The 131,927-nt window shown below is 41.4% G+C and overlaps 1 protein-coding gene across 1 annotated transcript; it reads left to right on the top strand.

The window, feature by feature from the left end:
• The first annotated feature begins 23,939 nt into the window (after window positions 1-23,939).
• On the top strand, window positions 23,940-90,643 carry slc9a8 (solute carrier family 9 member 8). Its single transcript, XM_034172603.1, has 16 exons — window positions 23,940-24,235; window positions 26,166-26,347; window positions 32,670-32,750; window positions 40,108-40,166; window positions 55,344-55,427; window positions 56,731-56,832; window positions 57,161-57,195; window positions 66,226-66,369; window positions 83,349-83,490; window positions 83,575-83,680; window positions 83,778-83,894; window positions 83,973-84,055; window positions 84,157-84,268; window positions 85,520-85,740; window positions 86,035-86,181; window positions 90,306-90,643. Exons 1-16 carry the CDS (start codon window positions 23,946-23,948, stop codon window positions 90,417-90,419), a joined length of 2,019 nt encoding a protein of 672 aa, XP_034028494.1. The 5' UTR covers window positions 23,940-23,945; the 3' UTR covers window positions 90,420-90,643.
• Window positions 90,644-131,927: the final 41,284 nt, after the last annotated feature.

The following is a 131,927-nucleotide window of genomic DNA, read 5'->3' as shown; positions in this document are numbered from 1 at the left end:
GGTAGACGTGGTTTCGCCTCTGTTGGGGTCGGCAGGAGGAGGAGCTGCAGCAGCGCCCTGAGCGCGCGATTCCACCTGCGCGGTGAGAGCCTCCATCCTGCAATTAAGGATGATGTTTTGCTCGGTCATCAGGTCCATCCGAGCGGTAAAGGCGGTGAGGATATGCTGCAACTCACCAATCACGCCTCCAGCCGACGCCTGTGCACCCTGCTCTTCCATTGGCTGTCCAACAGATGGTTGACGCCCCTCGGGATCCATCACGGTGGCCGAGATATCCTGTTGGGGAAAGTGTAGTGACACGGACCCACAACAGGGGGCACAAATGAACGGTCAATAGATGAGCCAAAAGGTAACAATTTAATGTTGTGAATGTGCACAACGATGATACAGACAATCACAGAATCTGACAGCAGTCAATACACCAAGGTGACGTGTGGGCAGGCTCGAGGATAGAAGACGTCTGTCCTGAGAAGAGCCGGAACCACACGATTTCCATTGCCACAGAACCCGGAGAATACTGGAGCCGCCAAGTCCCGAATTCCCAGGTGATCACCGTCCCCGACTGTCGGATCTGGTACTGCTGGCGAGGAGCACAAACAGTGAGATGTGGGTGTGTGCACACCCAGTAACAAAAACAGTCAGAAGGTGGAAAGTCACCTCCACCTCTAATCACACACACGTTCAGCTCCTGTCTAACCACTTATCTGGTTGGGGTGTGAAGCGAAGCCGTCGCTGATCACACCAAACGCCAATCCCACAGATAAGGAAACACTTACAGGAAAACGGCTGCAAAGAAGTTCAGACTATTAGTCAGTGTTTTCAGTTTAGCAGAGAATTACCTTCACAGGTAGATGATATCTCGGCAGCGAGGTGGAGATGACATCCGGCTTTTATGGAGTGATGAAATGAAGATGGGTGACAGCTGTCATGAGTTGATGTGTGACAGCTGTCACTCCCGGTTGTGTCCGTGGCGGCAGCACCCTCTCGTACCTGAAGCCCGCACTTCAGGCAGGGCGCCCTCTGGTGGTGGGCCAGCAGTACCTCCTCTTCTGGCGATTATGGTTAAAAAAAAATTAATAATAATAATAATTAATAATAATAATAATAAAAATAATAACAATAATATAAGAAATGTCAACATACATTTATTGTGTAAAACCTGCCATCAAACACTACATGCAAGTAGAAATGAAAGAAAAAGTTATTCTACTTTCCACTCACTTTGTGTCCTGCATATTGTGACATCAGATCTGTGACCACGGTCTTCACAGATCTTGCCCAAGTTTCCAATTTGGAATTCTGACTTTAGTAGTAGTTCCACTGCACTTTTTTGACTCAAGCCTCATTTTTTTCTGAGGTCTGAATACAGTAGTGTTCATCAACCAACCTTTGTTTATACAAGACCTTTTCCATATTTTATCACACCTTTGGTGAATGGACCAAGAGGGATTGCAACCCCACCCCCCACCCCCGCAGATCTGCAAATGAAAAATTGGAGTTTCACTGCTCATCACCTGTATCAGAAACCAAAATTTCAAAGCTGAATATTGTATGCAGTAGTTTTTATGGACTTACTGATGGAAATTTTGCAGTCCACTGCAATAATTTCAGTCCAGTCACTCACTCACTCACTCACTCACTCACTCACTCACTCACTCACTCACTCACTCACTCACTCACTCACTCACTCACTCACTCACTCACTCACTCACTCACATAATAACTGACTAACAACTTTATGCATACAATGATAATTGCAGGAAAATACAGCTTTATGTTAATTTTAATAATAACCATAACTAGGGCACCGCGCCGTGACTTTGTCTCCAAACCGTCCCACCTGAGCTGTCCCTCTGATATGTTCATTCCTAATCTTGTCCATTCTTGTCACTCCCAAAGAGAATCTCAACATCTTCAGCTCTGCCACCTCCAGCTCTGCCTCTTGTCTTTTTGTTAGTGCCACTGTCTCTAAACCATACAACATAGCTGGTCTCACTACTGTTTTGTAAACTTTCCCCTTCACTCTTGCTGATATTCTTCGGTCACAAATCACTCCTGCCACCTTTCTCCACCCACTCCACCCTGCCTGCACTCTCTTCTTCACCTCTCTACCACACTTTCCATTACTTTGAACAGTTAACCCCAAATATTTAAACTCATCTACTTTCACCACTTCTACTCCTTGTAACTGCACTATTCCACTGGGCTCCCTCTCATTCACACACATGTACTCAGTCTTGCTTCTACTGACTTTCATTCCCCTTCTCTCCAAAGCATATCTCCACTTCTCCAGACTAGACTCAACTTGCTCTCTACTCTCACTACAGATCACAATGTCATCTGCAAACATCATAGTCCATGGGGACGCCTGTCTGATCTCATCTGTCAACCTGTCCATCATCACTGCAAACAAGAAAGGACTCACAGCTGATCCTTGGTGTAATCCCACCTCCACCTTGAATGAGTCTGTCATTCCGACTGCGCATCTCACCGCTGTCACACTATTCTTGTACATGTGCACTACCCTAACGTACTTCTCTGCCACTCCAGACTTCCTCATACAATGCCACAACTCTTCTCTTGGCACCCTATCATAAGCTTTTTCTAAGTCCACAAACACACAATGTAACTCTTTCTGTCCTTCTCTGTACTTTTCCAACAGTATTCTCAGAGCAAACATTGCATCTGTAGTGCTCTTTCTCGGCATGAAACCATATTGCTGCTCACAGATCTTCACCTGTTTTCTAAGCCTAGCTTCTACTACTCTTTCCCATAACTTCATGCTGTGGCTGATCAGCTTTATGCCTCTGTAGTTACTGCAGCTCTGCACATCACCCTTGTTCTTGAAAATAGGAACCAGCACACTTCATCTCCACTCCTCAGGCATCCTCTCACTTTCCAAGATTTTATTAAACAATCTGGTTAGAAACTCTACTGCCATCTCTCCTAGACATTTCCATGCCTCCATTGGAATGTCATCTGGACCAACTGCCTTTCCACTCTTCATCCTCTTCATAGCAGCCCTCACTTCGTCCTTGCTAATCTCTTTTACTTCCTGATTTACTCTCACCACATCTTCCAGCCTTTTCTCTCGCTCATTTTCTTTATTCATCAACTCTTCAAAATATTCCCTCCACCTTCTCAGCACACACTCCTCACTTGTCAGCACATTACCATGTGCATCTTTTACCACCCTAACCTGCTGCACATCCTTTCCAGCTCTGTCCCTTTGTCTGGTCAATCGGTACAAGTCCTTTTCTCCTTCCTTACTATTCAACTTCTTGTACAGCTCGCAATATGCCTTTTCCTTTGCTTTTGCCACTTCTCTTCTCGCCTTACGCCGCATCTCTTTGTACTCCTGTCTACTTTCTTCATCTCTCCGACTATCCCAAAACTTTTTCGCCAACCTCTTTCTCCTTATGCTTTCCTGGACCTCTTCATTCCACCACCAAGTCTCCTTGTCTTCCTTCCACTGTCCAGATGTCATACCCAGTACTGCCCTAGCTGTCTCCCTCACCACATCTGCAGTACTTTTCCAGTTGTCCAAAATTGCTTCACCTCCAACTAGTGCTTCTCTCACCTGCTTGCTAAATTTCACACAACAGTCATCCTCTTTCAGCTTCCACCATCTGATCCTGTGTTGAGCTCTCACTCTCTTCTTCTTCTTTACCTCTAAAGTCATCCTACAAACAACCATCCTATGCTGTCTAGTGACACTCTCTCCTGCTACCACCTTACAGTCTGTGATTTCTTTTAGCTTGCATCTCCTATAAAGAATGTAGTCCACCTGTGTGCACCTTCCTCCACTCGTATATGTTACCCTGTGCTCCTCCCTTTTCTTAAAGTAGGTATTCACCACAGCCATTTCCATCCTTTTTGCAAAATCAACTACCATATGTCCTTCCCCATTCTTATCCTTGATACCATATCTACCCATTACTTCCTCATCACCTCTGTTCCCTTCACCAACATGCCCATTGAAGTCAATCAATCAATCAATCAACTTTTTTCTTGTATAGCGCCAAATCACAACAAACAGTTGCCCCAAGGCGCTCCACATTGCAAGGCAAGGCCATACAATAATTATGAAACACAGTCTACGTCTAAAGCAACATAACCAAGGGATGGTCCAGGGTCACCCGATCCAGCCCTAACTATAAGCCTTAGCGAAAAGGAAAGTTTTAAGCCTAATCTTAAAAGTAGAGAGGGTATCTGTCTCCCTGATCTGAATTGGGAGCTGGTTCCACAGGAGAGGAGCCTGAAAGCTGAAGGCTCTGCCTCCCATTCTACTCTTACAAACCCTAGGAACTACAAGTAAGCCCGCAGTCTGAGAGCGAAGCGCTCTAATGGGGTAATATGGTACTACGTACCATATTGTATGGTATGGTACCGTATGGTACTAAGTCTGCTCCTATCACCACTCTTTCATGCTTGGGCACACTCTCCACCACCTCATCTAACACACTCCAGAAATCTTCTTTCTCCTTCATCTCACAACCTACCTGTGGGGCATATGCACTGATGATATTCATCATCACCCCTTCAATTTCCAACTTCACACTCATCACCCTGTCAGACACTCGCTTAACCTCTGTCAGATCCCGCTTTTTAGATACACGGCACACGCTCACCCTCCGATGAGTGTGTTTGTGTACAAAACCAGCTCTCCGTCTCTGGGGTCCGACCTTCGTGTCTCCACGGGTATTACCCGGCAGGGCTGCACAAAGGCTGTTCAAGCTGGTGGCGAGGAGATTCGTCTAGCTGCTCACTGCCTCCATCCGGACGTCCACCCCGCTGAAGCTGATCTCGCACCCCGGTCAAATAGCCTTCTCAGGAACCAGGATACGAACCAGCCACGCCCGTTAATGGCAGCTCTCCTCTTATGGATCAGGGCTCTTGGAATGTTGCTAGATTTTACATTTAGTGACTTGTACAGCGAGTCCCCAGGATGTGTTATTTTCATTAAAAACCAGACTAACCTTTTAGAGCCTTTTGATGTTGTACACCCAATAAACTTTAACTTTTACACCTTAAGAAGCATCAATAATCCAATGTCCGAGCCTTAACACTTTAACTGCATGCTTGGAAATTTATTGCAGGTTTTGCAAGTGCCAATAACATAATCAAAATAGGTTATATGGTGATAATTTCACAACAGTAATTCAAGTATAATTAGAATAATGATTGGCAGAGATTTTTGTTTTTAATTCAATAATTCTGACTGATCTTACTTTGACTGGGACTGGATTGACTTCTTAACAATTTTTTCTAGGAGTGAGGGAAGGAGGTTTTTGAGGTTAGGGTCCCCAGCTCGATGAACTTGATTTCCTCTTCATCAGCTATTAGTCGTTAGCTGACCACGATCCTTGTGTGATGTTGTAATCCTTCAGGAAGTTAATCCACATAAGAATTTATTCCATCTTCAATCAACCAAAAGTTGATCTAATCCATTTTGGTATGCGGTGATGTTCCTTGAGAGAGAAATCGTTGAACATTCCCCACTCAGACTTAAGGCCAGTGGTTATTCTCCATTGTTCTGCTACTCCGTGACTGAATGGCCTGAGTAGGAGTTGAAATCTCTCTCAAATGATCTTTTATGGCTCCAATCCTCTCACTCCATGATTCCAATTGATGCTCACAAGATGGTCAAGTCTTGTGATTTCCTCGTAGCAGGGGAGTAGTGTCAACAGCACCTCTCCCTGGAAGAATAACCCCGTTTACTGGTATTTCAACAGGTTATATATGTTCTTGACTCCAGTCATCCTCAGATGATCTTGGTTATCATGGGGACGCTGTTGACTCAAAACCTCCTCCCTTCTCCTTCTGCTTTACTGGAAATCCCCGCAGCCCCTACCAGTAACTTATTTCTCAAGTTCCTCTTTTCCGTTAACACTTCAGCTTTTCTGAGAATTCATTCTTTTAAATCATTTCTTCAAAATCACATCAATCATATTCAATCATTTCATTACAACTTTCTTTTACATAAAGACAATTCATATGATCATATCCAAACATTCTCATTCCTTATTATTCATTTCATATTTTACTAACATTTTAATCATTTGATCAGTTGTTTAACATCAGCTTTTCTTGCCCTGCTTGCGACATCTTCTTCACTTCCTCTTTTTCTCTGACTCTGCACTCTTTATGAAAAACAACTCATATAATCATTCATTTCACTTATTCGTAAAATACATTTTCTAATCAACTCTTAATTTTAACACATTAATACTTCATTTGATCATACTTGTCATTTTAGAATCATTCTTAGACATATTCCCTCGTCTTCACCACCGAGTTCATTCCGTGGGCCTCCCCATTTGCAATGGAAAAGTCCGGTATGACCTCACTTACTCCTAGAAGGTACCAAACACTGTGCAGTTTAATCCAACAGCATGTATATTAATTCCATGGCACATATTATATTCCAAGATGAAAACAAGCTGAAAGCAAGCTTAAAGTCATCTTTCCTGACACCCCCTCCATGACTTGAAGCTCCGCCGATCTCTCTATACCTCCATAAAAACATCCTCGTCGTCGTCGACAGGATGAAGGGTGAGCACTTCTTTTTCCTCCACCATCGGAGACAGAACAGGAGGAGCTGGAGTTGAATGACACTCATCCAGCACCACGTACTCCTCTCCGCCCACCTGTAGATTGTCGTCGCCGTTAGAAGGCTGCTCCTCCAGTAGTGGTGATTGTGATGGTAATCCCAATGGAGACGGATTTGCCTCATATTCCTGAGATGATAATCCATCAGGGAACGATGGTGCGCATGGTGAAGTGGGGGTGACGGGTGTATAACACAATGTAACTGGTGTAGATGGCCGCGGTGATGTATCCTTCATTTGAGGTGAAGCTTCAGCAAGAATATCCTCAGGCTCGGGCTGTTGAATGTGTTCATCCAGTAACACCTGCATGAGGGCCTCCAAACACCAGTTCATGTCCTCAGTTTGTACCCCAACCTCCGCAGTGCGCTGTGGAGATGAACGTGGAACTGGTGGTAATGAAGGACCAATGGCCACGATCCGGCCATCGGCAAGATGAGCTGTGGAGAATCTTATTCCCGTAGGATACATCCACATTTTGGTAAACACGGGGCAATACATATATCCCTCTGGAGACACTATAGTGTCAGCTCGTATTTGATCAATCAAGAGGGAATGCCAGATCATGTCTGCCTCAATCTCAATTTTTAGGTATGCTTCTGTTGGTACCTGGGGCAGAAAAGAAGTATCCTTCCGTCCCACTATTCCCCGTGCCACTTGAACAGGGAAGTTGTTGCCATAACACGTCGGGCACCACAGAGTCGGTGTTATCTCCCAGAAGTAGAGCGCTTGTTCCAGGGTGGCTTGACAATGAATACATCTTATATCCCCCTATAGTGTAAGAGGAAACATTAGTCTTTTAACTATTATATTGCAAGCAAGCAAAAGTGTTCGTCGGGATTATTCAGATGTACGCCAGAGACGCCTCATGATCACCGTAGGAGAGTGGGACTGTGGTGACGTTGCCATTCCCGCTGTAGCTGAAGGAGCCGTACGCGGGAAGCAAGCATCATAGGTCGTAAACCATAACAGCAGGAGTAGTTGACTAACCATGGACAGCCAGTATAAAGCTGATAATATTCCCCATCCTAAGGCCCAAATTATGATAAGTCCAAGTTTGTAGAGCCAGGGTTTCCTGCGTTGTATGGCTCCAGTTAACGTAGCTATGTACGCCAACAGGGTCAAGGCCATCACAGCTTCGCACACAATGTCAGCTATCACTGCCGGGGCGTAAAAGATTGCTGTCATATCTATCACCATCCAAATTGTAATTGATGTGTACTGCCATATTCCCCAACAGTCAAACTGGAGAGTAAAGCGACCGAGGACGTGAGTGATGAATAAAGACAACCCTAAGTCACTCTGACCGTAGTGCAGATTGATGATCGCCAATCTGACACATCCATGTAGTAGCGTTACTATTCGCAGTGGTTGTCGTAAGTCCCAACGGCCGACACAGCAGTGTAGCAGCCATATTAACAGTAGTGCAATAAACTCCACTCTACTCACTTTGAAGATGGTGTCATTTATGCCGCCAGTATTGTTGGACATTGTGCTCTCTTATTCTTTTTACTTATCTCCTTAAGTTGGTACGCTGTTATGTGGATGCTTCTTCTTCCTTCACTCCCCAAGTCACAATGAACAGGACGTGTCTCGGCGTCGGGCTTTGTAGGCTTCATCGCTCCTCCCCTAACGGAGGAGGGGCTCCATATCACTGCGTTGTGTGCTCCTCCCACACAAGCGCAGGGCGGCTGCGAAACTTCCTTTTAACAAAACATATGCAATCACTGCAGCAATAATAAGTCCTATTATGATTAACAGATAGGGCCAAAGATATCCAAACAAATGTCCAATCCAACCAGTCACCACTTCGAGACCTTCTTTAATGACTTCTCCGGTCTCTGCAGCGAAAGTGGTGATGATTCCTCCAGCTATTATTTGCGTTCTTTCACACCAAGAACATTCATGCCGACCTCTTCCTTTTCTACAGCTCAACCAATGTTCTGCAGGCGATTCACATGTACCATTATTGTAAATCCGATTGGGTCCCAACCATTCATAACCGACAATTTCTCGTCCTTCGCATAAACTTTTCTTGAAGGCGTATCCTTCCTCAAGCATTATCAAAGCATCACCAACAAATGGCACTATGTGGCCTAGGACCTGCTTCCTTTTCGACATTCCATGTCCCAGGACAGCCTTGGCACATCCAACGTTGGGTGGAAAAGCTCTTATCCATGCGCCAGCACTGTTCTTCTCCCAAACTGTTTGATGGCCGTAAGTGTCATACTCGCCGTCATAGTAAGCGTCACAATATTCTTCCCAGCCGGGAACATTTCTACAATTTTGGCGGGCAAGGCTTATCGTGCATGTGGTATTAAGTCTATTACAAATCATTTTCCAGGGCAGTGGCGTAACATAAGGGTTTGGTCTCCAGAGTACACTGGACCAAGTAGCTCTGTCTCTAGAGTAGACCATGGCGATGTATTGATATATAACCCAATAATTATTACTTTGATCCAAACAGGGGAATACCCAATCTTCAACTTCATATTTCTCCATTTCCCACCAGGTGACGTCCTTACTACGTCTAACTCCTTCCTGCCATGCTTGAAGGGTCCCCTTAATGGTTGGAATCTGTAACAACTGTGTACAGTTATATACCCATCTTAGCCAATTCCCTGTCTTAATTTGGTCTATGGGACATCGGGGGGATTTACCAGAACCGTCAGCCAAATGGTATTCTGTCTCATGTAAGCTTTCATAAATTCTATTCACCACGCATTGATCAATTTTGCTAAAATCTTCCTTGCCACGATAATCTCTTGATCCCTCACTTGTAGGTTTTGAAGGATGTCTGCTCCGGTGGTCAGGTTGTAATTGGTGGTGACGGTTGGAAATTCCCCACTGTCGTTCAAGTATTACAGCCACTTATTCTTTAGCATCTGCTGGGTTAGGTTCTTCATCTTCGCCCATTTCTCTGTAGAATTCTGGTCCCATATCATGTAGGTGTTTCTTGATTCAACTCCCCAACATGTCTGTTGGAAAGTTTTAGTTGCTGCGTACTGGACCCTGATATGGGTTAAGGTCCAGGGCGTACTACCATAGTGGTACAGGATAGCTAGAAGTACAGCAATGCCGACTAATAATGCTGTAATTCTGGCCATCCAACTCCAACATTGGAGGCACTTTTTCTTCCACGGCTGGCTTTGTTGCTGCTGCTTTCTTCCAACATTTTCATAGTAGAATTCACTTGGTACTGGTGGCAGCGGCTCCAGCTTTTGAGGTCGTTGCAGCAGTGGCATTTCTATGCCAAACTCCTCTTCTCTTGGTCTTTCGTTGATACTTTTAGGTTGCGTGGTGATCACGCTGTCTTCCCGTGGTTCTTCCATCTCGGAGATAGATGATCTTAGGTGCTGTTGTTTGTCTCGTGCTCCCAACAGAGATGCTTGATGCTCGTTGCTGAAGAAGGGTGACTAACAAGGGAGATGGCCATGGGAGTCTAATATCTAGTCCTCGCCACGCCCATTTCCAAGTGACGACTGTCACCTCCTTCATTTCAGGCGGTGGTCCCTGGGGTGTGTAGAAACACTGTGAAGATGCAGGATTCAATTCTCTACGTAGGTGCAAGATATCCTCATAGGCGTCCCAATATGCCGTTCCACTGTAGACATACTGCGCCATCACAGAGTACAGAGGAGTCGATCTCCGGAATAGTCCTCTTCCCGACTTTATGCTAAGTCGTATCAGTATAGCCTTTGGGGGTTGCCAAAGCCCCATTAGTACTCTGGTTCGCCATCCACTTCTAATAGGTGGGAGACTTCTGCCTTTCTCGATGTCAAGGTGCTGTACTGTCATGCATATTGGCAAAGTTTGGTTCTCAATCAAATAAAAAGTTGAACGTGCCTCTTGTAGTTGAAGTCTTTTAAACATATAGGGACTACTGGTCCAAATCTGGAAAGATCCAAGCCAAATATCCACATACATTCCCTGTAATGGATCAACATAATTAGGTCCCCACCTTATTTTAAACCTGTAGCCCCTTTTCTGTACATGCACTACATTCAAGATGCAGGGATATGAGTCTGGACACCGGGGAATTGGGTAAAACTTCCATCCGACCCCAGGGTAATTCCAGTGTTGTCCAACTTTGTTCACGATAGCTTCCAGAGGAGTGTATATTCCAGGCTCTGCAAGGTCAGCAGTCCTTTTATATGAATCATTATCTACAAAGTATCCTCCTGTTCCCAGCAACCATCCTTTTTCTTTGTAATCCTTTTGTGGCCAGTTTAAACATATTTTCTTGTAGGGTAATTCCAAGTATGGTGTAAGTCCTCCATGCCCGGATCGTAGACTATTTACATTATTTTCATCCAGTTTGAAGGTCCGCAGCATGATTCAGAGTGAGTTGTCACTCCGCCATCGGTCTCCTTCTCTTTCTGCCAAGATGCACCACCATAGGGAATAGTTGTTGTCTCTTAAAGAGATGAGTGTAGATGGGAGATGGGTGCTTAAGTTTTGAATCCATTCCTTTCCACACCCACTTCCACATCGTAACAATTATTCTGTCAGGTTTAGGGAGGGGTCCCTCAGGGATCCTCTGTACCTGATGTGGGGGTACATAGTTCCATAGATCTTGCCAATCCTGCCAAAACTGGTTTCCAGAATACCTGGTTTGTGATAAGGCTAGATAAAGGGGAACTATAGGCTTCTCTTCTTGATCCTTGGGCTCAATTTGAAGCTGAATCTTCCTTGCTTGACAACAGTTCCAGACTCCTCTTTTGTACAGGTAGAAGAAGTCTTGATTTACAAAAATCGTTGGTATGGTTGGGGGTAGGCAGCTCATACAGGCCCGGGGTTGATCGATAACTCTCAAATTTAATGTCTGGTTATCTAAAACATGATATCTTGGGTCTTGCAGTCGTCTGTTCAATTGACATCGCATATTAGGGCTTGTCGTCCAGATCAAGCACTGGTTAAGGTATATTTCAACATAGACTCCTTGGAGTGGCTCAATGTAATTAATCCCCCATCTCACTGTGAATCTCAGGTCTTTGAGTTGTAGGTAAACCACATTTAATATCCAAGGGTAGGTGTCTGGACATCTTGGAACCGATTGGGGTATTCTTCGGTGTCCTATTATGTACCAACGCCGCAGACTTTCCTCGCTAAGCACTCGTTCAGCAAGTAATTTTTGTCCTGTTGTCTCTGTTAAGTCGGCATTTCTTTTATATTCATAATTTGAGACATAATATCCATTAGATGCTAGTTCCCAATCTTCTTCATCAAAATCTTTTTCTGGCCAATTTAAGTATAGTTTCTCAGCACCAAGGCCACATTGTATGTAGGGTCCAAGTCTTCCTTGATTATTAATAATGGGTACTCTATTTACATCTGGTCCTTGCGACATTTTGCAAACAGCCGCTTCTTTTTACTTCTTCCTTATCCCGCGGAAAATGGAGGGAAACATCCAGCGACTCCGAGGCTTTCCTGATTTTTCCTCACCTTGAGTCGGTTGGTATAACGACTGCTGCTGTTCCTCCAGGAGGTCAGCATGTGCTCCGACAGAGTAAACCCCCACATAGGGGACCAACACCATCAGCACTGTGAGCCGCACCTTAATTGTTTGGTCCGGCCTACTAGGAGTGTCCGCTCTGCTAGCCACTCCCCCCATAGATTGTATCCTCCTCTTTCTCACCCATTCTTCAGGTGTCAGGTGGTACTCGGCTGACTTCTTCTTCGATTTTGCCGCTTTATTTCCCCAGGCGTCTAGTCCAGTGGTAAAATAATACATGAGGGTTTCTCTGCCCCCTTTTTCTTGTGGCACCTCTTCTGCATCTTCCAGTAGAACTTCTGGATTCTTTAGAACTTCTTCTATCAATTTGGCCCAAGTTGTCAATTCCCAAGGGCCGATCCATCCTTCTTCTTGGGCTTTTTGCTGTTGATCATCTGTCAGTCCTCCCAACATGTCTGTATATCCGGGTCGCTCCGGATCTCTATACACTCTGAACACCAGTGGAATTTGCATTGTGTCTATTGGAGGGTCATAAGTTTGCCCATACTCTGGACCATGGGACCAACTTTGATGTATAGCTTCATGCAACAAAGACGGCTTTCGCTCACCACCTCCTGCAGCTTGGTCACTTCCTCCTGCTCTAGTTGTTTCCAACATCAAATAGACACTTGGTGCCGTTGGACTCACGTCACAGCTGCCTTGATTCCCTTCAGCTTGATCAAGCGCAACTGTTGCTGCAGGATTAGCTCAACAGGCTTCATCGGTGTGAAAGGTCCTCAGGGGGTCCAAAAACCTTCTCACTTGCCATCCTTCTGCTCTTGCCACATGCAGTAGTCTTCCCATATGAGTTCTTGCTTTACACACCAGGCAATACTCGATCATATGTCCATTCCAATAGCATGAACACACCTGCATATCCACATTGTCTCCACGTATGTCCCACTGGGTGTAAAAGACCATTCTTGGCAACTGGGCTAGTCGGCATAACCCACATACTAGTGCATCCAAAACCTTCACCGGCTTGTGAAGTATTTGCTTGAACTCCTGTTTTGCCCCACTTGGAATTGGGGTTTTTCTAACTCCAGGTCCCGACCATAGGACCGTCAGCGGTACTTCTTCGCGGCAAATCACACAGTGATTCTCAACTTTTTTCCATTGTAATAACTCCTTTTCATGAGATAAAAATCCTTTCTTTGCATGATATAGTTTCCTCAGGGCTCTGCCTGCCCAGAGGTCATTTTTTTGTTCTTCTTAAGGCAACCACCCCATTGACAGTGGCCATTCTGACGAAGGGTGGAAGATCTTGGGTGTTTTTGGCCATGTTTAGCTCCTGGTTTCGTCTAGTTAGGAGTTGGCTTCAGCTGCTCCACTCCTTGGATTCCCTTCTTCTTCAATTCTACTGTGTTGCTGTCCAGTATCTTCACTACTGTATCTGTGGTCTCATACTTAGGTTTAACAGCAGTGTTGGTTAGGTGATCTCGAGCTCTCACCCACACCTTCTGCCCAACCTTAAATGGGATCTTTGGTTCTGGTTCTCTGTCCCTTTTAGTCTGACTCTGCCCCACTTCCGGTGTTGAAAATGGGCATTGGTTCAGTTCTTGCGAAGGGGTGGGCCTGCTGGCACGATGGCGGTCATTCAGGGCCTGTCCAATTTCCAGGGCCTTAGTACTCCGTTCCCTCGTGTTAGCATTTTTCCCAATCCAGTTTTTCACCAGTCCAATAGCCCTTTCCACGACTCCATTTGCTTGAGGAGTGTATGGGGGCAAGTAAATTCTCATTACTCCATTTTTCTGGCACCACTGGTCGACCTGAGCATTACGGAAATGTGTCCCATTGTCCGTTCTCAGCTCCCTAGGTATCCCCAGATTTGAACACACTTGATCCAACATGCTGATCACACTGCTGCCGTTGGCTTTTCTCACAGGCTTAACAGTCACATAGCCCGACATAGAGTCCACAAGCACCAACAGATACTTTTCTCCTTTCTTACCGGTCACCCCCATGGGCCCGGCAACATCCATGCATACTGATCCCCATGGAACAGTACTCTTTATGGTGAAACCATCCACCCTTTGTCCTCGTCGTCCTGCATTGTATCGACCACATACTTCACAGTCTTTGAGGACTCGGCAGACTTGGTTTCTCGGAATCCAAAGTTGCAGCTTCTCCAGCTCCTTCCGTGTGGGAATGGTGCCTGCATGGCCAAGCGCTTCATGTACGGCCAGCACCACCTCTTTCACGGACTCTTTTGGAACTACCCTTCCCTTGGGTGTCTGTTCCCACTTCTCGATCCCGACAATGACGACTTTTCTCAGCTGCACGTAGCGGTCCACTTCTTTGTTCCCGCTCCAATGTGCACCTTCTTTTACATGGGCCTTCTGATGTACCACATCTAAGTCCACTCGGCTATTTTCCTCCACAAATCCATATGAGCTACAGGCTTCCCCTTAGCTCCCTCGAATCCATTTTCTTCCCAAATGGATAAGTCCTCTTTCAGGGCTTGTGCGCAGTAATGACTGTCTGTAATCACTTTAGCCCTTTTTACTCTCCTCTTGTTTAACTCCAAGAGTCCTTCCAGTATTGCTGTAACTTCTCCGGCTTGGGCACTCCCTGGCGTTTGACCTTTTTGACGATATTTCTCCTTATCTTGATACTTCAGAATATAGCCCCAATAAGCTATATTGTCTGTACCCTTCTTTGACCCATCAGTGTACATAGTCCAGTTGTATGGCTCCATAGGGAGTTGCCTCTCCTTCGGCAACTTTTTTGTCGCCGACTGTTTTGGCCCAATTTCCAGCTCAGGGTCTAGCAGGATGTCCTCCCACTTTCCCCATCTGGCATTTGTGGCTTTAGTACTCTCAATAGTTCCTTTCCTTAGGAACCGGTGGACTTGGCTTTGAGTGATAACTTTTATTCCCTGACCTTGTGCAAGTTCTTTTAATGCACTCCAATATCTAGTCAGGACTGCCAGTTCTTTTTCTTCCGGTGGATATTTTCTCTCAATTGAAGACAGAGTATAGCTCCACAAAGTTACCATACCCCCTCCTTCATTGCTCACTTTTACCACCGAATCTTCTTCTTCACAGCTTATTTCGGCTAGCAGACGAGTAGTCAGACTACGCAGCTCCAGCCTAACTGCGTCTTGAATGGCTTTCTTTAGCTTTTCCAAGCAATCCTGATCTGTAGCTGTCCAAATCCATTGCTTTTGCTCTTGTCCATTAGGTTTCTTCTTGAGATGAGCATAAAGGGGCTTTGCGTATCTCTGATAGTATGGAACGTGATCTCTCACATAGTTACACAATCCCAATATTTTCTGCAAGTCATTCTCAGATTGCGGTGGTTTAATCTGACTCAATTTTTCTCAGTCCCAGGTCTGATGATACCTGGAATCCCAAATAGTTAACCTTGAATTGTCCAAACTGACATTTCTTCAGGTTGAGTTTTAATCCAGCTTCTGTGAGCTTCTGAATCACCTTTTGCAGCCGCATTAGGTGTTCATTTTCATCATCATCTGCGATAAACACATCATCGATGTAGACTGTTACTCCCAGATCTTTTAATATTTCCATTACTGCTGCTTGGAACACATTTGGTGAATTTCTGTATCCCTGCGGGAGTCGTTGCCACACATAACTTTTCCCCTTATGTGTGAATGCTGTTTTCCCTTGTGACTGTTTTGCTAATCGCAGGGAAAAGAATCCATTTGCCAGATCAATGCATGATTTGTATCTCTTAATTTGGAGCGTTTTCAGTGCTCCTTGGGGATTTATCAAACTCGCTCTATTGGCTATTGTTCGTCGATTGAGAGACTTGAAGTTGATTACTGGTCTCCAGCCTCCTCCTGCCGACTCTGGCTTCTTAACTGCTTGGATGGGGCTGTTAGTGATCGGATTCAATTCCACTCGAATGATCCCCAAAGCTTCCAATTCTTTTACTATTTTATCCATTTCCTCAACCGCTCCAGGGTTCAAGGGATATTGTCGCACCGGTGGATGTACTCCTCCTTCGATGACATGAATGTATTTAGCCCCCAAATCTCCACAATCATTTTTAAATCGTGCTACTTTAGCTTCGGAGATAATTTCCCTCAATTTTTCTTTCCCTGCTTCAGAGAAATCACTTTCTTCAATCTTTTCTTCTGTGACAGCTGGTACATCCACTTCTTTGTACCAGCTTACCGGACTCTTTCCAATTGGAGTCATATCCATACGTACAACTCTTGCTTGTAATTTTTTCACTCGTCGTCTTATCAGATTTCAAAGCCTTTTGGGCCGATGCAATTCTCTCAAATCCTTGACTGTTATCAAATTAAAGGGGCCTTTTATCCAGACTACCCCTTTCCATATTCCAAATGGTCTTTTCTCCGTTGCCGCATTTGCATACTGGATCAGTAGGTGTCCCTTGGTCTCGAGGCTTCTGCGGGTCATGGACACCTCTGCTCCCGCGTCCACCAGGTACGGTTCTCCATCCACATCAGTGTAGATATTGTCCCCCTCCCAGTAGGCATGGTCTAGCGTGACCCGCGCCTCCGAAGCCATTACTTCTTCTGCCCTCCAGCCACCGCTGAGGCTTGGCGGACTTCCTGGAGGGCTTTCCTTTGTTCTGGAGTTAATTTGTCATACTCCTCTTTAGGGAGATAGCCACCACTACGAGGTGCAGGTGTAGGTCGCGATTGTGGTGGTGGAGGTGGTGGACCTCTCGGCCGAGAGCTCCATTGTCCAACTGGAGGCCTTTGATTATTCCTCTGTGGTGTTTGATGTGGCTGAGGAGGTGGTGGTTTAGGCACTGAATTTCTTTTCTCCACTCCCACCGGTTTTTGTCCTGATCTCCGTGTGCTCTCCTTCTTTCTCTTTTCTTCATAGAACTGCTGCTCCAGATCCCAGCTCTTTACCACCGCGTCCATTTGTGGGACTGTAGTGCCATCTATGGGCATTTTCACAAAGGTTATCTCCCCTCTTCTTCCCTTAGTGACCTCTCTCAGTGCCCTAACATAGCGTTGTGGCAAAATCGTCTGTTTTAGCCCATGCCAAACTTGAACTAATGTTTGACCTTTGTCTAGTCCAGCTTTAACTCGAGCAATATGGGAATCTTCATCATAGGGATCTTCCAACACTAACCTGGCATAATGGTTTCGTGCTGGTTCACCCCGACTGATGGGTTGACTGGTAACTTGGGCCAGCCACATAGATTTACCCTCTTCGCTGTTAGAAGCTCTGTCAATAAGGGGCCACACTTCTTTCAAATAGTCCTTTAGGTCTTCATTTGGTTCTTTCTCTCTCACCAGCATCTTTAATTTCTTGAATTCCCGGAATTCCCTGCCGTCTGCTTGAATTTCAGCTTGAATTGCTGGCAGACTTTGCTCTCTAGATCCAGCAGGAAAGTCCTGATTTGGGAGGCTCGCTTGTAATCCTGACGATGGTGGAATTGTTTCTCCCTCATCATCCAGATTTTCTTCATTAATTTCTCTCAACACTTGTCGTGACCAGCGTAAAGCTGCTGTTTTTAGTTTTCTCAACATCACATCATGGGCAACGTCTAAATAGGCGACTCTGAAGTTATTTGTTAACTCCTTACAGGCAGTCAGTGTAGGATAGAAGGGCCACATTAGTATATTAGCCCACTCTCCAACAGTAGCTGTTACCTTGAGAGTTTTCTTTTCATCTTGTCGCTCAATCCACTCTTCTGGGATGTCATACCCAGTTTGTCCAACTTCTGGAGCATAGGTTTGTCGCTTATCTCAGGTCTCCACTGGGTTGACCCTGACATCTCTTGCAATTCTCTCTGATGCTACACGCACATTATACACCCTAACTTCTTTCTTTCGTCCTCGGTAGCGTCCAGTTCATAGTTCTGGGTGTGAGACTTCTCTTTCCCCTACCACAGATAGCGGTTCGTCCTCTTCCGAGTCTTGTGGATTGATCTCCTCTTCAGACTCTCTTTCCTGGTCCTCATCCATATCAGATTCATGGGAAGGACGTGGGTCTTGTGGTTGTGGGTCCCTGTTTTGTTCTGACCTTCGGGGTGACCCGGTTGCTTCGGTATTTCCGACAGGTAGAGGAATGAATATAGGATCCTCTTCTCCATTATCCGGTGGAGGAGCCTGGAAAGGCTCTCTCATCCGAGATCGGGAGCTTGTGGGGTGTATGATAGTCTGATAGATAGCCCACTTGTAACTCGTTTTAATGTTGGTCGTGGGGTTTTAATCCTTAATTGCTGCACTCCCACAGCATGTACTGATCTTTTATCACTTGTCGCCGTGGGGATGGACTGCATCACTAGCAGGGGACTAGTTGCCACTCCACTTGCTCCAACTGCACTCTTCCTTGGACCTGCTCTATTTGGTCCTAGGTTTACCGCTTCAAGTGCCCTTCTCACTCGATCTTGCTCCTGCTCATTGCTAGTGACCACCACAATTTCTCTCATTGATCCCCACACTCCTGGGGTACGCATGTGTAGGTTCACGGCTGCCATGGCAACCTTTTCTGCCTCTTCCCATGTCATATGTCCAGATCGTAATCCATCCACACATATCACCACCCACCAATGCTGGCGTTCTTTGGCCAAATCAATAGCTGTTCCCAGAGTTTTCAGCATTTCCTCCATGTATTCGATTGAATTTTTTCTCCCTGGGTAGCTTTCAAAGGGCACATGTATGAGTGCATGATAAGCCATTTGTGGTGCGCTTGTTATCACCATCGGTTTTCTGTCCAGACCTTTCCCTTTTATACTCTTAAGCTCTTCTTGGTATTCTCTGCCTGCCCGCTCCTTGAGCTTTGCTCGGAATTTTCGGTTGGCAATTTTCAGTCTGGGATTTGTGAAGACAATGAGACTATCTCCATCTATATCCCAAGGACTGCCAAAATAATGATATGCCCGTCTTCCATCTTGGGTCACCATTTTTTTGGTTCCTTCGGGCATAGGGTCCAATTCCTCCATGTAGTCAGATTCAGCATATACATGGTGGGTTTTTGCTTTAGATTTTCTAAAGATCTCCTGCGAACGCCCTTCCTCTTTAATATGGTAACTCGGTCCAGCAACACATTCTTCAGCTTTAAGCTGTCCCAAGCTTCTGGGCCCACATTCCGGCGATTGATGGAATATCTGTCCAGACACTCCCTGAAGACTTCTTCGTCTTTTATCCTGCTCAACCAGGCATTCTGTCTGTTTTCTAACTGTTGAGGTTGTTCCTCTCACACTTCCCAAGGGCAAATTTGGCCACACTGGGTCAAAGCTTGTGTGGAGCTGGTCCGGGCTTTTATATTCTTGACCATTTCCCCCAGGATTAGGACCTCCCGGGGATATCGATTCATCTCCACTTCCCTCTGGGTTGTGTCCCTCATCACTTTGTTCGGATTCGGCCTGGAAGTCTATCTTGCCTTCGTCTTCATTTTTGAGGATCTGACTTCTACTCATATCTTCCATTATAGGATATTGTTCCTTAAGCATTCTTCCTAACCCTTTTAGCCGTTCTGCCATGGACTTAAAGTCAGCATATACGGACGCTGATTTTGCTTTAACATCAACCAGGACCGTCTCTACTTCCAACAACCCAGCTGTCATTTTTACTACGGAGTCATAACTTTTCTCAGGACTTATTAAGGTGGTGATTTGTCCTCTTTTCCACTCTTCTCCGAGAAGTTTGCACCACCATTCAAGCCACTCTCTGGCCCCCATTTTGTCCTTTGGGACTGGTGGGCTCTCCAAAACGGCCAGGATCTGCCCCTCCTTATGCTTACCTGGATAATATATCCCTAATGTGTGTATAGTTCCTGCCATATCTTCTTTGAAACATTCTTCATCAGTTTCCACACTTTGATCTATGACATATTTCTGAACTGTTTCTGCCCAAGTATCATATCCTCGTTCATACAATACCACTCTGTGTGGCCGAAAATCCACTTCTTTTTTCCCTTCATGTTCGGATTCAGGGTTTGCTACGGGTCCTGGCTCTCCTTCAGCCATATTTTCACTGCTTATTGTTAATACTAACCTTACTGTTTCGTAATAATTGTCCTCCCTTTATTCTCTCGGTTGCTGAGATTGTCGATTCCACCACTGTCGTCTCGAGTTGTCTGCCTCTCAAAGCCTCTCTTGGTGCCTTGAGTCAGGGATGAGTGACAGACTACTTGGCTATTCAGCGCTAATTCCAGAGGTTAACTCCAAATCAGCTGCTCCTTTTCCCACTTCTCCCCTCAGGAACCTCACGGGTTGATGATCCTATTCTCTCTTGTAGATCACCATTTTGCACGGTATACTCTCATACCTGCTCCGATCCAGCAGGCTCCCTCGCCTGCTTCCCTTCCTCGTCGTTTCGTGACGATCCAGCAGGCTATCCCCGTCTGCTTCTCGTCCCAGTCCAGACGATCCAGCAGTGACACGTCTGCTTCTCGTCCTTGATCCCAGCTCCCTGGGATACTTACTCCTGTTGTCTTTACTTCGTCCTTCTGGTGGTCGCCTCCAAATTTTCACACCTCTGGAGGACAGATATGTTTCAAGCCGTTACTGGACCTATACAGGCCATCAGCCGACACTCTCCACAACACTGTCTCCTTTGGTGATCCACTCAGGGGCTTTCCACCTACCCAATGGCAAAGACTCTCCTTTGGCCAGGATTCTTCCTCGGACCCGACTACACTTCGTCAGGTCCCTGTTCGGGCGCCACGTGTCAGATCCCGCTTTTTAGATACACGGCACACGCTCACCCTCTGATGAGTGTGTTTGTGTACAAAACCAGCTCTCCGTCTCTGGGGTCCGACCTTCGTGTCTCCACGGGTATTACCCGGCAGGGCTGCACAAAGGCTGTTCAAGCTGGTGGCGAGGAGATTCGTCTAGCTGCTCACTGCCTCCATCCGGACGTCCACCCCGCTGAAGCTGATCTTGCACCCCGGTCGAATAGCCTTCTCAGGAACCAGGATACGAACCGGCCACGTCCGTTAACGGCAGCTCTCCTCTTATGGATCAGGGCTGTTGGAATGTCGCTAGATTTTAAATTTAGTGACTCGTACAGCGAGTCCCCAGGATGTGTTATTTTCATTAAAAACCAGACTAACCTTTTAGAGCCTTTTGATGTTGTACACCCAATAAACTTTAACTTTTACACCTTAAGAAGCATCAATAATCCAATGTCCGAGCCTTAACACTTTAACTGCATGCTTGGAAATTTATTGCAGGTTTTGCAAGTGCCAATAACATAATCAAAATAGATTATATGGTGATAATTTCACAACAGTAATTCAAGTATAATTAGAATAATGATTGGCAGAGATTTTTGTTTTTAATTCAATAATTCTGACTGATCTTACTTTGACTGGGACTGGATTGACTTCTTAACAATTTTTTCTAGGAGTGAGGGAAGGAGGTTTTTGAGGTTAGGGTCCCCAGCTCGATGAACTTGATTTCCTCTTCATCAGCTATTAGTCGTTAGCTGACCACGATCCTTGTGTGATGTTGTAATCCTTCAGGAAGTTAATCCACATAAGAATTTATTCCATCTTCAATCAACCAAAAGTTGATCTAATCCATTCTGGTATGCGGTGATGTTCCTTGAGAGAGAAATCGTTGAACATTCCCCACTCAGACTTAAGGCCAGTGGTTATTCTCCATTGTTCTGCTACTCCGTGACTGAATGGCCTGAGTAGGAGTTGAAATCTCTCTCAAATGATCTTTTATGGCTCCAATCCTCTCACTCCATGATTCCAATTGATGCTCACAAGATGGTCAAGTCTTGTGATTTCCTCGTAGCAGGGGAGTAGTGTCAACAGCACCTCTCCCTGGAAGAATAACCCCGTTTACTGGTATTTCAACAGGTTATATATGTTCTTGACTCCAGTCATCCTCAGATGATCTTGGTTATCATGGGGACGCTGTTGACTCAAAACCTCCTCCCTTCTCCTTCTGCTTTACTGGAAATCCCCGCAGCCCCTACCAGTAACTTATTTCTCAAGTTCCTCTTTTCCGTTAACACTTCAGCTTTTCTGAGAATTCATTCTTTTAAATCATTTCTTCAAAATCACATCAATCATATTCAATCATTTCATTACAACTTTCTTTTACATAAAAAACAATTCATATGATCATATACAAACATTCTCATTCCTTATTATTAATTTCATATTTTACTAACATTTTAATCATTTGATCAGTTGTTTAACATCAGCTTTTCTTGCCCTGCTTGCGACATCTTCTTCACTTCCTCTTTTTCTCTGACTCTGCACTCTTTATGAAAAACAACTCATATAATCATTCATTTCACTTATTCGTAAAATACATTTTCTAATCAACTCTTAATTTTAACACATTAATACTTCATTTGATCATACTTGTCATGTTAGAATCATTCTTAGACATATTCCCTCGTCTTCACCACCGAGTTCATTCCGTGGGTCTCCCCATTTGCAATGGAAAAGTCCGGTATGACCTCACTTACTCCTGGAAGGTACCAAACACTGTGCAGTTTAATCCAACAGCATGTATATTAATTCCATGACACGTATTATATTCCAAGATGAAAACAAGCTGAAAGCAAGCTTAAAGTCATCTTTCCTGACACCTCCAACACACTTTTAACATACTCTTCCTTTAAAATGACCCCAACACCATTTCTCTTCCTGTCCTCACCATGGTACAACAACTTGTACCCACCGCCGATGCTCCTGCTCTTACTTCCCTTCCACTTGGTCTCTTGCACACACAATATGTCTACCTTTCTCCTCTCCATCATATCAGCCAGCTCTCTCCCTTTACCAGTCATACTACCAACATTCAAAGTCCCCACTCTCATTTCCACCCTTCTAGTTTTCTTCTTCTCCCGCTGTTCGTGGCAACGTTTTCCTCCTCTTCTTCGTCGTCTTCGCCCAGCAGTAGCCCAATTTCCACTGGCACCCTGTTGGGCAATAGCACCGGTGGCGGACGTTGTTAACCCGGGCCGCGACCGATCCGGTATGGGAATTCGATTCTGACTCTGCATAGTTGGGTTGGCTTGTTTTACGCTGGATGCCCTTCCTGATGCAACCCTCCTCATTTATCCGGGCTTGGGACCGGCACTCAGAATGCACTGGCTGCAAGCCCCATGTGGCTGAGTTGTTATTAGGGTTTTTAATGTTAAACTGAAATGTCCACAAAATCTGTAATCTGGATCAGATCCAGATCAAACTTTGTGAATCGATAAGATAAGAAGATAAGAACGAACTTTATTAATCTCAAAGGAAATTATTTTGCCTGAGTGCCGAAACAGTAAACATTACTTTTAAAGATACCAGGATAAAGGATACCATCCTAACACTCTAAAACATGAAAGAAATGTGATAATTTTTGACAGTTATGACATTGTGAAAATTAGTTCAATGTTAAAGATGGGAATTTTTCCAGTTTTCCAATTTTTTTCCTGACTTTGCCTTTTGACCTTGAAAATTGAATCACTTCTTGCCTATCAGGATATGAATCTTCAGTAAAAATTTCATAACGTTATATGAAAAATTGTGGGCTCCAGACTGCTGTCAAACAAACAGGCGAAAACATAACCTCCTCCAACTTCATTGGTGGAGATAATAATGCGCTTCATTCTGACAGATTCTGACCTGGCGTCAGTGTTTCTGGCATGTCTTAAAATTTATTTGGAACTACAACACCCATTAAGCAACAGGGGAATACTCAACCGCAATGACTGATGGGAAATGGGGTAAAAGAGGTTTGTTTAGGTTTTACATAACAACTGTAGCTTTTAAATTTCAAAATTAATTCTGTTACTTTATCTTTTACATACTTTATAATGGCCGCTAATTAATCAAACTCAATTTACTTGCTTTTTTGTCACATCTACACATATTCATGACACCTAAAAACTACAACTCCCAGCAAACACTTAACCAGGAAGTAGAATCCTGATGAAACAGTCGTCATGGAATTGCCAGCGTTTTTTACTACAAAATATTTTTTTCGGACTTGAAGAGTCCAAATTACAAGGTTTGAGAATGAGAAGTGTCATGTGGAAAGTTTATTTATTATCGGTTTTATTGTTATTTCTAAAATCGTTCGTGTCAGACGAAGTTGAGGCGGAAAACTCTTTGAATGTCCGTGAGACGGAAGGAGGATCTGATGTGTCCAAACAAGAAACATCAAACACAGAGGCTGGAATCGACTTAAACAAACCAAACCAAGATGGGCCAGCTGTCAGGTGAATTATCTGAATGTTCTCTTTTCTGTGTAATTTACAATTTACCATCCACAGCACCAGTTAAATTTTTCTGTTAAAGTGGCTTCCAAAATTAATTCCTCCTAGCTTCTCACTATGATACAGTAAATTATCCATATTACCGCACATTATGTTTTATGCTATTGTGCACGAAAATGTAAAATAAAATAAATTACCATTAATATACTGGACTGGATCCGGACGTATCACGTGTAGCTATCCCTCAGGCACTTTGGATTTGCTCAAACATACACAGTGGTTCCACTGTGGTCCATATTTCCACCATCTAATGGCTATATTTCTCTCTTGCGTTGAGTAACCGGGCACTCTACGTTTCTGCTGTTGAATTTATAATAACTCATATAATTAGGCCTGCATGTGTCAGTGTTACATATAGTATACAAATGTGAAATATTCCGTATTAGAATTCTGCCACCATGTAAGACTTCCAGAAGTGTGGAAAGCTGTGGTCCAGATTTCCAAATTTTTATGCATTTCAGAAAAATGAAAATCTAACCATCCTATTCAGATTCTGAAAACTAAACATTTTTACATTATTCACTGGACTATAAATCACATTGGAGTATAAATTGCACCTATCTAGGCTTGGGTATTGAGAACCGGTTCTTTTTGGTAAGAAATGATTCGATCCACTGACATAGCCTTTTTGCTTAACGATTTCCTTATTGGTCCTTTAGAGCGGCCGTTGTTTTTGAGGGTGTTTGTCGGGAAAATGATCATTTCTCTACGCTGATACCCTGCAGCGGGTCTGTAATCAACCGCTTCTTCAGCGTGACTCCGCTTTCAGTCTTGAACTAATGAAGCAGTGCTTCGATCCGCTGCTGCGTTCGTTCTTTGATTCGCTATTCTTCAGAAGCAGCAAGTCCACTTCTTAACCCCTCTCAAAGGCATTAAAATATGTCAATCGTGAGTCACTTTTGTTTGGATTAAAGTCACTAACTGGGATGCTTGTCTTGTTGCAGTCAAGAAAAGAGACTCGTCCTTTGTTCCATTGGCACAGCTCCAAAGGCTGCGCTGCTCTCTGCCGAGACAGAGTCCCGTCGGGATTAATAACTTCAAAGCGACTCGCCGTTTAAATCAAATGACACCTCCTCCCAAACTCTGTAACACAGACAACAGAGTAAAATGTTTTTTTTCCTCCCAAAATGAGATGTCCTGCATCCTTTATGAATTTCATCCAGCTCAGACGTATGGAAAGACTTTTATGCCAGTAATGTCTCAAAGGAAATGCTTTTGACAAAACTACACATTTTCTGTTTCAGGATACAGTGGCCAATTTCATTTATTTACTTTAAGACTCAATAAAATGTTGTTGACATAGAAACCTGTAAAGCCTACTCTTAGTACTAAGAAAATTCACAAGATGTGTCGATAAGGGAATTGATAAGGAATCAAATCGATAAGTGGAATCGATAATGGTATTGATATCAATAAAATCTTATCAATACCCATCCCTACTGCTGTATTATAAATCTGTCTTGAGTAGGCAGTTCGCCAAAAGAGTGATTCCATGTCAAATCAACAAAGAATCTGCCAGCATCTCGAAAAAAAAAGTTTTTTTTTTTGTAAATCTTTATGGGATGATTGGAATGAATGCACAGAACTCTCATATTTTTGTTCACTTCCCTTTAATTAGTGAGATGCATCACAATGCACTGCTCAAATTTAAATGGCCACATCGCAGAAGATTTAGCAGCCACAGAGCTAGTTTTAATCAATCAACATATTTTCATGGCAACAAGAAGAAGAAAAAGAACTTAGTACTCCTTGTTACTGTCAATGGTTACATAAATTTTTAAAGACCATATAATTTTGCTATTGTTCCCTTAAAAACTGATTTTTAACTATGCAATCACGCCACTGTTACGATCACCTGTTTGTGTCTCTGCAGTAAGTCAAATGACACTGATACCTTCAGCAATGACACTCTCCAATCAACAACATCTACTGTCAAGCCAACAACCCTGCCACCCCCAAACCCCAAACCGATCCTGCCTGTACAGACAGGGGTTAAGGCTCAGGAAGAAGAGCAGTCCAATGGCTTGACCATATTCTTCAGTCTGTTGGTTATTGGTTGGTGTATTCTCTTTTTCGGATTTTTTTTTTTTTTTGTTTATGCTCATAAGATCAGAATTGGGGAAGATCCAACATGTCTTGGTCAACCAAGGAAAAGACAATTTGTCTAGAGGCCTATTTTGCCTACAAACTATACCATTTGGACCATAATTTTGAAAGTACATAGAGAATGAACTAATATTTGCAGGTCATCAAATTCTGATTGATCAAATTCTGATTGATGCATGACCTGAAAATCTTCAGAAGCATTCATTTCATGAAGAACACTACAAAAATAAGCGCTCAAAACCAGTGGTGGGCACAGTTCCGCTAATCCGCAAATTATCTAAGCTAATGTTTTCTTATCGTATTAAGCTTTTCAGATAACTTTGAAAACCATCATTGGACCAATTATCTTCCGATAAGTTTTGGTCGGATACGTTTTAGACCGCCAACATATTTTTGGAGGCGTGGTGAACAAAGCTTTACAGTTACAAACATTTATTAAGTTTAAAATCAGTTGACTACCTACCTCTTAAATGTTTAATAGTAGATGTGCAGTTCTACCCTCTGCAAACAGAGGAGAGCTGGTTCCAGAAGAAACCGCTCTAACCTCTGCAGGCAAAGGAGAATTGGTCACAGAAAAGAAAAAAAAAGCTTATTTCTTTTGACCCCATACTGATATGATGGCAATATCACCCAAGTCATCCAGAGGCATACAGTTTTAACTTATGGTTAAAATTTTCACCAAACTAATTTCGGACAAGTTATTTAAATTAACGTCATGTCTGAAGTTTTATAAAGTGAAAATATCAGATATATGTTTTAGTTTTAAAGGAATGCACTAATTGTGAAGGTTTTAGTGTGGACATGCTGTGTCCAGGTGCATTATAGGTAATCTCAGTACATTCACGACAGAAGAAATGCATTTGAGATGCTCTGATCAGGCTCCACATGAACAACAGCGTTAAACCCTTTGTATATTGTGCCTAAAACTCTCGTGAGTATATTTTCTGGGTTTATAGATGTTGTTATTGTGTTTGTTTTATGTAAAAATGCCAGAAGAAGCCCAGGTTGCTTCTCCATTATTTTCAGTTGGAATCATTGCAGTCGATTCCTATAACTCCTGTTTATGTCAAACGCTGTCTGTTGTCTTTGTTCCAGAGTAATATATATAAGATGTCTGAAATTCAGTTCACCTTTATTAAATTCCACGCATCTTAAACATAGCAGACATGGATTATGTGGAATTTTGTTTTGGCAAGTTTTCACGGTCTCTACTGACATCTACTGGCCAGTTGTGTTCATGGCAGTATAAGCATCTGGACGCTAGTAGATGGCGGTGTTCTATTTATTTTGACCCTGGTTATATCAATCAATCAATCAACTTTTTTCTTATATAGCGCCAAATCACAACAAACAGTTGCCCCAATATATCAGACGGTTGTCAAATAACAACTTGACTTTTTGGCTTTTTACAAATGGCTTTTTTTTTTACAAATAAAAAAAGGCATATTTTACAAAAGCACATTTATATGTAAACACCAACACACACACCTCATATTAATGTGTTGGTTTTTACATAGAATGAATGAGTCAACCAATCAGTGTTAGTGGAGGCGCATTTTACCCATAATCCCTTTGGTATCTGTCTGTTTGTTACAAAACTTCAGAATTAGTGCATTATTTAAAATTAAAAGATATATGTTATATTTTAACTTTGTACAAATGACAGAATTGACATCGATGGAGTTATTATTCAGTATTAATTTTATTTATAAATCAAAACCATAAGTCAGCACTGCTTTATTTTCCAAGACCTCCGCCTCATGGCGACATTGCTATTGAGCAGAGAGTTGAGCTTCGCTGCTCCTCTCAACTGCTTCACTGCTGCAAGCTATGTAGTAAACAGGAGCTTCCAGCAATGGGCAGGACGCACAAAGACAGAAGTGCTGACTCATTGTTTGGGTCTGTGGTTGCCTTTGATACTACCAGAAACGATCGTGGTGTTAAAACTCAAAATCAGCTTGTTAGTAGTAGCAAGTGTACTGGAGACAATACTGGAAGTTATCGGTTAGCTGCAGCTTCTGATAAATTTTTGGGTGGTTTATCGGTTTAGCTTTATGAAAGATAACTTTTCAGCTAGCTGATTATCTGTTATCGAAGCTAACGTTTTGGTTAGCTGTGCCCACCACTGCTCAAAAGAATGAAACCGTTTGCCAAGAGAAAGCACAAAACCCTCAGTAGCATATATGCAGAAAGTGGCATATTTTAGTCTTTTGTTAGATGACCGATCATGTGACTTGACTTCCTATGCTTATTTGAGCACACACAGCAGTAGAGATCAATGTGAATTGCCAAGCTATCAATCAGGTATTCTTTTTAATGCCATGTACTGCAAAAAGTTTTGAGCTGAAATACAAGAAATAAATAAACACTGATTTTGAGGATAAATTTACTTAATACTTGTTAAATTATCTGTTCATACAGAAAGATTATTTTCCAGTTGAGCAATAAGTCGACTCTAAGTGTTAACATGTTTGAAACAAGAAAATGCTTGTTTTTAGATCAGTTTATGTATGATCAGACTTGTTGCAGCAAACTAAGAAGTGAGATACAGTGAACATTAGCATATAAGGGGAAAAAGAAAATGGTAAATGAAAGGTAACATGAGGAATGAGTTCATTATAATAATATTGGATTCTGATTATGAGATTATTAGAGATGTTGTGGGTACCAGACCAGTTATGGACTTCATCACGAGTCAAACATTAAATTGATTTGGCAGTTTAATGATAATGGGCCCACAGCAGATATATTTGGAAGTAATAACCAGCGAGGAAAAGCAGGAACATATCCAGGAAATGCAAGAATTAAATGGATTTACGGTGCTGAGCAGACCTGCATAAAAACAGAGCATTTCTATAACGTGATTTATTTGGCAGAGACAGCTGAACATCTGACTATAAGTCTTTTGTGGTTTCGGCCCTAAGGGTAAAAAGCCTGCAGATGAAGGGAAGAAGTCAATAACATTGATGCTAGCAGCTAAAATCCATGTTTCATCGTAGTGGTAAAAATTTGTTTTGCATGTTGAAATCATGCTACTGGTTGAAGGGGTATACGTAAGCTCTTGTTTTGATCAATATCATGAATCCATGTTTTATGACGCTTTGTGGAAATACTTGCTACTGTAGAAGTTTCTTTCTTTCTTTCTTTCAAATTGGGTGATGATATGGATGCTCATTCACAATTTAATTATCCTGATAACATTGTGAAAATGCTGTTTTTGGGGGTGTGTTGAGTTTGCCATCAGTAATTGCAGTACTGATTAAATGTTCTAATATCATCCCCAGCCATACATTCTATTCATTCTTTATTTCTGGTTTTGCTTTCCCATTTGGTTGTAATAGTGTGTCCTGTATTTATGGTATATTCCCACACATTGGACATCATCTTTCTCCCTGTGGTTGCTACCACCAATGAGCACATGAAATATTCAATGTTTGTCAGGTGGCAGGCAAAGCATATATACGTTCAGCTGCAAGTCTTCCTAAATTTTCATAATCCATCCAGCATGTGTCGGAAACATTTACGGGATATTGCATATGCAATACAAAGTTGCTTTTTCAATTGATCTGGTGCATCAAAGTCAACCATCATGTTATCATTTCATCTTAATTATATGTTACAAGATAAGGTTTATTGTTTTTTTTTTTTTTTTAACTATTGTCTACACAGTTAGCTGAGAATGACTGATTCACTCACCCAACCTACTTGTCTATATTTTTGCTATACAAATTCTATGCTGTTATCAGTGCAGGGAACACGAATCACAGAGTCTGTGCGTAACAATTCTACTTTAAAAAAATTTCAGAGCTTCATTCATCTGCTGATATTTGGTTCAGCCCTGTATTTTAGTAAATGGTGTTCCATTGAATGGTGAATCCACATTTTAAACTGAAGCCTGTCTCACGACTCACCGCACATGGGGTGAACACATACAGGTTGCAGGGAGTGGCAGCCTACATGTGTGCCACAGGTATCCAGGGGAAAGTTGGTGAAATAGTGCGGGTGTCGTACTTGTCACATTCAAGCGGCATGGCCATCATGCACGAGGTATGGGGAATATTGCACAATCAGCATGTGTCAATCGTATGTTTGACACATGTGATAAGTGCATCTGATTTCCAGTTAACCAGTGTCATCAGCAAGGAGTACCTGTGACTCCTGACTAGCAAGTCAGCAAAGCCAGTATCACTTCTTGCCTCTTCGCAGCTGCTATTACCTGCCTATAGCAGGCCAACACCCTCAGTCGTTGTGGTGGTGTGTTTGGGGGTGGGGGGAGCTGGAAAAGGAGCAGAGCTTTCCATCACGGAGTGTTCTCAGCAACAATTTGAGAGCGCTGTGATGTCATGATAAACAATTCTGCCATTTAAAACTGCAGCGTTCCATTCATTCATGGAAAACATTCAAGGGCACTGCTCCACTGAGTAATTGTGAAAAGAAAACCCAAACTAAATATTTTTCAGATGTGTAGGAATAGTAAAAGGTGCATTGTAAGCAGCGGTGCTGAGAGCAGTAAGGGATCATGTCGCAGCTCACTCTCCATCCCTAGCCTATGTGTGGTGGCAGGAGCGCAGCTCTATAATGAAGCACAGACCCACAGCAGCCGTTTTTGCTCTTCTTTCAGAACCTTAGTCGGCATCTTTCACCTGATCACAATTCCTCTCTTTACAAACACACAAAAAAGTGTGCTTTAGATTATTTGGTGGGGGCTGGAGTGTACAATGGAATATAATCTGTCCTTAAGTGTTTACACTTAAGTCAAATAGTAAGTGCAGCAAATAACCTTATAAGTATAAATTTCAGTTTACTTAATTGTTGCCTTGGGCCAGTCACAATTGGGTATATTGGTAATTCTCATATCCATAGTATAGCTATGGTTGAGTACAGTACTTTTATTAGCTTGGTTTCTGTTTTGACACTGAGACAGTAATACCTGTCGTGTGCAATCTCATACTATTTTCAGTGTATGTGTACTTTTTATGTTTAAGCAGCTTTGTCAAGAAATTCTGTTGTAACACAGTTGCAGTCAGACTTTTCTAGTCAAAGTTCTATTAATCTTATCACACTTCTAGGCAGTCTACTAGGTTTTATTTGGTGAAACAAAAATCCAGAAGAAATTTCGTGTGTAGATCTGCGAGCGTTAGGGCAATCACTTTATGAAACAAGTTGTCAACTATAATCACTGAAGTACCATGTAAGGCACATTTTAAATGATATTAAGAAAGCATCTTAACAATAAACCAAGTTTAACACTCATACTAGTATGAACACAATGTGCTGTTGTTTTAGGTTTTGTTCACTTTTATTTGATAATTTTTCTTTGAAAAGGTGTTATAACTTTTTTGAAAATGGAATGAGATTTTTGTTTTGCCATTAGTTTGCATGTGTTATGTTTGTTTATATTTTGTTGGATGTTGAAAATTAAACCAGAAGGGCAGACAAATGGCCAAGCATCCACAGTCTACTTAAATTTAAGACCCAAACCTGATTTCAAATCTTAGTCCATTTTGGTGGATGGCCCTGGTCCAACAATACCCCTACTCTCTTCCAGATCTGGATCATTATCTAGATATGGACAAGTACAACAGTGTTTATTACTGTTCGCTCACTGTTGTTTCTTGATTTTTTTTTTTTTTTTAATTCATGATCACTCAAGGAATCAACTTCAGGATGCTCTACCCTGACCTTTTGATCTGCATTACAGAACCTTGCCCTGATTTAATTGCTTTGTTTTTGTAACCTGGAACAATTTAGGATGATGTTCAGAGGAATTAGGGATCAAAGATAAAGTCAAGATCAGGATCAAAGGAATATAATAATACTGAATTTAGGCAGGATTTGCCTCTTGATCCAGGTTTGGACCCAAATTAAACTGTTTTTTCCTTGACCCATGGTGTACAGCTCCACCAAATTTCACTGAAATCAGGTCATGTCCCTTTAAGATGTCCTGCTGACAAATAAACTGACCAGCAGCAATAACAACAAAGTCTTTTACAGCTGTAATTAAAGCAAGGCAGCATAGTTTTTCATAGGTATCCTTTTATTCCAGGTTGTGGGAGCCATGGAACATAACCACCAAAAAAAAAAAAAGAAAGAGAACCTCAGTACTACCGTTTATGGTGTGGTATTTTATGTACAGATGTGAGTTTTTGTAGCATGATGATCACTGTGGTAATTTACATACATACATCTTAAACCGCTTATGTGGGATTGGGTCAGGGGCAGTGCTAATTTGTTTATCTAAATCATCATTAATTGGTCTTTCCTCCTATAGGTATCTGCATCATATTGGTGCACCTGCTTATAAAGTTCAAACTGCATTTTCTTCCAGAGAGTGTAGCTGTCGTTTCCCTTGGTGAGTACTTCTAACACAACACTTTCTTAACCCAATCTTGGAATTCCTTAAAAAAAAAAAAAAATTGCACTCTGAAATGAGAATGCCTGTTCTCCGACTGGCTGCTGCTGTATCTCTTTCTTTTTATACACTTTATTTCTTTGGTAGCAGAGAGCTGTACGCCATTGTAAAAAGTTAACTATTCCTAAAATAAATATCTCAACATGTGTAAGTGTTTTTTTTTAAACTCTACACATTAAAGCTTCTTTTAACATTAAAGTGCCTTTTAACAAATGAACACTACGAGGTCTGTTAGAAAAGTATCGTACCTTTTTATTTTTTTCCAAAACTATATAGATTTGATTCATATGTTTTTACGTCAGCCAAGCTTGAACCTTCGTGCGCATGCGTGAGTTTTTCCATGCCTGTCCGTTGCGTCATTCGCCTGTGGGCAGGCTTTGAGTGAGCACTGGTCCACCCCTCTCGTCGTTTCATTGCAAGGAAATGGCGGAATGATTTGGGCTTTTTTTCCATCAGAATTTTTTCAGAAACTGTTAGAGACAGGCCTCTGGAAACCATTCAAAAAATTTATCTGGCTGTCAGGAGTGTTACTACAGCTTTAAGGACGGCCCACAATGGCACACGGCGCTCCGAGCCGCCATCGAGAAGCAGAAACAACCACATCATTTCTAAACGGATCGCTGTGTGGAGCCGGGACCGTCGTGTGCAATTTCTCTGGTTATCACAAGAGCTGGACATCAGCCATTTTCCAGCAGATTTCACTTTTAACAAGAGATTTTGTCATGGAAAGCTGCGCGGAGGCTTCGCGCGTCACGACCGATTCGCTGATGAGAGGACAAGTTGGGACATGCCTATCTCGGCTTTCAGTGCTTACCAGTCGAGTGAGTATAAGAGAAATTGTGGAGAGCTGGGCATGTCCCAACTTGTCCTCTGGCACTCCGAAACGGAGGTGTTCCTTTGTCTCGCTTCATCAGCGAATCAGTTGTGACGCGCGAAGCCTCCGCGCAGCTTTCCATGACAAAATCTCTTGTTAAAAGTGAAATCTGCTGGAAAATGGCTGATGTCCAGCTCTTGTGATAACCAGAGAAATTGCACACGACGGTCCCGGCTCCACACAGCCATCCGTTTAATCAATCAATCAATCAACTTTTTTCTTATATAGCGCCAAATCACAACAAACAGTTGCCCCAAGGCGCTCCATATTGCAAGGCAAGGCCATACAATAACCATGAAAAACCCCAACGGTCAAAACGACCCCCTATGAGCAAGCACTTGGCCACAGTGGGAAGGAAAAACTCCCTTTTAACAGGAAGAAACCTCCAGCAGAACCAGGCTCAGGGAGGGGCAGTCTTCTGCTGAGACTGGTTGGGGCTGAGGGAAAGAACCAGGAAAAGGACATGCCGAGAAGGGGGGCAGAGATCGATCACTAATGATTAAATGCAGAGTGATGCATACGGAGCAAAAAAAGAAAGAAACAGTGCATCATGGGAACCCCCCACAGTCTACGTCTAAAGCAACATAACCAAGGGATGGTCCAGGGTCACCCGATCCAGCCCTAACTATAAGCCTTAGCGAAAAGGAAAGTTTTAAGCCTAATCTTAAAAGTAGAGAGGGTATCTGTCTCCCTGATCTGAATTGGGAGCTGGTTCCACAGGAGAGGAGCCTGAAAGCTGAAGGCTCTGCCTCCCATTCTACTCTTACAAACCCTAGGAACCACAAGTAAGCCCGCAGTCTGAGAGCGAAGCGCTCTAATGGGGTAATATGGTACTACGAGGTCCCTAAGATAAGATGGGACCTGATTATTCAAAACCTTATAAGTAAGAAGAAGAATTTTAAATTCTATTCTAGAATTAACAGGAAGCCAATGAAGAGAGGCCAACACGGGTGAGATATGCTCTCTCCTGCTAGTCCCCGTCAGTACTCTAGCTGCAGCATTCTGAACCAACTGAAGGCTTTTTAGGGAACTTTTAGGACAACCTGATAATAATGAATTACAATAGTCCAGCCTAGAGGAAATAAATGCATGAATTAGTTTTTCAGCATCACTCTGAGACAAGACCTTTCTGATTTTAGAAATATTGCGTAAATGCAAAAAGGCAGTCCTACATATTTGTTTAATATGCGCTTTGAATGACATATCCTGATCAAAAATAACTCCAAGATTTCTCACAGTATTACTAGAGATCAGGGAAATGCCATCCAGAGTAACGATCTGGTTAGACACCATGCTTCTAAGATTTGTGGGGCCAAGTACAATAACTTCAGTTTTATCTGAGTTTAAAAGCAGGAAATTAGAGGTCATCCATGTCTTTATGTCTGTAAGACAATCCTGCAGTTTAGCTAATTGGTGTGTATCCTCTGGCTTCATGGATAGATAAAGCTGGGTATCATCTGTGTAACAATGAAAATTTAAGCAATACCGTCTAATAATACTGCCCAAGGGAAGCATGTATAAAGTGAATAAAATTGGTCCTAGCACAGAACCTTGTGGAACTCCATAATTAACTTTAGTCTGTGAAGAAGATTCCCCATTTACATGAACAAACTGTAATCTATTAGACAAATATGATTCAAACCACCGCAGCGCAATGCCTTTAATACCTATGACATGCTCTAATCTCTGTAATAAAATTTTATGGTCAACAGTATCAAAAGCAGCACTGAGGTCCAACAGAACAAGCACAGAGATAAGTCCACTGTCCGAAGCCATAAGAAGATCATTTGTAACCTTCACTAATGCTGTTTCTGTACTATGATGAATTCTAAAACCTGACTGAAACTCTTCAAATAGACCATTCCTCTGCAGGTGATCAGTTAGCTGTTTTACAACTACCCTCTCAAGAATCTTTGAGAGAAAAGGAAGGTTGGAGATTGGCCTATAATTAGCTAAGATAGCTGGGTCAAGTGATGGCTTTTTAAGTAATGGTTTAATTACTGCCACCTTAAAAGCCTGTGGTACATAACCAACTAACAAAGATAGATTGATCATATTTAAGATTGAAGCATTAAATAATGGTAGGACTTCCTTGAGCAGCCTGGCAGGAATGGGGTCTAATAAGCATGTTGATGGTTTGGATGAAGTAACTAATGAAAATAACTCAGGCAGAACAATCGGAGAGAAAGAGTCTAACCAAATACCGGCATCACTGAAAGCAGCCAAAGATAACGATACATCTTTGGGATGGTTATGAGTAATTTTTTCTCTAATAGTCAAAATTTTGTTAGCAAAGAAAGTCATGAAGTCATCACTAGTTAAAGTTAATGGAATACTCAGCTCAATAGAGCTCTGACTCTTTGTCAGCCTGGCTACAGTGCTGAAAAGAAACCTGGGGTTGTTCTTATTTTCTTCAATTAGTGATGAGTAGAAAGATGTCCTAGCTTCACGGAGGGCTTTCTTATAGAGCAACAAACTCTTTTTCCAGGCTAAGTGAAGATCTTCTAAATTAGTGAGACGCCATTTCCTCTCCAACTTACGGGTTATCTGCTTTAAGCTACGAGTTTGTGAGTTATACCACGGAGTCAGACACTTCTGATTTAAAGCTCTCTTTTCAGAGGAGCTACAGCATCCAAAGTTGTCTTCAATGAGGATGTAAAACTATTGACGAGATACTCTAGCTCCCTTACAGAGTTTAGGTAGCTACTCTGCTCTGTGTTGGTATATGACATTAGAGAACATAAAGAAGGAATCATATCCTTAAACCTAGTTACAGCGCTTTCTGAAAGACTTCTAGTGTAATGAAACTTATTCCCCACTGCAGGGTAGTCCATCAGGGTAAATGTAAATGTTATTAAAAAATGATCAGACAGAAGGGCGTTTTCAGGGAATACTGTTAAGTCTTCTATTTCCATACCATAAGTCAGAACAAGATCTAAAATATGATTAAAGTGGTGGGTGGACTCATTTACTTTTTGAGCAAAGCCGATAGAGTCTAATAATAGATTAAATGCAGTGTTGAGGCTGTCATTCTCAGCATCTGTGTGGATGTTAAAATCGCCCACTATAATTATCTTATCTGAGCTAAGCACTAAGTCAGACAAAAGGTCTGAAAATTCACAGAGAAACTCACAGTAACGACCAGGTGGACGATAGATAATAACAAATAAAACTGGTTTTTGGGACTTCCAATTTGGATGGACAAGACTAAGAGACAAGCTTTCAAATGAATTAAAGCTCTGTCTAGGTTTTTGATTAATTAATAAGCTGGAATGGAAGATTGCTGCTAATCCTCCGCCCCGGCCCGTGCTACGAGCATTCTGACAGTTAGTGTGACTCGGGGGTGTTGACTCATTTAAACTAACATATTCATCCTGCTGTAACCAAGTTTCTGTTAGGCAGAATAAATCAATACGTTGATCAATTATTATATCATTTACCAACAGGGACTTAGAAGAAAGAGACCTAATGTTTAATAGACCACATTTAACTGTTTTAGTCTGTGGTGCAATTGAAGGTGCTATATTATTTTTTCTTTTTGAATTTTTATGCTTAAATAGATTTTTGCTAGTTATTGGTGGTCTGGGAGCAGGCACCGTCTCTACGGGGATGGGGTAATAAGGGGATGGCAGGGGGAGAGAAGCTGCAGAGAGGTGTATAAGACCACAGCTCTGCCTCCTGGTCCCAACGCTAGACAGTCACAGTTTGGAGGATCCAAAAAAAATTGGCCAGATTTCTAGAAATGAGAGCTGCTCCCTCTAAAGTGGGATGGATGCCGTCTCTCCTAACAAGACCAGGTTTTCCCCAGAAGCTTTGCCAATTATCAGTGAAGCCCACCTCATTTTTTGGACACCACTCAGACAGCCAGCAATTCAAGGAGAACATGCGGCTAAACATGTCACTCCCGGTCTGATTGGGGAGGGGCCCAGAGAAAACAACAGAGTCCGACATTGTTTTTGCAAAGTTACACACCGATTTAATGTTAATTTTAGTGACCTCCGATTGGCGTAACCGAGTGTCATTACTGCCGACGTGAATTACAATCTTACCAAATTTACGCTTAGCCTTAGCCAGCAATTTCAAATGTCCTTCGATGTCGCCTGCTCTGGCCCCCGGAAGACAATTGACAATGGTTGCTGGTGTCGCTAACTTTACATTTCTCAAAACAGAGTCGCCAATAACCAGAGTTTGATCCTCGGCGGGTGTGTCGTCGAGTGGGGAAAAACGGTTAGAGATGTGAACGGGTTGACGGTGTACACGTGTACACGGGGCTTCTGTTTAGGGCTACGCTTCCTCCTCACAGTCACCCAGTCAGCCTGCTTTCCCGACTGCACGGGATCTGCCAGGGGGGAACTAACGGCGGCTAAGCTACCTTGGTCCGCACCGACTACAGGGGCCTGGCTAGCTGTAGAATTTTCCACGGTGCGGAGCCGAGCCTCCACTTCGCCCCGCCTGGCCTCCACAGCTACGAATAAGCTGCACTTATTACAAGTACCGTTACTGCTAAAGGAGGCCGAGGAATAACTAAACATTTCACACCCAGAGCAGAAAAGTGCGGGAGAGACAGGAGAAGCCGCCATGCTAAATCGGCTAAGAGCTAGTAGCTACGCTAAGCTAGCGGATTCCCAAAAACACACAAAGTAAATAATGTGCAAATAAAGGTGATTCAGCAGAAGGAGTGCCCCAATCAAGGCACCAAACAGGCCATGAAGCAGCACAGGCAACGCACGACAACGGTGCTAAAATAAAAAAAAAAATAAATAAAAAAACGAAAGTGTTAGCAAGCTAGTTAGCCTGCCAACGCTAATAAAAGTTAGCTGATAAAAGTGCTCCGTCGCGATGTTTCGACCGTTAGAGGTCTTCCTTAGGCGTTGGAGCACAGTAAAAAGTTAAAAAAAAATTAAAAACTAAAAAAGTAAAAAAAAGTTAAAAAGTCTTGAAAAAGACTGTTAGTTCAAGTCCAAAGCAGCAGGTAGCAGTCTCTGTGTAAACAGTCCCAACAGAGAGCCCTCCAAATCCAACCTACTACCCGAACCCGAACAAGACTCGTGGAAGGCTGGTAAGTGAACGTGGAAATACAACAAACTGCCCGAATTTGAGAGTTGTTTAGAAGCTCCCAAGTTGCTACTCATTAGGCTCGGAGCGTGGCACGCCGTGCGCCATTGTGGGCCGTCCTTAAAGCTGTAGTAACACTCCTTATTCTCTGTGAAGCCTGTCAAACTTTCACTGAAAGCCAGATAAATTTTTCAAATGGTTTTCAGGTGCCTGTCTCTAACAGTTTCTGAAAAAATTCTGATGGAAAAAAAGCCCAAATCATTCCGCCATTTCCTTGCAATGAAACAACGACGAGAGGGGTGGACCAGTGCTCACTCAAAGCCTGCCCACAGGCGAATGACGCAACCGACAGGCGTGGAAAAACTCATGCATGCGCACGAAGGTTCAAGCTTGGCTGACGTAAAATCATATGAATCAAATCCATATAGTTTTTGAAAAAAATAAAAAGGTCCGTTACTTTTCAACAGACCTCATATAAGTGATGTTATTAGTGCCATTGTTCTTTAATGATAAGTTTTGCATCTTGTGTGAGCTCTCCCTTTTTCTGAAAGCACAGTTACATTCACTCAAACTTTGTCTCTCTCTCTCTCACTCACACACACACACACAAATATACACATAAACACATGTTGACCCTGAAGGCCTTTTCCTCATGCAAACATATCTCAGGATTTTGGGAAAGGGGACTCTGATGACTAGTGATAACGCTGCTCAGAAACCAGAATGACCTTTTCCTTCCTTGTAACTTCCTGTCACTCATCCACTCATTGTTTGTCTTCCTGTTCACTATCCGTATCCATCAGTGTGAGTATGTGGCTTTTGTAGAATGTTTGATGCATTACGTATGTATGTTCACTGTCTTTTTCAAGCATTTCCCATGTTTCCACCCTTTACATCTTTGTGCTTTTGTCCTTCCTTGAATGTTTGTGTTTTCCTGGGTACCAAGGGCAGTGAAGATCAAGGGAGACTGTCAAAGGCACGACCAAGGGCCAGTAAGCCCGTTACAATGGCTTTGTCCCAATTCAGTGGCTGTACCCTTCTAAGGCTGTGTTTGTCTGCCACTTACGTTGTAAGTGGCATGACTAGGCGGTACCATTTTGAAGGATACTTGGAATGCACCCCAAGTATGTAGCCTTCTTTTCCCCAAAAACAAAGAATATAAAAGGTTTATCCTTCACAGTCCAGACTATTGTATTAATTCTGTTCCTGACCTACAGAGCATTGAAGCATTTTTACCACATAAATGGCACTTTGTCTCATGAGTGCATTCATTGGTAATTATGGTTGTACTGAAATTTCTATACTTGGTATAAAAGATTTAAATGCTAATGTTGTTTGTCAAGTTGGGGCTGTTATTGTTCTTTGCAGGGATTCTGATGGGAGGCTTCATTAAGATCATTGAGTTTCAGGAACTGGCCAACTGGAAGGTACAGTATGACAGCTAAACAACATTCCACAGCTTCATTTGTGTCTTCTTCTGGGGGTGCATTTTTCTGTTTACACTTAACTTTCATGGTACTTATTTTGGTGTGATTAATGTTGCATGACCCAAGTCAACCACATACTTGCACATGCATGCACTGCACAAACACAGTTTTCACAGGTTTGTTTTGTGTATGGCTTGCCATTTTAATGTGTTTCATTCCGCAGCGTACTGCCTATCAGTTTTGTTTTCATAAATAAGTCAAATTGATTTACTGTCATGCTCTTTTTTTTTTGACATACAGTAGTTATTTTTATTATCTACCAAAGCACACTGGAGTTGAAAGCAAACAATAAATGTAAGTTAAAAATAAATGCTTTCAGCTTTAATTTTAGTGGTGTTGCATTAAATTGGCTGAACTTTAGGAATTTGCACTTTGTAGTAGTAATAATAAGAATAATTTATTTGTATAGTACATTCAAATGAATACACAGTTACTGAAAAATAGAATTTAAAACCAACAATTTTAAACATATAACAGTATAAAAAGGAAATTAATTTAAAACAAAAAAGGTTAAAATTGACAGAAATATGAGGCCATCATTGGAAAACTCTCAGCATTATAGACTGAAGACAGCTGAGAAGAAAAAAGTCTTAACTCCAGCTTTGAAAACCTTCAGTTGAACTCAGCCACTTAATTCCATCCAGTAGACTATTCAACACTGTCCAAGCATGAAATGAGAAACCTCTACCGTCTGCCGTTTTCTTCCAAACCTTCGGGACACACAGTAGGCCAGCCTCCTGAGATCATGAGGTACATGCCACCACCTAAGGCCAAAACAATGTGGCCATATAAAATGGTGCACAATTAGTTAATATCTTGAACATCATTATCACAAGCACGTAGGTGAGAATGGGGATTCTTTGGTACAGCTTTAATTGTAAATCAAAAGATAGTGTTGGATCGAAAATCATTTTAGCTCTCTCACTATGTCTCTGTCTTGTTGTAGCAGAGCCAACAATAACTGTCTCAGGGTCTGCAATTTAGAGTCCAGAAAATACAGTGAAAAGTGAATCCCAGGAATAACGCGTATTAGTTTGGCAATGTTCCTCATAGTACTGAAGAAAGATTGGGTCGAATGTCTCACATAAGACCGAAACATGAAAAATTTGAGAACCCGAGGATCCAGGGCAGTATCGGGTTCTCATAAATCTCTAAAGAAAATGGCAACACCCACTGTGTTCTTGATATTAACTATAATTGTTTTTGGCACAATTTGTAAAATGTAGATGCTGTACATGCATATACACATTGTCACCCGCATTTAACACATCCAAATTATTGTTAGACACAATCCAACCACTAGGAGCAGCAGGCAGCCACAGACTGCTGCCTTGGTCAAAGATAGACAAAGGAGGAATTCCTAATGTGCCTAATGTGCACGCTTTTTGATCAAGCACATTTAGCAAAGAGTGTCACATCCTACTGCCTGTTCTGTGATGGAATTTATCCAACCAGCAAATTCGCCTGAAAGCTCCCTCCCCAAGCACATATCTGCCACGCTGTGTTCCAGAGCTTTTGTTTCTGCTCTCTGTCTTTATCCTCCTTTTATTCCTTTTTGGTCACATACCTCATCGCTCTTTCTCCAGTCTTATCACCCAACAGGCACACAGTGTTTTGTTGCTGTATTTTCTTTTGTCTTTTTGAGCATTTTGAGCTCTCTTTTTTTTTTCCTGGTTGTCTCAGCCTTTAATTAACATTCCTTGTTCTCTGCCAGCTACTGAGAGAACTAATGAACAAGAAAGATGGAAAGAGTGAGAGGAAGTGAGGAAAGGAGAGGCATGTTGTGTCAGTGTTTCTACACACAGGGGCCATTGTGTTTAATCTGCTGGCCTGGGTTAAATTATCACATTTTGTAACCAGAACTGCCTGAACGCCTTTACTCACCTCGGACCCCGCCCCCCACCGCCCTGTGAACCGCTACCGCCTCTGTGCCTGTGTCTGTCACATTGCACTGACTTTGGTTCCAGGCAATGACTTCATCAACTATTGACTGTACAGGTTCACCCAGGTTCACCCCAAAGAGCAGCATACAACCTGTTGAGTGAGTAATGCAGGCAACAGCAATGCTAGGATTCTGTCACCATTACTTTTTTTTTTTAAACTGTAAGTCTTAGGAAATTGTGAGTAAAGCACAATTATGTACTTAAAGCTTCAGCCTTTACCATCCAAACATAGTGGAACATATCTGGCCTTCTTGAGGAGCTGCACTGATCCTCTCTCTAGCACCTTATTCACACTGAAAAAATGCAAATCTTTCCAAGTATATTTGTCTAAATTACAATGAGAATATCAAATCTTCAATTAACACAAGACAAAATTGCTTCAGTAAAATGTCAGTGAGCTATATAAGGATTTGTTTTTAGGAAATGTATTCATTTTCTGCCACTTATTTGGCTCGCAGTGAAGGTAAACAAAGGAACAGCTCATTCCACACTTCCCTATCCTCACCCAAGTCCCCTCTGTTCTCTGGAGCACCACTTTATCGTGATGGAGGGGTTTGTGGGCTCCAGTGATCCTAAGAGCTGTGTTGTGTGGAGTATTAGCTCCTGGTAGGGCCTCCCTTGGCAGATTGGTCTCAGGTGAGGAGACAGACCAAAGGTGATTCAGAAAAGACCCTTAATGATTGACACAGTAAGGGATAGTCACCTCGGCAGAATTACAGAAACTGGGCCCTCCTACTAGAGCCAGGCCTGAGGTGGAGTGGGGCGGGACTGAGCTTGTAGGCTAGGTCTGCAGCCATGTTGGAGCCTGAAGTAACAACGTGGTGTCATCTCCATGTTTGCTCAACACTCACAAGGAGAAAATAAAGTGTCTGGTGCACTGTTTACAGGCAGAAGCCTACATAAATAGACAGTTTTTAGTTAGTGCATCTTAAAAGTCTCAAATGAAACATCTTGTTTTGGGTAATAACTGATGCAAAACTTTTTTTTTTGACTCGCCATACATTATCGAGGTGCTCTGCACTGCAAAAACATTACATCTTACAGTACAGTTCAGATGTTTTCATGCATTCATCATAGGCATGAATGTCATGGACATTTAGGGCTTTTAATGATGTCTTTGAACTGTTCTTTTGCCATTGTGTAATGAATGTACAGCATACATCATTTTTATTTTGGATCTTCTCTAATCCACATAGGCATACAGGCTCTTATCAAAATATCTAATGTACACTAAAGATAAGACAATCACTTAAGGGAAATTTCAGTAAGATGTAAGGACTAGTTTTTATATCATTTTAAAATCTTGTAAAGTAAAAGGTGCTTGGTGCTTGTTTTGAACCATACTATGAGACAAAATTAACCTTTTTTTTTTTGACTCGCTGTATGTTTTTTTTTAAATCTGCTGTGTTGTTGTTGTAACTCATCCTAATACTAGGAAAAAATGAGCTCAAGATGAGTTTTCATTTCATTTTATTGTTTCAAGTAAAAAAACAAAAAAACCCCAACTCTTTTTCATATATTTAAAAAAATCTGCCAGTGGAAAAAACACACATTTGTCTACTTTCTAGTCAGAAATCTAATTACACTTAATGTAAGACAAAATCACCTATGTCAAATTTCAGTAAGGCATAATTACTTGTTTTTAAGAAAATACATCTTGATTTTAAGTGCGAGTCTTGAAAACATCTTGTTTTGAGTCATATCTGAGACAAATCAAGATTTTCTGACTCGCCATCAAATTTTAAATCCACTGTCTTGTTTATAAAAGATGTACACTCAACAAAATATAAATGCAACACTTTTGGTTTTGCTCCCATTTTGTATGAGATGAACTCAAAGATCTAAAACCTTTTCCACATACACAATATCATCATTTCCCTCAAATATTGTTCACAAACCAGTCTAAATCTGTGATAGTGAGCACTTCTCCTTTGCTGAGATAATCCATCCCACCTCACAGGTGTGCCATATCAAGATGCTGATTAGACACCATGATTAGTGCACAGGTGTGCCTTAGACTGTCCACAATAAAAGGCCACTCTGAAAGGTGCAGTTTTGTTTTATTGGGGGGGGGATACCAGTCAGTATCTGGTGTGACCACCATTTGCCTCATGCAGTGCAACACATCTCCTTCGCATAGAGTTGATCAGGTTGTCAGTTGTGGCCTGTGGAATGTTGGTCCACTCCTCTTCAGTGGCTGTGCGAAGTTGCTGGATATTGGCAGGAACTGGTACACGCTGTCGTATACGCCGGTCCAGAGCATCCCAAACATGCTCAATAGGTGACATGTCCGGTGAGTATGCCGGCCATGCAAGAACTGGGACATTTTCAGCTTCCAAGAATTGTGTACAGATCCTTGCAACATGGGGCCATGCATTATCCTGCTGCAACATGAGGTGATGTTCTTGGATGTATGGCACAACAATGGGCCTCAGGATCTCGTCACGGTATCTCTGTGCATTCAAAATGCCATCAATAAAATACACCTGTGTTCTTCATCCATAACAGACACCTGCCCATACCATAACCCCACCACCACCATGGGCCACTCGATCCACAACATTGACATCAGAAAACCACTCACCCACATGACGCCACACACGCTGTCTGCCATCTGCCCTGAACAGTGTGAACCGGGATTCATCCATGAAGAGAACACCTCTCCAACGTGCCAAATGCCAGCGAATGTGAGCATTTGCCCACTCAAGTCGGTTACGACGAGGAACTGGAGTCAGGTCGAGACCCCGATGAGGACGATGAGCATGCAGATGAGCTTCCCTGAGACGGTTTCTGACAGTTTGTGCAGAAATTCTTTGGTTATGCAAACCGATTGTTTCAGCAGCTGTCCGAGTGGCTGGTCTAAGACGATCTTGGAGGTGAACATGCTGGATGTGGAGGTCCTGGGCTGGTGTCGTTACACGTGGTCTGCGGTTGTGAGGCTGGTTGGATGTACTGCCAAATTCTCTGAAACACCTTTGGAGATGGCTTATGGTAGAGAAATGAACATTCAATACACGAGCAACAGCTCTGGTTGACATTCCTGCTGTCAGCATGCCAATTGCACGCTCCCTCAAATCTTGCGACATCTGTAGCATTGTGCTGTGTAATAAAACTGCACCTTTCAGAGTGGCCTTTTATTGTGGGCAGTCTAAGGCACACCTGTGCACTAATCATGGTGTCTAATCAGCATCTTGATATGGCACACCTGTGAGGTGGGATGGATTATCTCAGCAAAGGAGAAGTGCTCACTATCACAGATTTAGACTGGTTTGTGAACAATATTTGAGGGAAATGGTGATATTGTGTATGTGTAAAAGTTTTAGATCTTTGAGTTCATCTCATACAAAATGGGAGCAAAACCAAAAGTGTTGCGTTTATATTTTTGTTGAGTGTATATATGTATGCATGTGTATATGTATGTATGCATGTGTGTATGCATTTGTATATGTATGTATGCATGTGTGTATCAATCAATCAATTCAATCAATCAATTTTTTTATATAGCGCCAAATCACAACAAACAGTTGCCCCAAGGCGCTTTATATTGTAAGGCAAGGCCATACAATAATTATGTAAAACCCCAACGGTCAAAACGACCCCCTGTGAGCAAGCACTTGGCTACAGTGGGAAGGAAAAACTCTCTTTTAACAGGAAGAAACCTCCAGCAGAACCAGGCTCAGGGAGGGGCAGTCTTCTGCTGGGACTGGTTGGGGCTGAGGGAGAGAACCAGGAAAAAGACATGCTGTGGAGGGGAGCAGAGATCAATCACTAATGATTAAATGCAGAGTGGTGCATACAGAGCAAAAAGAGAAAGAAACAGTGCATCATGGGAACCCCCCAGCAGTCTACGTCTATAGCAGCATAACTAAGGGATGGTTCAGGGTCACCTGATCCAGCCCTAACTATAAGCTTTAGCAAAAAGGAAAGTTTTAAGCCTAATCTTAAAAGTAGAGAGGGTGTCTGTCTCCCTGATCTGAATTGGGAGCTGGTTCCACAGGAGAGGAGCCTGAAAGCTGAAGGCTCTGCCTCCCATTCTACTCTTACAAACCCTAGGAACTACAAGTAAGCCTGCAGTCTGAGAGCGAAGCGCTCTAATGGGGTAATATGGTACTACGAGGTCCCTACGATAAGATGGGACCTGATTATTCAAAACCTTATAAGTAAGAAGAAGAATTTTAAATTCTGTTCTAGAATTAACAGGAAGCCAATGAAGAGAGGCCAATATGGGTGAGATATGCTCTCTCCTGCTAGTCCCCGTCAGTACTCCAGCTGCAGCATTTTGAATTAACTGAAGGCTTTTTAGGGAACTTTTAGGACAACCTGATAATAATGAATTACAATAGTCCAGCCTAGAGGAAATAAATGCATGAATTAGTTTTTCAGCATCACTCTGAGACAAGACCTTTCTGATTTTAGAGATATTGCGTAAATGCAAAAAAGCAGTCCTACATATTTGTTTAATATGCGCTTTGAATGACATATCCTGATCAAAAATGACTCCAAGATTTCTCACAGTATTACTAGAGGTCAGGGTAATGCCATCCAGAGTAAGGATCTGGTTAGACACCATGTTTCTAAGATTTGTGGGGCCAAGTACAATAACTTCAGTTTTATCTGAGTTTAAAAGCAGGAAATTAGAGGTCATCCATGTCTTTATGTCTGTAAGACAATCCTGCAGTTTAGCTAATTGGTGTGTGTCCTCTGGCTTCATGGATAGATAAAGCTGGGCATCATCTGCGTAACAATGAAAATTTAAGCAATACCGTCTAATAATACTGCCTAAGGGAAGCATGTATAAAGTGAATAAAATTGGTCCTAGCACAGAACCTTGTGGAACTCCATAATTAACTTTAGTCTGTGAAGAAGATTCCCCATTTACATGAACAAACTGTAATCTATTAGACAAATATGATTCAAACCACCGCAGCGCAGTGCCTTTAATACCTATGGCATGCTTTAATCTCTGCAATAAAATTTTATGATCAACAGTATCAAAAGCAGCACTGAGGTCTAACAGAACAAGCACAGAGATGAGTCCACTGTCCGAGGCCATAAGAAGATCATTTGTAACCTTCACTAATGCTGTTTCTGTACTATGATGAATTCTAAAACCTGACTGAAACTCTTCAAATAGACCATTCCTCTGCAGATGATCAGTTAGCTGTTTTACAACTACCCTTTCAAGAATTTTTGAGAGAAAAGGAAGGTTGGAGATTGGCCTATAATTAGCTAAGATAGCTGGGTCAAGTGATGGCTTTTTAAGTAATGGTTTAATTACTGCCACCTTAAAAGCCTGTGGTACATAGCCAACTAACAAAGATAGATTGATCATATTTAAGATCGAAGCATTAAATAATGGTAGGGCTTCCTTGAGCAGCCTGGCAGGAATGGGGCCTAATAAACATGTTGATGGTTTGGATGAAGTAACTAATGAAAATAACTCAGACAGAACAATCTGAGAGAAAGAGTCTAACCAAATACCGGCATCACTGAGAGCAGCCAAAGATAACGATACGTCTTTGGAATGGTTATGAGTAATTTTTTCTCTAATGGTTAAAATTTTGTTAGCAAAGAAAGTCATGAAGTCATTACTAGTTAAAGTTAATGGAATACTCAGCTCAATAGAGCTCTGACTCTTTGTCAGCCTGGCTACAGTGCTGAAAAGAAACCTGGGGTTGTTCTTATTTTCTTCAATTAGTGATGAGTAGAAAGATGTCCCAGCTTTACGGAGGGCTTTTTTATAGAGCAACAGACTCTTTTTCCAGGCTAAGTGAAGATCTTCTAAATTAGTGAGACGCCATTTCCTCTCCAACTTACGGGTTATCTGCTTTAAGCTACGAGTTTGTGAGTTATACCACGGAGTCAGACACTTCTGATTTAAAGCTCTCTTTTTCAGAGGAGCTACAGCATCCAAAGTTGTCTTCAATGAGGATGTAAAACTATTGACGAGATACTCTATCTCCCTTACAGAGTTTAGGTAGCTATTCTGCACTGTGTTGGTATATGGCATTAGAGAACATAAAGAAGGAATCATATCCTTAAACCTAGTTACAGCGCTTTCTGAAAGACTTCTAGTGTAATGAAACTTATTCCCCACTGCTGGGTAGTCCATCAGAGTAAATGTAAATGTTATTAAGAAATGATCAGACAGAAGGGAGTTTTCAGGGAATACTGTTAAGTCTTCTATTTCCATACCATAAGTCAGAACAAGATCTAATATATGATTAAAGTGGTGGGTGGACTCATTTACTTTTTGAGCAAAGCCAATAGAGTCAAATAATAGATTAAATGCAGTGTTGAGGCTGTCATTCTCAGCATCTGTGTGGATGTTAAAATCGCCCACTATAATTATCTTATCTGAGCTAAGCACTAAGTCAGACAAAAGGTCTGAAAATTCACAGAGAAACTCACAGTAACGACCAGGTGGACGATAGATAATAACAAATAAAACTGGTTTTTGGGACTTCCAATTTGGATGGACAAGACTAAGAGACAAACTTTCAAATGAATTTAAGCTCTGTCTGGGTTTTTGATTAATTAATAAGCTGGAATGGAAGATTGCTGCTAGTCCTCTGCCCCGGCCCGTGCTACGAGCATTCTGACAGTTAGTGTGACTCGGGGGTGTTGACTCATTTAAACTAACATATTCATCCTGCTGTAACCAGGTTTCTGTTAGGCAGAATAAATCAATATGTTGATTAATTATTATATCATTTACCAACAGGGACTTAGAAGAGAGAGACCTAATGTTTAATAGACCACATTTAACTGTTTTAGTCTGTGGTGCAGTTGAAGGTGCTATATTATTTTTTCTTTTTGAATTTTTATGCTTAAATAGATATTTGCTGGTTATTGGTGGTCTGGGAGCAGGCACCGTCTCTACGGGGATGAGGTAATGAGGGGATGGCAGGGGGAGAGAAGCTGCAGAGAGGTGTGTAAGACCACAACTCTGCCTCCTAGTCCCAACCCTGGACAGTCACAGTTTGGAGGATCCAAGAAAATTGGCCAGATTTCTAGAAATGAGAGCTGCTCCATCCAAAGTGGGATGGATGCCGTCTCTCCTAACAAGACCAGGTTTTCCCCAGAAGCTTTGCCAATTATCTATGAAGCCCACCTCATTTTTTGGACGCCACTCAGACAGCCAGCAATTCAGCAATATATGTGTGTATATACATGCACTATATATGTATATGTGTTCCAGCATGGTCTGCATTATCTGGCCTCTTAAATGTTCTTCTGTGGCTGCAGTGGTGTGTTTTAAGACCCAGAAGACAGCATGTACTTTTTATAGATAACTGCCATACATGGGGGAGGGAGTGACACAAGGAGCACTGTTTTAATTGGTGTTTCAGGGCCCTTTTCCCTTGTGAAGTTGTCACTGTCTGTCAGAACAGAGCCTCCAGGGACCCCATGCTGACAGTCTATCATTTCCTTTCATTTGTTTCTGCCAAACTGTCTTCTCTTCATCTTTGTCATTCATCTTTACTGATTTACTTCAAGCTCTGTTTCAGAGCCTCTTGAGAGTATGTCCTTCCTCTGCTTTTTCTTATTCATTTCATCTTCCCTTCCCATATAACATCAATTTTTCCTCTCTCATTCAGTATCCATTTTTGTGTAATCTTGTTACTTCTCAGCTGATAACTTTCTGTGTATTTTCTTTCCACTTTTAGAAGCCACTTGCACGCCTAAAGTTGCCCTAAAATCAATCTCTTGTCAGCAAAGTCGACAAGCCCCAACTTGCAGACAACTACGCATTTCAACATGTTGCAGTGTTTATGCAAAGTCTTCTTGTATGTGCATGTTTATTCATTTTGCAAAAACAACTGGCAGCAAAACAATGCATATGCATGAATTATTTTAGGAGTACAGCTGTAAATGTCAGCATGTAGTGCATGCGTGACCTCCCTTATTCTGTCTCAGAAGATATTTCCTTATTTTCCCAACTTATTTCACAGATGGAGTTCTGCCAGAGATAAGTGTTACAAAATAGTGTGAACCTGGAAGCATGCCTTGTAGGGCTCCTTTATCTGGAATGTGTAATAATAGAAAGTAAGCAAGAATTTGACCTTTTTCTGATGTTGTTGGCCTCGGTGTACGCACTTGTTTAGCAAAAGATGCGAGTTTGTCAGTAAAATTATTTTAAGATTTATAGTTACAGTTTCACATACAAAACTCAGTTTTCAGTTTAATTAAACAGGGAAGACACCCAGACAACTCAGACAACTCATTTTCTTCTTTGGCTGTGATGGAAGAAACTGCATTTACACCACCGGTCACAGCTTCATGGTGCAGTGGCACAGAAAAGGATTTTTTGAACAAGAAAATTAATCAAAGCTAGCCTTGAATCTCCCATATTGCTTCTGGTAAACTGTCTGCGAAGTGTTGCATTTCTTTTCAAGAAAAGCCTTCTTTGTGGTTAGCTCGTGTTTGCTTGGCTACATTCTTGAATTTCTTAGTGCACAAAGTACACTACAAATCCTACTTTACACCCTCCGTAAATCCTGCATGATGTTGGAAGATAGGGTGGCTCTCTTAGAGAGCCGTGTCCATAAGTTAGAGCAGCTTCTTAGCTCAGTGGAGTTAGATGTTACGGGCACTCCAGATGAGGTTAGTGTTGGGCCGTCTAGCGAGCCCATTAGCATCAGCTTAGAAACGCTGGCTGTGGAGGACGGCTTTTGGACTGTGGCTAGGCGGAGGAAGCCCCGTAGGGCTTGGTGCCCAGTTGTGGCACCCCGATCACACTCGCCAGTGCGAACTGTGAATCGGTTCTCCCCCTTGGATTTGCCTGATGTGAATTCTCTGAGCCCACAAGTGATTTCCACTCCTGTCTCCAGGCCAAAACACTGGACTTTAGTGATAGGGGGTTCGATCACCCGCAAAGTCAGGTTACAGAGCTCCCAACATTTCATCTCATCTTAGGGTGCTGACGCTGCAGAAGGGAAGACAGACAAAGGAACATGACATGAGATATAGTCACATAGTTATTCACGTTGGCACCAATGATATCAGGATGAAGCACTCAGAGGTCACAAAAATGGACATAGAGAGGACTTGTGACCTTGCCAGAAAGATGTGTCGGCATTGATTAATAGTCTCTGGTCCCCTCCCCTCCTGGGGTACTGATGAGGCATTTAGCAGGCTGACATCGTTAAATAGGTGGCTGGCGCAGTTTTATAGACAGCAAGGCTTTAGCTTTATTGATAACTGGCCTTCGTTCTGGGGCTGCCGTGGCTTGCTGATGCCGGACGGCCTCCACCCTACTGGCGAAGGTGCCGCCATCTTGTCTGCGAACATAGATAGAGCTCTACGGGGAGGGTAACATTAGGAATCTACAGCAGCCCACGGAGCAGGTGATTAGAGACCCTGCAAGGCTTATGAAATCTGTGGGTGTGGAATCCATTAGCTTAGCGGGGAATTTAGTGCAAAAAATCCACTATGGTGATAGTGCAGTTTATTTGCCAGGGAGGGAATTTCAACAAGTTGAGACTGTGGCCTGCCTCCGTAGTTGTGTCCATAAAATCATAGAGGGATATGCTTTCCAAACTTAATACCCATTACTATATTGGATGATGTTGAAATTGAGGATGGCCCAGTGGTTGTTCCAGCAATAGCAGAGATTTCGTGTCTGCTACCTACAACGCGCGTGGAATGTCTCAAACCTAAACCTGCTTCTAAGCATCTTATATATGCTACTCTGGAACCCCCCCTAAACCCAAACAGTTCAACTGTCAACCCCACTGAGGTCCTTAGACTGGGTCTCATTAACGTAAGATCACTGTCCTCAAAATCATTGTTGATCAATGATCTAATTATTAATCATTACTTAGATATGATTGGGCTTTGTGAAACCTGGCTTAAACCTACAGCTGTCCTCCCCTTAAATGAGGTCTGCCCACCACCATATACATTTAGTCACGTCCCTCATGATGCGAAGCAAGGCGGGGGTGTTGCTCTTATTTATAAATCTAGGTTTAGCTTATTAGCCGTTGGGTGTTACAAATATTACTCATTTGAGCATCTGATGCTCCGCTTACTTTGTCACTGTATATAGGCCTCCTGGCCCATATTCTGAATTCTTAGATGAATTTGGTGCGTTCATCTCTAACTTGTCAACTAGTGTAGATAATATTCTGATCATTGGTGACTTTAACATTCATATAAATAAGCCTTCTGATCCCCTCTGCAAATCATTTATGGAAATTGTGGATGTATTGGGATTTCGGCAGTGCATTCGGGATTCGACGCACATTAGTGGAAATACCCTGGATCTGCTTCTCGCACGTGGTATTGCTGTCACGAATATTGACATCATGCCTCTTACATCAGTCATGTCTGATCACTCACTTATTAAGTTTACAGTTTCGCTGCCGTGTTTAGTGGAACAACAACCTTATATATCATTACGGCGATGCATCAACTCCTCAACTAAGGCTGAACTCGAAGCTAGACTGCCTGATGTCTTAGCTTCACATTTGACAAATTCCCAGTTAGTAGACAGACTTGTGGATAGTTTAAACTCAGTGCTCAAAACTACACTCGACATGATTGCACCACCTGTGTTAAAATTGCGCTTCGCCAAATCACAGTCACCTTGGTTTAATGATTATCTGCGTGACCTCAAGCATAAAGCAAGAGGTCTAGAACGGAAATGGCGTCGTTCAAAATTAGAAGTATTTCACCTTGCATGGCGTGATGCTATCTTAGACTATAAGCATGCATGGACAACCACCTGTAGTTCGCACTCCTTTTACAGCACAAGATTTCTTGGATTACTTTGGGAAGAAAACAGAAGACATCAGGTTAAACATATCCCGGCATGCCTTAACCCAGCCACTACACCCTGCTATTGAGGTGGGCGCCACTACTGAGGTATTACCTAGATTTACAGAACTTGATAGTATCTCACTAGGCATGCTGACAAAACTCGTAATGTCAACAAAAAGCATAACCTGTTTATTTGATCCTATACCAACAAAGCTGTTAAGGACCTGTGGCCCACTCTTGGGCCAACTGTGCTGGAAATTATTAATCTTTCTTTAACTTCTGGATCTGTTCCTAAATGTTTCAAATCTGCAGTGATTAAACCATTACTTAAGAAACCTAATCTTGACCCTCGCGTATTGAAAAACTATCGGCTGATAAAAAAATCTATCATTTTTCTCTAAAATTCTGGAAAAAGTGGTGTCACGGCAGCTCGTAGACTATCTTACTGAGAATAATCTCTTTGAGCCACTGTAGTCTGCTTTTAGAAAATATCATTCCACAGAGACTGCTCTCACTAAAGTGGTGAATGATCTTCTACTAACATTGGATTCGGACACCACTACAGTTCTGTTGCTTTTAGATCTCAGTGCTGCATTTGATACAGTGGATCATCATATTCTACTTGATAGGCTGGAAAATTGTTTTGGGATTACTGGGAGTGCCCTTGCATGTCTGACTTCATACTTGACCAGTCGTTCTCACTGTGTTTTGTACAGTAACACTACCTCTGACTTTAGTGACATGAAATTTGGGGTTCCACAGGAGTCTCTCTTAGTCCCCCTGCTTTTCTCCCTTTATATAGCACCCCTTGGGCACATATTGCGGCGTTTTGGGATTACCTTTCACTGCTATGCAGATGATACTCAGTTATACGAGGTCTGTGAGAAAAGTATCCGACCTTCTTATTTTATGCAAAAAATATATGGATTTGATTCATATGTTTTTACGTCAGCCAAGCTTGAACCTTCGTGCGCATGCGTGAGTTTTTCCACGCCTGTCGGTTGCGTCATTCGCCTGTGGGCAGGCTTTGAGTGAGCACTGGTCCACCCCTCTCGTCGTCGTTTCATTGCGAGGAAATGGCGGAATGATTTGGGCTTTTTTTCCATCAGAATTTTTTCAGAAACTGTTAGAGACAGGCACCTGGAAACCATTCGAAAAATTTATCTGGCTTTCAGTGACAATTTTGCGGGCTTCACAGAGAATAAGGAGTGTTACGACAGCTTTAAGGATGGCCCACAATGGCGCACGGCTCGCCGCGCTCTGAGCCGCCATCGAGAGGCAGAAACCACCACATCATTTCTAAACGGATCACTGTGTGGAGCCGGGACCGTCGTGTGCAATTTCTCTGCTTATCACAAGAGCTGGACATCAGCCATTTTCCGGCAGATTTCACTTTTAACAAGAGATTTTGTCATGGAAAGCCACGCGGAGGGTTCGTGTGTCACGACCGATTCGCTGATGAAGTGAGACAAAGGAACACCTCCGTTTCGGAGTATTAGAGGACAAGTTGGGACATGCCTATCTCGGCTTTCAGTGCTTACCAGTCGAGTGAGTATAAGACAAATTGTGGAGAGCTGGGCATGTCCCAACTTGTCCTCTAATAGCTCGCCACAATTTCTCTTATACTTACTCGACTGGTAAGCACTGAAAGCCGAGATAGGCATGTTCCAACTTGTCCTCTAATACTCCGAAACGGAGGTGTTCCTTCGTCATCAAGCATGTTCATTAATGTTCATTAATTTTCTAAACCTGCTTATCGCTGTTGAGGGTCTCAGGGGCAGCTGGGAAAAGTTGTGTGGGTAAGGCATTATTAGCAAATGAACATCGGTAACTTATTTTCTCGTTCCGTCACTCACTGCTGTCAGAATTCAAAGCTGAATGCTAATCTCATCTGTAAAGTCGTAGAGAAGGCTATACCCAGATTCCAGTCCTTCTCTGCATACTTGTGGCAAAAAGCCTTTTTTGTGATAAACAAAACCCAGGTAACCACAAGTTGTCAACACAGGCAGAGGTTTGGAATTGTTCAAACAGCAGCCGTTTCAATACCTTATGTGTTTATGTATTTCTTTATTTACGTGGTTAATGTGCTTGGTTTCAGTTCAGAAGGATACGGGTTCAAATCCCACCCCTGCCACATTTCTCCATGTAATGTGGAGTTGCGTCAGGAAGGGCATCTGGCGTAAAACCTGTGCCAATTCAACATGCAGATCCACCTTGGATTTGCTGTGGCGACCCCGAGTGCAAACAAGGGAGCAGCCGAAGGGACTTACTTTTACTTATTGATTACTAACAGCCAGTGTAATCCTCTAGGACTGAGTCATTGTCACCCATTACTTGGTCAGTTTGTGAGTGTTACCTTTTTCCTGAAATGTGGAGCAGTTGTAACTTTGTCTCTGTCCTTTTTTGAAAGGAGGAGGAGATGTTTCGACCCAACATGTTCTTCCTTTTGCTGCTGCCACCCATCATCTTTGAATCTGGATATTCTTTACATAAGGTATGGCAGAACCCATGGCTGTAGTGACTTTATGAATGTTGAGTTTTTGAAATGGCATAATCATTTAAAGGGCATATCTCACTCCAGTCAACACTTATTCACTCACTCACTCATCTTCAACCGCTTATTCAGTTAAGGGTCGCGGGGGGCTGGAGCCTATCCCAGCAGTCACAGAGCGTGAGGCTATGTCCCTCCATAACAGAGTTGAAACAAAACAAGATGTGCTTGCAATGTATAATTAGTTTTATTTTGGCAGGCTGGGGGCGGTTGTTAACAAAAATACTGCTTTAACCATTTATCAATTACAGACATTTTCATACATAATCTCTCAACTTTTAGAGGCCAAAGGTAATTGGACAAACTAAATGTAAGGATTATTGTGAACAAATCAGCATTTTTACGGTCAGTTTTCTTTAGACATATCAGTGGATGGATCGGTACATGAACAGTTCCAAGTCACTGAATATATCTTGGACTTTATTTACCTCAGTCATTTAAGAAACACAACTAGTATGCTAACGGCAGCACTGTGGCTTAGTGGTGAGCACTATTGCCTCACAGCAAGAAGTTCATCTGATTGTTTCCCACCGGTGGCCTTTCTGTGTGAAGTTTGTTAGTTCTCCCCCATGTTTGCGTGGGTTCTCTCCGGGTGCTCCAGCTTCCTCCCACATTCAAAGACATGCACATTAGGTGGACTGGAAACTTTAAATTGGCCGTAGGTGTGCATGCGGGTGTGAATGTGTTCGTTTGTCTATATGTGGCCCTGTGACAGACTGACGTCCTGTCCAGGGTGTACCCCGCCTCACACCCTGTGACTGCTAGGATAGGCTCCAGTCCCCCATTAACCTTAATTGGAGTGAGCGGTTGAAGATGATTGTGAGTGAACTAGTATGCTAATATGTTACAAATTTGTCTGGAATAGGCAGTTGTCAAAAACTGAGTGGCTGTGCAACCAGAAAAGTGAGGAAAGCCACCAAAACACCATTTAATGCCTGATATAATTGAAGTCTTAGGCACATTATTGGTTCAGAAATATTCAGGTCTGACTTGTCAAAAAGAAAACGGCGTTATAAAGGCTGTAATTCATAGGTGGTAAATCCTTTGAATTAAGGCTTGAACTCAACAGTAAAGCACATCTTGGTGTAGAAAGGCAAAATTACAAAAATTATATCACTGTCCAAATTCTTATTTACATGAATGTACATTAACGCTGGCTACTTTATACATAACACAACTGTAATGTATGATGTCCTGCAGAAAAGCCCATGTACGGTGTACTTAAGCTGTGTCCATGTGTGTTCAGGGTAACTTCTTCCAGAACATTGGCTCCATTACCCTCTTTGCTGTGATTGGCACGACTATCTCTGCTTTTATTGTTGGAGGCGGTATCTATTTTCTCGGACAGGTGAGCATAAAAACATCATCTGGGACAATTCTAGAGTTGCCAGGTCATCCATGAATAGCATTGTAAACATGTCTTAATAAAATATTTTCCAAGTATTTCTCATGGATTTTTGTAGATGATGCATTAATGTTGATATCTTTTTGTTTGTTTATTTATTTATTTAGTTGTTTATTTTTATTGTAGTGGTGTCACAGAAACACTCGGAATTGTAATAATAACAATAAAAAATCTGCTATTTAATAGACATGTGAGTGTTTCTGTGATCAGATGTCTGTATTATTCCCAAAAAGTGCCTGCTGTTCACGTTTTGGTGTCTGTTTTTCCTCAGGCTGATGTGATCTATAAGGTGACCATGGCCGATAGGTGAGTGTGAGTGCCCTGTTCTGGTTAGTGTTAATAGTCACTTGAAGAACTGGCTTGGACAGGAGGCTAGGTCATATTTTAAAAGTAGAGTATCCCATGAACAAACATAGCTTTTATTCACATGGTTCTGGCTTCCCTCTGAGAGAAATACAGGCGATATCCACAGACCTTCAGGAATGTTAGGAAATCATTATGGGTGAGCATGTTTTTTATTACAATCTTTGCATGGGTTCAGCTGGGGCTTTTGATCACAAAAATGTGGCTGTTCTTTGCTTGTACTAAGTAAATTATATTTTCCTTCAGGTTTGGCTGTACAGCAAAATCTTTCCAGACTACGTAGATTTCAGGGACATTTGGTGCTACAGTAGGCTGTAGGACTTTTTTATACAGTCAAAAACAAAGTAAATAAGTAATATTTATAAATCTTTAAAACATGGTACCACTTTTCAGATTTACAAAGTGTTTTCTTTAGTTTATAAAACTGTGTAATATTTTAGCTTGTCTCCTGCACCATGCTGTAAGAAAATCAGACTGCACTTAATCATGTTTTTTGAAGTTCCTTTTTTCTTTGTGTGATCATCTGCAACCATGCCATATCAGGCAGTACAACAAAGAAAAACATTTTTTAGATGATGTTTGTAACTTCATACTGCTGACTTTTTGATGAAATAAAATAAACACACACATTTGGTTTTTGTTAGAACAGGATTAGGAAAGTTCAGTTTTTAGTTTTTGTTAACTTGATGAAGGGGGCATCAAGAATTTTTTTTTTTCTTTTTTTTTTTTTTAACAAATGAAAAAAAAATACGCATTTACAAATACAGATTTATTTGTAAAAATCAACACACGTTATAGTAACTTGTGTGTTGGTTTTTTACAACCAACCAACCAGTGAACAGGATGCTCAATTTCCCATAATGCCTTTTGGCATCTGTGAGTTTTAATGCTTAAACTTTCAGAATTAGTGCATTACTTTAAAGTAAAAGATATTTGTGATATTTTCACTTCATAAAAATAACAGAGTCAACATTAATATCGATAAACCGTCCGGAATTAGTTTGGTTTTTAAATCAAACCATAAGTCAAACCTGCTTTTCTGTTTATGCCTTTTGCCCACGTCAGGGGCACTGTATGCTGTGAATGTAAATTACTTTTTTTTTTTCTTTGTAGCAGCGCTTCTGCTGGGGTAGGGTTGAGCTCAGCTCCTCACAGCTGCCTGACTGCTGCAAAACACAACAGACAGGAACTAACGTGTGATTTTATGGTTTACAAATGTTTTTGACCATTCGACTTTACTCCTGTGCCAGCAAAAAAACATTAGCAGACTAAAAGTTAGCAAAACTAAATTTCGTTGAAGCTAATTGGGCTGCCAATAGTTTTTGAAGTTAGCTGAAAAGCTAATCCGCGAACAAAAAAGTTAGCTTCTCTAATTAGTGGTTAGCGGAACTGTGCCAACCACTGGTGGTGAGCACTATTGCTTCACAGCGAGAAGGTCATGGGATTGTTTGCCACCGGTGGCCTTTTTGTGTGGAGTTTGTTCTGTCTGTGTTTGTGTGGGTTCTGTCCGGGTGCTCCGGCTTCCTCCAACATCCAAAGACATGCACGTTAGGTGGATTAGAAGCTTTAAATTGTCCGTAGGTGTGTGTGCAGGTGTGAATGTGTTCGTTTGTCTATATGGGGCCCTGCGACAGACTGGCGTCCTGTCCAGGATGTACTCCGCCCCACGCCCTGTGACTGCTGGGATAGGCTCCAGTCCTCCATTACCTTTAACTGGAGTAAGCGGTTGAAGATGAGTGAGTGAGTGAACTAGTATGCTAGTATATTATAAATCTGTCTGGAATAGGCAGTTGTCAAAAACTGAGTGACTGTGCAACCAGACAAGTGAGGAAAGCCACAAAGACACCATTTAATTATTGATATAATTGAAGTCTTAGGCACATCATTGGTCCAGACAGCATTGGTTCAGACAGATTCTGCTGAACAGCCAAACCTGAAGGAAAATACAATCTACTTAGTACAAGCAAAGAACAGCCAGATGTTTGTGATCAACAGCCCCGACTGAAGCCATGCAAAGATTGTAATAAAAAACATGCTCAAAGAAAAACTTTGTTTTTTGGATGATGTTTGTAACTTGATACTGCTGACTGTTGTTTTTGGTGAAATAAAATACACACATTTAGTTTTTTGTTAGAACAGGATTTGGAAAGTTCAGTTTTTAGTTTTTGTTAACTTGATGAAGAGGGGCGTTAAGAATTTTTTTTTTTTCCCTTCACAATGCTTGGTGCCAAAAACATTTTCACAGTGTTGTAATGGTACCAGTGGTCATATTTAAACTGCATTTTCACTTACCACTACTACACAATGTAGAAATAACTCAAATTTACATCCGATTGTATCACTTCCTGTTCCGGAGCACAGCGGTGTTTTTCTGTATCTGTTAGCTGTTTAATCTGCGCAGTTAGATTGATCTAGTTATCTAGATTACGATTTGTTTCCCAGTGTAATCTTTACGTGCCTTAACTAAAGCACTCCTTCTGCTGAATCACCTCTAAATTATTTACACATTATTCACTTTGCGTGTTTTTAGGAATCCGCTAGCTTAGCGTAGCTACTAGCTCTTAGCCGATTTAGCATGGCGGCTTCTCCTGTCTCTCCCGCACTTTTCTGCTCTGGGTGTGAAATGTTTAGTTATTCCTCAGCCTCCTTTAGCAGTAACGGTACTTGTAATAAGTGTAGCCTATTCATAGCTTTGGAGGCCAGGCTGGGCGAATTGGAGACTCGGCTCCGCACCGTGGAAAATTCTACAGCTAGCCAGGCCCCTGTAGTCGGTGCGGACCAAGGTAGCTTAGCCGCCGTTAGTTACCCCCTGGCAGATCCCGAGCAGCCGGGAAAGCAGGCTGACTGGGTGACTGTGAGGAGGAAGCGTAGTTCTAAACAGAAGCCCCGTGTACACCGCCAACCCGTTCACATTTCTAACCGTTTTTCCCCACTCGGCGACACACCCGCCGAGGATCAAACTCTGGTTATTGGCGACTCTGTTTTGAGAAATGTGAAGTTAGCGACACCAGCAACCATAGTCAATTGTCTTCCGGGGGCCAGAGCAGGCGACATTGAAGGAAATTTGAAACTGCTGGCTAAGGCTAAGCGTAAATTTGGTAAGATTGTAATTCACGTCGGCAGTAATGACACCCGGTTACGCCAATCGGAGGTCACTAAAATTAACATTAAATCGGTGTGTAACTTTGCAAAAACAATGTCGAACTCTGTAGTTTTCTCTGAGCCCCTCCCCAATCGGACCGGGAGTGACATGTTTAGCCGCATGTTCTCCTTGAATTGCTGGCTGTCTGAGTGGTGTCCAAAAAATGAGGTGGGCTTCATAGATAATTGGCAAAGCTTCTGGGGAAAACCTGGTCTTGTTAGGAGAGACGGCATCCATCCCACTTTGGATGGAGCAGCTCTCATTTCTAGAAATCTGGCCAATTTTCTTAAATCCTCCAAACCGTGACTATCCAGGGTTGGGACCAGGAAGCAGAGTTGTAGTCTTACACACCTCTCTGCAGCTTCTCTCCCCCTGCCATCCCCTCATTACCCCCATCCCCGTAGAGACGGTGTCTGCTCCCAGACCACCAATAACCAGCAAAAATCTATTTAAGCATAAAAATTCAAAAAGAAAAAATAATATAGCACCTTCAACTGCACTACAGACTAAAACAGTTAAATGTGGTCTATTAAACATTAGGACTCTCTCTTCTAAGTCCCTGTTGGTAAATGATATAATAATTGATCAACATATTGATTTATTCTGCTTTACAGAAACCTGGTTACAGCAGGATGAATATGTTAGTTTAAATGAGTCAACACCCCCGAGTCACACTAACTGTCAGAATGCTTGTAGCACGGGCCGGGGCGGAGGATTAGCAGCAATCTTCCATTCCATCTTATTAATTAATCAAAAACCCAGACAGAGCTTTAATTCATTTGAAAGCTTGACTCTTAGTCTTGTCCATCCAAATTGGAAGTCCCAAAAACCAGTTTTATTTATTGTCTATCGTCCACCTGGTCGTTACTGTGAGTTTCTCTGTGAATTTTCAGACCTTTTGTCTGACTTAGTGCTTAGCTCAGATAAGATAATTATAGTGGGCGATTTTAACATCCACACAGATGCTGAGAATGACAGCCTCAACACTGCATTTAATCTATTATTAGACTCTATTGGCTTTGCTCAAAAAGTAAATGAGTCCACCCACCACTTTAATCATATCTTCGATCTTGTTCTGACTTATGGTATGGAAATAGAAGACTTAACAGTATTCCCTGAAAACTCCCTTCTGTCTGATCATTTCTTAATAACATTTACATTTACTCTGATGGACTACCCAGCAGTGGGGAATAAGTTTCATTACACTAGAAGTCTTTCAGAAAGCGCTGTAACTAGGTTTAAGGATATGATTCCTTCTTTATGTTCTCTAATGCCATATACCAACACAGTGCAGAGTAGCTACCTAAACTCTGTAAGTGAGATAGAGTATCTCGTCAATAGTTTTACATCCTCATTGAAGACAACTTTGGATGCTGTAGCTCCTCTGAAAAAGAGAGCTTTAAATCAGAAGTGCCTGACTCCGTGGTATAACTCACAAACTTGTAGCTTAAAGCAGATAACCCGTAAGTTGGAGAGGAAATGGCGTCTCACTAATTTAGAAGATCTTCACTTAGCCTGGAAAAAGAGTCTGTTGCTCTATAAAAAAGCCCTCCGTAAAGCTAGGACATCTTTCTACTCATCACTAATTGAAGAAAATAAGAACAACCCCAGGTTTCTTTTCAGCACTGTAGCCAGGCTGACAAAGAGTCAGAGCTCTATTGAGCTGAGTATTCCATTAACTTTAACTAGTAATGATTTCATGACTTTCTTTGCTAACAAAATTTTAACTATTAGAGAAAAAATTACTCATAACCATCCCAAAGACGTATCGTTATCTTTGGCTGCTTTCAGTGATGCCGGTATTTGGTTAGACTCTTTCTCTCCGATTGTTCTGTCTGAGTTATTTTCATTAGTTACTTCATCCAAACCATCAACATGTTTATTAGACCCCATTCCTACCAGGCTGCTCAAGGAAGCCCTACCATTATTTAATGCTTCGATCTTAAATATGATCAATCTATCTTTGTTAGTTGGCTATGTACCACAGGCTTTTAAGGTGGCAGTAATTAAACCATTACTTAAAAAGCCATCACTTGACCCAGCTATCTTAGCTAATTATAGGCCAATCTCCAACCTTCCTTTTCTCTCAAAAATTCTTGAAAGGGTAGTTGTAAAACAGCTAACTGATCATCTGCAGAGGAATGGTCTATTTGAAGAGTTTCAGTCAGGTTTTAGAATTCATCATAGTACAGAAACAGCATTAGTGAAGGTTACAAATGATCTTCTTATGGCCTCGGACAGTGGACTCATCTCTGTGCTTGTTCTGTTAGACCTCAGTGCTGCTTTTGATACTGTTGACCATAAAAGTTTATTACAGAGATTAGAGCATGCCATAGGTATTAAAGGCACTGCGCTGCGGTGGTTTGAATCATATTTGTCTAATAGATTACAATTTGTTCATGTAAATGGGGAATCTTCTTCACAGACTAAAGTTAATTATGGAGTTCCACAAGGTTCTGTGCTAGGACCAATTTTATTCACTTTATACATGCTTCCCTTAGGCAGTATTATTAGACGGTATTGCTTAAATTTTCATTGTTACGCAGATGATACCCAGCTTTATCTATCCATGAAGCCAGAGGGGACACACCAATTAGTTAAACTGCAGGATTGTCTTACAGACATAAAGACATGGATGACCTCTAATTTCCTGCTTTTAAACTCAGATAAAACTGAAGTTATTGTACTTGGCCCCACAAATCTTAGAAACATGGTGTCTAACCAGATCCTTACTCTGGATGGCATTACCAAGACCTCTAGTAATACTGTGAGAAATCTTGGAGTCATTTTTGATCAGGATATGTCATTCAAAGCGCATATTAAACAAATATGTAGGACTGCTTTTTTGCATTTACGCAATATCTCTAAAATCAGAAAGGTCTTGTCTCAGAGTGATGCTGAAAAACTAATTCATGCATTTATTTCCTCTAGGCTGGACTATTGTAATTCATTATTATCAGGTTGTCCTAAAAGTTCCCTAAAAAGCCTTCAGTTAATTCAAAATGCTGCAGCTAGAGTACTAACGGGGACTAGAAGGAGAGAGCATATCTCACCCATATTGGCCTCTCTTCATTGGCTTCCTGTTAATTCTAGAATAGAATTTAAAATTCTTCTTCTTACTTATAAGGTTTTGAATAATCAGGTCCCATCTTATCTTAGGGACCTCGTAGTACCATATCACCCCAATAGAGCGCTTCGCTCTCAGACTGCAGGCTTACTTGTAGTTCCTAGGGTTTGTAAGAGTAGAATGGGAGGCAGAGCCTTCAGCTTTCAGGCTCCTCTCCTGTGGAACCAGCTCCCAATTCAGATCAGGGAGACAGACACCCTCTCTACTTTTAAGATTAGGCTTAAAACTTTCCTTTTTGCTAAAGCTTATAGTTAGGGCTGGATCAGGTGACCCTGAACCATCCCTTAGTTATGCTGCTATAGATGTAGACTGCTGGGGGGTTCCCATGATGCACTGTTTCTTTCTCTTTTTGCTCTGTATGCACCACTCTGCATTTAATCATTAGTGATCAATCTCTGCTCCCCTCCACAGCATGTCTTTTTCCTGGTTCTCTCCCTCAGCCCCAACCAGTCCCAGCAGAAGACTGCCCCTCCCTGAGCCTGGTTCTGCTGGAGGTTTCTTCCTGTTAAAAGGGAGTTTTTCCTTCCCACTGTAGCCAAGTGCTTGCTCACAGGGGGTCGTTTTGACCGTTGGGGTTTTACATAATTATTGTATGGCCTTGCCTTACAATATAAAGCGCCTTGGGGCAACTGTTTGTTGTGATTTGGCGCTATATAAAAAATTGATTGATTGATTGATTGTTTGGTGTTCAGTATATATCTACAGCCAGATGGATGCATTGCCACAAAGTTGCACTTTATTTATGTCACTAAACATTTCATTAGTTCCTCTACAAGTAACAGCCAGTCTTCACCAAATACTGGTGAAAAATGTATTTGAAAAATTGCAAAAAAGGTCGACTTGTGTGTTTTACTTTTTCTGTTCATGATGTTCTGTATGGTTACTCTTGTGTTCTGTCAGATACAACCCCAATTCCAATGAAGTTGGGATGTTGTGTAAAATGTAAATAAAAACAGAATATAATGATTTGCAAATCATCTCCAACCTATTTTCAGTTGAATACACTACAAAGACAAGATATTTAATGTTCAGACTGATCACCTTTATTGTTTTTGTGCAAATATTTGCTCATTTTGAAATGGATGCCTGCAACATGTTTCAAAAAAGCTGGGACAGTTGCAACAAAAGACTGGGAAAGTTGATGAATGCTCAAAGAACACCTGCTTGGAACATTCCACAGGCGAACAGGTTAATGGGAAACAGGTGAGTGTCATGATTGGATATAAAAGGAGCATCCCCCAAAGGCTCAGCCAATCACAAGTAAAGATGTGGCAAGGATCACCACTTTGTGAACAAATGTGTGAAAAAAATAGTCTAACAGTTTAAGAACAATGTTCAGTTGCAAGGAATTTAGGGATTCCATCATCTACAGTCTATAATATAATCAGAAGATTCAGAGAATCTGGAGAACACGTAAGCGACAAGGCCAAAAACCAACATTGAATGCCCGTGACCTTCAACCCCTCAGGCAGCACTGCATTAAAAACCGACATCATTGTGTAAAGGATCTTACCGCGTGGGCTCAGGAACACTTCAGAAAACCATTGTTAGTTAACACAGTTCCTCGCTACATCTACAAGTGCAAGTTAAAACTCTACCATGCAAAGCGAAAGCCATACATCAACAACATCCAGAAACAACGCTGCCTTCTCTGGGCCCGAGCTCATTTGAAATGGACATACGCAAAGTGGAAAAGTGTGCTGTGGTCTGATGAGTCCACATTTCAAATTGTGTTTGGAAATCATGGACGCCGTGTCCTCCGGACACAAGAGGAAAAAGACCATCTAGATTATAACCAGCGCAAAGTGCAAAAGCCAGCATCTGTGATGGTATGGGGGGGTGTTATTGCCCATGGCATGGGCAGCTTACACATCTGTGATGCCACCATCAATGCTGAAAGGTACATCCAGGTTTTGGAGCAACACATGCTGCCATCCAAGCAATGTCTTTTTCAGGGACGTCCCTGCTTATTTCAGTAAGACAATGCCAAGCCACATTCTGCACATGTTACAACAGCGTGGCTTCATAGTAAAAGAGTGTGGATACTAGACTGGCCTGCCTGCAGTCCAGACCTGTCGCCCATTGAAAATGTATGGCGCATTATGGCAAAATATGACAACGGAGACCGCGGACTGTTGAACAACTGAAGTCGTACATCAAGAAAGAATGGGAAAGAATTCCACCTACAAAGCTTCAACAGTTAGTGTCCTCAGTTTCCAAACACTTATTGAGTGTTGTTAGAAGGAAAGGTGATGTAACACAGTGGTAAACATACCACTGTCCGAGCTTTTTTGAAACGTGTTGCAGGCATCCATTTCAAAATCAGCAAATATTTGCACATAAAATAAAGTTTATCGGTTTGAATATTAAATATCTTGTCTTTCTGGTGTATTCAATTGAATTGTTGAAGAGGATTTGCAAATCATTGTATTCTGTTTTTATTTACATTTTACACAACATCCCAACTTCATTGGAATTGGAGTTGCAATTATAGATGTGTCCCCCCCATCAATTTTCTATTCCTGCTTACTCCAATTAAGGCTCATTGGGGTGGGGGGGCTGGAGCCTATCCCAGCGGTCACAGGGCATGAGGCAAAGGATACCAGTCTGTCACGGGGCTGTAGATGTGTTCTGTTTGATAAATACTGCAAAATTTCCATAATGTATGTTACAGCCCAATTCACTCTCTTCCATTCTGCTGCAGTTTTGCCTTTGGCTCGCTGATCTCAGCTGTAGACCCTGTAGCTACGATCGCCATCTTTAATGCCCTCAATGTGGACCCAGTCCTCAACATGCTGGTGTTTGGAGAAAGCATTCTCAATGATGCTGTCTCCATTGTCCTCACCAAGTAAGTCCTATTCCACTATGACCATCTGCTGTGTTTGACCTCTAGGTTAAACACAGTCACCTAACCAGCAACAGTGGGTTTAGTGATCATTAGGACCCTGTGATTAACAAAAAGGCTCCATAACTTGCATGAAAACAAAAGGCAAACGAAAAAGGGAGAAGCAGAAAGAACTTACTTTTACTAGAAAAAGCCAGCTGTTCTTAACTTAGCATGAATAGCATAGCATCTCTTCTTCACTCTGAACTAGTGTGATGGTATGAACAAATTATGTACCAAATGTAAAATTCAAATAGGTACATTCATCCGTTATCTCACCTACTACTATTGGACATGATTATTTTATTTATGCCTCGCATAGGTAACGTTCCTGTGACCAGATTCATGAGAGCCTCACTTAAACATTTGATCTGTTATGAGAATTTGAAGGTGCAGGATCAACTGATTTGTAGTGTTAAAATCGAGCCATTGGCCATTTTATAGTTTTAGAATGATTCAGAGTGCCATGTATTGATGCAGTCATATCTATTACTTTCAAATTTATTTTTTAATTCACTGTTATTTGTTTCACCCCCTTTGTTTCCAAGGACATAGTGGTACACTGTTTGTTAAAAAAAAACCAGCAGCTGTCTTTGAAGAAGTCTGTAAAAAAAAAAAAAGAAAAAAAAAAAAAAAAAGAAAAAAAACACCCCCAATGAAAATACCATAAAAATGCATAAATACTTTAACAGAACAGCCTGTGAGTTGTATGGTTTAAAGCCTTGGACTTTATAAAAATGTACATTTTAAATCAGTAAATCCAAAAATATTTTTATGTTAAATTGGCATTATCATGCTGTTTTTTAAGGTAATTATTTCTGTAGAATTTAAATGCAGTTTGTACTTTGTACATTGAATTCCATTTGCTCCAGGCCACCACAGGGGATTTGGGATGCAATCCACACAGGGGCGTAGCACCAAATTCTGGGCCCTAGGTACTAGCCATATTGAAGACACCCCCCCCCCCCCCCCCCACACACACACACACTATGTTCTTTTTTTATTAACGCAAACACCAAATTTCTAATGCGTAGTCAAACCAGGTCTAAATCATGTATACCTTAGATCACACCTGGGAATCAGAACCCTTTTTAAAGTTGGGGGAGCAGTATTGAGTTGGGGGGATCTGGGGGGCCAAATTGCACCATTTTCTAGAAAAATGGTGCAATTTGGTGCATTCCCGTCTGTTAAAATGCACAGGAATGCAATTTGGTCCCCCAGACCCCCCCAACTCAATATAGCTAGCTTTCAAGCTCACCTCTCTTTTCAGAGAATTTGGTTAGCAGCTGCTTTCCCTCATTTAGTTTTCTTTCCCTGTCCTTTTTTTCCTCTTCTTTTTTGAAATCCGGATTTGATTTTTTTTTTTTTTTTTTTTTTTTTTTTTTTTTTAGGAAAGACATTTTATTTGAGCCTAAACACTGCAACTAATGATTATTTTACTAATCAGTTCACCGGTCGATTATTTTTTTCAATTAATCTTTTTTTTTTTTTTTTTATTACATGTGAGTTTTGCCATTATTTCTTTAAGTGAGTTATTATTAAAAGGCCTTTTTCACCCAACATCAATGTTTGAGTTTGTAACAAAGTTATGTTATATTCTCGTTAAAAACATACCTCGAGTAGTGTTTTGTTTTATTTTGCACATATACATCGCCGACACACCACAAAGAGATTTCTAGCAGGTTTCACCCGATTATGAGCATTTTTAGATGCCTACAGCAACTATCTCAACCACTGACAACATATTACAGCAAGAGTCCACAAAACTATTTTAAAGGCCTGACTAAATTGTAATATGTGATCTTTAAAAACATATTTTCATGAAAAAAGACACAAATGTGCAGTTAACTGCATTTTATTTTTTCTTGTGTAAAAACACAGCATGGATGTGGTTTGACCGAAATAAATTGTCATTAAACTTAAATAAAACAGGGGTGAAGTGGAGGTTTAAGAGTCACTAGGTGTTCACAGGAAACAGTTGTTTCTATATTTATTTATTTATTTATGTTCATTGTTAGTTGGATTTATCTTTTCTGTTGTGTTTAATCAGGTTCTTTTGTTTCTTTCTCTAAAATTGTATTGTAGCATTACTGGTTATTATTACTATTATTGTCCTTGCTATTATTACTAATATATAAATAAAAATAAATTAAAAAATATTACAATTTGTAAAACATTTGACTCTTTTACGACAACAAATGCTGAGCCATGAATTATTATACAGAAAACAAATGCACACAAATGTGCTGACAGCTGCAGCAGCTTAATGCTAACTTTAACATTGAAAATACCATAGACATGCTAACGCGTTAGCATTGGTCCTGTTTTTAAGTTATAAAATACATCTATCAACTGTTTCAGAAGACCATAACAGGCCAGATTAACATAAAAAGCTAAATATTACTCACAGACATATGATCTTTGGAGTTTTAGTGGGGAAAAATTAAGATAAAGCGAAATAAACAATGAATCAACAAAGCAGCAGATCGAAGAACTGCTGCTTCCATCTGCTGCTTTGAAGAAATGAAATATTTGGGGTAAAATAAAGTTATTTAACAACTATCCATCCATCCATCCATCCATTTTCTTCCGCTTTATCCGGAGTCGGGTCGCGAGGGCAGCAGCTCAAGCAAAGCCGCCCAGACCTCCCGATCCACACACACCTCCCCCAGCTCCGCCGGGGGAACCCCAAGGCATTCCCAAGCCAGCCCAGAGATGTAGTCCCTCCAACGTGTCCTGGGTCTTCCCCGGGGCCTCCTCCCAATGGGACTTACCCGGAACGTCCCTTATTTAATAACTAATCGATGACTAAATTAGTTGACAACTATTTTAATAATCGATTTAAAATGATTAGTTGTTTCTGCACTACGAAATACCTACTCTTTCTGTCAGATCCCGTTTGTGGTGTGTGTGTGTGGGGGGGGGGGCAGAGTGCCGCCTATGTGCCTGGACTACACCATTGTACAACTATGCAGGGGTGGGAAGGGCCCTCAGAGATCTTTCAGTATTATTGTTAGAGCAGAATTATGTTTCGCAACATTTATACATTCATTCTAATTATATTCTTTTACAACATGAATTGTATGAACATTAATAACATGCAACACAAAAATGTATTTAATGGCAGTTTTTGTGGGCCCCCCATGCTCTGGGCCCTGGGTACATAGTACCCTTTACCCCCCCAGTCCGACGCCCCTGAATCCACGTGTTAGTAAAGGTAATGTAAGTCCCTTTGGCTGCTCCCTTGTTTGTACTTGGGGTCACCACAGTAAATCTGAGGTGCATCTGCATGTTGAATTGGCACAGGTTTTATGCTGTATGCCCTTCCTGATGCACCAGGAGCCTTCCGCACGGAAACCAAGCACACTAACCACTTGGCCAACACCCCTGCATGGGATCCACATGTTATTATGCTTTTTTCTAACACAGCTGTAACAGCTGTAAGGTGGCTGGGCCTCAGGCAGCTTGAACCTTGGATATTTCACTTGGCAAACAAGCATGCTTACTGTTACAGTGGGGTAAAAAAGTATTTAGTCAGCCGCTAATTGTGCAAGTTCTCCTACTTAGAAAGATGAGAGAGGTCTGTAATTTTCAACATGGGTACACTTCAACTATGAGAGACAAAATGAGGGAAAAAAAAATCCAGAAAATCACATCGTAGAATTTTTAAAGAATTTAATTGTAAACCATGGTGAAAAACAAGTATTTGGTCACCCACAAACAGGCAAGATTTCTGGCTCTCACAGACCTGCAACTTCTTCTGTCCTCCACCTGTTACCTGTATTAATGGCACCTGTTTGAACTTGTTATCTGTATAAAAGACACCTATCCACAGCCTCAAACAGTCAGACTCCAAACTCAACCATGGCCAAGACCAAAGTGCTGTCGAAGGACACCAGGAAGAAAATTGTAGGTGTGCACCAGCCTGGGAAGAGTGAATCTACAATCGGCAAGCAGGTTGGTGTGAATAAATCAACTGTGGGAGCAATTGTAAGAACATGGAAACATACAAGACCATAGATAATCTCCCTCGATCTGGGGCTCCACGCAAGATGTCATCCCGTGGGGTCAAAATGATCATGAGAACAGTGAACAAAAAACTACACGGAGGGACCTGATGAATGACCCGCAGAGAGCTGGGACCAAAGAAACAAAGGCTACACACTATGCAGAGAGGGACTCAAATTCTGCAGTGCCAGGCGTGTCCCCCTGCTTAAGCCAGTATGTGTCCAGGCCTGTCTGAAGTAGTTTGCCAGAGAGCATATGGATGATCCAGAAGAGGATTGGGAGAGTATCATGTGGTCAGATGAAACCAAAATTGAACATTTTGGTAAAAACTCAACTCATCATGTTTGGAGGAAGAAGAATGCTGAGTTGCATCCCAAGAACACCATATCTACTGTGAAGCATGGGGGTGGAAACATCATGCTTTGGTTTTTTGGTTTGCTCTGTTTTTCTGCAAAGGGGACAGGACGACTGATCGATGTAAAGGGAAGAATGAACGGGGCCATGTATCGAGAGATTTTAAGCCAAAACCTCCTTCAATCAGTCAGAGCATTGAAGATGCAACGTGGCTGGGTCTTCCAGCATGACAATGATCCCAAACACACCACTTGGGCACAAAAGAGTGGCTCCATAAAAAGCATTTCAAGGTCCTGGAGTGGCCAAGCCAGTCTCCAGACCTCAACCCCGTAGAAAATTTGTTGAGGGAGTTGAAAGTCCATGTTGCCCAGCGACAGCCCCAAAACATCACTGCTCTAGAGGAGATCTGCATGGAGGAATGGGCCAAAATACCAGCTACAGTGTGTGCAAACCTGGTGAAGACTTACAGGAAACATTTGACCTCTGTCATTGCCAACAAAGATTATGTTACAAAGTATTGAGTTGAATTTTTGTTATTGACCAAATACTTATTTTCCACCATAATTTACAAATAAATTCTTTAAAAATCCTACAATGTGATTTCCTGGATTTTTTTCTCATTTTGTCTCTCACAGTTGAAGTGTACCTATGTTCAAAATTACAGACCTCTCTCATCTTTCTAAGTAGGAGAACTTGCACAATCAGGGGCTAACTAAATACTTTTTTACCCCACTGTAGCTCCGCTGTGCTGTCACACAATAGGAACTTACTCTGAATATTTAATTAATTCTGTATTGTGTTGCCATATTGATGTATTTTTACCGAATATGTATGAAGTGTGTTAATATGAGGAGTTCTGAAAAAAATCATGTCTGTGATTAAATGGACTTGGCAGTTCATCACATTTTCAGACTAATTGACACCATGTAACAGAATGGTGGTGGTGTAAGCAGCTAGTGTGCTTGCTTCCCAAACACAATATCCCCACTTCAGGGCTGCCCAAACTCCATTTTTTGCAAATTAAGATTTGATGGTGGCAGAGAAGAGAACACTGGACAAACTGCTGGACATCATGGACGGTGCGAGTCACCTTCTCCACACTGTCATCAGCAACCAGAGGAGCCTCTTCAGCCAAAGACAACTTCTCCCCAAGTGCAGCCTGTAGGTTGGTAGCACAACTCCTATCTGCCAGAGCCTGTGCTACACTGCGCCAACATTACTAATTATACTACTATATAAAAGAATAACTCCAATTTGTGGTGTTAGAACATGGTAACATAACCCAAACTAAAAGGTTCACTGACTCTCTCCTGTATTTGTCAGAACCCAAAATTTCAGAGCTGAATATACAGTAGCTTCAGCGGAGTTAATGATTGAAATTTTGGAAGCCAGTTATTGATTAATCCTATATATGCCCTGCTAATCACACAGAAAAGCCTCTCATGCAAGGAAGACATGCACAGCAGATGTTATTATACAAATAATGAATGCTTATGAGTGCAATGGTAAGAATACAGTAGGGAAAATAAGTATTTCACCCCCTGTCAGTTTTGCAGGTTTTCCCACCTACAAAGAATGGAGAGGTCTGTAATTTTTATCGTAGGTAAACTTCAACTGTGAGAGACAGAATCTAAAAAAAAAAAAAAAAAATCCAGTAAATCACATTGTATGATTTTTAAATAATTAATTTGCATTTTATTGCATAAAATAAGTATTTGACCCCCTAGAAAAACAGAGCTTAACAACTGGTACAGAAACATTTGTCTGCCATTACAGAGGTCAGACGTTTCTTGTAGTTCTTGACCAAGTTTTCACACACTGCAACAGGGATTTTGGTCCACTCCTCCATACAGATCTTCTCCAAATCTTTCAGGTTTGGAGTTTCAGCTCCCTCTAAAGATTTTCTATTGAGTTCAGGTCTGGAGACTGGCCAGGCCACTCCAGGACCTTGAAATGCTTCTTACGGAGCCCCTCCTTAGTTGCCCTGGCTGTGTGTTTGGGGTCATTGTCATGCTGGAAGACCCAGCTATGACCCATCTTCAGTGCTCTTACTGAGGGAAGGAGGTTGTTTGCCAAAATCTCGCAATACATGAGCCCATCCATCCTCCCTTCAGTACGGTGCAGTCGTCCTGTCCCCTTTGCAGAAGAGCACCCCCAGAGTATGGTGTTTCCACCCCCATGCTTCACAGTTGGGATGGTTTTCTTGGGGTTGTTCTCATCCTCTAAACATGGTATGTGGAGTTGATTCCAAAAAGCTCTATTTTGGTCTCATCTGACCACATGACCTTCTCCCATGCCTCCTCTGGATCATCCAGATGGTCACTGGTGAGCTTCAAATGTGCCTGGACATGTGCTGGCTTGAGCAGGGGGACCTTGCTGCCCTGCAGGATTTTAAACCATGACAGCATCATGTGTTACTAATGTAATCTTTTTGACTGTGGTCCCAGTTCTCTTCAGGTCATTGAACAGGGCCTCCTGTGTAGTTCTGAGCTTTCTCAGAATCATTCTTACCCCACAAAGTGAGATCTTGCATGGAATCCCAGACCGAGGGAGATTAAGAGTCATCTTGTGTTTCTTCCACTTTCTAATAAATAATCATAACAGTTGTTGTCTTCTACCAAGCTGCTTGCCTGTTGTCCTGTAGTCCATCCCAGCCTTGTGCAGGTTTACAGTTTTGTCCCTGGTGTCCTTAGACAGCTCTTTGGTCTTGGCTATGGTGGACAGGTTGGAGTGTGATTGATTGATTGTGTGGACAGGTGTCTTTTATACAGGTAAGAAGTTCAAACAGATGCAATTAATACAGGTAAAGAGTGCAGGATAAGAGGGCTTCTTAAAGAAAAATTAACAGGTCTGTGTGAGCCTGACTTCTTGCTGGTTGGTAGGTGTTCAAATACTTATTTTATGCAATAAAATGCTAATTAATAATTTAAAAATCATACAATGTGATTTACTGGATTTTTTTTATTTTTTTTATTCTGTCTCTCACAGTTGAAGTGTACCTACAATAAAAATTACAGACCTCTCCATTCTTTGTAGGTGGGAAAACCTGCAAAACTGACAGGGTCAAATACTTATTTTCCCCACTGTATTTCATGAGGTTAAAGATGGAATGTAATATCCAATGAGGGAGCAGAGTTGAATGGAACATTTCATCTTTCACCGAATGAAATATTCTTTCCATTGAACGATTGCAAAAACATTCATTATTTGTTTTATATAACGCCTGAAATAGATCCTTGTCATTTGATATTTTATTACTTTATGAACAAGAGAAAGGGGTTTGCATTTTGAGGTGCGTTACTGATCCTTTGAGGTCAACAAGTTCCAAACAGTCCAACACGAATTTTAAATAACCAGTCAGTCCAGTCCATTCAGATAGTTTAAAAAAAATAGTCCTGACGATGTAGTCCATAGCTGATGCTATGCATCGTGTACAGACGTCCGTCTGCTTTTTTCAGTCCAGCGAAAAATCACAAAAGAAATGTGTCAAGCTCTTCATCTGACAGAGGTTCCATTTCACCTAGAGACGTCCCAGGGAATACTGCAAATACCTCCAGATGGCTTATGGCGTACTGGATTTGTTTTTGTTTTGTTTTTGTTTTTTTGTGTTAGAAGAATGAGCTCCGTCAGCTCACGCTATTTTATTTATTTATTTTTTTTTAAGGAAGTGCCATCACCGCCAGTGTGAGCATGCACAGTGGTTGCAGCGTGCAATAGCATGATACGTTTAGTAACAAAATAGCACTAAAATTGCACACTAAATGGAACACAATGGCAAATGGTGCGAAAAATCCATGTCAATTGACATACATACCACCCATCAAATGACAAGGATCTATTCAGCCATTATAAAAGAGGCTTAGACATGCCACTGCTTTAATGAAAAAATGTGTGCATGTTGGGATCCATGTACTCTTACTGCAGTGTTGAACTTTGTTGAATTACTGTTGGTCAGAAGAAGCACAGGCATACTTTGTAACATGAGCAGCATTTTGTTGCACTCTGACACTTCCACATGAATTGGCACTGCACATGTTTACCATGCAATAAAAAAAATATGCTGTGATGACTCATACACTAACCCACATAAACACATACAAACAGTAACACTGCGGTCTAACAACATGGTAAACATTAGCCGAGTGTGTAATCGACCATTTTGCGACCTCTGAAACCCTCCTGCCTTTTGCTGACAGAGAGGATGAGGACAGGTCCAAAGACCAGTTTCTTGTTATAGCGGCAAGTACAGTTGACACAGGTCAAGAAAAGAAAGATGTGTTTGTTCAAATGGTAAATCCACAGCTAAATAGTATCATACATTGATGAAGATCATCTGAGTATGATCCCTAGTGGGTTGAACTGGTGATTTTTATCACAGACAATGTGGAATGCTGACACAGTGTCTATGTCAAACCAGAAAGTCAGCTATTAAGGAATGACTTCAAAAAACCTCCCTGCTGCCCATAGAGTTTGGTGTGTCATTAGAGCAGTGCACACGTTCTACAGCCCCAAATCAGAAAAGGTTGGGACTATATGGAAAATGCAAGTTTATAGTGAGCGATTTTAACATCCACACAGATGCTGAGAATGACAGCCTCAACACTGCATTTAATCTATTATTAGACTCAATTGGCTTTGCTCAAAATGTAAATGAGTCCACCCACCACTTTAATCATATCTTGTTCTGACTTATGGTATGGAAATTGAAGACTTAACAGTATTCCCTGAAAACTCCCTTCTGTCTGATCATTTCTTAATAACATTTACATTTACTCTGATGGACTACCCAGCAGTGGGGAATAAGTTTCATTACACTAGAAGTCTTTCAGAAAGCGCTGTAACTAGGTTTAAGGATATGTTTCCTTCTTTATGTTCCCTAATGCCATATACCAACACAGTGCAGAGTAGCTACCTAAACTCTGTAAGTGAGATAGAGTATCTCGTCAATAGTTTTACATCCTCATTGAAGACAACTTTGGATGCTGTAGCTCCTCTGAAAAAGAGAGCTTTAAATCAGAAGTGCCTGACTCCGTGGTATAACTCACAAACTCGCAGCTTAAAGCAGATAACCCGTAAGTTGGAGAGGAAATGGCGTCTCACTAATTTAGAAGATCTTCACTTAGCCTGGAAAAAGAGTCTGTTGCTCTATAAAAAAGCCCTCCATAAAGCTAGGACATCTTACTACTCATCACTAATTGAAGAAAATAAGAACAACCCCAGGTTTCTTTTCAGCACTGTAGCCAGGCTGACAAAGAGTCAGAGCTCTATTGAGCCGAGTATTCCTTTAACTTTAACTAGTAATGACTTCATGACTTTCTTTGCTAATAAAATTTTAACTATTAGAGAAAAAATTACTCATAACCATCCCAAAGACGTATCGTTATCTTTGGCTGCTTTCAGTGATGCCGGTATTTGGTTAGACTCTTTCTCTCAAATTGTTCTGTCTGAGTTATTTTCATTAGTTACTTCATCCAAACCATCAACATGTCTATTGGACCCCATTCCTACCAGGCTGCTCAAGGAAGCCCTACCATTATTTAATGCTTCAATCTTAAATATGATCAATCTATCTTTATTAGTTGGCTATGTACCACAGGCTTTTAAGGTGGCAGTAATTAAACCATTACTTAAAAAGCCATCACTTGACCCAGCTATCTTAGCTAATTATAGGCCAATCTCCAACCTTCCTTTTCTCTCAAAAATTCTTGAAAGGATAGTTGTAAAACAGCTAACTGATCATCTGCAGAGGAATGGTCTATTTGAAGAGTTTCAGTCAGGTTTTAGAATTCATCATAGTACAGAAACAGCATTAGTGAAGGTTACAAATGATCTTCTTATGGCCTCAGACAGTGGACTCATCTCTGTGCTTGTTCTGTTAGACCTCAGTGCTGCTTTTGATACTGTTGACCATAAAATTTTATTACAGAGATTAGAGCATGCCATAGGTATTAAAGGCACTGCGCTGCGGTGGTTTGAATCATATTTATCTAATAGATTACAATTTGTTCATGTAAATGGGGAATCTTCTTCACAGACTAAGGTTAATTATGGAGTTCCACAAGGTTCTGTGCTAGGACCAATTTTATTCACTTTATACATGCTTCCCTTAGGCAGTATTATTAGACGGCATTGCTTAAATTTTCATTGTTACGCAGATGATACCCAGCTTTATCTATGCATGAAACCAGAGGACACACACCAATTAGCTAAACTGCAGGATTGTCTTACAGACATAAGGACATGGATGACCTCTAATTTCCTGCTTTTAAACTCAGATAAAACTGAAGTTATTGTACTTGGCCCCACAAATCTTAGAAACATGGTGTCTAACCAGATCCTTACTCTGGATGGCATTACCCTGACCTCTAGTAATACTGTGAGAAATCTTGGAGTCATTTTTGATCAGGATATGTCATTCAAAGCGCATATTAAACAAATATGTAAGACTGCTTTTTTGCATTTACGCAATATCTCTAAAATTAGAAAGGTCTTGTCTCAGAGTGATGCTGAAAAACTAATTCATGCATTTATTTCCTCTAGGCTGGACTATTGTAATTCATTATTATCAGGTTGTCCTAAAAGTTCCCTGAAAAGCCTTCAGTTAATTCAAAATGCTGCAGCTAGAGTACTGACTGGGACTAGAAGGAGAGAGCATATCTCACCCATATTGGCCTCTCTTCATTGGCTTCCTGTTAATTCTAGAATAGAATTTAAAATTCTTCTTCTTACTTATAAGGTTTTGAATAATCAGGTCCCTTCTTATCTTAGGGACCTCATAGTACCATATCACCCCAATAGAGCGCTTCGCTCTCAGACTGCAGGCTTACTTGTAGTTCCTAGGGTTTGTAAGAGTAGAATGGGAGGCAGAGCCTTCAGCTTTCAGGCTCCTCTCCTGTGGAACCAGCTCCCAATTCGGATCAGGGAGACAGACACCCTCTCTACTTTTAAGATTAGGCTTAAAACTTTCCTTTTTGCTAAAGCTTATAGTTAGGGCTGGATCAGGTGACCCTGAACCATCCCTTAGTTATGCTGCTATAGACTTAGACTGCTGGGGGGTTCCTTTGTGTTTCTTTCTCTTTTTGCTCTGTATGCACCACTCTGCATTTAATCATTAGTGATTGATCTCTGCTCCCCTCCACAGCATGTCTTTTTCCTGGTTCTCTCCCTCAGCCCCAACCAGTCCCAGCAGAAGACTGCCCCTCCCTGAGCCTGGTTCTGCTGGAGGTTTCTTCCTGTTAAAAGGGAGTTTTTCCTTCCCACTGTCGCCAAGTGCTTGCTCACAGGGGGTCGTTTTGACCTTTGGGGCTTTTACGTAATTATTGTATGGCCTTGCCTTACAATATAAAGCGCCTTGGGGCAACTGTTTGTTGTGATTTGGCGCTATATAAATAAAATTGAATTGAATTAAAAACGCCCCACAGTGATTCTTGCATTCACTTTGACTTCTGTTTCATTGCAGATACTATGAACCCAAGAGATTTCATATTTTGTATTATTAACTTGATTTCTTTTGTTAATATTCATGCAGTCCTGTTTTTCAGACCCGTACACATTCCAAGAAAAGTTGGAGTGGGGCAATTTAGGGCTGCTAATAATGTATAAATAGCTACATAAAAAATGTTATTTCAAACAGGTGATGACAACAGGTGATTGTGATCATAATTTGGTACAAAAGCAGCATCCATAACAGGTAGACTCTTTGAGGAACAAAGATGGGCACAGGATCTCCAGTTTGTCAAGAAATGCAGGAGAAAATTATTGAAATACCTAAAAACAATGTTCCTTAAAGAACAACTTACATATTTCCTCTTCTACAGTGCATCGTATCATGACACAAGAGTAATCAGAGATTTCTCACATCCACCAATCCGGATACGGCTCATATCCAAGATGCAGTGGAGTCTTCCATGCCCTAATATCTATCTGTGGTGCAAAATGGTGAGAATCCGTGAAGTAGATTTGACATAATCTTTCAAATCCTAAACAAAGTGAAATCTTGATCCAGAATCCAGATATGTATCACCTCCAAAATTCAGTAGAGTCTTCTGTGCCGTTTTGATGTAATCCTTCACAGCCTATATAAAGTGAAATCTTGATCTTGTCATAGGTATTAAAGGCATTGCGCTGCGGTGGTTTGAATCATATTTGTCTAATAGATTACAGTTTGTTCATGTAAATGGGGAATCTTCTTCACAGACTAAAGTTAATTATGGAGTTCCACAAGGTTCTGTGCTAGGACCAATTTTATTCACTTTATACATGCTTCCCTTGGGCAGTATTATTAGACGGTATTGCTTAAATTTTCATTGTTACGCAGATGATACCCAGCTTTATCTATCCATGAAGCCAGAGGATACGCACCAATTAGCTAAACTGCAGGATTGTCTTACAGACATAAAGACATGGATGACCTCTAATTTCCTGCTTTTAAACTCAGATAAAACTGAAGTTATTGTACTTGGCCCCACAAATCTTAGAAGCATGGTGTCTAACCAGATCGTTACTCTGGATGGCATTTCCCTGATCTCTAGTAATACTGTGAGAAATCTTGGAGTTATTTTTGATCAGGATATGTCATTCAAAGCGCATATTAAACAAATATGTAGGACTGCCTTTTTGCATTTACGCAATATCTCTAAAATCAGAAAGGTCTTGTCTCAGAGTGATGCTGAAAAACTAATTCATGCATTTGTTTCCTCTAGGCTGGACTATTGTAATTCATTATTATCAGGTTGTCCTAAAAGTTCCCTAAAAAGCCTTCAGTTGGTTCAGAATGCTGCAGCTAGAGTACTGACGGGGACTAGCAGGAGAGAGCATATCTCACCCGTGTTGGCCTCCCTTCATTGGCTTCCTGTTAATGCTAGAATAGAATTTAAAATTCTTCTTCTTACTTATAAGGTTTTGAATAATCAGGTCCCATCTTATCTTAGGGACCTCATAGTACCATATTACCCCATTAGAGCGCTTCGCTCTCAGACTGCGGGCTTACTTGTAGTTCCTAGGGTTTGTAAGAGTAGAATGGGAGGCAGAGCCTTCAGCTTTCAGGCTCCTCTCCTGTGGAACCAGCTCCCAATTCAGATCAGGGAGACAGATACCCTCTCTACTTTTAAGATTAGGCTTAAAACTTTCCTTTTCGCTAAGGCTTATAGTTAGGGCTGGATCGGGTGACCCTGGACCATCCCTTGGTTATGTTGCTTTAGACGTAGACTGTGTTTCATAATTATTGTATGGCCTTGCCTTGCAATGTGGAGCGCCTTGGGGCAACTGTTTGTTGTGATTTGGCGCTATACAAGAAAAAAGTTGATTGATTGATTGATTGATTGATCCGGATCACCTCCAAAATTCAATGAAGTCTTGCATGCCATAATGTCTATCTGTGGTGCAAATATGGTGAAACTCCATGAAGTAGTTTTGACATAATCTTTAAAAGCCTATAATACTGAAATACTGAGCCAGGATCCACATCCAGATCACCTCCAAAATTTAGTGGATTTGTCCATGCCAATATCTGTGGTGCAAATTTGGTGAGAACCCGTGAAGTAGTTTTGACATACGTAATCCTTCAAAGCCTATATAAAGTGAAACCTTGATCCAGAATCCAGATCCGGATCACCTCCAAAATTTCATGGCGTGTTCCATGACCTAATATCTATCTGTGGTGAAAATTTCATAAAAATCCATGCAGTAGTTTTGATATATATGGTGGCCAAGTGGCTCATGTGCTTGGTTTCAGTGCAGAAGGCTCCGGGTTCAAATCCCACCCCTGCCACATCTCTCCATGTAATGTCGAGTTGCGTAAGGAAGGACATCCGGTGTAAAACATGTGCCAGTTCAACATGCAGATCCACCTTGGATTTGCTGTGGCGACCCCGAGTGCAAACAAGGGAGCAGCCGAAGGGACTTACTAGTTTTGATATAATCCTGCTAACACAGATAGACAGATAAACAGACAAATAAATAAATAATCACTGATTTTATTACGTCCTTGGCAGATGTAATAATTCAAAGAATCTGGAAGAAAGTTGAACACCCACAGTCTCCAGTGCCTCAGACGGTACTGCTACTGCATCAAGAACAGTCATTCATCAATAGCTGATATAGCCACTCGGGCAAGGGATTATTTTGGGAAACCTTTGTCAAGCACCACACTGCAGTGTTACATTCACAAATGTGACTTAAAATTTTACTGGGTAAAAAAGAAACCTTATGTTAACTTTATCCAGAAGCGGCTCCAGCATCTCTGGGCTTGGAGGCATCAAAGTTAGGCCATAACGCATTGGAAACTTGTATTATGGTCTGATGAATCAGTATTCCGGATGTTTTTGGAAGAAATGGATGGTGTGTGCTCTGGACCATCCAGACTATTATTATGGGGTTGTGTTAGTGCTGTTGGCAAAAGTAATTTACACTTCTGTGACAGCAGCATGAATGTGGAAAAGTGCATTTATATTTTACAGCAACATGTGCTGCCTTCAAGATGACATATTTTTCAGGGACATCCATGCGTTTTTCAATGACACAATGAAAAACAACATTCTGCACACATTTCAAAGTCATGGTTGCAGAAGAAGAGAATATGGATACTAGACTGACCTGCCTGCAGTCCTGATTTGTCCCAAGTACAGTGCAGATTTTGAAAGAAAAACGACAACCCTGTGCTGTTGCACACCAAGAAGTGTTGCAAAAAGAATGGTGACAAAATAACACATAACACACTTCATCGCTTGGTATCCTTTGTGCTAAAATGTTTTTAAGTGTTGTGGTAAGGAATAGCAACATTTCAAAGTGGCAGATGCTTTAGCATCCCAACTTTTTTTGGAATGTGTTGCAGGTGTTAAATGAAGGAAAGCATGTTTATTAACAACCCATGAAATATCTTGGATTAATTTTGTCTGCAGTGAAGGGGAAGTCAAAGAAAATGTAAAGATCACTGCATGCTTGCAACTCCCCCCCTCCCCATTTTTTTTCCCTTTTCATTTTCAGTGGCATCACAACTTTTCCTGATATGGACTTGTGTTTAATTAGCTTTCAAGGAATGAGTTCACAAAACCTCGCTGCTGTCCATGCAGTTTGGTGTGTTATTATTACAGTGCAAAATATTTACGTTATGAATGGAGCGGTGGCCGCGCACACACACACACACACACACACACACACACACACACACACACACACACACACACACAGACGCCAGTGCAAACACAGGCTTGACAAACACATTTAACAGATAGTCGCCAATTTATGTCATCCGATGTGCCATCCTGTGTGCAGTTCATGACTGCGTCTATCACTCACCTTCACAACCGGCTAAATGTTCAAACTGTGATCTCAAGTGTCTGCGTGCCCATGTATAGTAAATGAATGCATGAATAATATATGCACTGAACAGCTTGGCAGCTTGCTTACTGTTAGCACCTCTCACAGACGGGCTTTCCTGGAAAAATACTTTATCTCTTGACTCTGGTAGTTGTTATAGCCACACTGCTATGCTGTCTCTTTGAAGCTTCTAAATTCCTTTTTAAGTATGTTGAATAACCGCACAGTGGTGTCTAAGTATAAATATAAAATTATTTTATTCAGTATAAAGCAGATTGCCTGTACTTTTGCCACAGAGATACTTATAACATTCATTACTTCATCCAAAGTTTTTATTTCCATATTTATTTGTGGCAGCAGGTGATCCAAAGGCATTATTTTTCACTCAGCTAAGTTAGACCAATATACATCTAGAAAGCACTGGACATGCAACAACTTGGTTTGATTACATGTTTGGTGCTAATTCACACAATGCATGCAAATTTCCACAACACAATAGAAGTACTAAAGACACAAGAAGGGGTTTCTACTTGTAGAGCTTATTCTGACAATTGAAATAATAGAATATTAAAATATAGTTAGTTTAAGAGTAAAATCACCAATAAAGTAAATAAATAAACTTACTCTTGTCTGACAGTCAAGTATGTGCTATAGCCCAAATAGGTTATAGCACATACAAGGTTTTGATGCAGTTACGTGCTGTTGAGTTGATGCAGGTGGGGTTTTTTTTGTGTATTTTCTGCATGGATTATAGTTGTCTTAATTTGTGTTGCAGCTTGTCTCAGCCACTGTGTTATAGCTTTGATAGTCAATGTTTCTCCACTTTTGATGGTGGGAGTTGATGAATGACACTTAAAACTGGTTCATCTGTCATTTTCTGTCTTCAGTCCCTCCTTTTATTTTATTTATTTTTTTGTTTGTAAGTGACCCACAAATAATTTACTCAAATTACTATTGCTGTTAAGTCTCTTAACGTGATACAGTGCATCCTTCATTCATGTTGTTTGTAAGTGTCCCACAGTGACATTTCTCAAATTACTCTCATTTTTAAGTTATTGAAAGTGTTATTAGCCAACCTTGATTTAGCATAGAGATTATAAGATGTATTTTTTTTTTCCCACCAGCATTCAACATGTCCCTGTAGTAGAGTGTGTAAACTTTAAAGGAGTGTTTCTGCTCTCTAGGGTCCTTTATAGGTATTGCAGCCAATTTGTTCACTTTTCTGCTGCATTTGGTTTTGTCATTTTCTTTGTGTTGACTTTCAGCACAGCAGAGGGTTTCTTTTCCCAATCGAACAACTCCGTGGTAAATGGCTGGGACACGTTCTTGCAGGCTCTGAGCTATTTTCTTAAAATGTTTTTTGGTTCTGCGGCCCTCGGAATGCTCACTGGACTCATCTCTGCTGTTGTATCCAGAAACGGTGTCTGTTTGTGCTCTTTCTTTCGTGTGACTTTCCCGTCGATTGTTTTATTCTCTTAACTCCCTCATCAGTTTCTTAAACACTTTGACCTGAGGAAGACCCCTTCACTTGAGTTTGGCATGATGATAATCTTTGCCTACCTGCCCTATGGTCTGGCTGAAGGCATCAAACTGTCTGGTGGGTTGACACACAAAGTATACACCTTCAGCATAACTGTTTATTTTTTTTTATTCACCCTGAGGCTGACCTCCCACCTGTCTGTCTTTGCCTACAGGAATTATGTCCATCCTGTTTGCAGGAATAGTCATGTCTCACTATACGCATCACAACTTGTCACCAGTCACCCAGATTCTCATGCAGCAGACGTTACGCACAGTGGCTTTCATGTGCGGTCAGTGAATATATTCTTATTCTGACAAATCTTTTTATGTGAGGCTTTCCAACAGTGTTTTTCAACTTTTCTCTACAGAAACGTGCGTGTTTGCCTTCCTTGGTCTTTCCATCTTCAGCTTCCCTCATAAATTTGAAATATCCTTTGTCATCTGGTGCATAGTAAGTGCTGTTTTTGAAAATTTGTACGAAATTTTCCTAGTTTCTGATGTCTGTGATTGGTTCTCTGACCGTCGGCGTGACAGATGCTGTTTCATTTACAGGTTTTGGTTCTCCTCGGCCGAGCTGTGAACATCTTCCCTCTGTCATTCCTGCTGAACTTTTTCAGAGACCACAAAATCACACCCAAAATGATGTTCATTATGTGGTTTAGTGGTGAGGGAGATACAGTGAAATTTTTGAATAAGGGTGATCTCCCATTGCCGATTTTTGGCCCAAATTGCTGCCTCAATTTCAAAAATGAGGTGATCGGGCCTGATTGTCCATAACATTAGGCTAAAGTTGTTGGTCATAGTATATTATGCACCTCGTTACTGCCAATTACAAGCAACAATGAACGCAGCCTCATGACACCAGAGCTACTGGGCATGCTCACAATGGTTCCATCTTCTTATAACCACAGAGATTAGCACATAGACCAGACACCGTAGTGTCTGGTCTATGTGCTAATGTCTGTGGCTATAAGAACATGGTACTACAAAGCTAATAATATATCTGTTAACATCAGAAAACTGCAACTGGATGCCCATTACATTTCCAGAGGTGGGAGCACAGTGGCTTACTGTTCACTCACAGCTAGACGGTCATGGGCTTGATTCCCAACTGGCCTTTCTGTATGGAGTTTGCATGCTTTCCCCATGTTTTGGTGGGTTCCCTCTGGATGCTCTGGTTTCCTACCATATCCATTGACCATATCCTTGACCCAAAATACATAAACCTGCCAAACGGTAAATGTCAGCTGTCCCCGGTTTTTCCATGATATAAGCCACACACACACACACACACACACACACACACACACACACACACACACACACACACACACACACACACACACACACACACACACACTGACTGCAGGGCTGCGCTTCAGTGCCAACTCTCGTAATTGAAAGCACTCTCAGAAAACAGTCTGCATTGTATTTTAACTTTAGCCTTTTATTTTTAACCTGGTATCAGAGTGACTGCACAGCCAACACTTTATTCAAGCATAAAGAATTTATTTCAAGATGCAGAAACAAAATAAAAACCAAAGCCATCTGTAAATTAAGTAAAAGATGCATGTTACCATCTATCTGCACAAAATACACCTGATTGCTCACTTTTGTGGATCACAGTGTGCCACAATGTCATGATTTTTTTTTTTTTTTTTTTTTTTTTTTTTAAGTATTTTCAATTTTCCTGATTGGTCACTTCATTCTGTAAGGCCATTATTACCAGATTAGATACCATAGCATGCCCCAATTGCACATCCAGTTATTTTTTTGAGCCACAGAAGTGAACAGTTGAGTGCCAGAAATTGGCAATGGCAGATCTGCTGAAGAGTAGTTACGCTTTGTGCAATTTGAATCATTTTTCTAATCATTTGACAGTGTCTTGGCTCTGTGTTTGTTAATTGTCTGGTAGGTTTGCGAGGAGCGATCCCCTATGCTTTGAGTCTTCATCTGGGCCTGGAGCCTATTGAGAAGCGCCAGCTGTTCGGCACCACCACCATCATCATTGTACTCTTTACCATCCTTCTCCTGGGGGGTGGAACAATGCCATTGATCCGTGTCATGGACATTGAGGAGAACCAGTCAAGGCGCAAGAACAAGAAAGATATTAATCTGAGCAAGACAGAGAAAATGGTAATGGATGAACATACCTGATTTTAATTAGAACTCTGCACATGCATAGCATCATCAGTTTACTGATGGAATGTTATTCTCCATTCACTGTTGATTGTGGTTTTCCAAAGACACGAGAATACAAGGAATGTACGTGTGAGTGCATGTGCTTTTACCTGTACTACTCATCCATATCTTCTCCATCTCTGCCTCATCTGTGCCCCATTTGTCCCCTGATGTCCTCTTGTTTTATGTCTCAGTACCACTGTTTAGTCAACCTGACCCTGTCTCTCACTCTTCTCCTTTTCTCTCTAGGGAAATACGATTGAGTCAGAGCATCTGTCAGAGCTTACAGAAGAGGAGTATGAGGCTCACATCTACCAGAGACGAGATCTGAAGGGCTTCATGTGGCTCGATGCTAAGTACCTTAACCCCTTCTTCACTCGCAGACTCACCCAAGAGGTGAGAGAGTCAAACACAGAAACACAAACACAGGATGTGATGTTCATATTTCATATCTTTTGTATCTATCAATCGATTGAGAACTGTCCTGTTTGCACATACGCACGCGCGCGCGCGCGCATCTTTGTTGATTGCCTCAGTAGAAAATAGAATTTGAACAAACTTAATTTTAATGGTCTCAGAAGTGATTGTCATTTCTGAGTCTATAGCTTGTAGTTTTGTTTAGAAATTGCCCTGTCAGTTTGATTTTCACCATTTTCAGTGGTTGTCTGTTACTACTTTGTCACTTCTCTTTGTCATTCTCATTGTCATTTGGTAACAGAGGAGACATGCCATTTGTTAGCCGCTGATTAGTTGTAATCCGCATGCTGCCCGTGGGGATCCACGGACTCTAGATTGGGTAGTGTTTATAAAATAGATAGCTGACATTTTTCAAGGGTGGTAAGAAATTAAGCAATGAGTTGGAATAGCGTGAAAGTCCAGAATGTCCAGCAATTTTTAGAAAAGGAACTCTATCCTTTTATGTTAATTTACTGCGTAAATGTATTTAGAAATTGTTTAGGTTGTTATCATATACAGATGTATGCAAAGGTTTGGGCACCCCTGATAATTTTCGTGATTTTCCTTTACACATCATTGGTTGTCTGGATCAGAAATTTCAGTAAAAAAAAATATATATATATATATATATATATAGCAGACAAACACACTGTTATTTGCTAAGTGAAATTAAGTTTCTAGTATTTACAGAAAGTGTGCAATAGTTATTTAAACAAAATTAGGTAGGTGCATAAATTTGGGCACCCTTGTCATTTTATTAATTTGAATACATTTAGCACTAATTATTGGAACACAAAATTGGTTTGGTAAGTTCATTGACCCTTGACTTCCTTACACAGGTGAATCCAATTATGAGAAAGGGTATTTAACGTGGCCATTTGCAAATGTTTCCCCTCTTTGCATCTCTTCTAATGAGTGGCAACATGGGAGCCTCTAAACACCTCTCAAATGACCTGAAAACAAAGATTGTTCAACATCATGATTTGGGGGAAGGATACAAAAACCTATCTCAAAGATTTCAGATGTTAGTTTCCACTGTGAGGAACATATTGAGGAATGGAAGACCGCAGGCACAGTACTAGTTAAGGCCTGAAGTGGCAGGCCAGGAAAAATCTCAGATAAGCTGAAGCGAAGGATGGTGAGAACAGTTATAATCAACCCGCAGACTTGCTCCAAAGACCTACAACGTGATCTTGCTGCAGATAGTGTCTCTGTGCATCATTCAGCTATACAGCGCACTTTGCACAAGGATATAGTGGATGAGAGAGTAATACAGAGGAAGCCTTTTCAGCGTACACGCCACAAACAGAGTCGCTTGAAGAATGCTAAAGCACATTTGGACAAGCCAGCTTCATTTTGGAATAAGGTGCTGTGGACTGATAAAACTAAAATTGAGTTATTTGGACATAACAAGGGGTGGTATGCATGGCTGAAAAAAATCTTGTTAAAGTTGAGGGTCATATGGATTCCAGTCAATATCAGCAGATTTCTGAGAACAATGTTCATGAAGCAGTGACAAAGTTGATGTTGCGCCGGGGCTGGATCTTTCAACAAGACAATGACCCTAAACACTGCTCAAATTCTACTAAGGCATTCATGCAGAGGAACAAGTACAACATTCTGGAATGGCTATCTCAGTCCTCAGACCTGAATATTATTGAAAATCTGTGATGTGATTTTAAGCGAGCTGTCCATGCCCGGAAACCAACAACCCTGAGATGTTTTGTCAGGAAGAATGTCCAAAATACCTTCACCCAGAATCCAGACTCTCATTGGAAGCTATAGGAAGCATTTAGAGGTTGTTATTTCTGCAAAAGGAGGATCTACTAAATATTGATGTATTTTTTTCTATTTGGGTGCCCAAATTTATGCACCTGCCTGATTTTGTTTAAAGAATTATTGTGCACTTACTGTGAATCCTATAAACATTTCACTTCTCAGATATCACTGTGTTTGTCTGCTATATGATATATTTAACTGAAATTGCTGATCCAAACAACCAATGATTTATAAAGGAAAATCATGAAAATTGTCAGGGGGTACCCAGTTTTTTACATACCACTGTACACACTTATTATTATTATCATCATTATCATTGTTATTATATTATTTTCTTAATACTTATATTGTGTCATTTGATTTTTAAATGGAACTCAATGGAAATAAGTGTTTTCACTTGTCATTCATGTATTTTTAATGTATTTAACTCACGCTTCTAATATAAAGATAATTTACTGCCCCCTGCTGGAAATGCATGTGAGTCCAGTTAGCAGTGTCAGCTAATAGTGTAGCTTCTCCAGAACTATTAGTCCTATCAGTGTTCTGTTTTGGCGCTGTTCATTCTTGACCCAAAGTACATAAGCATGCCAAACAGCACATGCCAGCTGTGCTCTGTTTGGAGTGGTGAGCACATTTCCGCTAATCTGCTAACCGCTGATTAGCAAAGATAACTTTTTTGTTAGGAGATGAGCTTTTCAGCTAACTTCATACCCATCAGCGGACCACTTAGCTTCTGCTAAATTTAGTTTTGCTAACTTTTAGTCTGCCAATTTTTTTTTTTTTTTTTTTTGCTGGCATAGTAAGTAAAGCCGAATGGTCAAAGAGCTTGTAAACCCTAAAATCACACGTTAGTTCCTGTCTGTTATATGTTTTGCAGCAGTCAGGCAGCTGTGAGAAGCTGAGCTCAACCCTATCCCAGCAAAATGGACCTTGCCTGCCCGGGTGCTACAAAGAAAAAAAAGTCATTTACATTCAACATAGAGTGGCCCAAACGTGTGGCAAAAGGCATAAAAAGCAAAGCAGGTTTGATATGGTTTGATTTAAAAACCAAACTAATTCGCGTCATTTTATTGATATATTTTTTTTAACATCAACATGCTCATTTTTACAAATTGAAAATACCACAAATATGCTTTAGTTTTAAATTAATGCACTAATTCTGAAGGTTTGAGCATTAAACTCACAGGTGCCAAAAGGCATTATGGGAAAATGAGCCTCCTCATCACTGGTTGCTTGGTTTATTTGTAAAAAACCAACACACAAGTTAGTGTAACCTGTAATGTGTGTGTTGGTTTTTACAGATAAATGTGTATTTGTAAATATGTCATTTGTTTTTCATTTGTAAAAAAAAAAAAAAAAAAATTAGAAAAGCATTTGCAAAACTGAAAATTCTGTGATTCAGCGCACCGACTGGCGACCGTGTGACAGTTGGATGCTATTCATACTCCCATCCAGTAAATGGCTGTGTTCTATGCAATTTGACCCAAAATGTATAGAACACAGCTCGCTGTAGCTTCTGCTATTTTTTTTTCCCCCAGTTTATCATTATAAAAGTCAACTTCAGTTAGCGGGTTAGCTGTTATCAAAGCTAACATTTGGTTAGCGGTGCCCACCACTGTTTGTTTGTCCCTGATCGAAGTTGCACGCACAGCTGCTGTAAGCAGGTCCTTTGAATTTGACGAACAAAGACAGTGACTGAAGACATAAAAACCACTAACCATTTCAGTCATGGTACCAGCGTGACACTAAAGTTACTCATGGTAAGAGCAACATGGAGCTACAAAAACACAAAGCAGTAAAAGTAACAACATTGTTAAACTAACATTTATAACCTCAAAACCCCGAACTCTCATGGTACATTGCAGCACAGCATCGATTGTTTATTGGTTAGCTAACATTGCTAATTTCTCCAAAAATATTTGTCCGATTAACTTTCCATTTTCGCAGCATTCATCTTTTACCCAAAATACATAAGCATGCCAAAGGGCAAATGTCAGCTCTCCCCAGTTTTTGCCTGATCAAAGCCATATACACACACACACACACACACACAGAGGCCACTTAGCTATTATAATTGTAATTATTAGTTGAGTTTTGTGTGGTAGTGTGGTGATTGTGTTTTGTGTGATAGCCTTTGTAGTTTGGATTTACAGTAGATACTGCCTTAATACCGTCTACACTAGATACAAACTTAACAAAATAATCTAATGTGGCAAACATTTTTATGTTTCAAAAATCATCACATCAAAAACGGGTGACGTGCATGTCTGGTTTTTTGTACAAAGGACCTGTTACATGGCCGGATCCAGATGAAAACCCTGACCAACAAGTGGTATGAAGAAGTCCGACAGGGACCCTCTGGCTCTGAGGATGATGAAGATGAAACGGAGATCCTGTGAACTCAACAAACTATGTCAGATGATGTGAAAACAATTCACAGGCATTGTATATTCTGGGCTCAATGGATGCTTGTGGGAAGACAAATGGTCTTTTCAGTTTCAGTCACATGCACTTCTTGTTTGTTCACCTGCCTTGGTGTTCACGTGATAAGAAGAGTCAGTTTCCACTGTGATCTTCAGCACATGGAGTGGGAGAGATTTTGTTAATTTGTACTCCATTTTTTGAAAACTGTGACACTGACTGAAGCAGAATTGCTTAATGAAGGATGTTATTATAATCAAATGAATGTCACACACAGTCAGTATGAGCCAAGGAAACTATCTGTGCTCTTATTCACTGTTCTGCTGATTTGTTTTTGAAGTATTTTTCCATGTTGGTTGAGGCAGGTCAACTGGAGTTTTTAATTTCCTGGAAAACATTCAGTTTTCCAGGAAATTAAAAAACTGAGAATCTTCACACATTTTCAGTTGTTTTTTGTTTTTGTTTTTTTTTTTTTTCTTCAGTTTTTGATCTGTTAGGAATTGAATAGTGAAATTCTAAATGTGCTTAAAAAAAAGAAAAGAAAAAACAAAATCAGAGCATATGTTCATTTTTTTCTGTTCTGTTTTGACTTGAATGTTTTGTGGCGCTTTGCTTTTTAATTCTTGCTGATGTTTTTTACTTTGTCTCACAGGGAGACTGCAACATCCTAATACTGCAGCAGGGTGGTTTCATTCAAATGCACTTTAAACAAAACAAAAACCGCCACAGGTAACTGTTTGGAAATCCCTCTTGTCAAACCAGATGTAATAATTATGTGTGTAAAAACTGCAAAATGTGCATATACAGTGATGTGAAAACGTTAGTGCCCCCTTGAGCTTTTACATGTTTGATATATTTTTAGGACATCAAAAGACAAAACAAAACAAAAATCCAGGCTTGTTATTCTGCACTCACAGTGAAAAGTAATCTCTACATCATGAATTAAAAGCAATAAAAATCTGACGACCAAAATGATGGTGTGACTAAGTACCCCCTGTAGTATAACATGTAAACCATCACTTTTACATCCAGTTTTCTTCAGACAAGTCAGGGGATGGATAGATAAGCATTTCCAAGACACTGATTATACTTTATTTACATCAATTATGTAGAAATACAAACAGTATGGCACTCTGTGGTAAATCTGCGTGGAGCAGACAGTTCTCAAAAACTATATTAAAGGACCGTGCAAGGAGGAGACGAGTGAGGAAAGTCACCAACACACCCAGACAAACCCGAGCAAGTTACAGGCTTCTTAGTGGGGTGGCATAGCAAAACAATTGTTCATTTTGTAATAAAAGCATGGAATTTGGCACACATATTCTAAATTAACTGTTTATTTTCAGATATGAAGCCATCCTGGAGCTGACCTCTAATGAGGTACAGGGGTCAATAAAAAATTACACAGGGGTCAAAATTTAAAAATTCTCCTATCATTTTGAAAACTATACCACATTATTTGTTTGATCATAATGATTCCACAAAGGTATAGTTTGGAATATCTATGAGTGAATGTTCTGGAGTTATGGGGTAAAAACTGCAAAAATGGTGACAAAGATTAGTTTCAGTTTAAAGTTAAAAGTTGCTCCAATTTTGGAAAAAAATTGATGCAAATTATTGGTTGAAATAAAAGGATTAATAAATGGAATAGCTTTGAATGCTTGGTCTCCAAAGTAAAGGTCAAACAAGGTTGACGTCCATTGGAGTCTATGACGTATGACATGTTACCCCGTAACATGATAACTAAGCATGACAGATGGTGCAAACTATTCATCCATCCATCCATCTATTGTCTACCGCTTAGTCCAATTAAGGGTCGCGGGGGGCTGGAGCCTATCCCAGCAGTCATAGGGTGTGAGGCGGGGTACACCCAGGACAGGGCGCCAGTCTGTCGCAGGGCCACAAACAAACACAGACACACCCACACCTAAGGACAATTTAAAGATTCGAATCCACCTAACCTGCATGTCTTTGGATGTGGGAGGAAACCAGAGCATCCAGAAGAAACCCACACAAACACGGGGAGAACATGCAAACTCCACACACAAAGGCCACGGGAATTGAACCCACGACCTTCTCGCTGTGAGGCAACAGTGCAAACCACTAATTCACTGTGCCGCCTGGTGCAAACTATTCTTTTTAAAATGCTATTAACTCAACCAATAATTTGCATAATTTTTTCATAATTTTTTTTTACCAAAATTGGAGCAACTTTAACTTCTGACCCCTGTACAAACTGAAATTGACCTTTATCACCATTTTTGCTGTTTTTCCCCCCATAACTCCATGTAATTCAGTCATAGATGAGGTTGAGGTTCTCTTAACGTGGGTAACCAAAGAAAATCTCAATGAGGGACTTATTTCCAGAAGGGCCCACGGCATGCGTCTCTCACTCCTCGCCAGCACTGTTGTCAAGAGTGCCAGTTGGGAGCGTGGCTGCAATCGGGAAGCGAACCTGAATTTCTGGCGTCCCAGTCCAGTGCAAGCCGTTACGCCACCACCTCCCTATAGATAGTCCAAACTATACCTTTTTGGAATCGTTATGATCAAACAAATACCATAATGTGGTATAGTTTTCAACATGACTGGAGCATTTTTAAATTTTGACGCTTGTGTAATTCTTCATTGACCCCGTAGCTCATTAGAGGTCAACTCCAGGATGACTCCATATCTGAAAATAAAAACATTAGTTAATTTAAAATATGTGTCAAATTCCATGCTTTTATCACAAAATTAGCAATTTTTATGGAAATTTTAGCTAAGCTGCACCACTATCTGTGGCTGTGACTGGAGAAATTACACATAGTGCAAGTTTTGAGTTTTGAGTCACTACTCATAGCTTCATTGTGGGGAGTGGAGCAGAGAATAACTTTCTTTCAACACAACAGATCAAATCTGGCATCTCTGATGTGCTTTTTGGCAAATTGTACCTGAACATTAAAGTTTTCTTTTAAAAAAAATATCCTTCTCTTTACCACTTTATCATGAAGCTCTATAACATGCAACATTTCTCCAGTTACAGCCACAGAAGCCTATAACTTGCTCAGGGTTGTCTGGGTGTGTTGGTGGCTTTCCTTACTCATCTCCTTCTTGCACAGTCCCTTAATTTATAAGAACTGCTCCACACAGATTTACCGTAGAGTGCCATACTGTTTGTATTTCTACATAACTGATGTAAATAAAGTTCAAGACATAATCAGTGTCTTGGAAATGTTCATGTATCCATCCCCTGACTTGTCTGAAGAAGACTGGATGTAAAAGTGATAGTTATATGTGCTATACTAAGGGGATACTTATTCACACCATCATTTTGGCTTTTAGATTTTTAATTCATGATGTACAGAGTTTAAAGGGCAAAATGTTAGAAATTTTAATAAAACAAGCATGGATTTTTGTTTGGTTTATTGATGCCCTAAAAATACTTCAAATATGTAAAAGCTCAAGGGGGCATTAACTTTTTCACAACACTGTACATGCTAATATAATGAGTGTCTGACAGAAACAGGAAAAAAGCTGTTATGGGAATTTTTATATAAGGATTTCTAATGAAGTGCTGAATCAGTGAAAGTTTGGGTAAATGGGAGCAATTTTCTGGAAATGATTTATTTTTAAATTATTATTTATAGACTGTTTATCAGCTGTTTATGTGTGTGAAAATGTCTTTAATACAAGCTCTATGAGCAGAGTTTAAAAGGATACAAGCTATAATAAGTCAGTTTTATGTGATATGTGAGTCTGACAAGAGCTTGTTCTTCACAATATTTATGTTTTTAGTTCTGTTTGTTAGCAGCTTTACCCAAATCTACTGAACCAATTTTCTCAAAACGTGTCAGCAAAGGAGCAAACCCTTAACTTTTTTGAGCATATCCAATGAAGGGGACAGATTCAGGATTCATTTTCCTCATCTTTATTTAACATTGTGAGGTAGAGCAGCTTTTTTCATGAATTTGTCAAGATAATGTGCTAGTAGAATCCCTTTATTCAGAGAGTAGCGACATGATGAGTAAAGAAAAAACCAGTCACGTGACTCATGGTGCCATCTTGGGGCCAAAATAGCGTTCGCTGATAATCTGCGTGTAAATCCATTATTTTATTTGCTGAAAATGCCGGGTTGTTGTGCATTTGGATGCACAAATAGACACAACAAGGGGTTCAAGATGTATAGATTCCCTTCAGATCTGAACAGAAAAAAAACATTGGGAAAATAAAGTCAGCCGTGTGGGATGGAAGCAACTTTGTTCAAGTTTTGACAGGTAAAGTTAGTGTTCAGTCCCATGTACAGTAAAACTCACCTAAACCGTTATCGTATAAACCAGCTGTTTCTGTATTTTCCATGTAATACACTGTACAACCCCAGTTCCAATGAAGTTGGGATGTTGTGTAAAATGTAAATAAAAACAATACGATTTGCAAATCATCTTCAACCTATATTCAATTGAATACACCACAAAGACAAGATATTTAATGTTCAAACTGATAGACTTTATTGTTTTTGTGCAAATGTTTGCTCATTTTGAAATGGATGCCTGCAACAGGTTTCAAAAAAGCTGGGACAGTGGTATGTTTACCACTGTTACATCACCTTTCCTTCTAACAACACTCAATAAGTGTTTGGGAACTGAGGGCACTAATTGTTGAAGCTTTGTAGGTGGAATTCTTTCCTATTCTTGCTTGATGTACGACTTCAGTTATTCAACAGTCCGGGGTCTCTGTTGTCATATTTTACGCTTCATAATGTGCCACGCATTTTCAATGGGTGACAGTTCTGGACTGCAGGCAGGCCAGTCTAGTACCCGCACTGTTTTACAATGAAGCCACGTTGTTGTATCACGTGCAGAATGTGTCTCAGCATTGTCTTGCTGAAATAAGCAGGGACGTCTCTGAAAAAGACGTTGCTTTGATGGCAGCATGTGTTGCTCCAAAACCTGGATGTACCTTTCAGCATTGATGGTGCCATCACAGATGTATAAGTTGCCCATGCCATGGGCACGAACACACCCCCATACCATCACAGATGCTGGCTTTTGAACTTTATGCTGGTTACAATCTGGATGGTCATTTTCCTCTTTTGTCCGGAGGACACGACATCCATGAGTTCCAAAAATTATTTGAAATGTGGACTCATCAGACCACAGCACACTTTTCCACTTTGTGTCTGTCCATTTCAAATGAGCTTGGGCCCAGAGGAGGCGGCGGCGTATCTGGATGTTGTTGATGTATTACGTTCGCTTTGCGTGGTAGAGTTTTAACTTGTAGATGTAGCGAGGAACTGTGTTAACTGACAGTGGTTTTCTGAGCCCACACGATAAAATCCTTAACACAGTGACGTCTGTTTTTAATGCAGTGCCACCTGAGGGATTGAAGGTCATGGGCATTCAATGATGGTTTTCAGCCTTACCACTTACATGTAGAAAGTTCTCCAGATTCTCTGAAACGTCTGATTATATTATGGACTGTAGATGATGTAATCCCTAAATTCCTTGCAATTGAATGTTGAGAAACATTGTTCTTAACATTGTCCTGTTCTTAAACTGTTGGATTATTTTTTTCACACAATTCACAAAGTGGTGATCCTCGCCCCCATCTTTGCTTGTGAATGGCTGAGCCTTTGGGGATGCTTCTTTTCTACCCAGTCATGACACTAACAATTAGTGTCCTCAGTTTCCAAACGCTTATTGAGTGTTGTTAGAAGGAAAGGTGATGTAACACAGTGGTAAATATACCACTGTCCCAGCTTTTTTGAAATGTGTTGCAGGCATCCATTTCAAAATTAGCAAATATTTACACAAAAACAAAGTTTATCAGTTTGAATATTAAATATTTTGTCTTTGTGGTGTAATAAATTGAATATAGGTTGAAGAGGATTTGCAAATCATATTCTGTTTCTATTTACATTTTACACAACGTCCCAACTTCATTGGAATTGGGGTTGTATAACGGATTTTGTATAATGGATTTTTCGCTCACATCAAATAAAATGTCCTGGCTGATCGCAGTGTATTTCCATTAAAAACCATGAGCAGTCTGGATGTTCCCAGTAACAGAAGTACAAAATTAAAGTGCAGCACTGTGACGCGCCGATTCAAGGAAAGTGGGACTGGAGTAATTTCTGTGATTAAGGCTGACCATTTATTTTATTTTCAAATCATGCTCAGACTCAGAACCACAGCCTGACATGCTGCACCTGTTAAATCGAACACAGCAAAAAGGCTGCGATTTGATGCTTTTCTGCTTTCACTCTTTTCTCTCGTTTTACTAGTTTTTGCAGTGTGCACGCTGATTGCATATTTGATCAGAACAGTCTGCAAAAAACGGAGTCAGAAAAAGAGGAAATTGTACAGTTTACCTTTTAAATTGTAGGTGATGACTGTAGAAAGAAAAGCTTGTTGTGGGACAAATTAGTCCAGAATAAAGCGTAATTCAGTGATGGAGAGTTTAAAATGGTCATGCACGTCGGCGTCATGACACAGAGTTGCAGAAGCATAAAGGCATAAGACTTTAAATTAATTAAATCATAAATTGTAAATTTGATAGCTTCACTACTTTTATATTTATTTTGATAGTACCTGTACCTGGATGTGTTGCTGTATGTGGTTAACTGATTAAAAAAATGTTGAAAACTTAAAAGGTTCATTCAGTATTTCAGCACAATTGGCCCCAAAATGGTGCTATGTTCTCAGTTGATGCTACTCTGAGTAAAGGGACTCTAGATGCTAGGTATAGGTAGGGTTCTATTGTGCTAATATCTAAGAATGGGTGAGATTTTGTGCACATCTGGACAAGAGCCCAAATCAAATTTTATGTATCAAAATATGTATTTGTATGGGGTTATTTATTTACTGTATGGTAACATGGAGCTCGGAATCTACAGCAACTATCAATGTGTAGCTAATGGAATGAGGGTTTACTAGCTTGTAAAGAGTTTTAATTTATGATATATTCACAGGGATCTATAAAAATGAATTTTGAATTGAGACAAATGGGTCCAGAATTTTTTCAACTTAAACAAATAAAAATGCACAAATGAATGGGTACCTGTTAGAACACTTCATGCATTGGCAGATGTATGTTCTCTCCAGGTGATGTTCTACTTTGTCATGTGGTCATTATGAATTACTGTATTTTTCAGAATATGTCACACCCGTCAATAACTGAATCGGGGGGTGGCATGTACTTATGTTGTACATTTTTTTTCTTCAATTCCCAAAGTATTCACACCTCAGCCCAGTAGATGGTGGCAATACACAAAGATTGCATGCTACCAATAAAATCAGTAGAAGAAAACATCTCAGCGGTTTTTAGATCAACACAGTTTCCAAATCCCCTAACCTGCATGTCTTTAAATGTGAGAGGCAACCGAAGCACACCCATGCAAACACAAGGGAGAACATACAAACGCCACACAGAAAGGCCACAGGTGGGAATCGATCCCATGAACTTGTTGTTTGGCAACAGTGCTAACCACTAAGCCACTGTGTTACCAAATACACAGTGGTACAGTGACATGCCCACGTCTTCCACCATTTCTCGGATAGTCACACGACTGGACTCCAAAAAATTGGAGTCACGTTCTGAACGTAGCAGAGAGAAACTGATACTCTCTTTGAATCTACCTGTCCACCCTGACTTGGTGGAAGACTCCAGTCCGTGGGTGTACGAGGTCTGTTAGAAACGTATCCGACCTTTTTATTTTTAGCAAAAACCTGATGGATTTGAATCACGTGTGCTTGCATGAGCCAACCTTGAACCTCCGTGCGCATTGTGAGTTTTTTCACGCGTCGATTGCGTCATTTGCTTGCAAGCAGCCTTTGTGTGAGGATGGGTGGTGTCTCTCGTCGGATTTTCTTTGCAAGGAAAATGGCGGAACAACTGGAGCAGCGCGACTGCATCAAATTTTGCCAGAAACTGGGCGACAGCCAGGTGGAAACCATTCGGATTATTCAGACAGCTTTCAGTGACGATCCTCTGGGCATCACACAGATTAAGGAGCGGTACAACCGGTTTAAAGACGTCCGCACAACGGTGGAGAGCGCGCCACGCTCCGGTCGGCCATCAACATGCTGAAATGACCAGATCATTTCCAAAGTGAACGCTGTGGTGATGTGGGACCGTCGTGTGACTATCCGAGAAATTGTGGAAGAGGTGGACATCAGCACTTTTTCGGTACATTCCACTGTGACAAGATTTGGCCATGAAAAGAGTTGCAGCGAAATTCATGCCGATGGCTTCAGCATGAAGCTGCTGACGGAGCAAAAGCGCCTCCGTGTTGAAGTCTCACAGGACATGCTGTGACATGCCCACCTCTTCCACCATTTCTCGGATAGTCACACGACTGAAAAGCCACCGAAAGCCGTCTGAATCTTACGAATGGTGGAAGAGGTGGGCATCATTTTTCGGAGTCCAGCATGTCCTGTGAGACTTCAACACGGAGGTGCTTTTGCGCCGTCAGCAGCTTCGTGCCGAAACCATCGGCATGAATTTCGCTGCAACTCTTTTCATGGCCAAGTCTTCTGTCACAGTGGAATGTGCCGAAAAAGTGCTGATATCCACCTCTTCCGCAATTTCTCGGATAGTCGCACGACGGTCCCACATCACCACAGCGTTCACTTTGGAATGATCCGGTCATTTCAGCATATTGATGGCTGCCCGGAGCGCGGCTCGCTCTCCACCGTTGTGCGAACGTCTTTAAACCGGTTGTACCGCTCCTGTGTGATGCCCATAGGATTGTCACCGAAAGCCGTCTGAATAATCCGAATGGTTTCCACCTGTCTGTCACCCAGTTTCTGGCAAAATTTTATGCAGTCACGCTGCTCCAGTTGTTCCACCATTTTCCTTGCAAAGAAAATCAGACGAGAGACTACACCTGTCCTCACAAAGGCTGCTTACAAGCAAATGACGCAATCGACAGGCGTGAAAAAATTCACGCATGTGCACGAAGGTTCAAAGTTGGCTCATGCAAGCACACCTGATTCAAATCCATCAGGTTTTTGCAAAAAATAAAAAGGTTGGATACTTTCCTAACAGACCTCGTATATCCCTACTCACTGTGAAAAATAGGTGTGGTGTGTGACAGTGTGAACTGGTGATAATGCGTGTTTCTCTGATCAGTGTGTGAGATTTGACAGTAATTAAAAGTAATAGTGTTCCATTTATGCTAATTGGTTAGCAGAAGTCTCTCTTTTCAATTTGCCATTGAGACGGGTTGGTGTCTGGAGCGGAGATATTGCAAGATCTAAAAAAATCTGCAAGATTTCATGAAAGAATTCCAGCGGTCAAAACATCAAAGAAAAATGCATCAACGTCAGCATTCTGTCATAAATGTGTTTGCTGGGTCATTGAGAAGTAAACGTTACAGCAGACAGACAACCCTTACACAGGACAGGAAGAACAAGTAAGATTTTACAAGCACTTTGGACATTTTATTATAAAGACCTGCACATTAAAAACATCATCGTACTATCTCTGAGAGGAAGAGATCATACTGAAAAATTATCTTATGCAATTCCTGGCATGGATATTTAGAGTAAATTTTACTTGATGAAGGTTACCCAGGGAGTTGAAAATGATTTGGAAGAGATCCTGCTTTTTGTTGAGCACGGGCCATGACCAGGTTGACCTCATGAGCTTCGACCAGGACATAAAAATAGAGGAATCCACCAAGTCCATGGACAGCATCTGGAGCCCTGTGTGTGATGAGACATCCTTGAACTGTGTGGACCCTAATGTTGTCCACCTGGCTGTGGCTGTGAAAAGCAGGAGTCCTCAACTTCAGACTCTCAAATGTTCTCTTCAGATGAGTAGCCCATAATTTTCAGAGAAAATATGAACATCATTTCAAAATATTTTTTACAGCTGTTGTGCCAATTATGTATTTCTGTTGTCACATTTTATATTTCAGCGACTATTACTTTTCTCTGGCTGCAGCAATGTATGTTTGTCATGAATTCTCTTTCTCCCTCTTTAAATTCTTAGTTTCACGATGCACATGAAAATGTATATAATTACACTGAAAGTGAACATATCTTAATATAGCGATGTTTATGTCCAACAAACTTAGTGGAAATTATGTGATCAAGCATTTATTTATGTACAAGAAATCTCATTAAGTCTTGGACAAATTTTTGTGGTATTTTAATTTGTTTCATAAAATACCATAAAATCTATCCAAGACTTAGATTTCTTGAGATTTCACTGGCCAAAGAAGAGTGGAGTAAATTTTGGCACTGATGCACAATTGCTGCCAAAATGCTCCATCTTTATTGATAACTTTATTAGTTTGATTTTCAGTATTACTTTTTATTTTTGGTTACATGTCTGAATCTACAATGTTGAAATTAAATAATCAAAACGTGCTTGTGGTCATTAACCTTTTACAAGGTTCCCATGGATCCTTAAAAGTATTGATTTTGTTGATCTAAAACTCAGGCCTAAAGCCATTACTGATTACCTCTCTAATTAATTTCAAATGACACGATGGGGTCAACCCGCAACCCAATCCCCGATAAGCGGTTGAAGATGGATGTATGTATGTAAGATGTGGTCAAAGATCATAATGTTATTACAGCAGTGAGTCACACAAGCATCTACAACCCCAATTCCAATGAAGTTGTGATGTTGTGTGAAATGTAAATAAAAACAAAATACAATGATTTGCAAATCCTCTTCAACCTATATTCATTTGAATACACCACAAAGACAAGATATTTAATGTTCAAACTGATAAACTTTAATATTTGCTTATTTTGAAATAGATGCCTGCAACACATTTCTAAAAAGTCGGGACGGGGCAGCAAAAGACTGGGAAAGTTGACGAATGCTCAAAGAACTTCTAATTGGAAACAGGTGAGTGTCATGATTGGGTATAAAAGCAGCATCCCCAAAAGGCTCAGCTGTTCACAAGTAAAGATGGGGTGAGGCATGTTTCTCCTACTATGGTGTTGGGCCTATATATCACATACCAGGTATCATGGATCAGTTTGGATATGTCAAAATACTTGAAGAGGTCATGTTGCCTTATGCTGAAGAGGACATACCCTTTAAATGGGTGTTTCAACAAGACAATGACCCCAAGCACACTAGTAAACGAGCAAAGGTTGGTTTCAAACCAACAAAATTAATGTTTTGGAGTGGCCTGCCCAATCCCCGGACCTAAATCCAATTGAGAACTTGTGGGGTGACATCAAAAAAGCTGTTTCTGAAGCAAAACCAAGAAATGTGAATGAATTGTGGAATGTTGTTAACGAATCCTGGAGTGGAATAACAGCTGAAAGGTGCTACAAGTTGGTTGACTCCATGCCTCGCAGATGTGAAGAAATCATGAAAAACTGTGGTTATACAACTAAATACTAGTCTAGTGATTCACAGGATTGCTAAAAAAAAAGCAGTTTGAACATAACAGTTTTGAGGTTGTAGTGTCAACAACAGTAGAAGTCTTTCAGAAAGCGCTGTAACTAGGTTTAAGGATATGATTCCTTCTTTATGTTCTCTAATGCCATATACCAACACAGGGCAGAGTAGCTACCTAAACTCTGTGAGTGAGATAGATTATCTCGTCAATAGTTTTATATCCTCTTTGAGGACAACTTTGGATGCTGTAGCTCCTCTGAAGAAGTGCCTGACTCCGTGGTATAACTCACAAACTCGCAGCTTAAAGCAGATAACCCGTAAGTTGGAGAGGAAATGGCGTCTCACTAATTTAGAAGATCTTAACTTAGCCTGGAAAAAGAGTCTTGCTCTATAAAAAAGCCCTCTGTAAAGCTAGGACATCTTACTACTCATCACTAATTGAAGAAAATAAGAACAACTCAGGTTTCTTTTCAGCACTGTAGCCAGGCTGACAAAGAGTCAGAGCTCTATTGAGCCGAGTATTCCTTTAACTTTAACTAGTAATGACTTCATGACTTTCTTTGCTAATAAAATTTTAACTATTAGAGAAAAAATTACTCATAACCATCCCAAAGACATATCGTTCTCTTTGGCTGCTTTCAGTGATGCCGGTATTTGGTTAGACTCTTTCTCTCCGATTGTTCTGTCTGAGTTATTTTCATTAGTTACTTCCTCCAAACCATCAACATGTCTATTAGACCCCATTCCTACCAGGCTGCTCAAGGAAGCCCTACCATTAATTAATACTTCGGTCTTAAATATGATCAATCTATCTTTATTAGTTGGCTATGTACCACAGGCTTTTTAGGTAGCAGTAATTAAACCATTACTGAAAAAGCCATCACTTGACCCAGCTATCTTAGCTAATTATAGGCCAATCTCCAACCTTCCTTTTCTCTCAAAAATTCTTGAAAGGGTAGTTGTAAAACAGCTAACTGATCATCTGCAGAGGAATGGTCTATTTGAAGTGTTTCAGTCAGGGTTTAGAATTCATCATAGTACAGAAACAGCATTAGTGAAGGTTACAAATGATCTTCTTATGGCCTCAGACAGTGGACTCATCTCTGTACTTATTCTGTTAGACCTTAGTGCTGCTTTTGATACTGTTGACCATAAAATTTTATTACAGAGATTAGAGCATGCCATAGGTATTAAAGGTACTGCGCTGCGGTGGTTTGAATCATATTTATCTAATAGATTACAATTTGTTCATGTAAATGAGGAATCTTCTTCACAGACTAAGGTTAATTATGGAGTTCCACAAGGTTCTGTGCTAGGACCAATTTTATTCACTTTATATATGCTTCCCTTAGGCAGTATTATTAGACAGCATTGCTTAAATTTTCACTGTTAAGCAGATGATACCCAGCTTTATCTATCCATGAAGCCAGAGGACACACACCAATTAGCTAAACTGCAGGATTGTCTTACAGACATAAAGGCATGGATGACCTCTAATTTCCTGCTTTTAAACTCAGATAAAACTGAAGTTATTGTACTTGGCCCCACAAATCTTAGAAACATGGTGTCTAACCAGATCCCTACTCTGGATGGCATTACCCTGACCTCTAGTAATACTGTGAGAAATCTTGGAGTCATTTTTGATCAGGATATGTCATTCAATGCGCATATTAAACAAATATGTAGGACTGCTTTTTTGCATTTGCGCAATATCTCTAAAATTAGAAAGGTCTTGTCTCAGAGTGATGCTGAAAAACTAATTCATGCATTTATTTCCTGTAGGCTGGACTACTGTAATTCATTATTATCAGGTTGTCCTAAAAGTTCCCTGAAAAGCCTTCAGTTAATTCAAAATGCTGCAGCTAGAGTACTGACAGGAACTAGAAGGAGAGAGCATATCTCACCCATATTGGCTTCTCTTCATTGGCTTCCTGTTAATTCTAGAATAGAATTTAAAATTCTTCTTCTTACTTATAAGGTTTTGAATAATCAGGTCCCATCTTATCTTAGGGACCTCATAGTACCATATCACCCCAATAGAGCCCTTCGCTCTCAGACTGCAGGCTTACTTGTAGTTCCTAGGGTTTTTAAGAGTAGAATGGGAGGCAGAGCCTTCAGCTTTCAGGCTCCTCTCCTCTGGAACCAGGTCCCAATTCGGATCAGGGAGACAGACACCCTCTCTACTTTTAAGATTAGGCTTAAAACTTTCCTTTTTGCTAAAGCTTATAGTTAGGGCTGGATCAGGTAACCCTGAACCATCCCTTAGATATGCTGCTATAGACTTAGACTGCTGGGGGGTTCCCATGATGCACTGTGTGTTTCTTTCTCTTTTTGCTCTGTATGCACCACTCTGCATTTAATCATTAGTGATTGATCTCTGCTCCCCTCCACAGCATGTCTTTTTCCTGATTCTCTCCCTCAGCCCCAACCAGTCCCAGCAGAAGACTGCCCCTCCCTGAGCCTGGTTCTGCTGGAGGTTTCTTCCTGTTAAAAGGTAGTTTTTCCTTCCCACTGTCGCCAAGTGCTTGCTCACAGGGGGTCGTTTTGACCGTTGGGGTTTTTCCGTAATTATTGTATGGCTTTGCCTTGCAATATAAAGCGCCTTGGGGCAACTGTTTGTTGTGATTTGGCGATATATAAATAAAATTGATTTGATTTGAACAGCAGATGCTGCTATTATTGTGAACACCCCCTTTTCTACTTTTTTAATAATAGCCCAATTTCATAGCCTAAAGAGTGTGCATATCATGAATGCTTGGTCTTGTTGGATTTGTGAGAATCTACTGAATCTACTGGTACCTTGTTTCCCATGTAACAAGAAATATACTCAAAACCTGGATTAATCTTTTTAGTCACATAGCACTACTATTATTCTGAACACTACTGTACAAGTGCAAGTTAAAACTCTACCTCGCAAAGTGAAAGCCATACATCAACAACATCCAGATACGCCACTGCCTTCTCTGGGCCCGAGCTCATTTGAAATGGACAGATCAATCAATCAATCAATCAACTTTTTTCTTATATAGCGCCAAATCACAACAAACAGTTGCCCCAAGGCGCTTTATATGATGCAAAGTGGAAAAGTGTGCTGTGGTCTGATGAGTCCACATTTCAAATTGTTTTTGGAAATCATGGATGTCGTGTCCTTCGGACAAAAGAGGGAAAAGACCATCCAGATTGCTACTGGTGCTAAATTCAAAAGCCAGCATCTGTGATGGTATGTGGATGTGTTCATGTCCATGGAATGGGCAACTTACACATCTGTGATGGCACCATCAATGCTGAAAGGTACATCCAGGTTTTGGAGCAACACATGCTGCCATCCAAGCAATGTCTTTTTCAGGGACATCCATGCTTATTTCAGCGAGACAATGCCAAGCCACATTCTACACGTGTTACAACAGCGTGGCTTTGTAGTAAAAGAGTGCAGGTACTAGACTGGCCTGCCTGCAGTCTAGACCTGTTGCCCATTGAAAATGTGTGCCGCATTATGAAGCGCAAAATACGACAACGGAGACCCCGGACTGTTGAACAACTGAAGTCGTACATCAAGGAAGAATGGGAAAGAATTCCACCTGCAAAGCTTCAACAATTAATGTTCTCAGTTCCCAAACGCTTATTGAGTGTTGTTAGAAGGAAAATGATGTAACACAGTGGTATATTGTATGGCTTTTGCCTTACAATATAAAGCGGCTTGGGGCAGCTGTTTGTTGTGATTTGGCGCTATATAAATAAAATTGATTTGATTTGATTTAAACATACCACTGTCACAGCTTTTTTGCAATGTGTTGCTGGCATCCATTTCAAAATGAGCAAATATTTGCACAAAAACAATAAATTTTATCAGTTTGAACATTAAATATCTTGTCTTTGTGGTGTATTTAATTGAATAAAGGTTGAGGGGATTTGCAAATCATTGTATTCTGTTTTTATTTCCATTTTACACAATGTCCCAACTTCATTGGAATTGAGGTTGTATCAATCATGTAAACTGATCATATTTTATGTCTGTTGACCGTGGAGAACAAACTTCATCTTGGCTTTCTCTGGATTCAAAATTAAGATATTTAATGATGTCCAGTTTTTCACTGCTGCCAATGAAGTGTCTAAATTTACAACTTTATCATCTGTACTCACATTTGCAGGCACATTTTCACTGATAAACTGAAGACATGCAGTTTATCAGTGAAAACTATGCAATTTCTCTTTTTAGTCGATCCCAAAGAAACATATATATACAGTATGTGTGTGTGTATATGTGTATATATATATATATATATATATATATATATATATATATATATATATATATATGTATATATATATATATATATATATATATATATATATATATATATATATATATATATATACGAGGTCTGTCAATAAAGTATAGGTCCTTTTTATTTTTTTCAAAAACTATATGGATTTCATTCATATGTTTTTACGTCAGACATACTTGAACCCTCGTGCGCATGCGTGAGTTTTTCCACGCCTGTCGGTGACGTCATTCGCCTGTGAGCACTCCTTGTGGGAGGAGTCATCCAGCCCCTCGTCGGAATTTCTTTGTCTGAGAAGTTGCTGAGAGACTGGCGCTTTGTTTGATCAAAATTTTTTCTAAACCTGTGAGACACATCGAAGTGGACACGGTTCGAAAAATTAAGCTGGTTTTCAGTGAAAATTTTAACGGGTGATGAGAGATTTTGAGGCGATACTGTGGCTTTAAGGACTTCCCACGGTGCGAGACGTCGCGCAACGCTCTCAGGCGCCATCGTCAGCCTGTTTCAAGCTGAAAACCTCCATATTTCAGGCTCTATTGATCCAGGACGTCGTGAGAGAACAGAGAAGTTTCAGAAGAAGTCGGTTTCAGCATTTTATCCGGATATTCCACTGTTAAAGGAGATTTTTTTAATGAAAGACGTGCGGACGGATTGCAGCGTCGGCTCGCAGCCGCCGCGACGCTCTGCCACAGGAAAAACACCTCCGTTGGAAGCCTTAAGGACAAGTTGGAACATGTCCAGCTGTTAAACAATTTCTCATATACTCACTCCACTGAAAGCCATCAAAAGCCGCCTGGATTTTACAAATGGTTATCAACACGGAGGTGTTTTTCCTGTGCCGCTGCACCGCACCGGCTGCATCCCGACGCGCGGACCCGTCCGCACTGCTCCCATGGAGCAGTCAGGTGATCAGAGCTCACGCAAGCACAATGGTTTGTTCAGATGAGGGAGCCTCACGCAGGACCTGTGGAGCGGTCAGATGACCAGAGCTTACTCAAGCGCAGCCATTCGTTCAGATGAGGGAGCCTCACGTAGGACCTGTGGAGCAGTCGGGTGATCAGAGCTCATGCACGCACAATGGTTTGTTCAGATGAGGGAGCCTCACGCAGGACCTGTGGAGCGGTCAGATGACCGGAGCTTACTCAAGCGTAGCCATTCCTTCAGATGAGGGAGCCTCACGCAGGACCTGTGGAGCAGTCGGGTGATCAGAGCTCATGCACGCACAATGGTTTGTTCAGATGAGGGAACCTCACGCAGGAACCCTGGAGCAGTCAGGTGACTGGAGCTCACGCACACCCAGCGGTTCGTTCAGATGAGGGAGCCTCATGCAGGACCCGCAGAGTGTTCAGCTGATTAGAGCTCATGCAAGCATAGTGGGTTGTTCAGATGAGAGAGCCCCATGCCTTTCCTCTCTCCAGGATATTAGGTCAATGAGCTGATCACATTGTTGTTCACGCCCTGGGGGTACAACCCTGGCAATCAGTCAATGCTTCAGACTGTGTAGCATTTGTGACCGCATGTTACATGCTGTGATGCACAGCAGGACGTAGCGCCATACCTGAATTAGATTTTGTGGTGGGCAAGGCATTTGAAAGTTGATGTTGCCAGTTCATGGCACTGGCAGAATGAGAGGGTGGTTATCACAGACTGCAGCTCCTGCTAGTGTCCGTCCTGTGCTGTGACACACACCTGGAGCCATTCTGAAGGTGAGCTTTTATTTTTATTTATGTTGTGAAAGCCTGGCAAACCAGTTACCCCATCATTTCTCCTACAGAGGTACATGGTGCACACGTCATGATGTGTCACGTTCAGCTGCATTGTGACATGCAAACCTGTGACATGCAACGACTCGCCGTGGGGCAGCAGCATGGCGCAGTGCACCTGCACATCAATCAATCAATTTTCAATCAATCAATTTTTTTATATAGCGCCAAATCACAACAAACAGTTGCCCCAAGGCGCTTTATATTGTAAGGCAAGGCCATACAATAATTATGTAAAACCCCAACGGTCAAAACGACCCCCTGTGAGCAAGCACTTGGCTACAGTGGGAAGGAAAAACTCCCTTTTAACAGGAAGAAACCTCCAGCAGAACCAGGCTCAGGGAGGGGCAGTCTTCTGCTGGGACTGGTTGGGGCTGAGGGAGAGAACCAGGAAAAAGACATGCTGTGGAGGGGAGCAGAGATCGATCACTAATGATTAAATGCAGAGTGGTGCATACAGAGCAAAAAGAGAAAGAAACAGTGCATCATGGGAACCCCCCAGCAGTCTACGTCTATAGCAGCATAACTAAGGGATGGTTCAGGGTCTAGTTACAGCTATGAAGATCATATTATTTCACATACATTATCTAACCCATGGGAGGGAATGACAATGTATCTATAAGGTTTATCATGGGTATAACAGCCTGTTCAGATGTGCACACTGTGCTGCAGCTCTGAGACACATTGACCTGCAGTGACACACAGTACTTTTGGTTTGATTGCAAGATGAATGTGTGCCACAGACATTGCACATAACAATATTTCGTTTGTGCTCCCTGAATGGGATCCATTGCAGGTGTACATACACTCATCCATGATGGCATCAGCACATTTAGAACGCAGTCGGACTGTGATCAGAACGCACTTTGACCACCATGCACGCTTTCCCCACTTCGACCGCACCTCAACAGTGGAGAGCCTCTACTCTACATTCGGCCTGGCCTGGCTGTGCCGATGCACCCGAATGTTTGGAGTGCAGTCAGATAGCTGTCCGAGGTGTTTGATTGCGCCACAACTTTGGCCAAATGGCGTTCGAAATTTAATTTGGTCAGCATTCGGGCTCATTCGGCCTCTAGTGTGACGGGGATTTCGACATTTGTGGTGGCCACATGACTGTGCCTGCCTGTTTGACTGCTCTGCAATTGCTGTCCAACATTTCAAAATGCACCTCAACACTTGCCGAGTGTGGTTCGAATTGTCATTCGGCTGGGATTCGGCCTCATTCATGCTAGGTGTGATGGGGATGTTAGGATGCTTCGTGAATACGGCCCTGGTGTATTTCACTGCAGAAAATCATGTAATCGATTTTGTTTTTTGCTTTTTAGATAATGAAAATTACATAGCCGAGGAGACCATGGAGCTCGATTTGGTGGAGGATGAGCGCAAACAGCTGGGAAATCCTTGTGAACTGGTCATCAGTGGAATGCCACCTATTCCCATCAGAGCTGAGCAGCATGACTCTCATGACTCTGTTATCAGTTTTGACAGCTTCATCCTTGAACATCAGCCAACTGTACTCTTTGCCCACCCCAGACAGCCTCATCCCATCATCTGAAATTCCCCTCAACCAGATTATCCAGGAAGCCTTGACTTTTTTGTGTGACTCCTGGCCTGTGACTGCCTTCAGTTTGGAGCCATCCAACCTCATGGTCTTCGATGTTGCCTCTCTGGACGTGCCTTCCTTTCCTCCTCCATCACTGTCCTATTCCCAACATCCTCCTCAGGAACTCCAGACACTCTCTCACCTCGCTAATCCCCAGTGCTCCTGCTCCCAGAACACACATGAGCCCAATGATCATGACTTCTTGGCGACAGAGCGAGCTGTGCAGCTTTTTCCAGTGCTTAGCTCTGTATCCTAAATCTGCATTTTCTGTGCTATTACTATGCTGTTACCTTTATTCAAACTCAGTCTCACATTTGTACAGCCACTATTTGTCAAAAAAATACAGAAGAGGATCCGACTATTTATATAATAGACTTGAATGAATTTGTTCGTCCCAGTCCAGACAGAAAATAACAGTCAGTTTGTCAAACACATTATGTCTGCCACGACATGAGATACTAGTCTGATCCTTAATTTCATTATGAAGTTAAAGATTGGAAATAATCAGCGGTGAAAATAAGGGCTTTGGATGCTCGCATCAGATTAAAGATATTAATATTAAACTCTGCTCTTAACCCACCTGTAGTGCCACTTTTACAGAGCGCTTCTCTGCAAAAATATCAAATAAAATAAATAAATAAAATGAAACAGCCACTCCAGCCAGGGTGAAAGTAAGATTATTCAATAATTTTTGGACCAAATTGAAAGAAATCTGAAAACACTAGACTGGAATATTCAATGTATCATAGAGAAATTAATCCCATTCATATATATTCTTATATTAGTAGAATATACAAGTATCTCGGGGTCTTTTCACGAGCAAGGGGCGGATGGAGCGTGACATGGACAGACGGATCGGTGCAGCATTTGCAGTGACGTGGTCGCTGTATTGGACCATCGTGGTGAAGAGACAGCTGAGTAGGGGGGGCAAAGCTCTTGATTTACCGATCGATCTATGTTGCGACCCTCACCTATGGTCATGAGATTTGGCTCATGACAGAAAGAACGAGATTGCGAGTACAAGTGGCCGAGATGAGTTTCCTCCGCAGGGTGGCTGGGCGCTCCCTTAGAGTTAGGGTGAGGAGCTCGGTCACTCGGGAGGAGCTCGGAGTCGAGCCGCTGCTCCTCCACGTCAAAAGGAGCCAGCTGAGGTGGTTTGGGCATCTTTTCCAGATGCCCCCTGGACGCCTTGCTGGAGAGGTATTCCGAGCACGTCCCATCGGGGGGAGGCCCTGGGGAAGACCCAAGATACGCTGGAGGGACTACATCTCTCGGCTGGCTTGGGAGCACCTGGGGGAGGTGTGTGTGTGGATCGGGAGGTCTGGGCGGCTTTGCTTGAGCTGCTGCCCCCGCGACCCGACTCTGGATAAAGCGGAAGAAAATGGATGGATGGATGGCCAATGTCAAAGCGACTGTCATGTGACCCACCAAATTGAGAGAAAAAGCATTTCCGTTCTATGAATTTGCTCTTACAGAATCTCAGGATGGAAAAACCTGATGTGAAGAAAAAACCTGAGGCTTATTAAAAGGGATAAATTGAGACTTATGAAAGTGAGACTTCTAATTGAATCGCTAAACGAATGGTGACATATTTATCATGACAAAACATTCAAGCAGTAAAACTGAAGTCACTACAGAATACAGATCGACACAAAATAAATAATTTTCTAACCTTTTTTTCAGCAATTTCAGTCATTTCCCCAACATCATTTCTAATACACATTTATGAAAGCTCATGTCACAATTTATTATTATTTATTTATTTAACCTTTATTCAACCAATTGACAATACTTTGTCAGCTTGTCGCTGTACTTGAACGCTGCACAAAACAGCATTTTCAGATCACTTTAACCCAAATTTAAATCAGCGCATCATCAAATTGTATTGGAGCGACAACACACAGAATGTGTCTCTTCCCAGATAAATCACTTTCAGTGCAGCTTCTTCTTCTGACTTTAACACAAAGTTAACACCCAAGTCTATCATTGCCAACTTTAAATGGTCATCAAAACATTCCAATCATATCTTTCTGAACTCTTCCGCATCAAACTCCATTGTGTCAATGTTTACGGTGTACTTCAGCGATAACAGGTGAGGTTGCTCATACACTTTAAGGTTTTAAATATTTATTATGGCCACTGTTCAGTTATCTTTATCATTTTATTACTGGTAAATTTTAGACTTAATTTAGATTAGATATACTCATTATCTCACAGGAATATATCACAATTATCTGGGAAGTCACGTGGGACTCAGTGGAAGTCACGTGGGGCACGGTGCCCGGTTGTGGCACCCAAATTATATTCGCCTGTGCCAACTATGAACTGATTTTCTCCTCTGGATATGCCTGATGTCAGTCTTATGAGCCCACGGACTTCCACTCCTGTCCCCAGGCCGAAACGTCAGGTGTTAGTGATAGGGGATTCCATCACCCGTAAGGTTGAGTTTCAGTTTTTAGTACCTATTACTACATTGGATGACACTGGAGTCGAGGCTGGCCTGCTGGTTGTTCCTGCTTTTCTAATATTTCATGTCTGATGCCTGCGATCCGTGTGGAGTGTGTCAGGCCTAAACCTATTTTTAGGTATCAGAAATGTTATTTTGAAACCACCCATAAACCCAAATAGTCCAATTGTCAACTCTGCTGAGATCCTTAGTTTGGGTCTTATAAATCTTAGATCATTGTCTTCAAAATCTATGTTGATCAATGATTTAATTGTGGATCACCATTTGGATATGATTGGTTTGTGTGAAACCTGGCTTAAACCTACAGTTGTTCTTCCCCTGAATGAAGCGTGCCCACCAGCATACACATTTAGTCATGTTTCCCGTGGTATGAAGCAGGGCGGGGGTATTGCTTTTATTTATAAGTCTAGGTTTACATTAGTAACTGTTGGGGGTCACAGGTATGGATCATTTGAGCATCTGATTCTCCGCTCTGCCCATGATGTTACACATTGTTTGGGGCAGAAGTATGGACATCAGTTGTGTTATTTTGTCATTGTTTATAGGCCCCCTGGCCCATATTCTGAATTCCTGAATGAATTTGGTGAGTTTGTTTCTAACTTGTCAACTCATGCTGATAATATTTTGATTATGGGTGATTTTAACATTCATATGAATCGGCCCTCTGATCCCCTCCGTAAATCATTTATGGAGATTGTAGATGCATTGGGATTTCAGCAGTGTATTTAGGGCTCGACACATATTAGTGGTAATACCCTGGATTTGGTTTTGGTACGTGGTATTGCTGTCATGAATATTGGTATACTGCCCCTTGCATCGGTGGTCTCTGACCATTCACTTATTAAGTTTACATTTACATTACCACGTTTAGTGGAGCAACAACCTGGCCTATTACTGCGGCAATGCATTAAACCTTCAACTAGGACTGAACCTGAAGCCAGATTGCCTGGTCTTTTAGCTTCAACTTTGCAGAATGCTCAGTCAGTGGACAGTCTGGTGGATGGTTTCAATTTGGTACTCAAAACTACACTTGATGAGATTGCGCCTCTTTTATTAAGGCCTTGCCTTCCCAAAGTGCAGTCACCTTGGTTTAATGGTTACTTGCGGGACCTCAGGCAGAAGGCTAGAGGTCTGGAATGGAAGTGGTGTAGCTCTAAATTAGAGGTGTTCCACTCTGCATGGCATGATGCAGTTGCAGAGTATAAGCATGCACTATGGACTACAAAGTGGCCTACTATTCGGATTTGATCAATAAAAATAAGCACAACTCAAAATTTTTGTTTGATACTGTAGCATTTCTTATCCATGGTCGGTCACCTGTTAGTCCCTCTCCGTTTATAGCTCAAGACTTCTTGGAGTACTTTAAGAAAATAGAAGACATTAGATTGAGCATATCTAAACATGCTTTGGCTCAGTCTCTGCACCCTGCTGTGGACGTGGGTGTTAATAATGAGGTGACACCTAGATTTACAGAATTTGATACTATTTCACTAGATGCGCTAGCAAAGCTCGTGACGTCTACAAAAAGCACAACCTGCCTATTTGATCCTATACCAACAAAATTGTTTAAGGACCTGTGGCCCCTTCTTGGGCCGACTGTGCTGGAAATTGTTAATGTTTCATTAAGCTCTGGTTCTGTTACTGGGTGTTTTAAATCTACAGTTATTAAACCATTGCTTAAGAAATCTGGTCTTGACCCTGGTGTATTGAGGAATTACAGGCCGATATCAAATCTGTCATTCTGTTCTAAAATTCTGGAAAAAGTGGTCTCACGGCAGCTTGTGGACCATCTTACTGAGAATGATCTTTTTGAGCCACTTCAGTCTGTTTTCAGAAAACGTCACTCCACAGAGACAGCGCTTACCAGAGTGGTGAATGATTTTCTGTGTGCAATGGATTTGGACACCACAATGGTTTTAGTGCTCTTGGATCTTAGTGGTGCATTTGATACTGTGGATCATCGTGTTTTAATTGATAGGCTGGAAAATTACTTTGGGATTACTGGAAGTGTTCTTGCTTGGCTGACGTCATACTTGTCCAGTCGTTCTTATTGTGTTGTGTATAATAACACTACTTCTGGCCTTGGTAAAATGAAATTTGGGGTTCCACAGGGGTCTGTGTTAGGCCCCTTGCTTTTCTCACTTTATATAGCGCCCCTTGGGCATATTCTGCGGCATTACGGGATTGCCTTTCATTGTTGTGCTGATAATACTCAATTGTACATGCTCGTAATCTTGCCCATATAAAACCTTGGACAATTGTCTTATATCTGTGAGAAGTTGGCTGTCTAGTAATTTCCTACTCTTGAATTCTGATAAGACTGAAATGATGGTTCTTGGTCCAGCCAGACATTGGCATCATTTTGACCATTTGGCGCTTAATTTTGGTTTGTGTGTTGTGCATCATACTGACAAAGTGAGGAATCTTGGAGTACTTTTTGATCCTACATTGTCTTTTGGCCCCCACATTAGAGACATTACGAGGACTGTGTTATGTTTCGGACGCGGTCGGAGCACCGACCCAGCGTTTGAAAGGACCCAGCATAAAATAAGCAGAGCACGGTTCAAAGGATAACAGAATTTAAAAAACATAACAGTGAGATGCAGTGCTAAACAACTAAAAAAGTCCACGGTCTGGTGAGGTGGAAACACGGCGCGCTCTTAACAGCGCAAACGGTCCGGAGCCACAGCAATTCGGATCCAGGGACCCCGCCGACACCCCCCAGGTGGCCGCGACAAACCGAGTCTGTGAAGAAAGAAAACATGATCCTCCTTCACAGACTGTGGCGTCAAACCTGGAGTGGTCTCTGCGTCCGTGATGGTGAGATTGTTCTCCTGACGTCGATCTCACACGTCTGCTCACAAGGTCGAGTCTCTGGCAATCACACACTGTGCATTCAAGGTTTAAATGCAGCAATCTCTGATTAAGACAAAATACACCACAGCTGTGAGTCCTGATGACCTGCACGTGATAACAAGCCTCAGGTGTTCAGGGTGAGGTCCTAATGCTCAGCCACTCAGTCCTGAATGCATACCACCTGGTGGGAGAAACAGAAAACAAAAACCAAGCCAGCCAAACACCCCAGGCCACACCAGTACCCCACCCTCACGGGAAGCCTCCCAGCGACCACACGGACCTGGGCCAGAAAAAACAAAGCCCCCCTCCAGGAACCATGGCTGGAATGTTTGCTGGGAACAAAAAACACCTCCTGCAGCTTCAGCTCCTTGTGCTGACAATCCAGCTGGGAAAGGCCCGTCTCCAGGAGCTGTGCGTTACTGTGCTCTGACGACAGCTCCATCATCAGCTGCTCCACCTGCAACGTTAATTTCTTCATGCAGTCATTGATCATCTCAATGTTGAGCCTCTCCAGCTCTTCCCTCAGCTGGATAACGCATGCTTCCAGCCGCCTCTTCTCTGTCAACAGGGAACTCCGTGCCGAGACCATCACTCTCATCCTGGAGCTCATCCTTTCCCACCCTGAGCCTGTCTGCAGCAGACTGCTCCGCAGCTGACACTCCAGTGCAGAGACATCCTTTGTTGACTTAAATGGTCTTGCCCTCTGTTTCATTTAGCAAACCTGTTAGTCTCCACCTTTGCTTTCATTCCTGTCGACTCTTGCTTTAGTTGTTCACTTTGCATAATTTTGGCCAGGAGTTCTTGAACCTGTGCACTCAGCCTTCTTCTGACTATGTGTTAAAGTCTGCTTAGTCAAAAAACAAAAAAAGACAAACACAAACAACCATACCAACCCCCCCCTCCCCAGAGGACCGTCCCATCAAACCCCGGGAAGAGGAGAAGAGAAAAAACACAACCCAAACTTCAGCTTGCAAACAAAAAAAAAAACGCTAACACCCCCCCGGACGACATGTAGGGACCAACACCCCCCAGAGGACATCCCGCCAGCTCCAGGAGTAATAACCACAGCCGAGGTCCCTCTGGGATCCAAAGTCACCCACAGGGACTCCCAGCGCCTCCCAGAGGACCGTTCCATCAAACCCCAGGAGACGCCCCCCCCATGACTAACAGACCCAGCCCCGGCCGTCTACGGCTAGATGGACCCACAGTCCTTTCCCCCCCAGAGGACACCACAGTCACACCCTGAGGGCGGAAACTGGGGGAAAAAAACATACAAACAAAACAACAACCCCAACCCCACCCCCTCAGCGCAGTGGAAACTGGAAGTACGTCCAGTGTCACCAACCATGACTATACCCCAAAAGTCAACCGGGAGGAGTGGAACAGCGGTAATGGCGTACGGCACAAGACGGCGCCACCCCTCTGACTTTTAAACCAGCCATGGGTATATTCCACTGCCCCAAACCTCAGCTACACCGATGGCGTACGGCTCAAAGGTGCACTGAAGCCGGAGGGGGAACAGGGAAGTAACAAAAAAAACCCCTAAACCCCCCCCACCCGGGTGCAGAGGTTACCTGGGAAACGCCCAGCATAACCGAACTGCACCACCCCAGCAACGCCAATGGCAAACGGCACAGAGGCGCGCCAAGGCTGGAGGTTGTAAAGGGAATTAAAAAAAAATACCCCAAAACCCCCCCCCCCCCTCCCGGGTGCAGAGCTGACCTGGAAAACGCCCAGCATAACCGAACTGCACCACCCCAGCAACGCCGACAATGTACGGCTCACACGGCTGGAGCCAGAGGAGAAGAGAGGGAACAACAAAAACAAAAAAAAGAAAAAACAACCCAATTACCCCCCCATCACCCCCCAGAGGACCGTCCCATGAAACCCTGGGAGGTGAAACCAAAAGAAATAAAAAAGACCAACAGACAAACATAAAGTCACCTGGGTCAAACTATGCTCCAGAAAAATCCACAAAAACAACAAATTAACCCCTGATAAAAACACCACATACTAAAACAAGAAACAGATAATAGACCAATAAAAAAAAACTAACATTGGCCTAGGTCGTCAAGTGCAAAGAATGGAAAAACATTGTGTTTTCCATCCTTTGAACCTGAACGGTAATGTGACTCTGTCACCAACAGAGGGAGCCAAAGTGCCAAATAAGAAAATCCCCATGGTAACAGAGTAAAAACCCATTCACACTGCTGTAAATAACAGCAGGTTATACCAAACAGCTTAAAGTGCAAACTAAAAACCACCGGGGCTGCTACAACAGTCGTCAGAGCCAGCTGCATGGGAGGAGACGGGGCTACAGCCGTAACAGCGGGGTGCGACACGACCCAAGCTGTAAACTCCGCCATTCGCGCACCAACGCGCACAACCCGGGCGGAGAGCACCCGCAACTGATCCCGGATCAACTCCAACATCTGCTGCAGCCTTCCCGGCAAAAATACCGTCTCTGCTTCCGCTGGTCCATTGTTAAATGGCCAGAGACTACTGTTATGTTTCGGACGCGGTCAGAGCACCGACCCAGTGTTTGAAAGGACCCAGCATAAAATAAGCAGAGCACGGTTCAAAGGATAACAGAATTTAATAAACATAACAGTGAGATGCAGTGCTAAACAACTAAAAACGTCCGCGGTCTGGTGAGGTGGAAACATGGCGCGCTCTTAACAGAGCAAACGGTCCGGAGCCACAGCAGTTCGGACCCAGGGACCCCGCCGACACCCCCCAGGTGGCCGCGACGAACTGAGTCTGTGAAGAAAGAAAACATGAGGTGAGTCCAACTCCACACAGAGAGACACAACTCAAAGGTGCACACAATCAGCAAACACTTCCTGGCTTAAATCTATACATCAGCTTCTCACCCTGCAGGCACGGAACAACTCAGTTCAAATCTCCACTGCAGCAGAAGCTGATTAGACAATTAGCATAACATGACAGCTCAATAACACAAGGTGTGAGGGACACCAAATCCACTGTCATTACTTCATAAAAGTCACCAACACCAAATTACCTCAGGAAGTGTGCTGAAGAGCGTGAGACCTCACCCAATCCTCCTTCACAGACTGTGGCGTCAAACCTGGAGCGGTCTCTGCGTCCGTGATGGTGAGATTGTTCTCCTGACGTCGATCTCACACGTCTGCTCACAAGGTCGAGTCTCTGGCAATCACACACTGTGCATTCAAGGTTTAAATGCAGCAATCTCTGATTAAGACAAAATACACCACAGCTGTGAGTCCTGATGACCTGCACGTGAAAACAAGCCTCAGGTGTTCAGGGTGAGGTCCTAATGCTCAGCCACTCAGTCCTGAATGCATACCACCTGGTGGGAGAAACAGAAAACAAAAACCAAGCCAGCCAAACACCCCAGCCCACAACAGACTGCCTTCTTTCATCTGCGAAATGTGGCGAGGATTCATCCCATCCTGTCTATGGCTGATGCTGAGACTTTGATACATGTGTTTATTTCTTCCAGACTGGATTATTGTAATGCTTTATTTTCTGGCCTGCCGCAGTCTAGCATTCGAGGACTTCAGGTGGTACAGAATGCTGCTGCCAGACTTTTGACACAAAGTAGAAGGTTTGACCACATTACTCCCATTCTGGCATCCCTTCATTGGCTACCAGTTTCTGCCAGATCGGATTTTAAAGTTTTATTGTTGGTTTATAAAATTGTTCATGGACTGGCACCTTTCTACCTGGCGGACTTGGTTAAGCCCTACATACCTGCGAGGCCCTTGCGTTCGCAGGGTGCAGGGCTTTTGTGTGTTCCGAGGATGAACACGAAGTCTGTGGGGTATAAAGCCTTCTCCTACCGTGGTCCGACTCTTTGGAACAATCTACCTGCAGTTATTCGGCAGTCTGACACAGTGAAGACTTTTAAATCAAGACTGAAGACCCACTTTTTTAGACTGTCTTATCATTAATTGAATCTGTTTGTGCTTGCTTTGTAATTTCTTTTTATTTTACTGTGTTTTATCTTTTTATTGTGCTTTTCTTGCTTTTAATTTTGATTTTAGATTAATTTGTGTTGTTGTGAATTGTGTGAAGCGCCTTGGGGCGACTTTGTCGTGAGTTGGCGCTATATAAATTAATAAATTGATTGATTGATTTATTGAACTACTTTTTGCGCAGGAATTCATCAAACATGTCGCCCACGGGTGCGTACTAACACAGAATACCCAGAAACTGGCTAGAAGTTCGGTTCAAATGAGAGTGTCCACTTTTAGCTTGCCATAGACTAAGCTAGTGGTGCTTGTGAGAGTGTGACAGCTCACAGGGTGCATCCGCCATCTAGCGGATTAAATTGAAATCGATGCAACACACGGATGGAGCTTTGAAATGTCTCAAGGATCTCATGAAGTGTGTTGATGAGGGGAGGACACTGTAAAGTGGAACAATCAGTCAATTACAGCGTTCACGTCTCTCGGGTAATTAACAGTCTGGACTGTATCACACAGGCAAAGTCTGAAATATTCACTGTTAAAGAGTGAAAATGTAATTTTTACCATTGCATACTGATTGCACTAAAAAAAGCAACATGTTTTCTGAGTACTTTATTTCAGTGCATGGATGCCTGTTTGTTATTTATGTATTATTAATGTATAGTTTAGTTGCTCTTCAATGCAATCACTTTGATATTTTTACTTTTCCAATAAATGTTTACGACCAGTAGGGGGTGCAGTCACACTGTGTCAGCACATAAAACACTTTATAAAAAAAGGGGATGGCAGTGTATTATTTGCTGATTTTTCAGTGTATAACCGATAGTATCTGCACTGCACATTATAATTTCAATAAAGCTGGATTTTTACAGAAATGCACACAGCGGTAGAATTGAAAGAAACTACTTCTGCTACTACAGAAATGTAGACATACAGTTCAGAATAATAGTAGTGCTATGTGACTAAAAAGATTAATCCAGGTTTTGAGTATATTTCTTAATGTTACATGGGAAACAAGGTACCAGTAGATTCAGTAGATTCTCACAAATCCAACAAGACCAGGTATTCATGATATGCACACTCTTAAGGCTATGAAATTGGGCTATTAGTAAAAAAAAAAGTAGAAAAGGGGGTGTTCACAATAATAGTAGTGTGGCATTCAGTCAGTGAGTTTGTCAATTTTGTGGAACAAACAGGTGTGAATCAGGTGTCCACTATTTAAGGATGAAGCCAGCACCTGTTGAACATGCTTTTCTCTTTGAAAGCCTGAGGAAAATGGGACCTTCAAGACATTGTTCAAAAGAACAGCGTAGTTTGATTAAAAAGTTGATTGGACAGGGGAAAACATATACGCAGGTGCAAAAAATTATAGGCTGTTCATCTACAATGATCTCCAATGCTTTAAAATGGACACAAAAAAAAAAAAGAGACGCGTGGAAGAAAACGGAAAACAACCATCAAAATGGATAGAAGAATAACCAGAATGGCAAAGGGTCACCCATTGATCAGCTCCAGGATGATCAAAGACAGTCTGGAGTTACCTGTAAGTGCTGTGACAGTTAGAAGACGCCTGTGTGAAGCTAATTTATTTGCAAGAATCCCCTGCAAAGTCCCTCTGTTAAATAAGAGACGTGCAGAAGAGGTTACACATCAACTGGTCTAAAGAGAAATGGAGGAATATTTTGTGGACTGATGAGAGTAAAATTGTTCTTTTTGGGTCCAAGGGCCGCAGACAGTTTGTGAGACGACCCCCAAACTCTGAATTCAAGCCACAGTTCACAGTGAAGACAGTGAAGCATGGTGGTGCAAGCATCATGATATGGGCATGTTTCTCCTACTATGGTGTTGGGCCTATATATCGCATACCACGTATCATGGATCAGTTTGGATATGTCAGAATACTTGAAGAGGTCATGTTGCCTTATGCTGAAGAGGACATGCCCTTGAAATGGGTGTTTCAACAAGACAATGACCCCAAGCACACTAGTAAACAAGCAAAATCTTGGTTCCAAACCAACAAAATTAATGCCTCGCAGATGTGAAGAAATCATGAAAAACTGTGGTTATACAACTAAATACTAGTTTAGTGATTCACGGGATTACTAAAAAAGCAGTTTGAACAGTTTGAACAACAGCAGATGCTACTTTTTTTTTTACGAATAGCCAATTTCATAGCCTTAAGAGTGTGCATATCATGAATGCTTGGTCTTGTTGGATTTGTGAGAATCTACTGAATCTACTGGTACCTTGTTTCCCATGTAACAATAAGAAATATACTCAAAACCTGGATTAATCTTTTTAGTCACATAGCACTACTATTATTCTGAACACTACTATATTCCTGGCCTCTGTATGAAAGCTTTCACAGCATTGCTTAAACTCCACCATTGTGTAAACTGTGGAATAACTGACAAAGCAGTTTCATGAGGTTCAACCCGTATCAGTTCATCACAGTTTTAGGGTGTTTTTCTATTTTTTGTACTGGGGTGTGTTCTTCAGTTTTCTTTGGCAAATACAAGCGCATGTGCAAAGTAACAAACTGACAATGGCTAACAGAAATATTTAAGGGGATGCTGTGTGACAGATGACCACGTGGACAGAATGAAAGCAGGAAGGTTTCTGTGACATGGATGTTTGTGATATGAGACAGAATTATGGTTTGGCCTTGTCCTGGCTCTTGTTATGATTTTGCCCTCCTTCTGTGGTCCTGCCCTGTGATTTTCTGTTTGGTTGTTTTCTTTAGCCTCATGGTGAGTGTAGTTTTAGTTTAGTCACTGCCCTTTATTTACTTTCTTGTTGTTCTGCTTTTCTTTTCCTTTTTAGTCACCGATTGTACTGTCTGTTCATCACACTGTTGTTCTGTTCTAGTTTAGTCTTAGTCTTTTATTTTTTATTGTTGAACTTTTTTGTTCTCATTTTATTTTCTAGTTTTTGTCACTGAATTCTCTGCTTCTGTCTGCTTTATGTTTTATTTTACTGCACTCTCTTGCCCCAGCCTTCACGCTGCTTCTGTTTGCTTGGTTTTGTTATTCTGCACTCTCTTGCACCTGCTGGCCTCATCTTTGTCTTGTTCTCACCTTCACCACACCTGACTCTAATAACGCCCTGATTACCCCACCTGTATTTAAGCCCCGTCTTTCACGTTTTCCACTGCTAGTTTGTTGTGCTCTATGCCTTGTGCTTCTGCCCTCGTCCCAGCCTTTTTTTGCTCAGTTTCACGCCATAGTTTTGTCTTTGATCTGTTTGCCTTACTGTGTATGACCCTGCTTGTTTTTTGGACTCAGCTCTCATCTCTGCCTGCATACTCTGTCTCACCGTGTTTTTGAACATTGTTTTTTGACTATGCCTCAGCCCAACATCTGCCTGCCTGCCTACTTGTGTACTGAACCACTGCCTTGCCATCAGATGAAGCCTTTTGATAATTCCATCATCTCTGTCTGTGGGTTTGCATTTGTGTTCTCCACTTTCTGTGCCACACATTCACAAATTCTGACATGAATATATACCGCAAGGCCTTTGTGGTTTCAAATGTTTCCAGCGTTTTGTGTAACAGGTCAGGCTTTTATTAGCCCTGAAGTAAGATTTGACTATGCTAATAACTGCACATCAACCTCTGTGCAGTTTGTGTGTGTGTTTTGTGTGTGTGAAAGAGAGAACACTGCAACATCCCTCATCATGGTGTATGTGCATTAATGAGCCATTTTAATTAATTAATTAATTAATAACCTCTACCTGACTGCAATTATTCCGTACGTAGCTATAAGTAATATTCACAATGTTTTCAGCTCTGAAAGGCAGTAGTTCAGTCAAAACAGCTGGTATGATTTAAAACAGGCCTTGACAAGCTGAAATTTAGTGGTATGAAATGGCTGACCTAATTCATTACCGGTGAGAATGAGGTCATCAATCTCACTGTGTTCAAAAGTGATTTCCTTGAATGAATAAAACCTGGTTGAATGATGAATGAACATCAACTCAATAAAAACATGGAAATACAACTCGGTTTGAAGCTGTGCTGAGGTGTGTGTGTGTGTGTGTGTGTGTGTGTGTGTGTGTGTGTGTGTGTGCATGTATGAGGACAAATTTGAGTTTTAAACCATCATTGTGAGGACATTTTGGCTGGTCCTCTCAACTTTAGATGGCTGTTTAAGGGTTCAGACTTGGTTTTTGAGTTATTGTTAAAATTAAGTCTGAGTTGAATGAATGAATGAATTAATTAATTATTTGGCACACTCTCTCATCTAAGTAGGAGAACTTGCACAATCAGGGACTGACTAAATACTTTTTGCCCCACAGTACCTTTAATGTTAGTTTTATTTGTTTACAATAAATCACTATAGTACTGTTTCTTACAAGTTCTCATAATGTTAGTCAAGTTGTTTTTGTATATCTTATATTTTCTTTCAGCTTCATTAGTTCAAAATTTTATAAACTGTTTGTACAATACTTTTTTCTTTTTACATGCTTTATGAAGCCCCTTTGTAATCCATGGTTTATCAACATTTTGTTTCTAACCAACATTTGACACAACTGGGCAATGTGTATCATATAAATTGGAAATAATCAAAATAAATTATTCATATGAGCGAAGCATCACGCAGCAGTGCGAAGCTCACTCATGGTACAGGGCGTCCTAAACAGGAAGTGCCAATTTTCAAATCCACAGTAAAACAGGAAATGTTCAAATGTCAAACACTTCCTGGATTGACAGACGAGATCCCATGGAATCTCGCAGGAACTCAGTGGCAAGCTCACACTCAAACAGAAAGTGCCGAATTCTCACTCACAGTGAAATAGGAAATGTTCAAATGTCAAACACTTCCTTGCGTGGGTGGAGCTAGAGCAGAGGCTGGGGTTTCACTGGACTTTCCTGAAATCTGATTGGACACAGATGACTGACATGTCACGGCACCACACGTCTGGTTGAAAGAGCTGCATTTTGAAATCAGTGTCACATTGACTGCTAGGTTCCTCCTGTCCAGTAGTTTGTGCTGTGTACCACAAAAAGTTCTAATCTGTTTGCCTCAGATTTGAACTGAACACGTCGTTTGATCTATGGACTTCTCATCGCACCAAACTTATACTGGTGAGTAAACGACCATATTTTATGACAGAAATGAGGTCCAGGTTGTTAAGCAGCATTTCTCCTTTAATTCCGGTGGCTTATTGTTGTTGGCTTATTAGTGCAGCAGATAACTGAAACAATCCTTCAAATGGTGATACAAGCATCAAATTAAGCACAAATACAGCTAGAGCAAAATTAATGGAGCAACTTTTTTGACCCCTGTACAAACTGAAACTGACCTTTGTCACCATTCCTGCTGCTTTTACCTCATAACTCCATAACATTCAGTCACAGATAGTCCAAACTATACCTTTTTTGGAATCTTTATGATCAGCCAAATAATGTGGTGTAGTTTTCTACAGTGAGGAAAATAAGTATTTGAACACCCTGTGGTTTTGCAGGTTCTCCCACTTAGAAATCATGAAGGGGTCTGAAATTTTCATCTTGGGTGCATGTCCACTGTGAGAGACATAATCTAAAAAAAAAAAAAAAAAAATCTGTAAATCACAATGTATGATTTTTTTAAATAATTTATTTGTATGTTACTGCTGCAAATAAGTATTTGAACACCTACCAACCAGCAAGAATTCTGGCTCTCACAGACCTGTTAATTTTTCTTTAAGAAGCCCTCTTATTCTGCACTCTTTACCTGTATTAATTGCACCTGTTTGAACTTGTTACCTGTATAAAAGACACCTGTTCACACACTCAATCAATCACACTCCAACCTGTCCACCATAGCCAAGACCAAAGAGCTGTCTAAGGACACCAGGGACAAAACTGTAGACCTGCACAAGGCTGGGATGGACTACAGGACAACAGGCAAACAGCTTGGTAGAAGAAAACAACTGTTATGATTATTTGTTAGAGAGTGGAAGAAACACAAAATGACTGTCAATCTCCCTCGGTCTGGGATTCCATGCAAAATCTCACATTGTGGGGTAAGGATGATTCTGAGAAAGCTCAGAACTACACAGGAGGACCTGGTCAATGACCTGAAGAGAGCTGGGACCACAGTCACAAAGATTACATTAGTAACACATGACGCTGTCATGGTTTAAAATCCTGCAGGGCAGCAAGGTCCCCCTGCTCAAGCCAGCACATGTCCAGGCCCGTTTGAAGTTCATCAGTGACCATCTGGATGATCCAGAGGAGGCATGGGAGAAGGTCATGTGGTCAGATGAGACCAAAATAGAGCTTTTTGAAATCAACTCCACTTACCATGTTTAGAGGATGAGAACAATCCCAAGAAAACCATCCCAACCGTGAAGCATGGGGGTGGAAACATCATACTCTGGAGGTGCTGTTCTGCAAAGGGGACAGGACGACTGCACCGTATTGAAGGGAGGATGGATGGGGTCATGTATTGCAAGATTTTGGCAAACAGCCTCCTTCCCTCAGTAACAGCATTGAAGATGGGTAATGGCTGGGTCTTCCAGCATGACAATGACCCCAAACACACAGCCAGGGCAACTAAGGAGGGGCTCCTTAAGAAGCTTTTCAAGGTCCTGGAGTGGCCTGGCCAGTCTCCAGACCTGAACTCAATAGAAAATCTTTGGAGGGAGCTGAAACTCCAAACCTGAAAGATCTAGAGAACATCTGTATGGAGAAGTGGACCAAAATCCCTGCTGCAGTATGTGCAAACCTGGTGAAAAACTACAGGAAACGTTTGACCTCTGTAATTGCAAACAAAGGCTACTGTACCAAAAATTAACATTGATTTTCACAGGTGTTCAAATACTTATTTGTAGCAGTAACATACAAATAAATTATTAAAAAATCATACATTGTGATTTCCGGATTTTTTTTTTTTTTTTTTAGATTATGTCTCTCACAGTGGACATGCACCTAAGATGAAAATTTCAGACCCCTTAATGATTTCTAAGTGGTAGAACTTGCAAAACTGCAGGGTGTTCAAATACTTATTTTCCTCACTGTATATGATTGGAGCATCTTTTAATTTAGATCAGGGGTGGGCAACTTGTTCCAGAAAGGGCCAAGAGGGTGCAGGTTTTCTTTGCAGCCACTGACTCCACCAGGTGATTTCACTGATTAATATCACTTTGAGCAGATGTAATCAGTTAATCAGTGAAATCACCTGGTGGAGTCAGTGGCTGCAAAGAAAACCTGCACCCTCTTGGCCCTTTCTGGAACAAGTTGCCCACCCTTGATTCAGACCCCTGTGTAATTCTTCAATTGACCCCTACCTGGCTGCCTATTGAAAATTCAAGTGGCCAATCAGGTTTTTCAAAAGAGTTCATGTCTATGGATTATTTGTGCCAAATTTGATGTTTTTATCACCATTTGCAGGATTCCACTCTAAATATTCTCTTATCTGCTGCACTATATATGAGATGTAAGATGTTGCTCCTCAGTGTTTCTCAATTGCCCTCAAAAGTATTGGAACACTTGGTATTTCACACATTTTAATTTGTTTATTCCATTTCAAATACATTTATTTTTTCTAAAATCATCTTCCTTAACTCAAACTAAAAGCAAATCTCTACAACTTGATATAAATGAATTAAAAATATAAAATCCAGCTTCCTGATGAAGTGGTGTAGAGGAGGATTTTCTTAAAAAGAAGACCTGAAAGTTCAGCTACAATTTGACAGAAAGTACATTTGAGATGAAAGCCTAAATTTGATGTTTTGGTCAAAGAAACTTTTGTATTTCTTCATAATTGATGTAAATAAAGTCCAAGACATATTCAGTGACTTGGAAATGTTCATGTTTCCATCCCCTGACTTGTCTAAAGAAAACTGGCAATAAAACTAATTATTATTTACAGGTTTTATCAAGTTTTAGAGATTTGCTTTCAGTTTGAATTTGAGGAAGATAATTTTAGAAATTTTTATTATTTTTTATTTATTTATTTATTTTTTTTTGTATTTCTTGTATTTAAAATGGCATAAACAAATTAAAATGTGTGAAATTCCAAGTGTTCCAGTACTTTTGGAGAGCACAGTATCCTAACCTTATGATGAGTGCAAAATGAGTGTGGTATTATTACCTTTTTGTTTAAGAATGTTTAATTTTCATTGTTGCTGCACTTTGTGTCAAATCATAGTCATATCGTATATCATATTGATATGAAAATTCAGTAAGGTATATCTTCTATTATACATTCCAAATCTAAGGTGGAACTCTACTAGTGTTTACTAAGGTACACCAAAATATCTTTAAGAAAAAAAAACAGAGAGTAGAGCCACTTAGGTGCCTGGTCTTAAGAACCAGGGGATGGTAGGTTGAAAAGCTTTTTTATCCCATGGGAACTCTCCCTACCCACCTAAGCGGCTCAAGAATATGGACAGCATGTATATAAGTGACATTTACATGACAATTTATATGACAATATTGAGATATGAAAATTTAGCCATATTGTACAGCCCTACTGACAACTAGCTGAAAACTTTGAATATTAATTTACATCTTCATTAAAAAAAAAAATGCTTAATGTGGCAGGGGGTTAATCAATCAATCAATCAATCAATCAATTTTTTTATATAGCGCCAAATCACAACAAACAGTTGCCCCAAGGCGCTTTATATTGTAAGGCAAGGCCATACAATAATTATGTAAAACCCCAACGGTCAAAACGACCCCCTGTGAGCAAGCACTTGGCTACAGTGGGAAGGAAAAACTCCCTTTTAACAGGAAGAAACCTCCAGCAGAACCAGGCTCAGGGAGGGGCAGTCTTCTGCTGGGACTGGTTGGGGCTGAGGGAGAGAACCAGGAAAAAGACATGCTGTGGAGGGGAGCAGAGATCGATCACTAATGATTAAATGCAGAGTGGTGCATACAGAGCAAAAAGAGAAAGAAACAGTGCATCATGGGAACCCCCCAGCAGTCTACGTCTATAGCAGCATAACTAAGGGATGGTTCAGGGTCACCTGATCCAGCCCTAACTATAAGCTTTAGCAAAAAGGAAAGTTTTAAGCCTAATCTTAAAAGTAGAGAGGGTGTCTGTCTCCCTGATCTGAATTGGCAGCTGGTTCCACAGGAGAGGAGCCTGAAAGCTGAAGGCTCTGCCTCCCATTCTACTCTTACAAACCCTAGGAACTACAAGTAAGCCTGCAGTCTGAGAGCGAAGCGCTCTATTGGGGTGATATGGTACTACGAGGTCCCTAAGATAAGATGGGACCTGATTATTCAAAACCTTATAAGTAAGAAGAAGAATTTTAAATTCTATTCTAGAATTAACAGGAAGCCAATGAAGAGAGGCCAATATGGGTGAGATATGCTCTCTCCTTCTAGTCCCCGTCAGTACTCTAGCTGCAGCATTTTGAATTAACTGAAGGCTTTTTAGGGAACTTTTAGGACAACCTGATAATAATGAATTACAATAGTCCAGCCTAGAGGAAATAAATGCATGAATTAGTTTTTCAGCATCACTCTGAGACAAGACCTTTCTGATTTTAGAGATATTGCGTAAATGCAAAAAAGCAGTCCTACATATTTGTTTAATATGCGCTTTGAATGACATATCCTGATCAAAAATGACTCCAAGATTTCTCACAGTATTACTAGAGGTCAGGGTAATGCCATCCAGAGTAAGGATCTGGTTAGACACCATGTTTCTAAGATTTGTGGGGCCAAGTACAATAACTTCAGTTTTATCTGAGTTTAAAAGCAGGAAATTAGAGGTCATGGTGGTTGGCTCTCACTGCGGTATTGTATCACTTCCTGTTCCGGAGCACAGCGGTGTTTTTCTGTATCTGTTAGCTGTTTAATCTGCGCAGTTAGATTGATCTAGTTATCTAGATTACGATTTGTTTCCCAGTGTAATCTTTACGTGCCTTAACTAAAGCACTCCTTCTACTGAATCACCTCTAAATTATTTACACATTATTCACTTTGCGTGTTTTTAGGAATCCGCTAGCTTAGCGTAGCTACTAGCTCTTAGCCGATTTAGCATGGCGGCTTCTCCTGTCTCTCCCGCACTTTTCTGCTCTGGGTGTGAAATGTTTAGTTATTCCTCGGCCTCCTTTAGCAGTAATGGTACTTGTAATAAGTGTAGCTTATTCGTAGCTTTGGAGGCCAGGCTGGGCGAATTGGAGACTCGGCTCCGCACCGTGGAAAATTCTACAGCTAGCCAGGCCCCTGTAGTCGGTGCAGACCAAGGTAGCTTAGCCGCCGTTAGTTCCCCCCTGGCAGATCCCGAGCAGCCGGGAAAGCAGGCTGACTGGGTGACTGTGAGGAGGAAGCGTAGCCCTAAACAGAAGCCCCGTGTACACCGCCAACCCGTTCACATTTCTAACCGTTTTTCCCCATTCGACGACACACCCGCCGAGGATCAAACTCTGGTTATTGGCGACTCTGTTTTGAGAAATGTGAAGTTAGCGACACCAGCAACCATAGTCAATTGTCTTCCGGGGGCCAGAGCAGGCGACATTGAAGGAAATTTGAAACTGCTGGCTAAGGCTAAGCGTAAATTTGGTAAGATTGTAATTCACGTCGGCAGTAATGACACCCGGTTACGCCAATCGGAGGTCACTAAAATTAACATTAAATTGGTGTGTAACTTTGCAAAAACAATGTCGGACTCTGTAGTTTTCTCTGGGCCCCTCCCCAATCAGACCGGGAGTGACATGTTTAGCCGCATGTTCTCCTTGAATTGCTGGCTGTCTGAGTGGTGTCCAAAAAATGAGGTGGGCTTCATAGATAATTGGCAAAGCTTCTGGGGAAAACCTGGTCTTGTTAGGAGAGACGGCATCCATCCCACTTTGGATGGAGCAGCTCTCATTTCTAGAAATCTGGCTAATTTTCTTAAATCCTCCAAACCGTGACTATCCAGGGTTGGGACCAGGAAGCAGAGTTGTAGTCTTACACACCTCTCTGCAGCTTCTCTCCCCCTGCCATCCCCTCATTACCCCATCCCCGTAGAGACGGTGCCTGCTCCCAGACTACCAATAACCAGCAAAAATCTATTTAAGCATAAAAATTCAAAAAGAAAAAATAATATAGCACCTTCAACTGCACCACAGACTAAAACAGTTAAATGTGGTCTATTAAACATTAGGTCTCTCTCTTCTAAGTCCCTGTTGGTAAATGATATAATAATTGATCAACATATTGATTTATTCTGCCTAACAGAAACCTGGTTACAGCAGGATGAATATGTTAGTTTAAATGAGTCAACACCCCCGAGTCACACTAACTGTCAGAACGCTCGTAGCACGGGCCGGGGCGGTGGATTAGCAGCAATCTTCCATTCCAGCTTATTAATTAATCAAAAACCCAGACAGAGCTTTAATTCATTTGAAAGCTTGTCTATTAGTCTTGTCCATCCAAATTGGAAGTCCCAAAAACCAGTTTTATTTGTTATTATCTATCGTCCACCTGGTCGTTACTGTGAGTTTCTCTGTGAATTTTCAGACCTTTTGTCTGACTTAGTGCTTAGCTCAGATAAGATAATTATAGTGGGCGATTTTAACATCCACACAGATGCTGAGAATGACAGCCTCAACACTGCATTTAATCTATTATTAGACTCTATTGGCTTTGCTCAAAAAGTAAATGAGTCCACCCACCACTTTAATCATATCTTAGATCTTGTTCTGACTTATGGTATGGAAATAGAAGACTTAACAGTATTCCCTGAAAACTCCCTTCTGTCTGATCATTTTTTAATATTTACATTTACTCTGATGGACTACCCAGCAGTAGGGAATAAGTTTCATTACACTAGAAGTCTTTCAGAAAGCGCTGTAACTAGGTTTAAGGATATGATTCCTTCTTTATGTTCTCTAATGCCATATACCAACACAGTGCAGAGTAGCTACCTAAACTCTGTAAGGGAGATAGAGTATCTCGTCAATAGTTTTACATCCTCATTGAAGACAACTTTGGATGCTGTAGCTCCTCTGAAAAAGAGAGCTTTAAATCAGAAGTGTCTGACTCCATGGTATAACTCTCAAACTTGTAGCTTAAAGCAGATAACCCGTAAGTTGGAGAGGAAATGGCGTCTCACTAATTTAGAAGATCTTCACTTAGCCTGGAAAAAGAGTCTGTTGCTCTATAAAAAAGCCCTCCGTAAAGCTAGGACATCTTTCTACTCATCACTAATTGAAGAAAATAAGAACAACCCCAGGTTTCTTTTCAGCACTGTAGCCAGGCTGACAAAGAGTCAGAGCTCTATTGAGCTGAGTATTCCATTAACTTTAACTAGTAATGACTTCATGACTTTTTTTGCTAACAAAATTTTAACTATTAGAGAAAAAATTACTCATAACCATCCCAAAGACGTATCGTTATCTTTGGCTGCTTTCAGTGATGCCGGTATTTGGTTAGACTCTTTCTCTCCGATTGTTCTGTCTGAGTTATTTTCATTAGTTACTTCATCCAAACCATCAACATGTTTATTAGACCCCATTCCTACCAGGCTGCTCAAGGAAGCCCTACCATTATTTAATGCTTCGATCTTAAATATGATCAATCTATCTTTGTTAGTTGGCTATGTACCACAGGCTTTTAAGGTGGCAGTAATTAAACCATTACTTAAAAAGCCATCACTTGACCCAGCTATCTTAGCTAATTATAGGCCAATCTCCAACCTTCCTTTTCTCTCAAAAATTCTTGAAAGGGTAGTTGTAAAACAGCTAACTGATCATCTGCAGAGGAATGGTCTATTTGAAGAGTTTCAGTCAGGTTTTAGAATTCATCATAGTACAGAAACAGCATTAGTGAAGGTTACAAATGATCTTCTTATGGCCTCGGACAGTGGACTCATCTCTGTGCTTGTTCTGTTAGACCTCAGTGCTGCTTTTGATACTGTTGACCATAAAATTTTATTACAGAGATTAGAGCATGCCATAGGTATTAAAGGCACTGCGCTGCGGTGGTTTGAATCATATTTGTCTAATAGATTACAATTTGTTCATGTAAATGGGGAATCTTCTTCACAGACTAAAGTTAATTATGGAGTTCCACAAGGTTCTGTGCTAGGACCAATTTTATTCACTTTATATATGCTTCCCTTAGGCAGTATTATTAGACGGTATTGCTTAAATTTTCATTGTTACGCAGATGATACCCAGCTTTATCTATCCATGAAGCCAGAGGACACACACCAATTAGCTAAACTGCAGGATTGTCTTACAGACATAAAGACATGGATGACCTCTAATTTCCTGCTTTTAAACTCAGAT

This window comes from Thalassophryne amazonica, chromosome 6 (genome assembly GCF_902500255.1).
Source record: "Thalassophryne amazonica chromosome 6, fThaAma1.1, whole genome shotgun sequence".
Taxonomy (NCBI): domain Eukaryota; kingdom Metazoa; phylum Chordata; class Actinopteri; order Batrachoidiformes; family Batrachoididae; genus Thalassophryne; species Thalassophryne amazonica.
This window is presented reverse-complemented; position numbering and strand designations above follow the sequence as displayed.

Bases quoted from the DNA above. Each gene is read 5' to 3' on its own strand.
- slc9a8 (XM_034172603.1), top strand. From the start codon at position 23,946: ATGAAACAGTCGTCATGGAATTGCCAGCGTTTTTTACTACAAAATATT. The intron at 26,348-32,669 runs GTTGGTGTATTC...TTCCTCCTATAG, and splicing joins CTTCAGTCTGTTGGTTATTG to GTATCTGCATCATATTGGTG. The intron at 55,428-56,730 runs GTATGGCAGAAC...ATGTGTGTTCAG, and splicing joins CTGGATATTCTTTACATAAG to GGTAACTTCTTCCAGAACAT.